The sequence below is a fragment of the Hordeum vulgare genome, chromosome 3H, assembly GCF_904849725.1.
Source record: "Hordeum vulgare subsp. vulgare chromosome 3H, MorexV3_pseudomolecules_assembly, whole genome shotgun sequence".
Lineage (NCBI taxonomy): Eukaryota > Viridiplantae > Streptophyta > Magnoliopsida > Poales > Poaceae > Hordeum > Hordeum vulgare.
Genome location: NC_058520.1, coordinates 294,028,692 through 294,172,870, shown reverse-complemented (window position 1 = coordinate 294,172,870; position 144,179 = coordinate 294,028,692). Strand labels below are relative to the sequence as shown.

The window sequence follows — 144,179 nt, the reverse complement described above, 5'->3', positions numbered from 1 at the left end:
CATTCTTAGATATCATGCATCGCAACTCCCGCCACACCTTTTTCCCTCGTGTTGGCAATCTGGATCAGGTCCACTCTTACCTGGAGACATGCTTCTTTAATGCGAGTTTCATAAATTCAAGGTTCATGTGAAGCCACTGGATGTTTCTCATGTTATGTGGTCTGAGCTCCATTCTATGGTGTCTGAGCGTAAGTGCCCCATCTATGGCCCCTTTCTGATGCATCTAATTGAGACGACTTGGGCACACATATTTCCTGGTGAGTTGTTTGAAGCTAGGGAACTGGTATCCACAAGGTTGTGCAGCTTCGGCAGAAGGACAGGTGGGCTACTCACACTGCCCGTGAATAAGATGTGCGTGAACACATGGATGAGGATTCTACTGATGAAGAGCGTGATGAGGATTTTGTGGCTGACGAGGACACTCCTTACCCTGTTGTGCCCCCATTGGAGAACCTTCTTGGGCTAAGAAGCTCAAGTAGAAGATGAAGAAGCTATTTTGTCTGTAGGCCAAGGGTCAGTACAGGGCTCAAGCGACTGAAAAGGCGGCTATCAGTCCACACAAGGCTCTGAGTCTAGCAAATATTGATGTTTCACCATTACCACCCTTCCTGGATCCTCGCTGATTTCTCTATCCTTTTTGGCGTCTTGCTGCCAAAGGGGGGAGTGTTTGGATTTGCGAGAGTCACGAGTGTTCTTTCGTGGCCAATCCTTTCACTCGTGAACTCTTTTACCATTTTCTTTGCTTAAAGACTATGTCGTGTGTTGTGAAACTTATGTTGCTTTGCGTTTTAAGTGTGTGAGACTCTTGTGAGACTATGTCATATGGTGTGAGACATATGCTATCGTAGTATTATCATATGTCTTAAATTTCGTGAGATGCTTATATTGTGCCCAAATGTTAATGCTCACATCACTTCTTGCAGTTATATTACTTTCAGTTGTTCCCTTTGTGCAAGTAGTGTCTCTCTATAAAATATAAGGGGAGTGTTGATCCTAGTGTGTGCACTTTGCATTTCAAAAGCATACTTAAATAGTGCACACACCTAGGGGAGTTTGTCTATATTTTGTAGAGAGTGGGGTTGCATTCTGTCTCGTTTTCATCCTCTATGCAAATCCCATGTTGTCATCAATCCACCAAAAAGGTGGAGATTGTAAAGTCATATTTCTACCCCAATAGTTTTGGTGATTGATGACAATACATTTGCGGACTAATCGTGTGCAATAATCCTTTCACGTACTTCCTCTGTTTGCACAAAGATGATTCATGCCCATCGGCGTATTGATATGACGATGGTTTTCTCTCTTACGTTTCGTTTGTTGGGGAACGTTGCATGGGAAACAAAAAAATTCCTACGCACACGAAGACCTATCATGGTGATGTTCTTCTACGAGAGGGAGATTTAATCCACATACCCTTCTATATCACTCATCGGGAAGCGTTAAGAAACGCGGTTGATGTAGTGGTACAGCTTCGTGATTCAAATCACCGTCATCCCACGATCCGTTTCGATCTAGCGCCGAACGGACGGCACCTCCGTGTTTAGCACACGTACAGCTCGATGATGATCTCGGCCTTCTTGATCCAACAAGAGAGATGGAGAAGTAGATGAGTTCTCCGGCAGCGTGACGGCACGCCGGTGTTGGTGATGATCTATTCCTGCACGGCTCCGCCCGAGCTCCGCAGAAATCTAATCTAGAGGAAGAACTACGAGGTGTAGGTTTGAGTTGCACGTGGCAAAGTATGTTTCAAAAGCCCTAAACCTCTACTATATATAGGAGGAGGGGAGAGGCAGCCTTGGGCAGCCTTGGCGCACCAAGGAAACCCTCCTTGGGTCGGCCGAAGTGGGAGGGAGGAGTCCTTCTCCAATCCCACTTGGATTAGGACTCCTTCCTTATTTTCCCACCTCTTTTAGTTTTTCCACTTTTTCCTCATGGGCTTTCCTTGGATGACTTTGTCAGCCCATTATACCTTATTGTACATCCAATAAACCCATGTGGACCCCTTGGGGCGTGGTGGGCCCATCCAGTGGGCCCCCGGAACCCATTCGTCACTCCCGGTACACTGCCGGTAATGCCCGAAAACTTTCCGGAATCCAAACACCAACTTCCTATATATCAATCTTCGTTTCCGGACCATTCCGGAAACCCTCGTGACGTCCTTGATCTCATCCGGGACTCCGAACAAACTTCGATCACCAACACATGTAACTCAACTATACTAAAACATCATTGAACCTTAAGTGTGCAGACCATGCGGGTTCGAGAACTATGTAGACATGACCCGAGACACTCCTCGGTCAATATCCAATAGAGGGACCTGGATGCCCATATTGGATCCTACATATTCTACGAAGATCTTATCGGTTGCGCCTCTGTGTCAAGGATTCATATAATCCCGTATAACATTCCCTTTGTCCTTCGGTATGTTACAAGATCCCGTGACTTACACTTAGTCACATTGCTTGCAAGGCTTGTGTGTGATGTTGTATTACCGAGTGGGCCCTGAGATACCTCTCCATCACACGGAGTGACAAATCCCAGTCTTGATCCATACTAACTCAACGGACACCTTCGGAGATACCTGTAGAACACCTTTATAGTCACTCAGTTACGTTGCGACGTTTGATGCACACAAGGTATTCCTCCGGTGCCAGTGAGTTATATGATCTCATGGTCACAAGAACAAATACTTGACATGCAGAAAACAATAGCAATAAAATGGCACGATCAATATGCTACGTATATAATTTGGGTCTTGTCCATCACATGATTCTCCTAATGATGTGATACCGTTATCAAGTGACAACACTTGTCTATGGTCAGGAAACCTTGACCATCTTTGATCAACGAGCTAGTCAACTAGAGGCTTACTAGGGACATTGTTTTGTCTATGTATCCACACATGTATTTGTGTTTCCAATCAATACAATTATAGCATGGATAATAAACGATTATCATGAACAAAGAAATATAATAATAACTAATTTATCATTGCCTCTAGGGCATATTTCCAACAGTCTCCCACTTGCACTAGACTCAATAATCTAGTTCACATCTCTATGTGATTTTAACGAATCCAACACCCATACAGTTCTGGGGTTTGATCACGTCTTGCTTGTGAGAGAGGTTTTAGTCAACGGTTCTGAACATTTCAGATCCGTGTGTTTTTTACAAATCTTTATGTCATCATATATATGCTGCTACTACGTGCTATTCGGAAATGCTCCAAATGTCCACTCTACTATACGAATCCGTTTTACTATTCAGAGTTATTCATATTAGTGTCAAAGCTTGCATCGACGTTACCCTTTACGACAAACTCCTTAACCACCTCCATAATCGAGAAAAATTCCTTAGTCCATTAGTTACTAAGGATAACTTTGACCATTGTTTAGTGATTCAATCATGGATCACTCTTTGTACCCCTTAACACACTTGCGGCAAGGCACACATCAGGTGTAGTACACAGCATGGCATACTTTAGAGTCTATGGCTAAGGCATAGGGGACGACCTTCGTCCTTTCTCTTTCTTCTGTCGTGGTCGGGTTTTGAGTCTTACTCAAATTCACACCTTACAACACAGCCAAGAACTCCTTCTTTGCTGATCTATTTTGAAGTCCTTCAAAAACCTGTCAAGGCATGCATTTCATTGAAAGTTCTATTTAGTGCTTTGATCTATCTCTATAGATCTCGATGCTCAATGTTCAAGTAGCTCTATCCATGTCTTCCTTTGAAAAACTCCTTTCAAACAACCCTTTATGCTTTACAGAAATTCTACATTACTTCCGATCAACAATATGTCAACTACATATACTTATCAGAAATTCTATAGTGCTCCCATTCACTTCTTTGGAAATACAAGTTTCTCATAAACCTTGTACAAACCCAATAGCTTTGATCATCTCATCAAAGCGTATATTCCAACTCCGAGATGCTTGCATCAATCCATAGAAGGATCGCTGGAGCTTGCATACTTGTTAGCATCCTTAGGATTGACAAAACCTTCTGGTTGTATCACATACAACCTTTCTGCAAGGAAACTGTCGAGGAAACAATGTTTTGACATCCTATGTGCAATATTTCACAAACAATGCAGCAATTGCTAACATAATTCCGACGGATTTTTAGCATCGCTACGAGTGAGAAAGTCTCATCATAGTCAACTCTTTGAACTTGTCGGAAACATCTTTGCGATAAGTCGAGCTTTTCTTTAATGGTGAATATTCACCATCATCGTCTGTATTCCTTTTAAAGATCCATCTTTACTCAATAGTCCTACTACCATCAAGTAGTTCTTCCAAAGTCTACACTTTGTTTTCATACATGGATCCTCTCTCGGATTTCATGGCCTCCAGCCATTTGTCGGAATCCGGGCCCACCATCGCTTCTCCATAGCTCGTAGGTTAATTGTTGTTCAACAACATGACCTCTAAGACAGGGTTACCGTACCACTCTGTAGTAGTACGCGACCTTTGTCGACCTATGAGGTTTTGTAGTAACTTGATCCGAAGCTCAATGATCACCATCATCAGTTTCCACTTCAATTGGTGTAGGCGCCACATGAACATCTTCCTGCGCCCTGCTACACACTTGTTGAAGTGACGGATCACTAACCTCATCAAGTTCCACCACCCTCCCACTCAATTCTTTCGAGAGAAACCTTTCCCCGAGAAAGGACCCGTTTCCACAAACAAACACTTTGCTTCCGGATCTAAGATAGAAGATGTATCCAACTGTTTTGGATATCCTATGAAGATGCATTTATCCGCTTTGGGTTCGAGCTTATCACACTGAAACTTTTTCACATAAGCGTCATAGCCCCAAACTTTCAAGAAATGACAACTCAGGTTTCTCCAAACCATAGTCTATATTGTGTCATCTCAACGGAAATACGCGGTGCCCTATTTAAAGTGAATGCGGTTGTCTCTAATGCATAACCCATAAACGATAGTGGCAATTCGATAAGAGACATCATAGTATGCACCATATCAAATAGGGCGTGGCTATGACGTTTAGACACACCATCACACTATGGTGTTCTTGGTGGCATGAATTGTGAAACAGTTTCCACATTGTCTTAATTGTGTACCAAAAACTCGCAACTCAGATATTCATCTCTATGATCATATCGTAGACAGTTTGTCCTCTTGTCACGATGATCTTCACTCTGAAATAGCTTTGAACTTTTCAATACTTCAGACTTATGATTCATCAAGTAAATACTCCTGTATCTACTCAAATCGTCAGTGAAGCAAGAACATAACGATATCCACTGCGTGCCTCAGCACTCATTGGACCGCACACATCAAAAATGTATTACTCCCAACAAGTTACTCTCTTATTCCATGTGGTATGATTTTGCATGTCTCAAGTGATTCAAAATCAAGTGAATCCAAACGATCCATCCGCATGGAGTTTCTTCATGCGTTTATACCAACGGGTATGGTTTGCATGTCTCAAATGTTTCAAAAATGAGTGAGTACAAAGATCCATTAGCATGGATCTTCTTCACGCATTTTACACCAACATGACTCAAGTGACAATGCCACAAGTAAGTGGTACAATCATTATTACTTTGTATCTTTTGGCACCAATATTATGAACATGTGTAACACTACGATCGAGATTCAATAAACCATTGAAGGTAATTATTCAAGCTAATAGAATAACCATTATTCTCTTTAAATGAATAATCGAATTGCAATAAACACTATCCAATCATGTTCATGCTCAACGCAAACACCAAATAACAATTATTTAGGTTTAACACCAATCCCGATGGTAGAGGGAGCGTGCGATGTTTGATCACATCAACCTTGCAAACACTTCCAACACTTATCGTCGCATTGCCTTTAGCTAGTCTCCCTTTATTCCGTAGCTTTTATTTGGAGTTACTAATCACTTAGCAATCGAACCGGTATCTAATACCCTCGTGCTACTAGGAGTACTAGTAAAGTACACATCAGTATCATGTATATCAAATATACTTCTGTTGACTTCGCCAGCCTTCTCATCTACCAAGTATCTAGGGTAGCTCTGCCTCAATGACCGTTCCCCTCATAACAGAAGCACTTAGTCTCGGGTTTGGGTTCAATCTTGGGTTTCTTCATTAGAGCAGCAACTGGTTTTCTGTTTCATGAAGTATCCCTTCTAGCCCTTGCCCTTCTTGAAACTAGTGGTTTACTAACCATCAACAATTTATGCTCCTTCTTGATTTCTACTTTCGCAGTGTCAAACATAGCGAATCGCTCAAGGATCATCATATCTATCCTTGATATGTTATAGTTCATCACGAAGATCTAGCAGCTTAGTGGCAGTGACTTTGGAGACCATCACTATCTCATCTCGAACATTAACTCCCACTTGATTCAAGCGATTGTTGTACTAAGACAATCTAAGAACATGCTCAATGATTGAGCTTTTCTCCTTTACTTTATAGACAAAGAATCTTGTCGGAGGTCTCATACCTCTCAACAAGGGCACTGATACGTCTCTGTCGTATCTACTTTTCCAAACTCTTTTGCCCTTGTTTTGAACTCTAATTTGCATGATTTGAATGGAACTAACCCGGACTAACGCTGTTTTCAGCATATTTGCCATGGTGTTGTTTTTGCGTAGAAATAAAAGTTCTCGGAATGACCTAGAAATTTACGAGGATTTTTTGTGAAATATATAAAAAATACTGGCGCAAGAATCAACCGGAGAAGTGGAGCGTGGGGCCCACAAGCCTACCAGACGCCCCCCCCCCTGGCCGCGCCTAGCAGGCTTGTGGGGCCCACGGAGCTCCACCGCCTCCAATTCCATCTCTATTTAGTCCCTTCCGCCCGGAAAAAATCAAGGAGAAGAGTTCATCGCGTTTTACGATATGGAGGCGCCGCCACCACCTGTTCTTCCTCTGGAGGGCAGATCTGGAGTCCGTTCTAGGCTCCGGAGAGGGGAGATCGTCGCCATCGTCATCACCAACCTTCCTTCATCGCCAATTCCATGATGCTTATTCATCGTTCGTGAGTAATCTCATCGTAGGCTTGCTAGACGGTGATGGGTTGGATGAGATCTATCATGTAATCGAGTTAGTTTTGATGGGGATTGACCCTAGTATCCACTATGTTCTGAGATTGATGTTGCTACTACTTTGCCATGCTTAATGCTTGTCAGTAGGGCCCGAGTGCCATGATTTCAGATCTAAACCTATTATGTTCTCGACAATATATGTGTGTTCTTGATCCTATCTTGCAAGTTGTAGTCACCTACTATGTGCTACGACCCGGCAACCCCGGAGTGACAATAGCCGGAACCACTCCTGGAGATGACCATAGTATGAGGAGTTCATGTATTCACTAAGTGTTAATGCGTTGTTCCGGTTCTCTATTAAAAGGAGAACCTTAATATCCCGTAGTTCCCATTAGGACTCCGCTGCCACGGGAGGGATGGACAATAGATGTCATGCCAGTTCTTTTCCCTAAGCACGTATGACTATATACGGAATACATGCCTACATTACATTGACGAACTGGAGCTAGTTACATATCTCTCCGTGTTATAACTGTTGCATGATGAATACCATCTGGCATAATTATCCATCACCGATCCAATGCCTACGAGTTTTTCCTACTGGTCCTTGCTACGTTACTTTGTCGTTGCTGTTGTCGCTACTGCTACTGTTACTACTGCTACTGTCAGTGCTGCTATTGTTACCGTTGCTAATGTTGCTATCACACTACTTAGCTACTGATACTTTGCTGCAGCTACTAAGTCTTTCATGTGTGGTTGAATTGACAACTCAACTGCTAATACTCGAGAATATTCTTTGGCTTCCCCTTGTGTCGAATCAACAAATTTGGGTTGAATACTCTACCCTCGAAAACTGTTGCGATCCCCTATACTTGTGGGTTATCAAGACTATTTTCTGGCGCCGTTGCCAGGGAGGCATAGCTATATTCTCTAAGTCACTTGGGATTTACGTCTGCTAATCATTATGAGGAATCCGAAAGATCCAGAAACTAAAGTCTTGCCCTCAACTACGAGGACAGGTAAGTGTTGCGGCAACAAAAGTCCTTCCCTGGCGCGTAGGAATTCTTCTTGTTACTTCTCTGGTTTGCGTCGGTTTTTCCCATGAAGAGGAAAGAGTGATGCAGCACAGGAGCAGTAAGTATTTCCCTCGGTTTGAGAACCACGGTATCGAACCAAAAGGAGGGCCTCGTCAAGTCCAAAGTACCTGCGCAAAAACAAACAAGCTTGCACCCAACGCTTCAAAGGGGTTGTCAATCCCTTCAAGATTGTTTGCAAAAGTGAGATATGAAGGCGGAAAGTGCAACGAATTGAAAAGTGTAAGGCTGAAAATATGGTGTGGAGTAGACCCTGGGGGCCATAGTGTTCAATAGAAGCATCTCTCAAAATAGCAAATATCATGATGGGTGAACAAATTTATGTCGAGCAATTGATAGAACCGCGCAAAGTCATGATGATATCTAAGGCAATGATCTAGCATATAGGCATCACGTCCGAGACAAGTAGACCAATACTTTCTACATCTACTACTATTACTCCACACATCGACCGCTATCCAGCATGCATCTAGTGTATTGAGTTCACGACGAACAGAGTAACGCTTTAAGCAAGATGACATGATGTAGAGGGATAATCTCAAACCAATGATGAAAACCCCATCTTTTTACCCTTGATGGCAACAACACGATACGTGCCTCGCTACCCCTTCTGTCACTGGGTGAGGTCACCACACGGTATGAACCCAAAACCAAGCACTTCTCCCATTGCAAGAATCATAGATCTAGTTGGCCAAACAAAACCCACAACTCGAAGAGAATTACAAGGATATGAAATCATGCATAAGAGAGAGCAGAAGAAACTCAAATAAGATTCATAGATAATCTGATCATAAATCCACAATTCATCGGATCTCGACAAACACACCGCAAAAGAAGATTACATCGGATAGATCTCGATGAAGATCATGGAGAACTTTGTATTGAAGATCCAAGAGAGAGAAGAAGCCATCTAGTTACTAGCTATGGACCCGTAGGTCTATGGTGAACTACTCACGCATCATCGGAGAGGTCATGGTGTTGATGGAGAAGCCTTCCGTGTCCGAATCCCCCCTCCGGAAAGGCACCAGGACGTGCCCCAGATGGGATCTTGCGGAGACAGAAGCTTGCGGCGGCGGAAAAGTGATTACGATGCTCCCCTGATTTTTTGGGAATATTTGGGAATTTATAGCCGCAAGATCTAGGTCAGGGGACCTCCAGGGGGCCCACAAGCCTACATGGCGTGCCCCCCTGGCCTTCGGGTGGGGGCTTGTGGGGCCCCTGGCGCTCTTATGGCTTGGCCCCCAAGCTCTCCGATCTTCTTCCGTTCCAGAAAAATCTTTTCGGGGATTTTCTTCCATTTGGACTCCGTTTCAAAATCTCCTCTGAAAGGGGTCAAAAACATGGAAAAACAGGAACTGGCACTTGGCACTGAGTTCATAAGTTAGTCCCAGAAAATAAATAAAAGGCATGCAAAACATCCAAAGTTTGACAAGATAATAGCATGAAACCATCAAAAATTATAGATACGTTGGAGACGTATCAAGCATCCCCAAGCTTAACTCCTGCTCGTCCTCGAGTAGGGAAGTGATAAAGAATGAATTTTTGATGTGGAATGCTACATAGCATAGTTGTCCTTTGCAACTTCTTTCACGTGGCATGAAAGTTCAGATCCATACGATTCAAAACAATAGTTTGCTATTGACATGAAAACAATAATACTTCAAGCAAACTAGCAAGGTAATCATGAACTTTCAAAATAACAAGGCCAAAGAAAGTTATCCCTACAAAATCATATAGTCTGGCTATGCTCCATCATCCTCACACAACTAATGTAAATCATGCACAACCCCGGAATTGGCCAAGTAATTGTTTTCGCACTCTTACTTTCTCAAACTTTTTATAACTATCACACCATACATGAGCGCGAGCCATGGATATAGCACTATAGGTGGAATAGAGTGTGGTGGTGGTTGTGAGACAAAAAGGAGGAGATGGTCACATTGACTCGGTGTATCAATAGGCTATGGAGATGCCCATTAATAGATATCAACGTGAATGGGTAGGGATTGTCATACAAGAGATGCACTAGAGCTATAAGTATGTGAAAGCTCAAAAGGAAAGCTAGTAGGTGTGCATCCAACTTGCTTGCTCACGAAGACCTAGGGAAATTTTGAGGAAGCCCATCATTGTAATATACAAGCCAAGTTATATAAAAGATTCCCACTAGCATATGGTAGTGACAAAGCAAGAAGCTCTCAATCATGAAGAACATGGTGCTAACATGAAGCACAAGTGTGGAAAAATATAGTAGCATTGTCCCTTCTCTCTTTTTCTCTCATTTCTTTTTTTTATTTGGGCTCTTAGGCCTCTTTTTCCCCTTTTCTTTTTTTCACTTTTTTGTTTTGGGGCTCTTTGGCCTCTTTTTTTTATTTCCTCACATGGGACAATGCTCTAATAATGATGATCATCACACTTTTAGTTACTCAAAGCTCAAAATCACAATGGTGATGACTCCATAGGACATGCCTCTGGCAGTGTACCGGGATGTGCAACGATCTAGTATGATCATGCAATGGCAATATGAGAGTGACGGAACAAGTCATGAGACGGAACGGTGGTAGTTGCATGGCAATATATCTCGGAATGGCTATGAAAATGCCATAGTAGGTAGGTATGGTGGCTGTTTTGAGGAAGGAATTTGGTGGGTTTGTGCACCGGCGAGAATTGCGTGGCGCTAGAGAGGCTAGCAATGGTGGAAGGTGAAAGTGCATCTATACCATGGGCTCAACATTAGTCATAAAGAACTCACATACTTGTTGCAAAAGTTTTTATTAGTAATCGAAACAAAGTGCTAAACGCATACTCCGAGGGGAAGGATTGGTAGGTGTAAACCATCGCGCGATCCCGACCTCAACACAAAGGATGACAATCAATAGATCAATTATGCTCTGACTTCCTAACATAGCGGTTCACCATATGTGCATGCTACGGGAATCACTAACTTCAACACAAGTATTTCTAGATTCACAACGCCCTACTAACATAGCTTTTAATATTACCGAATCCATGTCTCAAAACTAATTGAGAGGAATCGAAACTTTTCTTTCTACTCAATGCACATGAAGATGGAGGTTTTTGGATCCTCTTTGGGTACCTAGCACATGGGACTTCTTTCATAGCATAAGCCAACTACCAAATCACGCACCATCGTGCACTAAATATATAAGTGAAGCACAAGAGCAAAAGTGTCTAGCTCAAAAGATATAAGTGAAGCACTGGAGAAAAAGTGTCTAGCTCAAAAGATATAAGTGAAGCACTAGAGCAAAAGTATCTAGCTCAAAAGATATAAGTCAAGCACTATGAGCATTCTAGCAAAATCACGATGAGTGCATGTCTCTCTCTCTCAAAAAGGTGTGCAGCAAGGATGATTGTGACACAACAAAAAGAAAAGACTCCTATGATACAAGACGCTCCAAACAAAACACACAGCATGTGGTGAATAAAAATATAGCCCCAAGTAATGTTACCGATGGATTGAAGATGAAAGAGGGGATGCCTTCCTGGGGCATCCCCAAGCTTAGGCTTTTTGGTGTCCTTGAATTTGGCTTGGGGTGCCTTGGGCATCCCCAAGCTTGAGCTCTTTCCACTACCACTTCTTTTGGTAGTGTAGCAAACTTGAATTCCATCTACATTGATGATGGGCTACTGTATTCTCACTTTTCCATGGCTAGTACCCCCCGACACTAACCATAGTTTCATCAAAACAAGCAACCAACTCAACAAAAACAGAATCTGTCAAAAACAGACCAGTCTGTAGCAATCTGTATACTTCGTATAGTTATGGTACCTCAAAAAATATGAAAACTTACGACGGTCTAGGGAAAAAGCATATCAATCAGAAGCAAAAAAGAATCAACTCAAAATCTCTTGGTGAATAAAAATGAAAAATCAAACAACCATTACCAAGACCAATCATAAAGGTTTTGCTTGGCTTAAACACAAAAAGAAACACAAAAAACACAATCACAACAGAATTATGAAAGTGTGGACGCAACAAAACAGAAATAAAAAAATAAATTCATTGGGTTGCCTCCCAACAAGCGCTATTGTTTAACGCCCTTAGCTAGGCATAGTAGCAATAGAATCACGTATCGTTGTCTTTGGTGCTCAAGCCATAAGTGGCTCTCATCATGGATTCATAAGGAAATCTTATTTTCTTTCTAGGAAAGTGTTCCATGCCCTTCCTTAAAGGAAATTGAAATCTAATATTCCCTTCCTTCATATTGATGATAGCACCGATAGTCCTTAGGAAAGGTCTACCAAGAATAATAGGGCATGTAGGATTGCAATAAATGTCAAGCACAATGAAATCCACGGGTACATAGTTCCTATTTGCAATAATAAGAACATCATTGATCCTTCCCATGGGTTTCTTGATAGTAGAATCAGCAAGGTGCAAATTAAGAGAACACTCTCCAATCTCATTAAAACCCAGAATATCGCATAAAGACTTTGGAATCGCAGAAACACTAGCACCCAAATCACACAAAGCATTGCACTCATAGTTTTTGATTTTGATTTTGATGGTAGGTTCCCACTCATCATGAAGCTTTCTAGGGATAGAGACTTCCAATTCAAGTTTCTCTTCAAGAGCTTTTATCATAGCTTCGATGATATGATCGGTAAAGGCTTTGTTTTGGCTATAAGGGTGCGGAGAATTTAACATGGATTGCATCAAAAAAAATGCATTCAATCAAGGCGCAACTATCATAATTGAATTCCTTGAAATCCACGGTAGTAACTTCATTACTACTCAAAGTTTTAACGTCTTCTACTCCACTTTTAACATTTTAGCATCAAGATAGATGGACTCCGAATCATTGGGGAACTTTTCAACCGAAGTGGATTCATATCCAGCCCCATAATCATTAGGTTTGACACAAGAAAACAAAGATTCAATGGGAGTCACACCAAGCACTTTAAGATCTTCGTGATTCTCATCACGAGAACACGCCTTTTTAAGCCATTCATGTCTAGCACGAATTTGGGCGATTCTTTCTTGGCTCTTAATCATGGAAACACGCATAACTTTCAAAGTTTCATCCATGTTGATTTTGGGAGGAGCACATCTAACTTTCAAAGCATCAACATCATAAGAAATCCTATCAAAGCTTTTAGCCAAATCGTCAATTTTCAGTAGTTTTTCCTCTATGGACGCATTGAAAATCTTTTGAGAGTTGATGAACTCTTTGATATTACTCTCTAGATCAGAGGGTAATCTATTGTAATTTCCATGGGTATTGTTGTAGGAGTTTCCAAAGTTATTAGAGGAGTTACTAGGAAGAGGCCTAGGAACATAGTTTCCTCTAAAAGCATTGTTGTTGCCAAAGTTATTCCTACCAACAAAATTTATGTCCAAGCTAGCGTTGCTACTCTCAATCAAAGAAGACAAAGGCAAATCATTAGGATCCAAAGGAGCACTTCTACTAGCAACCAAATTCATTAACTCATCCATCTTAGCACTCAACGAGTTAATTTCTTCTATAGCGTGTACTTTCTTACTAGTACGTGACCTTTCAGTGTGCCACTAAGAGTAGTTTGTCATGATGTTGTCTAAGAGCTTTGTGGCTTCTCCTAACGTGATTTCCATGAACGTTCCACCTGAGGTGGAGTCCAAGATATTTCTAGAAGCGAAATTCAAGCCAGCGTAAAAGATTTGAATAATCATCCAAAGGCTCAAGCCATGAGCGGGACAATTTCTAATCATTAATTTCATTCTCTCCCAAGCTTGTGCAACATGCTCATGATCAAGTTGCTTGAAATTCATAATATCATTACACAGAGAGATGATCTTAGCCGGCGGAAAATACTTGGATATATAAGCATCTTTGCACTTCCCAAGAATTGATATTGTTTTTGGGCAAAGAAGAAAACCAAGTTTTTGCGCGATCTCGCAACGAGAAAGGAAAAAGCTTCAATTTAATCACGTCATTATCCACATCTTTTTCCTTTTGCATATCGCAAAGCTCAATGAAGGTATTGAGATGGGATGCGGCATCTTCACTAGGAAGGCCAGAGAATTGCTCTTTCATAACAAGATTCAGCAAAGCGGCATTGATTTCGTATGATTCCGCACTAGTGGCGGGAGCAATCGGAGTACTAATAAAATCATTATTATTAGTATTCGAGAAGTCACAAAGCTTGGTGTTTTCATTCATGGTGACTTCACAAGCAAGCAAGCACACGAGCAAACAAAAAAGGGCAAGAAAAAGGGCGAACGAAAAGGCGAACGAAAAAGGCAAACAAAAGGGCGAACAAAAAAGGCAAATTGGTGAAGTGGGGGAGAGGAAAACGAGAGGCAACTGGCAAACAAAGTAAATGCAAGAGATGAGTTTGCGACACTTACTTGGATGAGTTCTTGACTTGATCTTCCTCCCGGGCAATGGCGCTAGAAATTCTTCTGCTGCGGCAACAAAAGTCCTTCCCTGGCGTGTAGGAATTCTTCTTGTTACTTCTCTGGTTTGCGTCGGTTTTTCCCTTGAAGAGGAAAGGGTGATGCAGCACAGGAGCAGTAAGTATTTCCCTTAGTTTGAGAACCAAGGTATCAAACCAAAAGGAGGGCCTTGTCAAGTCCAAAGTACCTGCGCAAAAACAAACAAGCTTGCACCAAACGCTTCAAAGGGGTTGTCAATCCCTTCAAGATTGTTTGCAAAAGTGAGATCTGAAGGCGGAAAGTGCAACGAAGTGAAAAGTCTAAGGCTGAAAATATGGTGTGAAGTAGACCCTGGGGGCCATAGTGTTCACTAGAGGCTTCTCTCAAAATATCAAATATCATGGAGGGTGAACAAATTACTGTCGAGCAATTGATAGAACCGCGCAAAGTCATGACGATATCTAAGGCAATGATCTAGCATATAAGCATCACGTCCGAGACAAGTAGACCGATACTTTCTGCATCTACTACTATAACTCCACACATCGACCGTTATCCAGCATGCATCTAGTGTATTGAGTTCATGACAAACAGAGTAACGCTTTAAGCAAGATGACATGATGTAGAGGGATAATCTCAAACCAATGAGGAAAACCCCATATTTTTACCCTTGATGGCAACAACACGATACGTGCCTCGCTACCCTTCTGTCATTGGGTGAGGTCACCGCATGGTATGAACCCAAAACCAAGCACTTCTCCCATTGCAAGAATCATAGATCTAGTTGGCCAAACAAAACCCACAACTCGAAGAGAATTACAAGGATATGAAATCATGCATAAGAGAGAGCAGAAGAAACTCAAATAAGATTCATAGATAATCTGATCATAAATCCACAATTCATTGGATCTCGACAAACACACCGCAAAATAAGATTACATCGGATAAATCTCCATGAAGATCATGGAGAACTTTGTATTGAAGATCCAAGAGAGAGAAGAAGCCATCTAGTTACTAGCTATGGACCCGTAGGTCTATGGTGAACTACTCACGCATCATCGGAGAGGTCATGGTGTTGATGGAGAAGCCTTCCGTGTCCCAACCCCCCTCCGGCAGGGCACCAGGACGTGCCCAGATGGGATCTTGCGGAGACAAAAGCTTGCGGCGGTGGAAAAGTGATTACGATGCTCCCCTGATTTTTTGGGGAATATTTGGGAATTTATAGGTGCAAGATCTAGGTCAGGGGACCTTGAGGGGGCCCACAAGCCTGCATGGTGCGGCCCCCCTGGGCGCAGGGTGGGTGCTTGTGGGGCCCCTGGGGCTCTTCTGGCTTGGCCCCCAAGCTCTCCGATCTTCTTCCGTTCCAGAAAAAACCTTTTCGGGGATTTTCTTCCGTTTGGACTCCATTTCAAAATCTCCTCTGAAAGGGGTCAAAAACATGGAAAAACAGGAACTGGCACTTGGCATTGAGTTAATAAGTTAGTCCCAGAAAATAAATAAAAGGCATGCAAAACATCCAAAGTTTGACAAGATAATAGCATGAAACCATCAAAAATTATAGATACGTTGGAGACGTATCAGTAAGGAACTGCCATCTAGCTCTGCACTTGATTCACCTTAAGTTATGAGTAAGTTTGCGACACCACCTCGTGCTAGAAATTTTGATGTGTCGCCTGTGCTTGATGATGCTACTTCTGCAATCCATGATGCTTGTGATGATGTTATGCTTGATACTTCTTTGCCACTAGGTGCATTCCTTGATGCACAAATTGCTAGAGTTGCTGCTAGATGTGATGATACTTCTGAGACTGCTGAGATTATTGAAGTAGAACCTGCTATTTCACCTGTTAGAACTAGCTCTCCTAGATATGAATTGCCTGATATGCCTGAGGGTTATGTTATGGAGGGAGACATAGCTAAGGACTTTCTTGCTTGTAAGGATAGCTATGATGTTGAGAAATTACTACGCAAGTGGAAAGAAAAATCTCTGAACTCTAGGATGAAATACGACCCGAAGTTTGCTACTTCGTCCATCTTTGTGACCGATAAGGATTATGAATTCTTTGTCGACCCTGAGTTAATCACTCTGGTCGAATCTGATCCTTTTCACAGTTATGAGTCTGAAACGGTTGTAGCACATCTTACTAAGCTGCACGATATAGCCACCCTATTCACGAGTGAGGAAAAGATCCGCCACTACTATATCCTTAAGTTGTTTCCTTTCTCGCTAAAGGATGATGATAAGACTTGGTTCACTTCTCTTGCTCCTGGTTGTGTGTGTAGCCCCCAGAATATGATCTACTACTTCTCTGAAAAATATTTCCCTGCCCATAAGAAGCAAGCTGCCTTGGAGTAAATATACAACTTTGCGCAAGTTGAGGAAGAGAGTCTCCCACAAGCTTGGGGGAGGCTCGTCCAGCTACTAAATGCTTTGCCCGATCACCCTCTTGAGAAGAATGAAATACTTGATATCATCTATAATGGACTAATCGATGCTTCTAAGGACCACCTAGATAGTTGTGCCGGTTGTGTTTTTAGGGAACGAACCGTAGAACAAGCTGAGGTCCTATTGAATAATATCTTGTGCAATGAGAATGCTTGGACTATTCCCAAACCACCTCCAAAGCCAACTCCTAAGAAAAGAGGCATCCTATTCCTCAGTCCTGAAGATATGCAAGAAGCTAAGAAATCTATGAAAGAGAAAGGCATTAAATCTGAAGATGTCAAAAATCTACCACTTATCGAAGAGATCCATGGTCTTGATAACCCGGTACAGGTAGTAGAGGTAAATTCTCTTCATAGGTTCAATGAGAGTGATGTTCCTTTTGACAAACCTGCTAGCTTATGCCTGGATGAATTTGATAACTTTGTTGCCAAACAGCAGAGTTTCAATGATTATGTTAGCAGACAATTGGAACAGAATACTCGTATGCTTAGTCATTTAAGTGCTTGTGTGGATAGAAACGTCAATGATCTTAAACTTCTGTGTAAACATGCCTCTATGGTTACTACTCAGGTAGAACAAGTACTTAAGGCTCAGAATGACTTGCTCAATGAGTTGAATGACAATTATGTCATAGTCGTCACTAGAGGTGGTAGAATGACCCAGGAACCATTGTATCCTGAGGGTCATCCTAAGAGAATTGAACAAGATTCTCAAGGAGTTAGCACTGATGCACCTAGTCATCCTAGGAAGAAGAAGAAAGATGATAGGAACATGCACGCTAGCAACCCTGTTGCTGTTACACCCGAGAATCCAAACGATGTCTCTATCTCTGATGCCGAAACACAATCTGGTGATGAACATGAGCCTAATGATAATATCGATAGTGATGCTCATGAAGATGCGCGACCTAGCGATGATAAGGATGTGGAGATTGAATCTAGTGTTGATCTTGATAACCCACAACCTAAGAATAAGAGATACAATAAGAATGACTTCACTGCTAGGAAGCATGGTAAAGAAAGGGAACCATGGGTTTAGAAACCCATGCCCTTTCCTCCCAAACCATCCAAGAAAAAGGATGATGAGGATTTTGAGCGATTTGTTGAAATGATTAGACCTGTCTTCCTGCAAATGTGTTTGACAAATATGCTCAAAATGTCTCCGTATGCTAAGTACATGAAGGATATTGTGACTAATAAGAGGAGGATACCTGAGGTCGAGATTTCCACCATGCTCGCTAATTATACCTTCAAGGGTGGAACTCCTAAGAAACTAGGTGATCCCGGAGTGCCCACTATACCTTGCTCCATTAAAGGCAACTACGTTAGAACTGCTTTATGCGACCTTGGAGCTGGTGTTAGTGTCATGCCTCTTTCTCTTTATCGTAGACTTGAATTGGACAAGTTGACACCCACTGAAATCTCCTTGCAAATGGCCGACAAATCAACTGATTTTCCTATCGGCACTTGCGAGGATGTGCCTGTTGTGGTTGCTAACGTCACTATCTTAACAGACTTTGTTATTCTAGATATTCCCGAGGATGATGCCATGGCGGTCATCCTTGGAAGACCCTTTTTAAACACTGCAGGGGCTGTTATTGATTGGAACAAAGGCAATGTCACTTTGCATGTCAACGGTAATGAGCATACGGTGCACTTTCCGAAGAAACAATATCGAGTACATTGCATCAATGCTATTGAAAAAACTTCATCGATTCTTATTGGGAGCTTTGAATGCCCTATACCTACTGTTAAGATGAAGTATGATTTGCTTGTTGGGGATATGCACATCCCCATTGAGGTAACCTAGTGACTATTAGAAAATTCTCCATTTTCTTTTGCGATTAGAAAAAGTTTGTCAAGGAGACTTGATCAACCTCATTGACGGATTTCTTTCGAGGACCATGAGATAGATGAATCGAGGAGTCACAAACCTCTGTTCCAAGCTTTCACCTTCGGTTGCTTAGAAGAAAAATGATAGATTTATCTTCAGTTTCCCCTGTTTTCTGCTTTTTGTGTCCCGTAGAAAAGTGTCCCGAAAATAAAAGTTCTCTGAATGCCGTGAAAATCAAGTATGATTTTTCTGGAATTTTTGAAAAAATCTGAGATGGAGAGCTAGTCAGGGGGATGCACTAGTGGGCCAGAAGCCCTGGAGGCGCGGGCACCCCCCTGGCCGCTCCTACCAGGCTCGTGGGGTCCACGTGTCCCCCCTCCACTTATTCCAGCTCCCATCTCCTTCTCCTACCTCCATAAAAAATCATCCCGCGGCTCAAACCCGTGTTCTTGCTCTTCTTGGTGCGGTTTTCGATCTCCTTGTGCAAAGCCCCATTCACCAAACTGTTTTGGGGAAAGTGCTCCTTGGTATGTGACTCCTCCATTGGTCCAATTAGTTTTTGCTCTAGTGCCTTATTCGTTGTGTATTTTTGTTGCCTTGGTGACCCTCTTCTTGAGCTTTGCATGCTAATTTTAGTTGGTCCCAAGTAGTTTTGATGCGTGATATGGCCTCTAGGCACTTGTCGGAGTAGTTGCTATGAGTTTCATTGAGCCTTGTTCACTTTTCCTTAGAGTCGCTAAAAATTTCAGAAATTTTCAGAGATGGAAAAAGGAAAAGATGAGGAGGTTCTTATGAGGCTCTTCAAGCCGTGACCCCAAGGATGATGAAAATGAGAAGAAGAAACCCAAGTATCCGGTCCCCCGAGTTGCAGAAGTTCGAGCATGCGAGTGGCCAAGCGATGTGTTCTTACGCGCCGCCGGACTTTATGAGGACTTTTACTACTTGGTGGAGAACGCAGGCCTTACCGCCTTCGTTGAAGATAAGTTTCCGCAATACCTCCTCCTCACTAACATTTTCATGCAAAGCTTTAACTTCTATCCAAGGAAGAGTCCTCCTATGGTTGAGTTTAAGTTATATGATATCCCCGAGCACATGTCACTTCAGGATTTTTGCAATGTTTGCAAATTACCTTATGTTGGGGATATTCATGAACCTCGTCCACGGGACTTAGAGGCTTTCATGGATACTATTGTTGTAGGAGAGGAGAGAGGAGTGTCTTGCGCTAGAGCTGCTAGCATACATTTTCCGTGCTTCGGTACTTCTCATTATTCGTGGGAAAATGTTTGATTGGCCGTGGGAAAGCTGGGGCCCTTAACTCCCCAGATCTTGCGGTTTTGCGTGAGCCCTTTATAATGGTAAAACTTATAGCTTGGGCGCTATAGTAGCTCAACGGTTAAACACGAACCGTTCTAAAGGCGTTGTTTATGGAGGTATCTATGCTACCCGTCTTGCTAGACATTTTGAGATACCTATTAGACTGCACGAGGAAGAAGAGATTCTTTTTCCTGAGATATCTAGATTATGATAGCATGGTTCGCCATGAATTTCTTGATAAAGATATAAATAAGAGGATGATTTATAACCTGGTATTTAGTCAGGGTACTCATGAGACTATTACCTTGCCTGCTCCTTCTTTGTTCAATCTTCATATAGGCAGGTACATTATTATGCCCTCGGACATCTACGCATATTGGAGAATAGCACCACCACAGGCGCCCGTGCCCGAGCTACCAATCGAGTACTAGACGCCAGTTTATCAGTGGGAGCCAGAGGAGCTCACACAGCAGTGGCACCCTCAGTCCACTCCGGAGTACCCCGGAGACGGTTATTTCCCTCCTTGGGAGTAGACCAACTTAGGCCAAAAGCCTAAGCTTGGGGGAGTACGTGTTTCTCACCGACTTTATATTCTTGTTCACGCTTTCACTTTGTTAGTCGGTGTTCACACTTTGCCACTGTATCATCCATGCTAGTTTATTTATTTTTCTCGTTTTCTTCTCGTGTGTTTGTCTAGTTTGAGAAAACCCAAAAAGATTTATCGTTCTTATTTTTCTTGTTGCGAGCTTTCCCGTGTAAATAGTTTTTTTCTTTGGGTTAAGGTAGAAGACCATGTTTACAATGTTTAGTGGCTCTCGCATGCATATCTGTTTATCTATCAAAGAGCCATATTACTTTGTCTTCTCCTTTGTGTTTGCTTGCAGATTCCAGCGTAGTCCAATGCACGAGCACTCTTATTTTTGTTCACATCGTTCGGTCGTGCAAGTGAAAGGCAATAATGACAATATATGATGAAGTGACTGAGCCTGGAAAAGCTGGTATGAACTCGATCTATTTTGTTTTTGTAAATATGACTAGCTCATTGTTCCTAATTCAGCTTTGTTGTGAGAGAAACATGTTTGCAATGACAACTTAGAGATCATAGTTTCTGATGCCATGCTTAATTAGCTAGGAGCTTATAATGGTTTGTCTTGGATGCCGACATGAATCTTGAGATGACTATGATGTAGTATGATAGGATGGTATCCTCCTTTGAATGATTCAAGTGGCTTGACTTGGCGCATGTTCACGCATGTAGTTGAAACAAAATCAACATAGCCTCTATGATATTCATGTTCATAGTGATTTATGTCCTAATCATGCTTGCACTCAATGTTGGTTAATCTCATTGCATCAACTCAATGTGGCTTGTTTTGTGTCCTCATCTTGCATCATGGCATTCATTGCATTCATGACAATTTCATTGTGTTGATGTCGCTTGACCATCATGAGTCTCATGTGTTTAGGAATGCTAGTATGTTGTGTTGATGTTGAGGTGTTTTCAAGACAATGGAGTTTCAAACAAGGTTTCAAAAAACCCTTCTCCATTAATATTTGAACTCATGAAATCACTTTGTTTAAACCTGTTTTAAAAATGTTGATCATTTGGTGTTTTATCTTGTGTTTGTAGGGGTGTTGTCTTGGGGTTTTAAAACTTAAGTCATATAGTTTTTTTAAACAAAACAACATATTAAATTCTGTTCTGAATTTAATCTAGTTGCTCCAAAAATCAGTTTTATATTTTATTTAAATAGGGCATAATTCCCTTATGCGCATTTTTATTTTTTTCTTCAAACCCCCGTGTGGTTGTGTGCATTTTTGTTTGAGGGTTGTTGTTTTAGAAATGAGAAAACATGTTGTTCCTTCTTTGTTTATCAGGCGCGAGGTGGGCTGGCTCCCTCACTCCTACCTGGGACTCCTTGTTTTGTCGCCAGCGCAAGCCCGCTCGCCTCTCCTTCTTCCTCCTCGCTGTCGTCACTCTGTACGATTCCACCTCCACCACCGATTCTCTCCTTACCTCGATCTTGCGGCTCGAAGGGCGCATCCCGAGGCCATATAAGCGGCTCGTTGCCCTCTCCAGCCCTAGCCCGTTCCATTTCCTCCCTCCTCTCTCCCTCGCACCGTCAGGGGAACCCTTCGACGCCGACGCCATGGAAGGGCTCCGGTGAGCCTGGTAGCAGGTAGCAGAGTGGCCTCCTCCGCCTCTTTGTCGGCGTCAGGAGCACGCGGTGGCCGTGGGAACTCCGTTCCCACAGTAACCGGACGCCGACGACTCCTTCCACGATGTCCACGACGATGGCTACTTCCTCTGCTTCCAGCGAGCTCCTCTGCTCCGGCTCGTCGCCCTCCCTCCTCTCCTGTGCCGGTTCGTCGCCTAGAACCTAGGTGAGCCGCGCACCCTTCTCCTTCGGTCACCCTCTCTGTCAACGTAGGTGTAGATGGTCGAGTAGATGCCTTGCCGGAGTTGAGCCGTAGGAGCACGAGCAGTAGATGCCGCGGCAGCTCCTCGTAGTAGTAGAAGTGCAAAGTTGGGGTTTTTCCCGCGCTAGCTTTGGGAATGGAACCCCCGTGCTCCCCGCATCCCTCGCCGGTGATCAGTCCCGCCGTTGAGTCCCCGTGTGCTCGCCGGCGGCCACCTCTGTTCCGGTCATCGGAGTAGCAGGTTGTGTCGAGGGGCCTGCTCAAAAGAGCAAGGAACCCCTCTCTGTCAAGTGTGTGTTTGTAGCCCGACTGGTTTAGCATGTGGGCTCGTTCGCCTCAGGTCTGGGGTTCGATCCCCCGGAGACCCCCCCCCCTTTTTTTTCTTTTCATGTGGTTTCGCTAGTAGCAGTGCTTGTGCAGATAAGTTACCTTGTTTCCTTCCTCTCCTCTGTCGAGAGCCGAAGGATAGCCCAGTGGTGCATAGGAGTGCATAGGGGCACGAGGCACTGGGTTCGAATCCAGGGCCTCCCCATTTTTTTGTTTCCCCTGTTTTTTTCCTTTTCCTTTTCTTTTGCTGCAAGTAATGCTTTTGTCTTTTATTAGCAAAACCAGGGTATGTTTGTTTCTTTTAATGCCTAGAGTTCATGCATCAGTTTGTGTGTATGTGTGTGAGAGAGTGCTTGTGCTCATGAGTGTGTGTATGTATGTGGGAATGTGTATGTGCTCATGAGTGTGTGTATGTATATGTGAGTGTGTGTGCATGTGGGTGCACATTTGTACATGTGCATGAGGGCCTAGCCCTCATGTTGCACCATTCTTGTAGTGTGTGTGTGTGAGCACATGTATGTGGATGTGTGTGCTCATGCATGTGTTGGGGAACGTCGCATGGGAAACAAAAAATTTCCTACGCGCACGAAGACCTATCATGGTGATGTCCATCTACGAGAGGGGATGAGTGATCTACGTACCCTTGTAGATCGTACAGCAGAAGCGTTAGTGAACGCGGTTGATGTAGTGGAACGTCCTCACGTCCCTCGATCCGCCCCGCGAACAATCCCGCGATCAGTCCCACGATCTTGTACCGAACGGACGGCACCTCCGCGTTCAGCACACGTACAGCTCGACGATGATCTCGGCCTTCTTGATCCAGCAAGAGAGACGGAGAGGTAGAAGAGTTCTCCGGCAGCGTGACGGCGCTCCGGAGGTTGGTGATGACCTTGTCTCAGCAGGGCTCCGCCCGAGCTCCGCAGAAACGCGATCTAGAGGAAAAACCGTGGAGGTATGTGGTCGGGCTGCTGTGGAAAAGTCGTCTCAAATCAGCCCTAAAACCTCCGTATATATAGGTGGGAGGGAGGGGAGGAGGCAGCCTCAAAACCTAAAGGTTTGGCCGAAATTGGAGGTGGAGGAGTCCTACTCCAATCCTACTTGGAGTAGGATTCCACCTTCCCACTTGGAAACTCTTTCCACCTTGTGTTTTTTCCTTCTCAAACCTTATGGGCCTTAGTGGGAACTTATTCCAGCCCACTAGGGGCTGGTTTATCTCTTCCCATAGCCCATGAGACCCCTTGGGGCGTGACACCCCTCCCGATGGTCCCCGGCACCCCTCCCGGCACTCCCGGTACACTACCGATGAGCCCGAAACTTTTCCGGTAATGCACGAAAACCTTCCGGTAACCAAATGAGGTCATCCTATATATCAATCTTCATTTCCGGACCATTCCGGAAACCCTCGTGACATCCGTGATCTCATCCGGGACTCCGAACAACATTCGGTAACCAACCATATAACTCAAATACGCATAAAACATCGTCGAACCTTAAGTGTGCAGACCCTGCGGGTTCGAGAACTATGTAGACATGACCCGAGAGACTCCTCGGTCAATATCCAATAGCGGGACCTGGATGCCCATATTGGATCCTACATATTCTACGAAGATCTTATCGTTTGAACCTCAGTGCCAAGGATTCATATAATCCCGTATGTCATTCCCTTTGTCCTTCGGTATGTTACTTGCCCGAGATTCGATCGTCAGTATCCGCATACCTATTTCAATCTCGTTTACCGGCAAGTCTCTTTACTCGTTCCGTAATACAAGATCCCGCAACTTACACTAAGTCACATTGCTTGCAAGGCTTGTGTGTGATGTTGTATTACCGAGTGGGCCCCGAGATACCTCTCCGTCACACGGAGTGACAAATCCCAGTCTCGATCCATACTAACTCAACTAACACCTTCGGAGATACCTGTAGAGCATCTTTATAGTCACCCAGTTACGTTGCGACGTTTGATACACACAAAGCATTCCTCCGGTGTTAGTGAGTTATATGATGTCATGGTCATAGGAACAAATACTTGACACGCAGAAAACAGTAGCAACAAAATGACACGATCAACATGCTACGTCTTATTAGTTTGGGTCTAGTCCATCACATGATTCTCCTAATGATGTGATCCCGTTATCAAGTGACAACACTTGCCTATGGCCAGGAAACCTTGACCATCTTTGATCAACGAGCTAGTCAACTAGAGGCTTACTAGGGACAGTGTTTTGTCTATGTATCCACACAAGTATTGTGTTTCCAAACAATACAATTATAGCATGGATAATAAACAATTATCATGAACTAAGAAATATAATAATAACTAATTTATTATTGCCTCTAGGGCATATTTCCAACAGCATGTGTGTGTGTAAGTGTGCATATGCACTTGTGCATGAGGGCTAACCCCTCATGCTTGCCACCTTGGAGTGATGTAGTTGTGTGTGGGGCTTGTGTGGTGCATGTGTAGGTGTAGGTGTTGCTACATGTGCTATTTTTACATGTGATATTGTTCTTATATGGCATATTGGATTCTAGGTGGTAGTTTTCGAGCTAGCTTTGTGCCTAGGTGTTACATGCAAGTATCCATGTATTATATATGTTTTTAGGGTAGAATCATCCCAGGAATCCATTGGTGCAATCAGATTTCACTTTAGAGCAACTTCATAAAACTATTATTTTTTGTCACGATGCCATGTTTAGTGCTTTGTATTAGGTGGTGCCTTGACCCTACGAGGATGAATCCTTGATGTAGTAGTAGTGGGTGAACCCCTGTATAGCATGGGGTCTTTGTTTTGTTCTTAGGAATTTGTATGCACCTATTGTGCCTTGTCAAAGTTGACACTTGGCTGAAACTGATAGATTTGTGAAAATCTGTGATTTTCACTAAGTGTGAGAATGTGATGTTATTTTCTTCCCCTGATGTCTTGGTTGCAATAGCTCCTGTGTTGGGAATCAGCCCATGCAATAAACTAAAGTTTGTGAGCTTTTGTGTTTTTCTAGCTCCCTATTAAATTTCATGCTTATTCACTTCCTGTAGATATCATTTTGGAGGCTGCCAAAATGCTTCAGAGCATAAGCAGCTGGTGAAAATCTGTGATTTTCACTAAGTCCCAGAATGTGTAATATTTTGTCCAAGTTTGTGTCCATAGATATGCTCATGGGTGACTCCTTTGTATTAACTTCTTGTTCAGGGTTGTAGAGATTTTGGATGGCTTTTGCCTCATATATTGTTTGGCTCATTTGGATGGCTTCAGCTACTTTAAATATTGTAGACAAACTGTTATGATGTTGTTAAAAACAGATTGCATGTTTTTGTTGATTTGAAGCTTGCGTGGGCATTGTTGATGGTGTGGTGTGTTTCCATGCAACACCCACTTATATTTTCTTGCTTGATCATGTGGCAACCTGGTAACACCAGGGGAGTGCCATTGGAGAGTGTTTGTGGCTGATTTGAACCGTAGGTCTCCATAACTTGTTTCGTAGTTTCCTGTTGATCCGTAACTCCCTTCTCCAGGTTCTTTATATGCTTTTGCTTCATTTTACCGTGATGCACATGTTCATGCCATCTCCATGCATGTCAAGATAACTTAATATGAGGTTCTGTCCAGATTTCAACTAACTCAACTAATGCATATGAAAGTGACTAGAATAGTGATGCATGCTTCCTCCTTCACACATGCATCATATTGCTTGTTGCATTATGTTGTGTTGGTGTCCATTGGCTGTTATCTTATCTTGGGTAGCATCGGGATCGGAGAGCGAGTACGTGGATTCTGGAGAGTACATGCAGGAAGATCAAGAGCAGTTCCAAGCTGAAGACATCACAGGCAAGATGACCGTGACCTTGATACCGTATCTAGCTTTGTTATGCTTAGAATCACGTTTCCTTCGATACATGCTCGCTGCCTACCACTTGATATAATGCCACGTGTCTTTGCCATGAACCCCAAACACCCCCCTCTCCTAGCAAATGTTGTTTAGCTAAGTAGGCTTGATCAACTTCTAATGAGTAGCTTTGCTAGTTGTAGGTGCCAGCTGTCTCATGTGATAACATGAGTATTTTGATACCATTATATTAACCTGCTATTTAATTAATGCACCTATATACTTGGTAAATGTGGAAGGCCTAGCCTTTGCCGGGTGATTTGTTCCGTTGTTGCCGCCTTAGTTTCGGTTACCGGTGTTTGATTCCATAACTGATCGCTCCTAACACGTTCGGGGTTGTTATGGGGACCCCATTGATAAATTGTGTAGTGTTAAGGCTTGTCTGGCAGGACCCAACATTGGTTTTAATCTGATAATCACCTAATAATAATTTGCATAGGGAATAGCTACCCCGAGGATTCAATCAACAACCCGGGCCAGTGCTCCTCATGAGTGTTGGTCCAAATTAGAGCACTCTGTGGGGCCAACTCAGGGCAACTTGAGTGATTTCTATCAGGCCACTGTACGCGTCGCTTATCCGTCGTGTCATGAGACTGAGATACACGGCTCTTATCGGGGTCGTCGACATGACGGGAGGTCCTGCTAGATTTGTCTTACCTTAGCGATATATCTTGCGTATAGGAATCTCGGTGAAACTTTGGGTCTCCTCAAAGTTGAGGTTTTCCTCTAAGGAATCCAACGAGATCACGAATTTCTTGATAGAGGACTACTTTGCAGACCGTGGCAGTTTGTGATGGACTAGTTGGAGCACCCGTGCAGGGTTTAATCTTCTGGAAAGCCGTGCCCGCGGTTATGTGGCAAACATGAATAATTTGTTAACACCCGGTTCTAGACAACTTAAAGTAACTCTAATAAAACTGCCAACTGTGTGCGTAACCGTGACTGTCTCCTTCGAAGACCACTCTTCGATCGGGAACACGGTGGGGTTATGTTTGACGTAAGTAGGTGTTCAGGATCACTTAGTGATCATCTAGTCTTCGATCGATCGCGTAGACCACCATATAATTATTCTCATCATCGTAAGTTAGCCACCATAGATGCTTAGGTTGCTGCAAACCCATACACTAAACCTTCCTCACCTAATAACTTGACTAGATTCAGTACCAAGGTCATTAGATTGTTGAGTCCCTGTGGCTCACAGATTACTACAAACCCCAACAGGTACAGGTACGCCCGACGCGGGAGATCGTGATGACAACCAGCTCAAGTGGGAGTTCGATGAGGACTCTGGCCGTCTGTATGTGAACTATCCGGAAGACTGAGGTTGTGGTCGTGATCATGGGCTAGCATACGGGATGTGTTAGATCATCTGTTTTTTTTTTGTTTAAGTCCGTAGCTGGACTTGCTGCTACTCTGAATAATGTGTGTCTGTAAGCTATATGATATATTCTTAACAAATGGCAAGTGTATGCCCTACTTGTTAATATTTATTTACGTATTGTGATGATTATCCCGTTTTGCGAAACGCGTAGATGCGCCCCTTTCCCCTTTTGAGGCCTCGCCCCCAAATAAGGAAAGGGCCGCATCTTAGTCGTTACACCCGCCCCCTCTCAGATCGGCCACCCTCTGCCTGAGCGGTAGTACCGCTCACTCTGGAGCGGTACTACCTCTTATCATTGGTAGTACCGCTCCGAGGAGTGGTACTACCTCTCTGGCTTGGGCAGATGTGGGGGTAATGGGCAGAATCTTTTCCCCACTATATAAAGGGGTTCTTCTTCCGTGAGAACTTCACCTTTTTGTCCCCAAGCTCCATTGTTGCTCCAAGATCCATTTTCTCCCGATCTCTCTCCCTAGCCAACAAAACTTTTTGATAGTCTAGGGTTTGGTTGGGAGGGCCTTGATCTACACTTCCACCAAGAGAAATTTGATTCCCCCACTAATCCCTTGCGGATCTTGTTGCTCTTGGGTCTTTGAGCACCCTAGACGGTTAAGGTCACCACGAAGCCATATTCCATTGTGGTGAAACTTCGTGGTCTTATTGTGAGCCTCCAATTAAGTTGTGGAGATTGTCCCTACCTTGTTTGTGAAGTTTGGTCGCCGCCTTCAAGGGCACCACTTAGTGGAATCACGACACCTCGCATCGTGTGAGGGCGTGAGGAGAATACGGTGCCTTAATGGCATCTTGGGGAGCATTGTGCCTCCACACCGCTCCAACGAAGACGTACTTCCCCTCGAAGGGAAGGAACTTCGGAAACACATCCTCGTCTTCCTGGGTTCCTCTTGTGGTTATTTCTTACCTTTACTTGTATTTACTTCTTGCTTACTATTGTTGTTTTTAGCATCATATATGTTGCTCACTTAGTTGCACATCTAGACAACCTATTTGTTGCTAAACTTAATTTGTTAACATAAAAGATTAAAATTGTTAGTTGCCTATTCACCCCCCTCTAGTCAACCATATCGATCCTTTCAAAGTGTATAGATCATTAGGGCTAAGAGAGAGAGTCTTTCCTTTTATTGCTCTCTTTTGTTTTTTCAAAACATTTGGTCTTTTGTATGTCTGAAACTTCGTTGTGTTTGATCATGCACTTTGATTGTTGATGCTGCTATGTTATATCTTTGAGCTATATACATGATGATCATACACTCACTTGTTTGGTATTATGTGCATTACTATTCACTCATATCATTTATGCGCACCACGGAGATGTATGTGACATGGAAGAGTGACCCATGATCCTAATTGATTGTGCATTTGCATTCAAACGCAAAATTTAAAAAATGCACAAAATTAGGGGGAGCTCTTGTTTTTCACATACTTCTCAAAGCGATGATGCTAATCATTGGTTATATCTTTTGTCGAAGCTTTGATCTATATGTTGTCATCAATTACCAAAAGGGGGAGATTGAAAGCACAATTGCTTCCTAAGGTGGTTTTGGTAATTAATAACAACATATGTTTCATTGAACTAGTGATTCTATCCAAGTATATTTCAGAAAATTTCAAAGATGCATTGGCTAAAGGGTTGTGAGGAGAGACCCCTTGATGCAAGGAAATGAATTGGATTTTTCAAGCTTCAAGCTACAAGACTCTACATTCTATATTTGTGAGAAATCACATCTGAGTCCATAGGAAAGCCAATACTATTAAAAGGGGGTGAGGTATCTATGGTAAATTAGTTTCTCAAGTGCTTAGAGATAGCCACAAAAAATAGTCACCATTCTCCCACGATATTCTCTGTCCAAAGCCTAAACATCAAAATCGGTGCCACCAATAATTTCCACTATGCCCTACCAATTTTTTGATAGACACAACCTATGCCAAACCCTGGAATCTCGGTACCACCAACTTCCACTTTGGTGCCACCGAAAATCAGTGACCAACTTTCTGGTATGTGGATTTCAAGAATCGGAATTTTCGAGTTCTGAAATCAGTCTCACCAAGATTTGGAAACTGCCCTAGGTCACTATACCGGTACCATCGAGATTCCTGTATTCGTGTCACTGAGAATTCAAAAGTTGCCACATTTAGTGCAACTCGGTGCCACCGAGATCCATTTCGGTTTCACCGAGTTGGGCAATGATGTTGTAATAGTTGGACTTTAGGAGATGCCTATATATACCCATCCACCACCTCTCATTCGCAGAGGAAGCACTCAGAACACACATACACTTGCCATATCCATATTTCTGAGAGAGAGCCACCTATTCATGTGTTGAGATCAAGATATTTCAATCCATCCATTTGAAACTTGATATGTAGCCTCCCCAAGCTGCTTCCCAACAAATCAATCTCTTCCACCCATGCCAAATCTGTGAGAGAGTGATTGAGTATTGAGGAGACTATCTTTTGAAGCACAAGAGCAAGGAGTTCATCATTATACTAGATCTATTACCTTTTGGAGGGTGGTGCCTCCTAGATTGGTTAGGTGTCGCTTGGGAGCCTCCTACTTCATGTTGTGGAGTTGAACCAAGAAGTTTGTAAGGGCAAGGAGATCGCCTACTTTGTGAAGATCTACCCTGAGTGAGGCTAGTCCTGTGTGGACATAAGCCATGGTGGAATAGACAAGGCCGCTTCTTCGGGGACCCCTTGTGGGTGGAACCCTCCATGGACTCTCGCAACCGTTACCCTCCATGGGTTGAAGTCTCCACTAACGTGGATGTACGGTAGCACCACCTATCGAAACCACACCAAAAATCATTGTGCCAACCTTTGCGTTTGATCTTCCTATCCCTTCCCTCTACTTACATTTGCATGTCATTATTTTCCACTGCAATACTCTTAGATATGCATGTGTAGGGTGTGCTTGACTTGCTACAACTGCCAAAACTGGGCCACAACTAAAATTGGGAAATACTAAGTTTTTATTTGGTCAAGTAGTCTAATCACCCCCATCTAGGCATACTTCGGATCCTACAGTCGTGCCCTTTTTTACGGGTGTTATTGGGGTGTATCTCGTTTAAGGCATGAACATAAGTGCCACAGAATGATCCAATCCCGAGACCTCATTTTTACATTTGGTTGTGAGGAGAATGAGAATGCACTCATTCTAGATAAGGGAATATTCGACTTATGTGCCAAACTAAGTCATTCCTCTTAATCATAAGAATCATAAGAAACTACATCTCTCTCGTCTTCCTCACACCGTCACTCATCTCCTCTCGTCTATCTCTCCTCGATGACCGAGACCAGGGCGCTCCCTCTCTCATTGTCCATCGAAAGGAGGGGGCTTGAATCCCGGCCGCGTCGTGCACATCTTCCCTGGCTGTGTGTGTGTGTCCTCTTCGGATACAACCACGATCACCCCTCCCCTCTCGTCTATCTCGCCCGTGGTGGTCGGGGCTAGAGCACCCTCTCTCTAACTGACAGTCATAGACATGCACCATGGATCCTCGACACGTCATACGCGTCCTTCTGGCTGCAACCGCGCCGGCCGGTGGCTTGCCGTCTGACTAAGCTTCCTGGTATGCAACACGTGGGCTACATCTCAAGCTCCATCAACGACGCCCAAGACTGCTATAAGATGCTAACTTGAAGCCACACACATGTTTGGCAATTCTTAGTTGGGTCGTGAGTTTCTCACACTGGGATGTGTCGCCTACCAAGACTGCTATGAGGTTTTTGACATTTTTTATGTCTAAGCAGGGATGAATTTTTTACAAATGTGTATACTATTTGATTTATATGCATTTTTTTTTCTCACGGCTGAAGTGCATTTTTAACATCAAATTTGTCACACTTCGTCTCCCCAACCAAATAAAAGAATAAAACCATGACATTCTGTTTTTAACTTGTACCAAACGCAGAAAATGTAATTTCATTTCATTTAGGCTGCATTTGGAATCAATGTAAATAAATACACATGTATTTTTATTTCGGGTGTAACTTACAGGGCAACAGCAATTTACGGATATAAGCAAAAACGATGAACAGTGATTTATAATTTTTACGATGGTATTCAAAGTGGAAACAATGTTCCAAAGAGGGCTTGGTCGTCAAACCAAACGCACAATACATTAAAAAGAAAATGGCAGTGTTCTGCGCTAACACGCTGGCCTAAACTTTTAGCCGTCCGCATGCGGGTCGCCCGAATCGTCGGATTGAATCTGGTATGAACGTCAGATCTGTCTATATAGCAAAAATCCTCGATGCAGCAAATTTCGGTCACAGATGCAACAAAAATATGGTTGTAGAAAAAAATATCAACGTGATCGTAGCAAAAAACGACGCTGATGATGCGTGGTAGCAAAACAAAATGTGGGTTGTACCAAAACAATCCGATGAACCTGGGTTACAACTCTGACGAACATGCATACAACTTTTTAATGAACGGTTATAGCAAAAAATGATACCGGTTGTAGCAAAAATTAACACGATTGTAGAAAAAAAATTGATAAACTCGGGTTGCAACTAAATGTGCATGTGGCTTTTTTAGTGAATAAAATATAGTTAAAGTCATCAACGGTTGCATCAAAAAATCATGTCGATAATAATAAAAAAATAACAGTTGCAACAAAAATAGTGTCTATTAGCAAAAAAGAAAAAAAGGAAGGGGGTCTCACGCGTGGGATGACACGACGGAGGACCGGCAGAAGCGTTGGACCGGCGCGCCATCCAAATGAAAAAGGGAAACACTTGTTATCTATAGTCTGGTAAAAAACCATCACCAGACCACTCTATGTCCATCTATTCCGATTCAATCTCACGGTGGAGAAATTAAACACTAACCATTGTTCCTGTAATTCCTCTCAGCCGTTGCTAACCACCCATACATCACGCACAAATAATTGCATATCCTCTCTCGTCTGCTTCGTCCGATCTCCCCTTCCCCCTCCTCCTCCCTCCCTTCTGACCACCCCTCCTCGCGCTCCAGCTAAATCCACACCACCGATGGCCCGCACGGGCCTTGCGGACGCTATAGTGCCGGACGCCGACGCAATGTCGGCCACCACCAAGGACGCCGTCGACGTCCGCATGATCTCCACCAAGGAGCTGCAGGCGCACGTCGCCGCGGACGACCTCTGGATCTTCATCTCCGGGGACGTCTACGACGTCACGCCGTGGCTACGCCACCACCCGGGCAGCGAGGTCCCGCTCATCACCCTCGCCGGCCAGGATGCCACCGACGCCTTCATGGCCTACCACCCGCCCTCCATGCGCCCGCTCCTCCGCCGCTTCTTCGTCGGCCGCCTCTTCGACTACATCGTCCCCCCCCCCGCCTCCGCCGACTTCCGTCGCCTCCTCGCGCAGCTCTCCTCAGCGGGACTCTTCGAGCGCGTCGGCCACACCCGAAGTTCCTGCTCGTCGCAATGTCGCCACTCTTCTGCTTCGCCCTCTACTGCGTCCTCGCCTGCTCCAGCATCGGGGCCCACATGTTCACTGGCGGCCTCATTGGCTTCATATGGATCCAGTCGGGCTGGATTCGCCATGACTCCGGCCACCACAGATCATGTAACATCCCAAAATTATAAATTTTGGAATGTTAATATAATTATTAGATTGATTGTTTGTTTGTTTGAGTGATTGAAACTTGAGTGGAATTTGAAACTTTTCAAAAAATGAGAGGGAATAAAATGACTTTCCCAGAATTTTCTATTTTGAATCCCTTTTCAATTTTGAGTTTGAATATTTTCAAAACCCTTTGATTAAAAAAAATCAAACGAGAGGAGGAAAATGACCCTCCAAAATCAGAGACAATGTCTTGATTCAAATTTTAAGTATTTGCAATTTATTTGAAATTCAAATTCCTTTTCATTTTAAAGTTATTGCAAAAAAAAAAAATTTAAAAAGTATTTTTTTGGTTTTAAAAATATGTTCATGTTTTAGAAAATTTTATTCTGAAAATTTTAATATATAATATGCCTATATAAAATGTTCTCTCTTTTTCATTTATACGTTTTTCTTCTTTGTTTTTAAAAAAAAATAAAATTGTTCGTTCAAAAAAAACAAAAAAAACAAAGCGCACCTGGCCGTACTACTCATGTGGCCGGCCGATCCCTTGCCCATGAGACACCTTTGTCCTTCTTTTTTTCTATTTTCCCTACGTTACGTATATGTTTAGTCCCACATTACCTACCTATGGACCATTAGACATCCCTCCCACCTATAAATATAGATCCATAGGAGCATCCAAAAAATTATTTATTTCGGATTAAATCAATCTTTTGGTTTAACTAGATTTATTAAATAAAAATATTCTTTTCTCTTCGGCGGGATTTCTCGAAGTCGTCTCCTCATTCGAATTAATTCTTACTCTGCATTATAAAGGTATTTCTCTTCGTATTTTTTTATATACTCCCGTAGTTTATTATTTCTAGACTAGTATTCCTACACTAGTATACGGTAGAGTAATTAGATATATTAATTAGTCTTCGTATTTACACATTAATACTATAATTCTTTTAGACATAGCAATTTTCTTCCGTAAAACAGCTTGGCCCTGATTTTTCAAATAGCCAAAACTTTTTACTCGTTTATCCGAATTAGATGAAACCAACGCCTAGAGTTTCGTCTTGATCCCACCTATCCGATGAACCTATCATATCAACTTTTTGAAATTTTCAAATTTCTAAATTTGTTCATATTCATATTCAATCTTCTTTTCATTATATCTTTTTATCCGTAGCTCCGTTTTAGATGAACCCAATTGCGTCGGATTCGTATCAAAGTAATCTTTACGTTTGTATCATTAGTTTTAACTTTTCAACTTATAATTTTGATCAAATCAGATTTATCTATTAGTGCCCAAAAGTGTTCACATCGTTCTAAGCCGATTCAATGTTATATTAAAGTATTTGTATCTTTTGATCCGCTATTTCAAATCTAGTAATTCTTTTTTCTACACGCTCATATTGATCTCCTATATCCAGTAGCATCATTAGTTTCTATATCCAGTAGCATCATTAGTTTCGACCTTTGAACCTTAAAAATTTGAGCGATTCAAATTTGTATTCGAACATTCATTTGATCTTATCTTGCAAATCGTACCACATTTTCAATTGATTCCTTTTACCCCTAAACACTCATGTCATATATTTTTGTACGTAACCATCGTACTTCAGTTCAACTTCTCTTGACCTTTTGAATGCAAATTCAATTCATACTTCAATTCGCTATAACTTGCGTTGTAGTGCTCCATTTCAAGAAATTCTTTCTACAAATAAATTCTTATGTCTTATACTATTTGTCAAACAACATTCATGTTGTTCTCCCAATATTTTTTATCATCTCCCATAGTGTATGCAAGTCGAGCTTATATAGCAATAGTTCATCGTCCATTAACTCTTTTGATCTCATTCTTGCACCTTCACTTTACAACACACTTAGAACCTTTTTTTTTTATTAAACCTTAGTTTGTTGTTATTTTGCACAAAGACATGTTTTGTTCTTATGTTTTTGGTTCTTCCTTTTGGCATGAATGTTTATTGAATGCTACTTTTTTACGGTAGATTGCTCGGAGTGTGGCGAGTAGAATTATCAGAATTATGAGAGCGACTATCTTCATCAAGTAATACCAGGCAAGTCATTTTGATCATACTATCACCTATGTTTTATGCATCGTAGTTCTACCCTCCTATACCCAATTGCATGCAGAGTAGGTACTTGGAAATTTTAGTATAGAGTGTAGTATCATGTGGTAGGCACACAACAACCCCGATACTTGGCCCCGGGACGACAAATTTCATATTGCTATGCTTGAGTAGACGGGATTTCGGTTGAGTGCATAACACGAGTGATGCAAGGTTGATTAAATAATCAAGACCGGTTAAGACAAGATTTTCAAGACCTCGGACGCAATGCAACTTTGGGTGAAGGACGGTTGATCGGCTCCGTGGAGAACCCAGTGGATGACCCGGGATGCTGGAGAGGCCATGACATCCTGCGAAAAGCTTCACCCAGGCTCAAAGAGACGAACGGATATTTTCAAGACCCAAGGCTTACCTGCACAGCCACAAGTCATTATGGGCTCTGGCTTGGTTGGACAATGCGGCGACTCTGGACAGGCGGTGCTAGCAGATGTAGAAGAACGGTAGGATTGGATGGGCACCGACAGGGATTCAGAGGGACCCGTTGAAAGACCATGTTTTGATCATCCGGTCTTCAAACACCCTGAAGTGCGAGGACATACTCGGAGGCGATCAAATCTTGTGGGGAACGTGTGCAAAACTCTGTAGAGTACTCAAACCTAATCGATTAGCCGTGTCCACGGTCATGGACAACTTCAGCCAAAGGAACTGAAGTTATCTGAAATTCTCAACACAAATAATAATATTGATGTGGGAATTATTGACAACTCGGGTACGAGAATTAGTTGGCGGAACCATCTCGTTAACAACCAACAATGTAGTAACATTTTGCTTTTAGCCCTCTCTTGATGTAGGAGAAAACTTGCTTTCCGCTAAAAACTTATAGCCCCACCTGCCATATATGCATATAGTATAGATGACATTTTACCCCCTCTCATATGTGACTTGCCGGCATATTCAATATGTTGACCTACACGGCTGCAACGTCTTATGTTGCAGATATTTTTCTTCGACGAGTAAGAGTACGATTCAGGGTTACGGTCTACACTTAACTTGCCGTTGGTGTTTATTGGGACTCCACTCCCTTGACTGCTTCCGCTGAAATATTTAAGGTATATATCAGTTTTACGCTATTTACATGTGATTGCACTTTGATATATACATTGATGTACTGTGTGTGCCAGCATACTGATCCAGGGATGGCACAGAAACACAGAGGCTTGACTCGTCTTGAGCCGGGTCGCTACAGATCACCAGGCACCCCGCGCTCAAGCACCTCCTGCAGGTGGTCTCCGGGAACTGCCTCACCGGCTTCGGCGTCGCCTGGTGGAAGTTCAACCACAACACACACCACATCGCTTGGTGGAAGTTCAACCACAACACACACCACATCGCTTGGTGGAAGTTCAACCACAACACACACCACATCGTCGAGTACTATTTTCTTGGAGGTATAAATGCTGAGAACACATTGCTTCGTTGCTTCCTGTATAGAGAGTTTCGAAAAATATGCATCCGTAGTCACTGGAAAAACAATTGTTTTAATTCTTTTCTTTTTCCAAAATTTCATGCTTCCACCTGAAACTAATAATGCACCCTCTTTTTTTACTTTGTAGCTTCATACCTGTGTGCTTCCACCTTAGTGGCACTATAAGTTTATTTCCATTTTTCCATTGTATATGCTTCCTATCAAAATGAGTTGTTTACACCACTTTTTTTTCATGCTTTCTACTTATTTAGCTTCCACATCATACTATAATTGTTTCCATCTCTCAACCAAGTTCTGAGAATTTTGAATTTAGGTCATATAAACATGCATCCCCATTTTGGTCGCAGTCCTCGTTGATTTTCATTTCCAATTGTTCATGCTTCCAATTTAAATGAGCCATATTGTGATAGCACATCTGTATGCTTCCTACTAGTTGAGGTTTAAAACCATACTTCATACTCTTGTTTATTTCTCATGCATGATGCCCACAACCAATCCTATGTTTTTTGCCCGGTCATGCTTCTTCACAAATGCTGCTATAATATCATTTTTGAACATTCTTACATACTTAGAGATGTTTGTATTAGCTGATTGATTGACACTTTTTAATTTCAGTTCATGGCTTTTTCATCATGAAATAGCTTGATACACCTTGATTCTGCAATAGTTGCCATACGGTGTTTCTAAAGGGCCCAAGCCACGACAGAGAGCCCTCGTTCCGAGATGTGGTTTGTGGAAGCTGAAAATATTTATGGAAAGTCGCATTGTTGTATGGTTTTTGAAGCAAACAATACTAATGCAAGAAATTAAGAATTTTTGAGGTCAAACTGATCATTGTGTACAATGTGACATTTCAAATTCTGATTGAAAAATGATTTGTATTAATGTAAGAAATTTAAATTATGAGCTCTTGCAGCATGATCATAATGGTAGTAACCAAAGGAGGAGGGAAGCACGTTTGTAGCATGTTTAAACATTCCAAATAAAAATAAGAAGGATTGTAATAGTCGTGAGTACAAGGAAGCAAATCTGTAGGTCTTCGAAAACATGTTTATGAACATATGAAGCCCGAATATGTTATCTAAAAGGCTATCACCAAATTGAAGAGCTGGTAGAAATTTTTCACGTCATACGAATCACATAGAAGAACGAGCGATGTGTTGTGATATTGGTGAATTAATAGGAAAAACTAACTTAGTTCAAAAAATCAGTCATGATTCTTGACAGTAGTTATTCAAGGCTAAATCATACGGACTCAAACTTTTAGATACATATTGTGCACGGAAACAAATCTCAACTGCATGGGAAGCAAACTTCACTGAAACAAAAAATTTGTGGATATATTCTCCCGAAAATAGGAAGCAAACTTCACTGAAACAAAAAATTTGTGGATATATTCTCCCGAAAATAAGAGGGAATGGATACGCAGCAGTGAAAAATAAAATGGAAGCAGTTATTTCATGAATGATTTTCGGGAGAGTACTTTCCTTTAAAAAGCAATTAATGGCATTAGCGGGGAACAACCTCAGGTGCACAGTTTCTGGAAGCAATTAATGGCTGCATTAGCGGGAAACAACCTCAAGAACACAGTTTCTGGAAGAAATCCAACGCTCCAGACTCTCTATATCTAACGGTAGAATACTAGTCCGATGGATGCTTAGGAATCAGTAGTCTGATTTCTAACGGTGTCCGTCTGATGGATGCTTAGGAATCAGTAGTCTGATTTCTAACGGTGTCCGTCTGATGGATGCTTAGGAATCATAGTCTGATTTCTAGCTGTGTAAAGAAAAACAGCCCGAGTAACAAGCCAAGTCAACAGATCGGGTCACTGTCGAACCGTTGGCCTTCCCGTCGCAACGCCGTTCTCCTTTCCTTCCCCCACCAACCAGTCGAGATTCAATTAACTCATCTCCCAGGCGACACAACGCCGACGAGGAGGTCGAGGCGGCGCCGATGGGTCTGGTGGAGGTACCGCCGGAGGAGACCAACCGTTGCGTGCGCGGGTGCTGCCGTAGCGACGCCATCCCGCTCCACCTCCCCGCCGCGTCCTTCTCCCTTCTCTCCCCCATCGCCCGAGGTAACTCCTCCCCATCCTTCTTTCTCCTGCCCCTCCCCCCGCCCATTGTTTTAATTTGCGAGTAATGGTGTGTGTGCCGATTGGGTTGGGTTGGGTTGGGGTGGGGTGGGATGGCACGACGATGTGACCTCACATGACCCGCCGTGCAGGGTCGGAGAGCACGGTGTACGAGGCGCGATTGGGGGGCGAGCGTGCGGCGGCGAAGAAGCCTGTGTTGTCCACTTCCGACGACCTCGATAAGTTCCATTACCAGCTCCAGCTTCTATGGTCGGTAATCTCTCTTTCACTGCTCCACCGCGCATGCCTCATTGTCTAACAAATTCCCCATATCCCCAATGGCTGCAAGGGAAGCCATTGCTCAAAAGTCAAAACTGATGTGCATTTGCTACCTTGCAATAGACGTCCGATTGGGAATTACTAAGTAGAGGATGAGCTAGTGTGCTTGTGCTGCCATCTAGCTGTAGGGGCTAAAAGCTTGGCACAAAAAAATGAACCCAAGTTCTGCCGTCATTAGGAGCTCTCCTCACACGACTGGAATAGCATTGCAGCATGTTATTCTCGCAAAGAGTTAGAAGTATATATTGTAGGAACCATGCAATATTATAGGAGTATATATTCTTCACGTAACTGTACTGAAAGGGCTGTTTTGTTAGTGGTGGCTACCAAGTTTTTAGTATCCCATCAATAAAAACGATACTACCTCCGTCACGGTTTATAAGGCACGGTTAAGTTTGCGTGCATTTCCACAACACATGAGGTTTAAGACGCATTGCATTTACTCCTAGCAGCTAATTAGTACTTCGTTGTACTACTTCTATATGCATGTGTAGTGTGAATGCTATTTTTCAACTCATTTTACAGCCAATCAATAACAACCTAGGTTCTAAAGAATTTCCATGCACGCTTTTTAAACCGTGACGGAGGGAGTACGATATATCAGGCAGTTTCGGAATCATGATGCCATGATATTTGTATATTTAAAGACCATTAGTTTTATTGGGACAAACTGAATATGACGTTATTTCAATATTAAATGTTCAATACACCTCATGGTCTAAAAACAATCTGATTATTTTTTAGTGTTTTAAGAATAATATTAGATGCTTAATACACCTCATGGTTCAATGTCTGATATGTCTCACGATTCTAGCGGCACTTTGATCTCTAGCGTGATATGATAGTGGTAATATCAGATTATGATACATGGTGTGATTCGTATCGTTTCTCTTGCGTAGTATTGAAAGTGCGTTATATCGACTAAGGGGGTGAATAAGCGATTTTTAGAAATTCGTCACTGAGGAAATTCCTAGCGAGGAAAATCTTTAGTCACGAATTGAGTGTAGCAGAATAAGTACTCAAACAAATGTGTAAAAGCAGCGATAACTTAGTCATCAAAGTAAAATGAAATGTTCAGGTTGCACAGGTAGCGTGATCAGGATAAGCAGGTGGCGAATAACTGAAGTGAAGAATTTGAGGTGAGGAGTTTGAGAAAGTCTTCAGTCCAATTCTTCAAACAGTAAAGATTTGAGGAAATGAAAGGGTTGAGGAATTAGAACCCGGTGTTTGATGAAGACAATGATTTGATGATCCAGTACAACTGTTGTGACAGTCGTACGTCTGGTTTGGAGCGGTTTGGTATTTAAACCAAAGGACACACAGTCACAAGACACTAAGTCCTTACCGTATTCTCCTTGAGCTAAGGACACACAGTCCTCGCCCAAAACTCGTGGTAAGTTTTCAGGGCAGACTTCCAAACCCTCACAAACTTGGTCAATCGGCGATCCACAATTTACTGCTGAATGCTCTAGACCATAACGCCTAACTGTCTGGAGGATGCACAGTCCTTAAAGTTAACAAGCGTCGGTTCCAAACAAGAACAATTTCTTCAGTGATGCTCAATCACTTTGGGTGTTTGGGTTTTGATTTGGGTGTTTGGGGTTTTTCCTCACTGATAATTTTCTCTCAAAGTCTTTGAGGATTGGGTTGCTCTCAAATGACAAATTTTCAGTTTCTCTCGCAGAGCAGCCAACCAACTAGTGGTTATGGGGGGGGTTATTTATAGCCGGGGAGCAACCCCGATGAAAGGATGTGGATGTCGCCTAGAGGGGGGGTGAATAGGCGCTTTAAAATAATTACGGTTTAGGCTTGAACAAATGCGAAATAAAACTAACGTTTAATTTGTCAAGCACAAAACCTACAACAACTAGGCTAACCTATGTGCACCAAAAACTTATGCTAAGCAAGATAAACAACTAAGTGATAGCAAGATATATGACAATAAACAATATGGATATCACAAAGTAAAGTGCATAAGTAAAGGGTTCGGGTAAGAGATAACCGAGGCACGCGGAGACGATGATGTATCCCGAAGTTCACACCCTTGCGGATGCTAATCTTTGTTGGAGCGGTGTGGAGGCACAATGCTCCCCAAGATGCCACTAAGGCCACCGTAATCTCCTCACGCCCTCGCACAATGCAAGATGCCGTGATTCCACTAAGGGACCCTTGAGGGCGGTCACCGAACCCGTACAAATGACAAATCTTGGGGCCGGTCACCGGTACCCGTACAAATTGCTCGGGGCAATCTCCACAACCTAATTGGAGACCCCGACGCTTGCCCGGAGCTTTACACCACAATGATTGAGTTTCGAGACACCACCAAGCTTCTAGGACGCCAAAGCATCCACGAAGAACAATATCTAGGGTACTAAGTACCAAAGGTAATAAGCTTCTCAAACTTCACTTCCACGTATCACCGTGGAAAACTCAAACAATGCAACTAATGCAATGGCAAGGGCACACGGAGTGCCCAAGTCCTTCTCTTCCAAATCCCACCAAAGCAACTAATGCTAGGGAGGAAAATGAGAGGAAGAACGAAGAAGAACACGAAGAACTCCAAGATCTAGACCCAAGGGGTTCCCCTCACTTAGAGGAGAAAGTGATTGGTGGAAATGTGGATCTATATCTCACTACCGCTCCTGGAGCGGTATTACCGCTAAGGAGCGGTACTACCGCTCGCACCAGGAGCGGTACTACCGCTGGATACTGAAACTGCTCTAACTTTCGCATACGGACTCCGAATTCAACGAAACCAAGTTTGTTGGAAAGCTAACGACATGGGCTAACACAATCTTGATAGAAATATCAATAAGAAGCAAGTGAGAAAAGTCCCATAAGAAAATGGTGAGAACCCTTCTTCGAATAAGACCGGTAAAAACTCACAACATCGAAAACATCATAGAAGATGCATATGGACTCCGTTTTCGATGAACTCGAGCTTGTCATGAAGATGAACATAAGATCTAAAACTCACAAAGAGAAACACCAAACAAGAAACAAGAAGTATGATGCAAGGATGCAAATGGTTTGAGCTCTCAACGGACGATACGATCAAGCTACTCACTTGAGAGCCCCCCCTTGATAGCACGACAATCTATCCTAAAACGGAAAACCTATCAAGGGCAAACCTATACCTTGCACCTCGTCCTCTTGAGATAGATGACGATGATCTTGGCTTCCTCAAGATGGACCACCTTTATTGATTGCGTTGGCTTGATGAAGACTAGTTGATTGCTCCCCCATAGACACTATGGGTGAGCCGCTCTTCAGCATATCTTCACAACTCCGTTGCCACCATCCTCCACCATTTGGCGTCATCCTCCATGGGTTGTATGAGATTTTCCTCTTGACGCAAGCCCCATGGAAACACACCTAACCCCACATAGAACTCTCAGGAAGACCATGGGTTAGTACACAAATATGTAATGGACAATGCTTACCATACCATGGGATCACTTGATACCTCTCGGTACATCTTGTACGCTATGTGTGTTGATCATCTTGATTTACTCTTTGTCTGACGATCTTGATCAACCTTGTGTCTCTATGACCATTCTTTGGATAATACCTTGAATACCAACTTGGTCATCATATAAACTCCTTGAACCCAACAGATGGACTTCAAGAAATGCCTATGGACAAATCCTATAAATATAACTTAAGGCAACCATTAGTCATAGGAATTGTCATCAATTACAAAAACCACATATGGAGATATATGATCTAACACCCGACATGAATTGACATTAATGCCCCATTGATATGACCGTTAGGTGGATAAGGTTGGGGACAGCTGGCGCGCAGCACAACCTCGGTCGGACCGTTTTGGCTATGAAAGTCCTCATGTCACTCATGTTTCTCACAGGTAGGTGATTCACACTGGCGAAGACCTAACTTCTTAGTTAGAGCAAATTCCTCATAGACCAGAAGATCTTCGTCTCTGTCACTGAAGAATTTGACTAAGCTGTTTAGGATTTCCAAAGGCTTCATCCGAAGGGTTTATATGTGTAGGCTTTGAGATGAGCATCAGTTGGAAACTTTTCCTTAGTTTTACGTTGACCCCCTTTAACAATACGGTGGTCCTATGACACACCCTTTAACAATACGGTGGTCCTATGACACAGAATACAGAAAATGAAACTATGAAAACGAAAGTCTTCACGCTTCAGAGTTTTTACATCGATCTTTTCACGGACACACCAATTTCCTCACTTTCAAAGTCTTCAGAGAAAATACCAAAGTCTTCAGCCGAAGACATACATTTTTAGGGGTCGATATTCTTCGAATAACTCAAACTCCTTAGTGACTTATAGAGCCTGTGTACACTCACAAACATATCAGTCTCTTAACCTATAAGTTTTCAATACACCAAAATCACTAAGGGGCACTAGACGCACTTACAAGTATATATCTTAATATCGTTCAATATATGATCCACATCGTGATACGAAAAACTCTGGTTACTGCTGCATTCAACTTTTGGTCAGAAATGATTCTTATATCGTGGAAAAGCTGTTAACATCTTGAACGATTACTATTTGATGGATAAGTCTCTGTACTAGGGTCTTTGTGGGGCTGCAGCACATGGTCCTTTGTGGGGCTGCAACACATGGTCCTTGTGGCTGTTAGGATAGAATCCTTGACCATCTATTTCTTCACGGACACACCAATTTCCTGACTTTCAAAGTCTTCAGAGAAAATACCAAAGTCTTCAGCCGAAGACATACATTTTTAGGGGTCGATATTCTTCGAATAACTCGAACTCCTCAGTGACTTATAGAGCATGTGTACACTCACAAACATATCAGTCTCTTAACCTATAAGTCTTCAATACACCAAAATCACTAAGGGGCACTAGACGCACTTACAAGTATATATCTTAATATCGTTCAATACTATGATCCACATCGTGATACCGAAAACTCTGGTTACTGCTGCATTCAACTTTTGGTCAGAAATGATTCTTATATCCTGGAAAAGCTGTTAACATCTTGAAGGATTACTATTTGATGGATAAGTCTCTGTACTAGGGTCTTTGTGGGGCTGCAACAATGGTCCTTGTGGCTGTTAGGATAGAATCCTTGACCACCAAGGACTGGCAGTTAGGATAACATCTTAGACTAGCATCTTAGCAGCATCTTAGACTAACATCTTAGCATATGCTTGGCTGGCTAGCAGCCTATAAATATGTATCCCCAACCCCTCAGGTTGGCATGGCATTGTGTGAGAAATAAACCAACGAAAATTGTCCCAACTCTCCTAGTGTCATCTACAACTATCAATGCTCAGGCTGAAAGGTCTAACAAGTCGAATTGTCCCAACTCTCCTAGTGTCATCTACAACTATCAATGCTCAGGCTGAAAGGTCTAAAAGTGGTATCAGGGCCTCGTTGTCTTGTACCCTAAGCATTTCCTGCTCACCTCTCTCACCGGGAGTTGAGCAGCCCAAGCCGGTAGCAGCAGTTGCTCCGACTGCCCCTGGTTACCTCCCTCCCTTCGGACTGTTGAGCAACAGCTTGTCAGAAGCAACCTCTTCTTCATGCAAAAACTCATCAGAAGCAGCCTCTTCTTCACGCAACAACCCCCCTGCAGCAAGCCATGTTTGCAGGTCGCTCTCAGCACACGGCTACCTCGAGCACGCGGCGCCGGCAGGAGGCCGACTGCGTCGTGGCAGAGGAGCGTGAGCGAGCGGCTACAGCAGCCGCTGCTGCAGCAGCAAGGGCGCCGAGGCTGGCTGCGGCGGAGCTGGCAGCAGCCAGAGCGGAGGTAGAAGCAGACTGGGCGGAGGTAGAAGCACCAGCAGCGGAGGCAACACGTGAGGCTACGGCGGATGCCAAGGCACTCCGCGGCGGCTCCGGCAGCTGCAACGGCTCCGTGCCTATGGACGACGCCGCCGATGCGGACCGCGCCGATGTGGCGCCCGCACCAATGTGGCGCGAGAGCGGACGGCGGAGTGGGCAGCCAAGCACACCCGCGCACATCGCGATGGCGCTCCAGGTGGAGGTGCGCACGGCGACGGCAGCTGCGACGACCAGGACCGTGGCCTCTACGAGGTCCGGACTGTGGTCAGGGATGTTGGTCCCGGTGTTGGGTGTCCTACCCTCACCAAAACCAACTATGTCGAGTGGGCCGCGATTATGAAGATCAGGCTCTAGGTGCGACACCTGTGGGAGGCGGTCCAGGACACCAACGTCAACCACCAAGTGGGTCGACGGGTGTTTGGGATATTACCCGTTGTATGACCCGCCCTATTGGGCCGGGTTAGCTTCATGGCCACTCAACATTCATGATTCAAAGATGGGCTTAGACCCAGGATGTGGAAGGCGTTAGGTGATCTCCAGCAAAGAGCCGGCCGAGCCCGAGGGCCCAGATGGCGACTCCTGGCCCAAGAAGAGGAAGACTCGTCGGGTAGTTTCCTTGCTTGAGAGACACGGCGGCTTAGAGATATGTCAGGTCACGACTTATGATGTGGCCTGGACTCTTGTAAACCTAGGGCCTCGGCTTGTCTATAAAGGCGAGTCTCTAGGATAGATAGATAAAGTTACAATCCATCGAGAGCTAGGTCAGACGAGTTACGCACCCTTATAACCGATTCCATCATCAATATACACAAAGCAGGATGTAGGCTTTTACCTCCATCGGAGGGGCCGAACCTGGGTAAAACCCGAGTCTCGCTTCCGCTTAACTCCTTTGAGTTGCCACCAAGGTGCGATGGCTCCATCTCTAAGTCCTTTCATGAGGACATCTGCCATGACAAAACCGCGACAGTTGGCGCCCACCATGGGGCTACCGCACGGTGGAGTTGAGTTCTCAAAGGGAGCCCTTCCAGGGTTTGGGAGCTACGCGGTTGGCCTCATGACTAAAAGCCGCCGCGGGAAGTACTACATCGACCACTCTCAGTGGGGGCCTGGCGCCGATTCAATCGAATCTGGTTACCGGGTCCCCTTCGGCAAGGTCCACGTCTTCATTGGCAAGTTTGGGGCTCCCGTGCGTGAGCCGGACATCTGCACCGACATCGTCGAGCCGGCTCGGGTCGCCCAACCCGCCAAACGTCAGATCAGGTCGCGCCACGTTGTTGTTGGTTTTACGCAGGGGATCGACCTACCGGATGAGCCGGTGATTGAGGAGAACAACCCTGTCAACTTGGATGACGAGTCATCCATGGGCGATACAGATTCAATCTACCCCCTCCATGATGGGCGGCTTGGGGGTTTGTCCGAGGCGTGGATCTCCGAGGATTTCCAAGAACCTCATCGTCAGGTCGCCATCTACATGGCAGGAGCAGCGGCGGCTCAGCTGACCGCGACGGATAACAACCGAGCCAGCGGGTCTGGGAAGACTCCGGCTCAAGCCATGGCAGATCTAGTGGCAGAGATGTCTAAACTCACGGCGGTCGTCGTGACCACGGAGAACCAAGCAGAGGTTAACGCCAAATTGGCGAAGCTGAGGGAGGAGATGACCAAGATCCAGCGCGAGATCGAAGTCGAAGCCACCAGGATGGCGGCTTCAGCGCCAACAACGCACTTCGGATGTGGTTCACCAGAGGAGGCATCGTAACCGTCTACCGACCGATCTAAACCGTACCCGACTCTTTGACAGCCCACATACTCCTGGGTTGGAACCTAACCCGCCATGGCGAGTCACTCAGCAGGTTGAGCCAGCCCAGCCGCCGCCCAATCCACAGTCGCCTCGGCTGACGCCGGCACAGCCGCCACGCTTCCAAACGCCGCAGGGTCACTTTTCTAACCCCGTTGACAACGTGCTGGCCACGACCCGCAACTTAGAGTCTCTTACCATCCACGGAAACTCTATTGCTGAGGTGGAAGCAAGGAACGCCATCGAGATGCTGAAAACAACGGTGGTCCAACAGGCGCAGTACTCGTATAGTCGTGATCGGCTGCATTCTACACCTCACGCAAGTCATACCAGGAGTTGCCGTAATGACTCGCCCGCAGTGTCCAGCGTTGAGCAGCGTCGACATCCGCAGACCAACCCGCCTGGATTGCCAGGCACACATGCCCAAGACCTTGTGGACGCAGCACGAGACGCCCGTCTGGCGGAGGCAGCAACAGCGGCGGGTCAAGGCTATCAGGCTTATGTGTCGCCTTCCTCGGCGCACGGCGAGTCAGGAGGCAGGAACATAGGGATTCCCTGTTTATCACCCGCCCTCCGCAATGAGTGTATGCCCAAGGACTTTAAGGGTCCGCGCAAAGTTCCCAACTACACGCCTGACCGTGAGCCGGGAGCGTGGGTTGAGAGTTACGAGCTTGCGATGGACATGCTCGATGTTAGCGACAAGGTGTGTGCCAAGTACTTTACAATGATGCTCGAAGGGACGGCACGCACTTGGCTGAAAAATTTGCCGCCCAACTCCATCAACACCTGGGCCGAGTTGAAGGAACGTTTTGTCAAGAACTTTAGAGGAACTTGCAAGCGCCCAATGACTATTGTCGACTTACAACAATGTGTCCAACGCTCAGATGAGTCGCCCCATCATTGGACACGGCGGATTGCAGAGATAATCCATTCATCGGATGGCATCACGGCGGCTCAGGCTGTGCTGATTTTGGAGAAAAACTCACTTCCAACCCCTGGTGTTGAAACTTGGGCGACTCAAGCGGAAAGTGCAGGATATGGGCGAGTTGATGGATAACCTAACTAGATATGCCGAGTCAGACGGCACCAAAGATCCCGGAGAGGACGATGACAAAGTCAGCGACGCCAGGGAGGGAGAGTCATCCAGAGGCCATTCTCAGGTCCAGGGACGTAACAACAATAACCCTGGGAACCAAGGAAAGAAAAGGCAGCAGGAAGGTGTCACTGATTTCGTCGCCAATACTAACACCGGGGCCGTGAATCAGCGTCAGAAGAAAAGTGGGAAACGGGGCTTCAGTGGCAAAAGACAACATAACTATCAGGAGATGCTCAAAAGCCACTCATTCTTGGGAAAACTGTTTTGTGATGCAGGAATTTTGTGCCGAGGCACTCAAGAACAACCAAGGAGGGAGTAGTGGTGGACACCCAGATCAATTTGGTTCGGACGGCTCACACGGGAATCCATTTGGCTGTTTCCCCAACCCTTGTCCACAGGGCGGGTCTCACTCCAACGCTGGGCAGTACCCGGTCCAGAGTAACCAGCAATATAATGCTCAGGGCGGCTTTCAGCAGCAGCTTAACCCGGGCGGCTCTCAGCAGCAGAACGACAACAGTGGCTTCCAAAATAACCCCAAGCAGTTGATAGTGGGCAGTATCACGTGTTTACGACTAATGCTTGCAAGAGTGACAAGAAGGTTAATCAGAGAGGCCTCAACATAGTGAGCCGGCGCTTCCCAGGTATCTCAACTGGTCTAAGCAGCCTGTTACCTGGAGTAGGGAGGACCACCTGCCCCGGGTTGATAACCCTGGCGACTTGGCATTGGTTGTGGCACCACAGGTTGGGGGCTACACCCTCTCCAAAGTCCTCATGGACGGTGACAGTAGTATCAACATCTTATACCATGACACTTTCCGGAGAATGAGTTTCTCTGAAGGCGACTTGTTGCCTTCCTCCACGGTCTTCCACGACATCGTTCCGGGTAAGTAGGCATATCCTGTTGGGCGAATTAAACTTAATGTGGCTTTTGGCACCGAGTCTAACTACAGAAGCGAGTCTCTCACGTTCGAGGTGGTCAAGATCAAGAGCCCTTATCATGCGCTTTTTGGTTGGCCGGCTTACGCCCACTTCATGGCCCGGCCGTGTTATGTCTACCTTAAGCTCAAGATGCCAGGCCCTAGAGGAACCATCACGATAAGTGGAGATCGGAAGATAGCTCAAGAGTGCGAAGGAGATGCTGCTTATGCTGAGTCGGCTTGCGCTGCTGAGGAACTCAAGTTTCATCAGGCCAATGTTGACCCGGCAGATATGACTCCGCTCAAGAAGCCCACTATCGATTCAGAGCCGCCCCTCAAGTTCAAACCAAGCGATGACACCAAGCAAGTTGATTTCACGCCTCGCGACTCTTCCAAGCAATTCACTGTTGGGACGGGTCTGGATCCCAAATAGGAAAGCACGCTCATCGAATTCATCCGTGAGAATCGGGACATTTTTGCATGGAAACCTTCTGACATGCCAGGTGTACCAAGAGAATTCGCTGAGCACCACCTTAATGTAGATCACAAGATGGAGCCGGTTCGGCAGTACCTCCGTCATTTCAACGAGGAGAGGCGTAAAGCAATCGGGGAAGAGGTAGCCCGGCTCTTGGCTGCTGGGTTCATTGTGGAAGTTTTTTATCCAGAGTGGCTGGCCAATCCAGTCTTGGTCCTCAAGAAGAATGGCACTTTCCGCATGTGCATTGACTACACCGACCTTAATAAGGCCTGCCCAAAGAACCCTTTCGCTCTCCCTCGTATTGATCAAATCATTGACTCTACGGCGGGTTGCGAGCGGCTGTGTTTTTTGGATGCATACTCAGGTTATCACGAGATCAAGATGGCTTTGGAGGATCAAGAGAAGACGACCTTCATAACCCCTTTTGGTGCTTTCTGCTATGTCTCCATGCCATTTGGGCTTAAGAGTGCAGGGGCGACTTATCAGCGCTGTATCCAGAATTGTCTGCACAAACAGATCGGGCGCAATGTTCACGCTTATGTTGATGACATAGTGGTGAAATTCCAGAGGAAGGAGTCACTTCTGGAGGATCTTAAGGAGACGTTTCACAATTTGCGTGTGTGTCAGATGAAACTTAACCCGACCAAGTGTGTTTTTGGTGTCCCTGCACTGAAGTTATTGGGTTTCTTGGTGTCAGAACGAGGCATTGAGGCTAACCCGGATAAGATTAAGGCGATTACTTCTCTTAGCAAGCCGGCTAATATCAACCAGGTCCAGCGTATGGCGGGATTGTATCGTAGCTCTGAGTCGCTTCATAAGCCACCTTGGTGAGAAGGCCATACCTCTTTATCAGCTGCTCAAGAAAACAGACCACTTTGTGTGGACAGACTCGGCCAACGAAGCTTTTGAGGCCCTGAAGAAGCAGTTGGCTGAGCCGCCCATTTTAGTCGCCCCTACTGACAAAGAGCCTATGCTCCTGTACATTGCTGCTAACTCTAAAGTAGTGAGTGTGGCAGTGGTTGTCGAACGCAAGGAAGAAGAAAGGAGTACCCGGTCAAAGGCCTGTGTACTTTGTCAGCGAAGTCTTGACCCTCTCCAAACAATGTTATCCACACTGGCAGAAGTTGGTTTTTGGGATTTTCATGGCAAGCCGGAAGTTGAAGCACCACTTCCAGGAGCATCCGATCACGGTGGTTAGTTTTGCGCCACTTGGCGATATCATACAAAACCATGAAGCGACCGGGCGGATTGCTAAGGGGGCCATTGAGCTCGGTCCTCACCATGTGAAGTATATGCCCCACACGGCTATCAAGTCCCAGGCCTTAGTGGATTTCATCAACGACTGGACCGAGTTGCAAATCCCAGAGGACAGACCTGATCACACATATTGGACTATCCATTTTGACGGGTCCAGGCAACTGGAAGGCTCGGGGGCTGGTGTGGTACTGACTTCCCCGCAGGGTGACAAGTTTTGCTATGTCCTACGGCTCATGTTTCCATGTACTAACAATGCAGCGGAGTACGAGGCTTTGCTCCATGGGCTTAGGATCGCCAAAGAGATGAACCTTAGCCGGGTTAGATGCCTGGGCGACTCAGATCTGGTGGCGCAACAAGTTTCAGGGACGTGGGATTCCAGGGACCCGTTGATGGCGGCTTACAGGCGTGTTGTATCAGATGTGGCGGGTCACTTTCATGGTTATCAAGTTGATCATATTGACCGCCGCCTCAATGAGGCAACTGACGCTCTTTTACGACTCGGGTCACAGCGTAAGCCGGTTCCTTCCAATGTATTTTTGGATATCCTGCATAACCCGTCCGTGAAGTTGCCTTCTGAGGAGGATATAGCGGTCCTTGACCCGGAATCTCAACTTGTGGCGGCTCTTCGTGCCACTTCGGATTGGGCGGTCCCTTACATGGCTTATTTGGCACGGGGCGAGTTACCGGCTGATGAGTTGTTGGCTTGCCAAATTATCCGGCGATGCAAATCCATGGTCATACATAAGGCCGAGTTGCACAAACGAAGCACTTGTGGAATTTTTCAAAGATGCGTCTCGCCCGAAGAAGGCCGTGCTATCCTTAATGAGATTCACGCCGACGACTGTGTTCATCACGCTGGGTCACGATCGTTGGTATCGAAAGCCTTTATACATGGATTCTATTGGTTGACGGTTCACGCCGATGCTGAAGACATAGTGCGCACGTGTGATGGTTGTCAGAAATTTGGGCGTCAGATGCATGTGCCGACTCAAGAATTGCGGATGATCCCAATTACATGGCCTTTAGCACTCTGGGGGCTTGACATGGTTGGTCCTTTTAAAATGTCTTCCAACAAAAAGACTCATCTACTAGTGGCGGTTGACAAGTTTACCAAGTGGGTTGAAGCAAAGCCAGTTAGCAGTTGCGATGCAGACACGGCCGTCAAGTTTCTCAAGAAGTTGATTTTTCGCTTCGGATATCCCCATAGTATCATCACTGATAATGGTACTAATTTATCCAAAGACGCCATGCAAGAATTTTGTGAAAAGGAGCACATCCGGCTTGATGTCTCTGCGGTTGCACATCCCTAATCCAATGGACAGGCGGAAAGAGCAAATCAAGAAATCTTACGTGGGATCAAACCTCGACTCATGGTTTCTTTGGAACACACTCCGGGTTGCTGGGTTGAAGAGCTTCCTTCAGTACTTTGGAGCATAAGGACTACCCCCAACAGGTCCACTGGTTACACGCCCTTTTTCTTGGTCTACGGAGTTGAAGCGGTCTTACCAAGTGACATAAGGCTTGACTCGCCACGAGTTGCCGCTTATGTTGAGGAGGACAACGAGCTGGCGCGTCAAGATTCATTGGATGCTTTGGAGGAGGAGCGTGACTTAGCCGCAGCACGGTCGACGACTTACCAGCAAGACCTGCGGCGCTATCATAGCCGCAGAGTCAGAAGTTGGGTCTTTCAGGAAAGCGACTTAGTGTTTCGATTGATTCAAGATCATACCGGTATGCACAAATTATCACCTCCGTGGGAAGGACCTTTTGTCATCAGCAAAAGTCTTCATCATGGTTCTTACTACCTGGTGGACCTTCGTCCAGATCGGCCAACAACAGAGGTAGAAACAACCCGGCCGTGGAACATTGCCCACTTACGGCCTTATTATACTTAGAGCCATAGGCTCCTTATCATTGTACATAGTTTAGTCCTTGTACTCTTATATATATATATAACAATAAAGCCGACGCCCACGAAATTCGGGGTCTCTGCCATTTCAACTTCTTGAAAGCATGAGTCTTTATTGTTTCATAAGACGCCCAAGCATGGACGCTATCAGTATCAAAGAGCATAAGTCGCCATGCTGCACTAATTTCAAAACTGGATACTGGTAAGTCAAAGAGGACCAAAGTTGCCACGTTGCACGGTTCAAACATGGGCGCCTTATATGATTTTGAGAATTTAGCCGGCTTACTTGGGGGCTACTAGTTCACAAGTCGTTCTGCAGTAAGAGTGTAAACGCTTCTGCAATCCTATGTCCGACTTTTCCTTAATCATAGGTCAGTTGGGGGCTTCTACTCACTGAGTTCAGCCTAAATATCCTCTTGGCTAGCGAAAAATTAACGCATTACAATGGTTATACTGGACTGTATGTTTGGCGACTCGCCCTATGGTCCCATATACTCTTGGCGAGTCAATCCAGTTTTGGACCCTGAACTTGTCTTGGTTAAAACATGAAGGGTGCTTGCGGGAGCCGGCATATGGAAAATAGACAAATCATGGGTTCACTGAACCTGCTTCACTGAAGCTTGACTCGTGCTTGATCAGCCAGTTTAAACAACTAAGGCTTTTGCAAAAGCCTCTCTAGGGTAGCACTGGAGCCTTGCAAGCTCGTCCTACCCTGCCGCAACTCATTGAGCCAGCAAACTTTATGACTACAAGATATCTTGGGGGTACAGTTAGAGTTTTCAAGACTCATGATTACCCGCCGCGTCTTATTGAGCCGGCTCAATATTCTTCTCTGACCACATGAAGCATCATTACTTTGATGAAGACATAGCAAAACGCCTAGTAAGGTGGCTCATAATCTCAAAGGGGTGAGACTTCAGAGTCAATAAAGGTACGGTGTAAAATACTACTGTTTTCATCTCTAACCTATTACATGGCTCAGAAGGTCACCAAATTTTACATGACCCGGAATTGGATCTTCTGGATCAATCTCCATGGACAGTCTTCAAGTAACACCTTGTTCAAGCCGCCTCCGGGTTATCCCACGTCGAGCTTTCGACGTCTTGGATCTGTAAGTCGCCCATTGTCCAATTGCAATTGGTTAAGGCGTGGAACTCAGCCTCTTCTGTCAAGATGGTGGACGGGTCAGCATCAAAGTCAAAAAGGTGCTTACGGCGTCGCGGAGTCAGATCTGTGATTTCAAAAGAGGGAGGAGTGACACGTTTGTTGTTCTCATCATAAGCCGCCTGATACTTGGCTAAGTCAAGACTGGCTGCCAGTTGCGTCGCCGATAGGCGAGAATCCTTCACACAGCGATGATAATCCTCTTGAGTAAATTCTGACCCGTCGTCTTTATATTATAGAAACCCGACAGCTATCTCCTCCGGCTTAAGCTCTGGAGCGTAAGCCAAGCAACGGCTAAGGATGGTAATTACTCCTTTCCGGGCGGCTGATCTTTTTAGTTCTTCAATCTGCTCTGGCATTGTGGACAAGCACCCCAAATATACTTTATTGTCTTCACAAGCTCCTTCTCACCCATGACGGCCTTAATAGTCATCACGCCGCCAGCATAAAGTTGCTCTGTTAAAGTGTATATTGCTTTTAGCTTCAATACACAGTCATCATGGATATTGGCGGATCGAGGACCTGCAGCAAGGAAACACAATCATAAGTTCCCGATGTGTTTTAAAAACATTACTTTACAAATAAGGACAACGGCGAATACTTACCAAACACAACATTAACCATTTTGGAGATATGAAGTTTCAGCCCAGTCAGTTCCTGAACGGCGACTTTCATTTGTTCTTCAACTTGTTCGGTCCTTTTCAGCAAGGCGGCTCGCTCTGCCTCGGCTTTTTCTTCAAATTGTTTGTGATCCGCTTTCATTTTCTCCATATCAACCAGCGCAAGGCGGAGTTTTTCTTCAAACTTAGCTCGGGCATCTTGTTGCTGTGCTAAGCTTTGCTTCAAGCCGGACACGGTTGAGTCGGCCTGGATCAACGATTCCTACAAAAATCCAGATGTTTATGACAAGTTTCATGTAGATTGCAAGCAATATCCCTGATACTTGGGGGCTAATGTATGATTCAATTTTCCATGGCAATACCTTAAGCAAGACCCGGCTCATCTTCAAGAAGATGACCCGGCCCTTGGGGGCTACAGGTTGAAGCTTTTTTACAATTTCAACTACAGACCCGACTCATCTCCAAGAAGATGACCCGACCCTACAGCTTGAAGCTTTATTACAATTTAAACTAAATACCCGGCTCATCTTCAAAAAAGATGACCCGGCCCTTGGGGGCTACAGGTTGAAACTTTCTTATACATTTAAACTAAAGACCCGGCTCATCTTCACAGAAGATGACCCGGCCCTTGGGGGCTACAGGTTGAAATTTTCTTATACATTTACACCAAAGACCCGACTCATCTCCAAGAAGATGACCTGACCCTTGGGGGCTACAGGTTACAGTTGTCTACAAAGCTTGTCACAAAGCTCCGACTCATCATTACAAAGATGACTCGCCTTTTGGAGGGCTAATGGGATTACATGTAAAGGAGGATGACAGGTATCATACCTCATGTTTTTTTTTCATCATGTTGACCAGGCTTGTTTCCATGTCGTGACTCGCCGTTAGGCGACTCAAATAGCCAGAATGTAATTCGTCAAAGTCTAGCTTCTCAATATTGGGAAGCTTCGGCTTGGTCATGCCCTTCTCTATAAGGGTTGGGGTATCCTTGGGCATATGCTTGGTCAACACTGCGGATGCAGGTTCAGAATAGCCTGTTCCAGTAATAACGACTTGATCTGGGTCAGGTGTCATGTCTTCAGCCGCTTTTTGAGGGCTTGGGGGGTTGAGATTCTCAACAACTTCCTTCTGTGGCATCGGCGGCTCATCTTGAAAGTCGGGGAGATTGTCAGGAGCTTCGGCGTGAGTCTCAGCCGGCTCTTCCTGAGCTTCTGGAATGGAAGTACTTATTCCCATTTTCTCAGCCGCCTTGGGGTTAGATGATGACTCGCCGGTTTTCCTCTTTTTGGCTTGTGCCCTACAAGGGTGGTAGTTATGTTAAAATTGAAAGACTGGCGTCCAAAGAACATATTGGCAAGAGGGCTTACCCCTGGAGGCGGATTAAAGGAGGAAGAGCCGAAGCAGCTGAGTCGCCAGATGAAGGAGGTGAAACCTGTTAGACATAAGATTCAAAAGATTGAGTAAGTTGTGGGAATCGGCTGCACAGGAAAGAAGGACATTTAATATAAAACATACCTCGCTCTGTCGCTTGCGACCAACCGTTTTCTCGGGCAAGCCGGACAAGAGATCCCCAGAATGGCTTCGAGTGTGACGTTTTGGTGTATAACCCGCTTTCTTCAAAAGGAAATCGGGATCTAGATGAGCATCTGGGTGAGACAGGAGGACTTCTCTACAGACTCGCCTTGCCGGCTTGAGAAGAAGAATTTGAGTCGGAAGAAATGGAAATTACCTCGACGTCTTCATCTTGGCTCTCCATGTCATCACCCTATAAACGAAAACAACAACGTTTAAGTACGGACTGTGTTGGAATAAGAAGGACAAAAGCATTTACCTCCGAGTGTTCCTCTGCGGCCGGAGACTCGCCCATAACGAATGACTCTACTGTGGCGGCTTTGACCTTGGTTTTCTTCTTTGGAGCGGTTTTCGTCGGCACCTCTTGACGGCGGTTTTCGGCTTTCGTTTCCAGAAAGGGGAGTTCTTCTGATTAACATAATTAGAACCCGGGTCAGAAACAAGCTGAAAGTTATAAAAAAGCAAGACAGTTGAGTTGAATTATTTCACCTCTGGAGCCGGGTTGGAGGCAGAACGGCTTTAAACCAATCTTGGAGCAAGTCTCAAGTGGTTCGCCGCACAACTTCTTCACAATATTGTCAATGTCTTCCTTGTTAAGCATGACGTTGGAGAACCATTGCGGATGGTTTAAGTCGCCGTTGTATTCGCACATTAAGCCATTTCGGCGGCTCAAAGGCATTATCCGCCAGTCCACCTAGCAGCGGATCAAATCAACGTCGGTAAGGCCGTTGGCATGCAAGGCCCTAAGCTTCGCAAAGACAGGGGGGATTGAAACTTTTTCCTTATCAGTCAACTCCTCGGGCATCTTAAAGTCCATAGGCAGACGTTCCTGCCTAAAGCCTGGTAAGGGATTCTCAGTGGTTGGAGCAGTGTTGCGGCAATAAAACCAAGTCTCCCCCCAACCTTTGGGGTGACTGGGCAGAGCAGCAGCCGGGAAACCCGCATTCTCGTCGTCTCTGAATGTTGACCCCTCCGAGTTCTAGGCAGGGGCCGTCGGCGAACTCAGTTTGGCGGTTCAAATAAAAGAACTTCCTGAACAGCATCACGGTAGGCTCCATTTGCAAGTAGGCTTCACAGAATACTTGGAATTGGCAGAGGTTGCTGATGGAGTTTGGGCCTAAGCCTTGGGGATGGAGATTGAAAAAGTGCAGGGCATCTCTGAAGAATTTGAGCCGGGCGGTGAGAAGCCCCGCTCGATGTGGTCAGTAAAGACCACCACTTCCCCACTTGCGAGTTGTGGACGTCGCTCTCCTAAGGCGGGTCGCCAGCCGATTGCTTCCTGTGGTGCTAGAGTTCCCACCTTTACAAAATCCTCAAGGACGGTGTCGTTGATCTCTGATGGCAACCAATTACTTTTGGAGATGGTGCCCATGGCTGCAAACTCAAGAGACGGGGACAAAAATCTACATAAAGGCGATTGGCCGGTCGTAAGGATCTACAGAGTATTAACTTGCCAACAAGTGGCTGGGGAGACATGTAAACAAAAGTTATGACTCGCCGCAACCTAAGGACGGGTTACATTTTAAATCTCCCTTAGAAAGTTTCCTGGATCTGAGACAAACACATTTTCAACATGGTGCCAGAAATTATGGATCTACGGGTGGCTCTAAAAAGAACAATAATTCGCAATTTCAAGAACACTGAGGATATAGGAGCAGTGTAAAATCTGTGAGGTGGTCTTGCAAAGAAATAAAGGGAGCAACAAATCTTCTGCAAACTATTGATGGATCTGCCGCGGTCCTTTACTAAATTACGGGATTCAAGTAATGCCTATGAGGTTAATGGCGCGATGGACGGATGCTTGAAGAACTCCGGCGCAGCCCTAAGAACAAGGGTGATTTGTGAACCAGATCTACGAGGGAGAAGAAACTCAACTGATAAGTGCAGACGTTGGCGGAGGAAGCTTGTTGAGATCCGAGCGGAGTATCGCCCTGACTGATCCGGGCAGCGGCAGATCCGAAGTGGAAGCTCTGCGATGGCGGAGCGTTCGTAGCACGTGCTCGAGGAGGAAGAAGTGGAGCGACGATGTGGACGAAGGTGAGGGACCCCCCCCCCCCTCGCGACTATTTAAAGACCCGAGGCTGAAACTGAAACGGCAAGCGCGGGACTCAAGGAGGCGCATTAAAAACCGGAAATGATGTCGCCTGGATTTTCAGGGTGACAGGATAAGTCAAAAGATCCGTTGAGATGACGTCACTAAGATCCCTGAAATGATGGGGCAGATGACGTCATCCATAAGTGATCCGGTGATTTAGACGGAGCATGAAGATTGGCGGTCTGTCACTTTTTTAAGAAGTCAAGTCAGAGATTCCATGTGAGTCGCCATGGTCAAGAATAAAGGTTTATTGGCATGAATGAATTCAGGTCAATATGGGGCCTAATGTTGGGGATATTACCCGCTGTATGACCTGCCCTATTGGGCCGGGTCAGGTTCATGGCCACTCAACATTCATGATTCAAAGATGGGCTTAGACCCAGGATGTGGAAGGCGTAAGGTGATCTCCAGCAAAGAACCGACCGAGCCCGAGGGCCCAGATGGCGACTCCTGGCCCAATAAGAGGAAGACTCGCCGGGTAGTTTCCTTGTTTGAGAGACACGACGGCTTAGAGATATGTCAGGTCATGGCTTATGATGTGGCCTGGACTCTTGTAAACCTAGGGCCTCGACCTGTATATAAAGGCGAGTCTCTAGGATAGATAGATTAAGTTACAATCCATCGAGAGCTAGGTCAGGCGAGTTACGCACCTTGTAATCGATTCCACCATCAATATACACAAAGCAGGACGTAGGCTTTTACATCCATCGGAGGGGCAGAACCCCTTTGAGTCGCCACTTCTAAGTCCCGCCCGAGATGCAGTTCTCGCTTTCCAACAAGCGGACTGCCAAGGAGGCTTCGGACGCCATCGCCGCGGCACGCATCGACAACGATCGTGCTCGCAAGTCCACACTGCAGGCACTTCGTAAGGAGTGGGAGAGTCTGGCCTTCAAGCCAGGTGAGGACGTTGATGACTTTGCTCTCCGTCTCAACACTCTGCTGCAGAAGATGGTGAAGTTCGGCGATGCCACCTACATCGAGGAGAGAGCTATCGAGAAGCTTTTTCGGTGCATCCCAGAGAAGTACATGCAGATGGCTCGCTCGATCGAGTTTTTGCTGGACCTTTCCACGATGACGATCGAGGAGGCGATAGGCCGCCTCAAGGTTGTCGACACCGACGAGCCACAACCTCTCTCGGGGCCCATCACCACTGGCGGGAAGCTGCTCCTATCTCGGGAGCAGTGGGATGCCGGCCTCGATGACAGGAAGAAGGGGGAGCCTTCTTCCACGACGACGGCCGCAGGCGCGGCAAGCAGCGCAAGGCGCGAAGAGGCCCCCCGGGCAAGTCACAAGGACGTGCCGAAGGTGACGCCCACGGAGGCGCCAAGGACGACGCCGCTTGTAAGCCCAAGCCGACACAGGACAATAGTTGCCACAACTGTGTTCGGCTTGGCCATTGGGCCAATGAGTGTCGACAGCCACGACACGGCCCGGTTCACGTCGCACAGGGGGAGGAGGAGACGGCTCTGTTCATGGCGCATGCAAGCATCGAGCTACCTTCACTGACACCAGCCGCAAAGGCTCTCCTCCACCTCGACGAGCCAAAAGCGCACGCTCTTCTCGGTGATGGCTCCGGGATGGACAAGACTGTGGGTGGTGCCTCGATACCGGCACCACCCACCACATGACCGGTCGAAGGGAATTCTTCGCCGAGCTCGACTCTGACGCGCGAGGCTCCGTCAAGTTTGGGAATGCCTCTGTCGTGGAAATTAAGGGCTCGGCTCCGTCATCTTCGCCACCAAGACGGGAGAGCACCGGCTGCTCACCGGTGTCTACTACATCCCCGCGCTAAGGAACTCCATCATCAGCTTGGGACAGCTGGATGAGAACGGCTCACGCGTGCTGATTGAGCATGGGGTCCTTTGCATTTGGGATCACGAGCGTCGCCTTCTCGTCAAGGTACCCAGAGGTGAAAATCGACTCTGCGTCCTTGATGTGCAGGTGGCACAACCGGTCTGCCTCAGTGTCCGTCGGGACGACGAGGCGTGGCAATGGCATGAGCGCTTTGGGCACCTTCATTTCGAGGCGCTGAAGCGTCTAAGTGCCAAGGAGATCTGTGCGGCCCGGTGACACCAGCCACACCAGGAGGTCGACGCTACTTCCTGCTGCTCGTCGACGACCTCTCTCGCTACATGTGGGTGATGGTCCTAGGCAGCAAGGGAGAGGCGGCGGACGCCATCAGGTGCGCGCAGGTTGCTGCAGAGGCGGAGAGCGGCCGCAAACTGCGCGTGCTGCGCACTGACAACAGTGAATTCACGGCGGCTGAATTCGCGTCGTACTACGCTGATGAGGGCATCCAGCGCCACTACTCGGCGCTGTACAGCCCGCAGCAAAACGGCGTCGTCGAGCGGCGCAACCAGACGGTTGTGGGGATGGCTCGGGCTCTCCTCAAGCAGAGAGGGATGCCGGCTGTTTTCTGGGGAGAGGCGGTGCTGACGGCCGTCTACATCCTCAACCGCTCGCCTACTAAGGCACTCGACGGCAGGACGCCGTACGAGGCCTGGCATGGGTGGAAGCTCGTCTCCCACTTGCGGGTCTTTGGCTGCCTTGTGTTCGCCAACGAGCTCCGCCACATCGGCAAGCTCGACGATAGGAGTACTCCGGGAGTTTTCATCGGCTATGCGGAGGGCTCAAAGGCCTACCGCATCCTCGACCCAAAGACACAGCGTGTGCGCACGACGCGAGACGTCGTGTTCAACGAAGGGCGAGGGTGGAAATGGGACAAGGCGGTGGACGACGGCTCGACGCCGATGTATGACAACTTCATTGTCGAGTACGTCCACTTCAAGGAAGCCGGGGAGCAAGCAGCTCCTTTTCGCCGAGCACGTCTACCCCAACCCCCAAAACTCCATCGCCCCGGTGCCTGCTACGCCGATGGCACCAGAACCGGCGACGCCACATACTCCAGCCCGGCAGTCACCCCTCCGGGCTCGTCTTCATCAGCACCAGCTCACACCGAGCACAACCCGGTGAAGTTCACTTCCCCGCTCACTCACGACGAGGAGCGCATCGACGCGTATCATGGCGGCGAACTGCTGCAGTATTGTATGATGGATAATCTACTCGGCGACCAACCGGTGCCGGGATTGGTGCCACGCGACCTGGAGGCGCAGCTACAACTCGTGTGAGGACGGCGAACCTCGGTCCTTTGCAGAGGCCGAGAGAGACGCGGCATGGCGCGTCGCGATGCAGTTGGAGATGGATGTGGTCGCGCAGAACCGCACCTGGGAACTCGCTGACGTCCCTCGTGGTCACCGCGCAATCACCCTTAAGTGGGTGTTCAAGCTGAAGATGGATGGAGCCGGCGCCATCATCAAGCACAAGGCTCGCTTGGTGGCCCGAGGCTTCCTGCAGCAGGAAGGAGTCGACTTCGACGACGCTTTCGCTCCCGTGGCACGGATGGAGTCCGTGCGACTTATCCTTGCGCTAGCTGCCCAGGAGGGCTGGCGTGTCCATCACATGGATGTCAAGTCGGCATTCCTCAACGGCGTCTTGAAGGAGGAAGTCTACGTGCATCAGTCGCCGGGATTTGCGATCCCCGGCCAGGAGGGCAAGGTACTCCGCCTGCGTAAGGCTCTCTATGGCCTACGACAGACACCTAGGGCGTGGAGCGCCAAGTTGGACTCCACGCTAAAGAAGATGGGCTTCGAGCAAAGCCCGCATGAGGCGGCCGTCTACCGACGGGGCAGTGGAGGAAATGCCCTGCTGGTGGGCGTCTATGTTGACGACTTGGTGATCACCGGCATCAAGGATGCAGAGGTGGCGGCGTTCAAGGAAGAAATGAACGCCACCTTCCAGATGAGTGATCTGGGTCTCCTCTCCTTCTATTTAGGGATCGAGGTGCACCAGGATCACTCCGGGATCGCGCTTCCGCCTACGCCAAGCGCGTCGTTGAGCTAGCTGGGCTCACCGACTGCCACCCAACCCTCACTCCGATGGAGGAGAGGCTGAAACTGAGTCGCGACAGCACAACGGAGGAAGTGGACGCTACGCAGTACCGGCGCCTTGTGGGGAGCCTTCGCTACCTCGCCCACACACAGCCGGACTTAGCATTCTCCGTCGGCTATGTTAGTCGGTTCATGGAGCGACCGACGACGGAGCACCAGCAGGCAGTGAAGAGGATAATCCTCTACGTGGCGGGGACCCTCGACCACGGCCTCCACTACCCTAGGTGTCCGGGGCGGCACACTTTGTCGGGTACAACGACAGCGACCACGCCGGCGACATCGACACCAGCAAGAGCACGAGCGGGATCCTCTTTTTCCTCGGCAAGTGTCTCGTGAGCTGGCAGTCGGTCAAGCTGCAGGTGGTGGCCCTATCCAGCTGCGAGGCCGAGTACATAGCGGCCTCCACCGCCTGCACTCAGGCGCTCTGGCTCGCTCGACTGCTTGGTGATCTCCTCGTCCGAGACACCAGAACGGTGCAGCTCCTGGTGGACAGCAAATCCGCCCTGGCAAAGAACCCTGTTTTCCACGAACGGAGCAAGCACATCCGACTGAGGTATCACTTCATCCGAAGCTGTTTGGATAAAGGGAGCATCGAGGCGAGCTACATCAACACCACGGACCAGCTCGCAGACCTGCTTACCAAGCCTCCTGGGAGGATCAAGTTCCTCGAACTCTGCTCCAGGATCAGGATGATTCGACTCTCCCACAAGACGACGTACAAGACTCAGGGGGAGAATGATGGATAAGTCTCTCTACTAGGGTCTTTGTGGGGCTGCAACACATGGTCCTTGTGGCTGTTAGGATAGAATCCTTGACCACCAAGGACTGGTAGGTAGGATAGCATCTTAGACTAGCATCTTAGCAGCATCTTAGACTAGCATCTTAGCATATGCTTGGCTGGCTAGCAACCTATAAATATGTATCCCCAACCCCTCAGGTTGGCATGGCATTGTGTGAGAAATAAACCAACGAAAATTGTCCCAACTCTCCTAGTGTCATCTACAACTATCAATGCTCAGGCTGAAAGGTCTAACAAGTCAAATTGTCCCAACTCTCCTAGTGTCATCTACAACTATCAATGCTCAGGCTGAAAGGTCTAACACTATTAGCTGTTCTCTAATTTCTTGGATTAATTTGTGGATTTTAATTTATATGCAGTGAGCTGGATCATCCAGGGTTGGCAAAACTCATTGCAGCACATGCACGTCCTCCAAATTACTTGATGTTCTTTGAATTCTTTGAGCCTCCAAACTTAGCAGATAAGATACATGTTGAGGAGTGGAGCCCTTCTATCCAGCAAGTGGTCATGATTGCCAGCTATCTAGGTCCCAGTTTGTTGCAGTTATATTTTTCATTGAGTTTGTGTTTAACATATATTATGTTTTCAGCTGTTAGAATAAAGTGTATATCGTGGTTTGAGTTTTGTGCAGAACCAGTTTCTTAGAAGCTTGCATTACCTGCAATTATACCTTTTTGTACATTTCTGTAAACGATCACATGGGACTATGTTTTCTACACGTTAATTTTTTATGCATAGGATATGATCTCTTTTCTTGACTAGGGGGTATTTTTAGCAGTTTCATCTGTTAATTCTTATCCAAGGGTGAATACAACAATAATAACAACAAAGCCTTTCAGTCCCAAACAAGTTGGGGTAGGCTAGAGTTGAAATTCATAAGATATCGAAACCAAGTCATGGTTCTGGCACGTGGATAGCTAACTTCTACGCTCCCCTGTCCATGGCTAAATCTTTGTTGATATTCCAGTCCTTCAGATCTCACCATATCCAAGGGTGAATAAAATGACAAAAACAATTGGTAGCATTTATGTCCAAATAAGAGAACCTCATACTTTCACTTCCACTTCTTTTTGACCCTGGTAGTTTAGCATCTCCAACAGGCACCCAAAAACTGATCCGCACGTTAAAAGATTCGTTTTTGGGCGTCGGAGACAGAAAACAGCGCTCCAGCAGAAGCTCTAAAATAGAGCGCGCATAAAAAACGTCAGCGTCCGCGTTGTAAATTTTGAGCGCGCTGGCTTTCGGGCTGCATTATTGGGGCGCCGGATTGCGTGCACTGGACGCTCCAAGTGGGGCCGCCGGATTGGGCGTCGTGTTTGTGTGTCTGTTGGACAAAAAAGTTTTAGGATGCCGCGGGCCGCCGGATTGGGCGCCGTGTTTGTGTGCATCTGTTGAACAAAAAAGTTTTAGCGTGTCGCGCTATCGCTATTTTGGCGCTGTAAATAAAATTTAGAGGGCCGCGCTGCCGTGCGTCTGCTGGAGATGCTCTTAGGAACATTTTTACACATCAGTGTGCACACTGTACAATTTTAATTATGTACTAAAAATTTCTGTTATGATGCTTCAATAACAAGGCAAGTTCATGTTGTACCAAAGTTAAGCATGAACAGATTCGTTGTAATAGACTAAAACGGAAAATAGTGTTCTCACCATATAAAATACAAAGACAATGACTTGATCGACTAAGCAGTGAGGTTAATTATAGGAAGCACTGATACTTATCTATTTCAGAAATAGTAATGCATGGCTGAATTTTCTTTATTCTATCTAGGTAACATTATCTTGCTGGATCTAATTGGTGTTGGATGTCAGCTCTTCCAAAACACTTGAATTACCAATTTGACATTGCTTTACACTGTACTGTTACAGCAAAGACTCTCCAATACCTACAAATCTTCGGGATAGTACACAGAGATATAAAACCAGCAAATATTTTGGTATGTCCTTGCATTTTTCTTGTATCTATGTGTCAGACAGTTGTCAGACTGTTGAATTACATTCTTTGAGCACATAAGGGTTTTCTTATCCTTATTTAATGCATTGATTTTTTATAATTCTGTACAGCTAGATAAAGACCTCCTTCCACATCTCGCAGATTTTGGCTTGGCTATGTACCAGAAGGATATTAAAAGTGTTTCAGCTGTGAACTGGAAATCATCTGGCAAGCCTACCGGTGGTTTCTATAAAAAGAATATGGTTGGGACACTAATTTACATGGCACCAGAAATTTTGAGAAAGGGTCTACATACAGAAAAATCCGATGTTTATAGCTTTGCAATATCAATAAAGTAAGGCATTTCTCTTATGGAATGAATTTAAATTAGCCCTATCCAATTGTTCCTGTCATATAATTACAGTCCATACTACATTGCCTAGAAAAAAAATGAAAACTTTGTATGTCATTTATATCCTGTTGGCTGAATGCTTAAGACTACTCGTTTTATCCACAATTGAACATCTCAGAAGATTTTAGGTTAATGCAGATACCATATCTATATTGGAGGGAGTGCCATATCCCACATGAATCCATGTTGCATAGACAGTTGTACTTGACGTCATATATCGTGTCCAACACATGTTCGATATTGACGTTAGTGTGGCACCTCTGTAGCGTGTCAGTGGTGCTGCGTTCACATTGTGTTCAGTGGAATAATTGTTACTGAAAATTTATGTTATTTTCAGTACCATGTTTTCTTGCCGTTGTCAAAACAGATTGACTTTATATTCCATTTTTGTTTGGATATTAAAGTGATGGTATACACATGTCTAGTTGAGGTTTCTTGGGTTATACTGTATATGTTTATGCTCTATAATTTCGAGGAAACTAGGTAAATCACATGAAAACAGAATAAATCACAGTAACAATTAGTGACATTACAAAAACCATCGGTTTCAAAATCACGTTGCAAAAGATCTATTATGATGAAACAATATTTTTGTGTCTCCTGTTGTTCTCATATCTTGGCGCCCTAATTAGATCTATTTGGAGCCAAAATTTTACTCAATCTTGCATCTCTAAGGGCAGTGGCGGAGCTAGCAGAAGATCTCAGGGGGGCCAAACAAGAAACAATCTTACCCTCTAATTTTTTTCCTTCACTAATTAGGCTACGGCTGTGGGGGCAGTGGCCACCCCAGAACTGCACGTAGCTCCGTTGCTGTCTAAGGGGCTATTCTCATACTCCCCTACCTATTTTTTTTCCTTTCCCCCTTTTGTTTTCCATAACCACTGACCCATGTTTGCCATAGGAATTTGTTGTCATGTTTTAGGCAGAAAATGATATTTTTGTATTTTTAGATGTTACTCCCTGATTTCCCTTTAATTTTATCATTTTACAGCGAGCTTCTTACTGGTGTTGTGCCTTACACAGATCTGCGAGCTGAAGCACAGGTTCATTTTTGTTGCTTGTTCAACAGCTCTGCACTGTTGTGACTCATTTCATATACAGTCATGCTATGGACTATTTTGTGTTTTGTATGATTGCTTTGGCATTCTATCACATTAGATTATTATTTTTTGGTTTAGTTGATCTCTTCCTAATCTGACATGTAAAAGGCCAACCAGTATAGAACTCTTAAATATATGGAGTAAATCATATGGTAGATCCCTAAACTTGTTGTTTGGTCAAGTAAGTCCATAAACATGTAAATTGCACATTTTCGCCCAGCAGCTTGTTTATGTGGTTCTCGCAGTTCTGAAGCATGCCAGCCTGGCTAGTTTTGCTTCAATGGCAGGTTGATCCCATTCGGCATGGAGTTCATGTGCATTGCACATGCATCAGGCGAAGATCGATTAGTTCCATCCATCTTGAAAATTGAACTCTGGTGAAGCCGACTTCTCCATTAGTCATCCTCCCCTTCCACACGAAAACTAAGCATTAGTTAGCTTTTCCCACAACCCCCTTTGATTTGGCCCACTACTGGGCAAGGTCAGCATGTGATATACACAAAGGTTAGGCAGGCTTGGCTGCTTTTAAATCTGCGGTGGACAACTGAAAGAAGTTGCTGGGTGAAAATTCTATGGGCGGCTGTTTGAAGAGCATGCAATGCACATATCCATATGGATCTACTTGATATCATGCTAGTCTCTAGACCCACATCATAATTATAGTTATCTATAGCTAGCTAGGCTGAACATTTATGTTCTCTGCAAATAACAGCCCGCTCTATCTTTCTTTAGGCACACACCGTTCTTGAAATGACTTACACTGAACAGCAACTTACATCAGCTGTTGTTTCTCAAGGGTTGCGCCCTGCTCTAGCCCTTCTAGAGTCTGGCTCTCCACCAAGTCTCTTGTCACTTATTCAGCGCAGCTGGGATTCTGATCCTGAACGGAGACCATCATTTGGAGATATAATTGAAGAGTTAAATGTAATACAGAAGCATTTAGTTACATATTCTTGCCCTCTATCATCTGGTTCAATGGACATGAGTCAAAACAGCAAGGCAGAAGCACACCATTATCAAGAAGCATTAAACTGGTTTAAACAAGGGGAACTGTTAACAAAGAAAGCAAACAAATTAGACTACGCAGTGAATCCTTGGTCTGGTTCATTTGATCAGTCCTCTCTCTCCGTGTATCATCCAACTTTGAGCTGGGGATCTTTTGCAACATGTGGACGAAGAGAAACAATGGAAGATACTCATTTTATGCTTCCCTGCATGTCTGAAGAAAAAGACGTGCATTCCTTTGGCATTTTTGATGGACACAGAGGTTCAGTGTTTTTAAGTCTACGTTTTGATTTTTACTAGGTTTGCATTAGCATACATTACACAATATTCTTACAGGTGCGGCAGCTGCTGAGTTTTCTGTCCGAGCAGTTCCTGGATTTCTCAAGCAATTTGGACACACTGCCAGGTTCGGGTTGAATACAAACTATCTGAAATATTTTTTCTATTCTAATTTTTCATGGATTTGTTTTTCTGTGTAGCCCAATTGATGCCCTTTCAGAAGCATTTGTAAGGAGTGACACAGCATTTAGAGAAGAGTTAATTGTTCACCAAAAGTCAAAAAGGATAATCCAGAAGGACTGGCATCCTGGTTGCACGGCAGTGACAGCATTGATAGTGAGAAACAAACTTTTTGTAGCAAATGCTGGTGACTGCCGAGCAATTCTTAGCCGTGCTGGCAAACCATTTCCCATGACTAGGGTTAGCATCAATTTTCTTTTCTTTTCCCACAGTACAAATTAGCATATAAGGCAATTTCCTTTTTGTTTTGTTTTGATATAGGATCATATTGCTAGTTGCCCCAAGGAAAGAGAGCGTGTTGTAAAAGAAGGGGCTGAAGTCACATGGCAAATAGATACATGGCGAGTCGGTGCAGCTGCTCTTCAGGTGCTCACTTTGTTTTGCTTTTTCTCACGTGTACCGACTTGAGCACACCGAACTGACCAACCTTTTTGCATTTAGCAACAAATATCTTACTGTTTCTTAAAAAAAATTCATGTTTTTGTGGTATGTACTGCATTGCAGAAACGCATATTAAAACATATCTAAAGTTAATTTCCTCTTTGTAGGTTAAGTTAAGTATTCTGTGAGATCGAATATATAACATGATCAAAGAAAGGAACAAATCTTAATCTAATGCATGTTAAGTTCTAACTAACAAGGCATCTACAGCTACATTTTTTTTTGTCGAGACTCAAGATTATAGCTATCATGTCATGGCCGTACAGCCCAATAGGAGGCTCACCAAGGTTCAAGGCAATAGTTATTTAAAGATTATTGTCTCTATGATTTGGTAGATAAGTTCCTTTTCTTAGGTCTAATTTTAGCCATCCCTATAAAATATATTGCTTTCATATGTTATCAATGAAGCAGGAACTAAATAAATCTATTTCCGTCACAAAAAAAGAACCTATTTGCCAGTCTTTTCCTGCCTGCCTTTGGCACGTGGCTTCTGTCGAGCCCTTCGCCTCTTCGGTGCAGAGTCCACCTCGAGCAGGCTTAGGGCCATTAGCACACAAATGACTGGGTTAGGTCTTCAGGAAAACTAGTCCAGTACTCAGTTTGGATAAGAAGCGTGGTGAGGATTATCTGCATTGATATGTGGAAGACACATAGGATTAAAGGGAAGGTTTTGAAAGTTCAGTGTTCGTTTTACACTATTTTGATGTTTAAGAACACGGAGTGTACTGGGGGTAACTACTCAGAAGCTAGAAATTTTGAAAAGCATATTGAAATATGTTTTCAGTTTATGCACTGGAAATCATGGAGCCCCAGTGTATGGCAAATACACCTTTACTTTGCTTATAAAACCTTTGAATCCAATTTGACATAACAGATGAGCTACCTTTACCTTGCAAACTTCTTCCTAGAAAAGCTTTTCCAACTGTGACTTTGGTCATTTGGCTCCTATGCAAAATGTACACAATTCCTCTTACATTTTCTCATCTTCTGTTTCCAGTAGTTATTCATCACCTAGATCTTCACATTCAACATGGAAAGTATGTTTATTGAGAAAATGCAAAAGCCTTGCGTCTTGATGCATTGATAGAAAGAGTTTGTACAAGCACTAAGAAGGGCAACATCGGGTGAATTACAACATGAAACCTCTAATCACTAGACACCGCCCTCGCCGGGAGCAAAGCCGCTAGACCCCTCGCACCTGTTGAAGTGTATGTGTGGATTGCCTAGCCCTTTCCATCGGTTCGGGCTTTTGGTTGCGTTGTCTAGTGCATGAAGCTTATCATGGTATCAGAGTCCAAGGTCTTGAGTTCAAGTCTTTGTTCACTCCATCAGTTCAACCTTTTGGTTGCGTTGGCTAGTGCATGAAGTTTAATAGTGTTAGGAATAAGCAACTTGTATTCGCATGAGGCCATAGGCCGATATATATACATGTACAGGTGGTGGACTATATGCAGGAAACCCCTTATATATTGGGATCTATACCTAATAATAAAGCGGCTATTGCTTCCGTCGGAAAACCCACCGTGGCATTTTTATAAAAAAGCCCTTGTAATTTTTGTTATTCAACCCGCACTTCATCATTTATCTGCAACGCAAAAGGAAAAAAACGATTCGCTGCAAAAATTATACCCGTACGCATCGCCTCCTCTCGTCGACCCTGGGCCATCCTGGCATGTGCCCAGGCCGCCGCCGCACCACTCGCCGCCGCGGCCGACCTCAAGCGTCACCGCTGTCGATCTCAACCCACCCGCCTCCGCGGCCGTACCTCTCCCCGCTCACTGCCCCCGTTGCGGCGCTCGAGCGCATCGCATCGACCCTGGTCCACCCTGGCATGAGCCCAGGCCGGGCGGCGTGGCGGAGCGAAGTACTTGCAGGTAGAGGCGGGCCTCCATGGCTCACACGGGGAACTCCGAGGTTATGGCGTGGCAACGGCGACTCCTTATGGCCAGATAGAGACGTCTAACCCTTGTTCCCCTCATCGTATCCCCTCCTCCGGCAGGAATTCATCATCTGGTGAGATCCCTTCCCCATGCCTCCAACCGTGTGCCAAGCACCGGTAAGAAATTTTATTTTGTGTGGATTTGTTTGTTGATGAATGAATGTATTGAATGTAAGATTGTATTGTTATAGAGACAGAGAATGAAAAACCACCTTCAGTTTGTCATCTGGCCTCACATTCTCTACCCCATGAGTGAAATAAGATAACAGTCCATTGATCAATTCACGTAGCCTCTTTTGTTTTGCTTTGCTTGTCCTGCTCAATTTCTCATCATGGTGGAATTAACAATGGACGGATTGATTCCTCAACAAAATAGAATAGGACTGACTACATTAGTTAGTTAGCTTATTATTTTAATAAATCAAAATGATTATAAAAAAGATTAAAAGCGTGTGGTATTTTTTTTTCTCTCGTTGCAACGCACGGGCCCTTTTGCTAGTAAATACATAAGGGTACACGGCTATATAATATATACTCTAACACCCCCCCTCAAACTCATGGTGGATGAACAACACGGAGTTTGGAGAGATAGAAGCCATGCTGTGCTCTAGTCTGGGCCTTCGTCAGAAAATCCGCCAACTATAACTCGGAAGGCACATACTGAAGAGCAATAACCTGATCCTGCAAACCAGCACGCACATAGAAAGCATCAACACCAATATGCTTGGTGAGCTCATGCTTCACAGGATCGCGCGCAATGCTAATAGCACCTGTACTGTCAGAGAAGAGCAAAGTCGGTGTAGTGACAAAAACACGAAAATCCTGAAGTAACCACCGTAACCAAGTCACCTCTGCCATCAAAAGAGCCATCGCTCGCGACTCAGCCTCTGCACTCGAACGGGAAACTGCAATCTGTTTCTTCGTCTTCCAGGCAATGAGAGAACCACCAAAAAAACACAGTAAGCAGAAAGTGAACGGCGACCTGAAGGATCACTAGCCCACGTAGCATCCGAATAGGCCTGAAGCTGTAAAGAACTGGAGCGGGGAAAGAATAGACGGTGAGAGATCGTGCCCCGAAGATATCGAAGAACACGAAGGAGATGACTATAGTGAACCTTAGGTGGGAGCGGAGACGAACTGACTCAGAATATGAACCGGATAAGAGATATCCGGACGAGTGACAGATAGATAGACAAGACTGCCAACAAGATGACGATAACGCGTCGGGTCAGACAGGGGATCACCATCAGTATCCCGGAGGTGAACTTTGAGCTCCATGGGAGTCTCAACAGTGCGCTTGTCAGTAAGAGCAGCACGAGCAAGAAGATCCTGGATATACTTTTCCTGTGATATAAAAAAACCATCAGAGGTAGAAGAGACTTCAACCCTAAGAAAGTAGCGAAGAGGTCCAAGATCAGACATGAGAAACTGCTCACTAAGATGGGCCTTTACAAAGGCAATATACTCGGGATCATCCCCAGTGATGATCATGTTAGCAACATAGAGAAGAAGAAGAGTCCGACAACGAGGAGAAAGGTGAATAAACAATGCTGGATCATGAGCACTTGCTGAAAAACCAGCGGCAGTCACCACAGAGGCAAAACGCTCAAACCAGGCACGGGGGGCTTGCTTAAGGCCATAGAGAGAGCGACGAAGACGACATACCATGCCATCAGGAACAGAATACCCAAGTGGTGGATGCATGTACACCTCGTCACGCAGCTCACCATTAAGAAAGGCATTCTTAACATCAAGCTGAGATATAGACCAGTAGCGTGCAGAGGCCACGACAAGAAGTGTACGAACAGTGGTCATATGGGCCACAGGAGCAAAAGTCTCGTCGTAATCACGACCATGCTCCTGCTGAAAACCACGAGCCACAAGACGAGCTTTATAACGCTCAAGAGAACCATCAAAGCGAGTCTTAACCTTGTAGACCCACTTACAAGTGATGGGACGGACTCCGGGAGGAAGGGAAACAAGATCCCACGTACCAGTGCGTTCAAGAGCAGCAATCTCCTCTGCTAACGCAAACTGCCATTCAGGATGAACAACAGCCTGACGATAAGAAGTCGGTTCAAGAACAGCAGCACCAGCGGTGGGAAATCCAAAGCAATCAACAGGCGGACGAGGACGAGAACGCAAGCCATAGGTAGGCTGAGACGAGGATGACGACACATCCAGAGAGGCATCCACAGGACGTGAACGACGAGTGTAACACTGAGGAAAAGATGGAACAATGCAAGGAGGAATCGCCAAGGTAGAATCGGGGGGTGGCGACGAAGAAGTCACCGGAGATGAAGGTGCGGAATCTGGTGACATGCTAGGCGAGGAGGTCGTGGAAGATGGTGGCGGCAAATCGACAAGAGGTGGAGAAGCAGAGGGAGTGGAACGAATAGGCAAAGGCTCGATGGGAGTGATAGGTGTGTCAGGAAAAGTGAGGAAAGAGATATCCTCCAGTGAAAAGGTCGAGGAAGATGGGCGTGGGTAAAAGAGACGAGACTCATCGAAAGTCACATCCCGACAGATACGCATCCGACGACCGAGAGGATCCCAACAACAATAGCCCTTATGCTCATCACTATAGCCTAAGAAGACACACTCAACAGACTGAGCGGTCAGTTTGGTGTGTTCGCGAGGGGCAAGAAGAACATAGCAAACACAACCAAACAAACGAAGCATCGAATAATCGGGAGAACGATCAAAAAGACGCTCGAAAGGAACACCGCCCTGTAAAGCAGCGGAAGGTTGTAGATTGATGAGATAGGTGGAGGTGAAGACGGCCTCAGCCCAAAAATGAGGCGGGAGAGAGGCAGCAATCATCAATGCACGAGCCGTCTCAAGAAGATGACGATGCTTTCGCTCAGCCACGCCATTCTGAGCATGAGCACCAGGACAAGAGAATTGAGAGAGAGTCCCTTGCTCAGCAAGAACACCACGGAACATCTTAGAGATATACTCGCCAGCGGAGTTAGTACGAAACACACGAATGGGTGAAGAGAATTGAGTGTGAACCATGGCAACAAAACGCTTATAAATAGACGACACCTCACTACGAGAAGTCATGAAATAAAGCCATGTGTAACGAGAGAAGTCATCTATGAAAATAATATAGTATTTATGACCCCCTTTCGAAGCGAAGGGAGCCGGGCCCCATACATGAGAATGGACTAAATCAAAAGGACACTTAGACACTGACTCACTATGTGAATATGGTAACTGAATCTGCTTGCCAAGATGACAACCCTGACACTCTAAAGAGACATCTCCTGAGACAGACCCTAGAAGACCTCGACGAACTAAAGACGACAAACGAGAACCACACAGATGACCAAGTCGATGATGCCACTGTTGGAAGGAACCAGTAGCGGAGGCGACCGAAGCGAAGGAACTAGCGATAGTGGTGGCAGCGAAAGGAACATGAAGCCAGTCCAACTCCCAAAGACACTGAGAATCATGGCGGCGAGGGCCAGCCCCAATCAGAGTGTGCGTGCGATGGTCCTGGACAGAACAAGAGTCAACGTCAAGGATGACGTGATAACCAGAATCAGTAAGTTGACCAATAGAAAACAGATTCATGGTAAGTCGAGGAACATGAACAACATCAGGAACAGAATAAGGAGTGGTAAGATTGCCTCTACTAACGACAGAAAGAGGAGTACCATCAGCAGTGAGGACATGAACAGGAGAATCAAGCGATCAAAGAGAGGACAGAGTGAAAGAATGAGAAGACATATGAAAAGAAGCTCCAGAGTCCAAAACCCATGGGGATGTACCTGACTGTGTAGATGGTGGTTGCTCAGTGCGGGAAGCATCAGTCACAGAACCAGCAGTACCCGTCGAGGAAGAACCTGAAGCCGCGAGCAGACGCTTAAGTCTCAGAATATCCTGCTCAGTCAAAGCGATAGCTGAAGCTGTCGAGGTAGATGACACAGTCCCTGAAGATGATGACCATCATTGTTGCAGTAGCCGCAATGTGGACGGGGGCGACCTGAGCCTCCAGAAGGAGTGGGCTAGAGCGACGGAGCACTCGAGCGAGAAGGGGTTGGTGCAGCAGGTGGCGTAGAAGGAGCCCGAGGAGGGAACCTCCAGCAAACTAGCACCACGTAAGCGCCTCCATGAGAGAAATACGGCCACGAGCAAACAACTGAGCACGCCGGGGCTCAAACTCCTTACGGAGCCGAGACAGGAACTCGTAGACGCGATGAAACTCCAAATTGGCCTGGACAGCCTGGCAACAGGGGCAAGTATGACAACCAGCACCGGGGAGAGAATCAAGCTGGCGCCAGATAGCAGAACTCTGTGCATAGAAGTCATCGACAGTAGAGTCACCCTGCTGAAGAGCATGCTCCTGACGAACCACATAGAGGTATAAGGCATCACCAGAGGGCTCATAGCGCTGACGAAGGCGGGTCCACATCTCAAATACAGTAGGAAGGCCCAGAAACTCAGAAGCAAACTGAGGCAGAACACTAGCAGTGAGAACAGCTGCAGCACGAGCATCATCATCAAGCCACTGGGTGTAAACAGACAGAGGACCATGATACACCTGAAGAGCCTCATAAGTCAAAACCTTCTCATCATAAGCACGGATAGCGGCCTCATCAACAACCTTAGCTGCATCCTTCGCAGCCTGAATAGCATCCACAGGAAGAGCCGGAGGGATCGGTGGAGTGGGAGCCACAGAAGGAACCGGACGTGGAGGACAACAGACCTCGCCAGAAAGAACACCCCAGAGACGGATGCCATGCATGTGAATGCGCATGAGGCCAATGAACTCGGTGTAGTTAGTACCATCGAAGATCACCGGACAACGAGGGACAACAACATAGCCCGATGCAGTAGACATTTTTTTTAATAGATCACGAGAACCAGCAGAATCGAGCGAGGCGGCGGCTGGAGGCCGGTATGGCGGTGGATCTGGAGCGGGGCCTGCAGCTGGCGTCGAGATCGAGCGGGACCTGCAGAGTCTCCGAGCAGGACTGGCAGCGGGCGTCGATCCGGTAGCTCGAGCGGGACCTGCAACCGCGAGAGTAGCAGGGCCTGGCGAGATTGAGGATCGACGGATGCGGATGCGGATCGGATCAGATCGGGAGCAGCCTCGTTCCAGCGGAACGAGCGGGACCAGGCGGGACTGGCTCAGATCGGGAGCAGCCTCGTTCCAGCGGAACTGAAAAGGATCGAGATGGACCTAGAGGGGGGGGGTGAATAGGTATAGTTCCAAATTTTAATAATTACTTAGCAATTTTAGGCAAAGGTGCGGAATATGAGCGTAGGCCTAATAATTGCTATGACAAGGAGTAAGCTATTTAGAGTGAAGTAAGGCAACCGGTAAACAATAATCAAATACAAGTACGTAATAAGGATTAACACAAGTAGAGAGTTAGGGTTAGGAATAACCGAAACTCCAAGAGAGACGAGGATGTATCCCGATGTTCACTTCCTTGGCGGGAAGCTACGTCACCGTTAGAGGGGCGGATGTTACCACGAAGGCACACCAACGCCACGAAGGCTCACCCTATTCTCCCTTTGAGATAACTCCACGAAGGCGTTTCTCAACCACTAGTGGTAAGCCTTGAGGTGGCTTCCAAACCTTTACAAACTTTCCGGGGGAAATCACAATGGTTTGATTCCTCTCCGAAGACTCCTACCATCTAGGAGTCTCCAACCTCCAAGAGTAACAAGATCGCGGGGATTGCTCAAAACTTGCTCAAATCACAAATCACTTTGGTGGAGAGGAGAAGGAGACGATCTATCTTTTGATTGGAACAACACTCAAAGGGACTCACAAGTGCTCTTGGGATCTAAGATTGAGTGTAGACAAGAGTGAGTGAGAAGAAAGGTGTTCTTGTATGTGTTCTAGCTGTGTTGGACACCCTCTCACGAAGTGGGAGGGGGTATATATATAGTGGGGAGAGTAAAACACCCGTTGGGGACACTTTAAGTCACACAGGGGTCGGACATCCGGCAGTTCACGGATGTCCGGGCGTCCACAAGGAGTCGGACGTCCGAGGGCTGTAAATATATCTGGAACCACTGTGGAGTTGAACAGGGACCGGACGTCCGGAGAAGGCCGGAAGTCCGAGTTATTCGACTCAAACTTCTCTGGTGCAAGATTCCGGATTTCCGAAAGGGGACGGACGCCCGGAGGGAGCCGGAAGTCCGAGTTATACGGCTCAAGTTCTTCTGGTGCAGAGCTCCGGATTTCCGAAGCTGGTCGGTCGACCGGCCCTCGGACGTCCGGAGGGAGCCGGATGTCCGAGTTATATGGCTCTGATCTCTCTGGTATACGATTCCGGATTTCCGAAGCAGGTCGGACGTCCGACCCTCGGACGTCCGGAGGAGGCCGGATGTCCGAGGCATTAGTTCTGTTTTGAGATAAGAGCAGAGTAGTGAAGATGTGGTATGAGCAGAAAAGTAGAGATGTAGTATGAGCAAATTCATCGCAAAACCTGTGATCCCCTCTTAATAGTGCGGGATCCCTATACTCAAGAATAGTAAATTTAAAGGATAGTCTACATCATCTTTTCTCAATCCCGAGCCTTCTTGACATATAAGTCCCGATCTTCTCAGACCACCTTGGCACATAATTCTCAATCTACTAAAGTACTTGCCATCCTGAGATACACTCAACAAATAGGATTAGTTTCCTACGTATGTGTTGCCATTAACACCTCAGAACGAGCGGGACCATGCAGGACCGGCTCAGATCGAGAGCAGCCTCGTTCCAGCGGAACGAGCGGACCAGGCGGGACTGGCGGGATCAGCGGCTTCCAGCGGGACGATTGGAGCGGGAGACACCAGATGCAGCAGCGACACGAGACAAGCCCTCGGCAGCAGCAGGAGGAGATCGCAGCAGCAGCAGGAGACGAACGGCGGCTGCGTGGAGATGAGATTGGATCGGAGGACGAGTTGCGCGTGCGAGGAAAAAAAACCTAATGCTCTAATACTATGTTAGGAATTAGCAACTTGTATTCTCATGAGGCCATAGGCCGATATATATACATGTACAGGTGGTCGACTATATGCAGGAAACCCCTTATATATTGGGATAAATACAAAAGGGTACATGGCTATATAATATATACTCTAACAAATAGCACCCGCTGTCACCCATTGATGGCTTCCGTCTTGATCGCGTAAAATAGATGAGCTAAGCTGAGTTGACCGTCGACGAAGATGATTGTGTTGCGATGCTTCGAGATGCACCAAGCCGCCAACATTATGGTGGAGGACGTGCCTTTCCGGACCGAGACGTGGAATGAGGGACAACTTTGTTTCTGCAACGAGAAAGAACAGCCCGTTAGGAGATGGGCCATTGTCTCCGACTGGTCGCAGACTCAACACCTGAGCTGCTTGGTAGTCTAGCAACAGTCCTGGCAAGCAAGCCAGACGAAGAACTTGACTCGAGGGGCATGTGATGCCCCGAGTTTGAAATGGGGAAATTTGGGGATGAATTGCTAGGGTTGGTGGGGTTTTGGGGCAGGTAGATCGGCATAGAGGAAGAAGGGGATGCGCTAAAGGTACTTAGTCTAATTTATCATCTCATTTCTTACTCATTCACGGACGGATCAGCAATATATAGTCAGTACAGGTAATTAATCAGCTGAGATGAGTTCCTGGTTTGTCCCATTTGCTATTATGTATAGAGTGTTTACTAATGAACGCCAACCTAAGGCCCCAGCCTCGGTGACAACCTGCTGGCCAGCGTTTTCGCCACCAACTTGGCGAAGATGTAGATGAGGCTGATCAGGCGGTAGTCCCTAAGGACCGAGGCATCTGATCTCTTTGGCAGAAGATCAGCAGGGCCTGATTCAGTCCCTCAAACCCCCGCCCAGACAGATTTATTTATTTTGAAAATCATCTACAGATTTATCAATGTGGTTAATTGCGTCAAAATCATTTCTTATCCTATTATGCTGATAAATGATGCTTCAGGACTGTTGTAGTCTTGTAGAAAAATTTACAGAATAAATTGTAATTTGCAGAAAGTAATGTCTCTTCTTGACAGGTTACAAGGTCAATTGGCGATGACGATCTCAAGCCAGCAGTGACAGCATTGCCTGAGATAATTGAAACTGATTTATCAGCTGATGACGAGTTCCTGGTTTGTCCCATTAGCCTTACTTATGTTGCTGTGTTCGGTTTGCTATCCTACATCAATGTGATATATCTTTGTAATACATTAAACTCTATACGTGTACTACACAATTATATCATGTGCTTATTAGTTCATTGATGTCTATTTCTTCATTATATCAGCTTGAAGTACTTGCTTTGGTATGGTGTTTCTCTCATGCGCTAGTTACAAATGCTTAGCAATATATAATTGTAAATTGTAAAATATGAATCGAGTGTTTATACTCGGCACACTCTTAAATGAATTAAAATACTCCCTCTGATCCGAATTATTGTATAGAGGATGCGTCAACTAATTCAGATCGAAAACTTCTGTTGTCATCTTTTTTCCTGAATGAAGAAGACCAGGGACAGGTAAATTACAGGCGTAAATTTACTACCGGTGTGAAACTCTGGGGCGCTCCCAAGGAGCCCAAGCAAAGATAATACTCCTGTGTCGCTGATTTAGTACAACTTTGTACTAAAGTTGTACACCCTCCGTCCTAAAATAAGTGTCTCAAGTTTAGTACAACTTTTTACTAAAGCTAGTACATGCTTGAGACACTTATTTTGGGACGGAGGGAGTATTAAATCAGAGACACTTATTTTGGGACGAAGGGAGTATGTTTGGGGAAATATCATGGATACGACAATTTAAAAAATTATGGATATGATGATTCTAATATGTAAATTCTGTTCCTGAGTTGCATGAAGCCATGAACAAAATGTTGCATGTATTACTTATATAAGGTCTTTTAAAAATTAATTATATACTCGTGAACCTTGATGAGAAATATCTAGTGTGGGTGCTAGCAAGTTCCAATGAATGTAGTGGAATATAGCATCAAGGATTCATCGGTAATTTGTTTGATGTGCTGTAGGTCATGGCTAGTGACGGACTCTGGGATGTGGTAGGCAACAAGGACGTTCTTTCCATCATCAAGGACACAGTGAAAGAGCCTGGAATGTGCTCCAAGAGGCTGGCTACTGAGGCCGCAGCGCGGGGCAGCAAAGATAACATCACTGTTATCGTTGTCTTCCTTCACTCCGTCTCCACAGCAGAAAGAATATACTAGCCACCACCATTCTACCAAGTGCTCCCTCTGTACCTAAATAATTGTAATTGGAAAAAACTAGTACAGATGGAGTACATTCTATGACCCATACGCACATTCATATACGGGTACAAATTAATCATGCTGTACTGGACCAGAAGGAACAAATGATGTTAAGACCGTGGAATTTATTTCTTCCAAGTATTTTGCAGTTCCATTGTAATAATATTTGTATACCGTGCATACAAGCTAGGGCCTGTTTGGAATACATGATATACAAAACACAGGAATTATCAGCCAAAGCTCAAGGGGTGACTCTTAACTTTGGTAGCTTTTTGAGCAATATATTCAGGTGGGGATCTTGTTTCAACCAAAAAAAAAAGGAAAACACAGGAATTAGAAGTGTTTTGGTACATAGGGAGTAGAATCCACAGAAATCGGAAAGCAGGAATTGTATAACATACTCCCTGTCTGAAAATGTAAGATGTATTTGAGCATGCTGATCGTATTCATAAAGATCTTAATTGTGACAAGGATGGTTGGCTTCTTGACAAAGGGAAATCCATGCTCAGCTAGAAGGAGCAACATATACAGGAGGATGTACCAAAAGACAGTTTCTCAGCAGATTACTCCTTTTTCTTTTTGTGAATACACCAGATTACTCCTTCAGTTGAGTGGATGTCAATTGTTGTTCACGTAGTGATGGCTTATTGTCGATTGGTGTTCTGGTGAGTGCAGTTTAATTCACGAGGCAGGCAAGTTATGTCATGGCAATCCAGATCATTGTTGTTTGATCTACAACAGGATTTAGCAAGACTTTGCTGTGGCCAGAAACGGTGACTGGCAAAATAAAATGAAAAAGAACGGTGGCTGGCAAAATAAAATGAAAAAGAACGGTGGCTGGCAAAATAAAATGAAAAAGAACGGTAACGGTGGCTGGGCAATCTCACTTTGCTGGTGGTTGTTTCAGCTTAGTACTTTCTCCGCATGGGTTATCTTACGTCAAACTTATATTGCATTGATTCTACATTGGAATAGTTCATATTGTTTATCCTGAAGTTCCATATGATGCTCGCATAAATTGCCGGCTCACGTTGTGGATTAGACGTCAGAAAACAGAAAAGATATGCACACGATAACACTGGCCAATTGATAATTAGGTATCCGATCAAATTGAAGATTACTGCAATACATTCATGCTCATGCAAGCTAACAAATTGGAGAGTGGAAATGGAACGAAAGCAACAAATGTTGTAGCAGTACACAAGTCACATCAGTTATCTCAACTCTCCCCGAACAAACCCGGATACAAGTGAAATACAGTTTGTCTGGCACATTTCTGTACATGGAAAGTGATCGGAACTACAAGATGGACCTCTTTGTACAGACTCTACTACTCCTAGTATACAATCATGGCACTAAACACAACCGCCCCCTCCCTGTGTAAACAAATATAAGACCTTTCAGGTCGGGGTAGTATATAACTAAAAGATCATAGATCAGTTATGATAAACTGCACTAGTACACCCATTAGTCAAGCCCGTGGTGTACGTAATCCAAGCAAAACAGTATTACGCATTATACCTGCAGCAAACCCACATGGTTACAGATAAATTGTACGTACAAGCGGCTGCGGCTGCTAGGTGCATAAATTAGCGCTTCGATAGCCGGGATGTCCTCGATTTTCCCTTCTCAGCAGAAATTTTCCAGATGATGTCATCTAATTTGGAGCAGTAGTTGTTTATGAACTGCAACGACAAAATAAAATAAAATCCATATTTAGTTGTGCGTGCCCAGCAAAACCAGAAGCAAATTGCATTTAGCAGATTTACAATTTTCCGGAAGATAATATGCCAAATAAGCAGCTACACCTGGCTACTACAAACATCGATATATATACTACGAGTATATTTTAGTCGATGTCATATACTCCCTCCATCCCGAAATTCTTGTCTTAGATTTAAACAGATATAGATGTATCTAACACTAAAACACAACAAGATACATCCGTATTTAAACAAATCGAAGACAAGAATTTTGGGACGGAGGGAGTACTTAACAACTGCTTATTAGGATCTTCATGTTTTGTTCTAGACTAGAAAGTTGCCTCATACAGAAAGTAATAATATAAGGTGTGCCAGTTACAGGAATATGCTAAAAGAATAACATGTGAGCCTCCTCCTCAGAGGCGTGTACTGCTAAACTATCTCCCTTTTCAATGAAATGAAACGCAGAGTCTTTGCGTTTTCTCAAAGAAAAAAAAGAATAACATGTCTTGACCTTATTATACTCTGAAGTATCTCCAGCAGATCTCTCTAATTCCACCATAAAGATTGACGGGGCAACTTCAAAAATCTAAAACCAGAGCAAAATCAGATGAAGTTTAGGAAGAGAAAACTATACAGCTAGAACAAGAGATATAAATGACTGTGGAGAGGGCAAGACTCACTTGAAGCATAATTGTGAGATGGCTAGTCTTGTTCGCATTTGGACCTTCCACCCTCATCTGTATATATTAATAGTGAAACTAATTATAAGCAATTAAAATATGTCAACAGTAATCAAAACTCGTTAGCAATAAAAGGAGTACATGTTAAATGCAAATCCAGAAAGAAAAAAAATAAGACCTCCGATATGTTATTTGGGTATAAAGAAAGTGCATAACATTATGACCAGATGCGAATTATTTTTATCAAAAATTATATGGTGTAGGTAAGAAATGAACAATGCAAAACCGTACAACGAAATGGATCAAATAACAAAATGAAGAGTTACAGCACTGGTGATACAGTTCTAAACTGTTAACCATTGTTAGAACTGAAAATTAAATACTCTGTACTTAGATTAAGTATAAATAATCGTGATAAAATAAAAAAGATCCAAGTCTTCAATGTTCAGGAAATCTTAACTGGAAACTGCTTGGTTGGCTGGCGAGTAGGGGATTAATAGACGAACCGGCTAGTTAATCGGCCGATAAACTGATTAATTGGTGACCCACTGAGCGGGGATTAATCGGCTAGTGAATTGATTTATCGGACGATATTTTGAACAATGAAGTCTTACTCATACTGAGAAAAATAAGCTGCTCCCCATTTTAGAATATAGGCCATGTTTTGACTGTCGAAATTGATGCTTTCACTAATAATTATTAGAAAATGTGAGGGATAGTTATACACATTGATACCATTGGATTTGTATTCGGAAGCACATGTTGTCATTAATATTTTGAAACCGTTAATGAAATAATGTAGGCAGAATTTATGGTCAAAGTTTCAAAAGTGGACATGCAAGAAACGCCTTATATTTGATACGAGGGAATGTACATGCTAACCATTATAAAATGAATAGAAAATCCAGTTGTCTGTTAAGATCTAGTGTCAGAAGGTTGCTATTATCCACATGACAGAACAGACAGGACAGCAAACCTTACCTTATAATTGCGAATATGTGTCTTAAACCCCATGGATTGAGCAACAACCTCCATACTTGACAATATAACATTTGCTGGTTTGTATGATAAAAATCTATTTTGAAGCTTGCCATAGTCCTGCAGAGCAAACAGAAACAATTATTAGGTCTGAGAAATCTTCATAAATCTATAAATACCCAAATATCAGAACCATGACCATGTCAATAATGATTATACCAGACAAGATTTCTCGAAATCATAAAAGTATGGTCCAAACATACATCAAAATTTATATCTGAATTGCATATAGGAATTATCTCTAATTGGACGGCAACAGCTTCATTAATTCGACTGTCAGAACTTCAATACATATGAACAAGTGTGCTTAATACTATCGGTACTCTTAATTTCCTATATTTGGACCACTTTTTCTTGCCTTTCTTTTTTCTGGTAAAAAATTGCAAAACTACTATGGTCTGTAAAATACATACAGGTTTGAATTTCACTGCAAATAGTTATTAATTTATTATGACTGTGTCATTTTCACCCTGTTCTACACATTACATTGCACATTAATTATCATAATTCAGATTATGGGACCTCGTGATAGCGAGTGATACTGGCAGGACTAAACTGCATACAATTTTCGACCAACCTGACAGAAAAATCTCATCATATGCTATGGTTTCTATTGCTCTTTCTTGATGTCAATTTGGAGATTTGGTTTCTATTGCTCTTTCTTGATGTCAATTTGGAGATTTTTCTTCTATTTTTTCATGAATTTCATGAATGGGAATATGAAATTCCTGTCATATCAAAACAAACGGTTTAAGAAAAAACCTAGAAATTTATTGTACGCTTTAATACCATCAAAAATTTGTGAAGTTCTGTTCTAACACATTTTATGAGAGAAAAAACTTAAGGGGAGGCCCTGACAGCAACTTCTGTTCTTTCACATTCCTTTGGATTCTGCTATCATCTTTCCTGTTATTCTCTTTCTCCAAAAACTGAGTACTGGAAATGAAAAAAAGCACCCTTATCTAATTTTGTTTAAACTGGCTTGCACCAAAATTTATCTAAGATTGAATCATCAAATCCTGCAATCCTATCGCCTAGCACCAGGCCTTCAATCCATAGCATTCCTGCTGCCCAGTTTGTTGTCCACTGCTCCCCTCATGGTAATGGAGGGGAGACACAGCACGGAGGAAAGCTGCTGCTTCATGCTTGGAACTCCAGTGCCAGGCTGCTTGACTCGTCTGCTTGGATCCATGGTTGTCCTGCACTGCTGCTATAGCTTGGTTTCGTTTCTCATGATCTTATTTTCAATCTGAGATAAGAGAGACTGGGCTTGTGCATTTTGAATCCTGCGAGGATTTTTTTTCTCTGCTGCAACAACCAAAATGAGAGTGAACACCTTTGTTCATGCAACACCGCAGCCATACATTGGACTCCTGATAATGGCTGTGCAGCTGGTGAGAGCAGTGAGCTGACTGCAATGACTGTGCCAGTGCAGTGGACAAGAAATCATGGAGTCTAGCTTTCAGAAGTTATAATGTTCATAAGGTCTGTAGGGGTTAGAAGATGGCAACATGGAAAAAGGTAGTGCAACCGTTTTAGGGTGCAAGCATAGGCAACACAGGCCTGATGATGGGGTGGGGCCTCCGTTAGTATGAATTAGCGGATAGTAAAAACTTAACTTTGGAGAATTTGGATGCAAAATGGTAACAAGTGGGTCTAATTTTGTTGTGATTTTTTTAAACCTGTGATATGTCAGTGTCATAGAGCCAATATTCCGTTAGAATAACACCTAGAGTGGGGGTTGGGAGACCTATAACTTCAAGCAAATATTAAACTCATACCTGTTATTCGTCAAATGGGTTATAAATTGGTTAACACTTTTCCTTCTATAGTTAAAGGTAATTTCAACCAAATTGGTTATAAATTGTACTACGCATACTATATAGGGAGGTTAATTTGTTTACAAATTACAACAGTAGATCAAATATTCACTCAACTTATGAAGAACAAATCAAGTTTCACTCTTCACATATTACTCACTCTTAATATTGTTAAAATAAAGTGTGTTTGGCAATTCAGATGATTTCCACGTGAAAACATTCGGCATCACAAGTGGCTTGCATAATACCTGTCGGCGATCAAATAGGGCCGAAAGGTTCAACCCTTGAGATAGAATAATTAGATCGAATGCATTGAGTGTCAAAGGGCCTGCTTCATCGTCAAAAGTATGTTCACTGTCCTCCTGAAATCACAAATACGAAGACAAGAAAATTTACAACAACCGGAAGTATAAAGCACACCAGAGTTTATTTAACATATTGGCTAATTTTTATATACTAAATGAATGGTTGCTAGATGTTGGATTAAATTCATTTCCTCAAAGCATTAACGGAACATAGTTTCATAAATCATCAAGTGGTATGACCGACAAGAATTTTGATCGGTTGAGAAGAGATCAAGGAAACATTTTTTATGGAAACATAAACGTCAGCCCTTGATACCATGTTATGAAGGCAAATGGCACTTCCGTGAGGCCATATGCCAGTATACTTACACGTACATGTGTGGTAAATATGCATGAAACCCCTTATACAACTGGGATACTACACAACTAATATATGGAAAAATGTATACATCTCTAAAACTTACTGATCCAAGACAAACAAATACAGGTGTAAACCCTGACAGTTTCCATGACAAAAACATATCCACATTAATAGGTTACCTAATACTTATCAAAAGCATGGGCATGGCATGCATGTGCATCATGGAGATTTTAAGGGTTTTCAGGCTATCTTATATTTACCGATCTCATAAACATCAGCCCTTGATAGTTATGAAGGCAAATGTCACTTCCATGAGGCCATATGCCAGTAACTTACACGTACATGTGTGGTAAATATGCATGAAACCCCTTATACAACTGGGATACTGCACAACTAATATATGAAAAAATGTATACATCTCTAACACTTACTGATCCAAGACAAACAAATACAGGTGTAAACTCTGACAGTTTCCACGACAAAAACATATCCACATTAATAGGTTACCTAATACTTATCAAAGCATGGGCATGGCATGCATGCGCATCATGGAGATTTTAAGGGTTTTCAGGCTATCTTATATTTACCGATCTAAGAATGAGCAAGGAAATATATGTGTAAGTCGGCTTGCTCCATTTGGCTTAAAATAAGTTGTTTGGATAAGCAATCCCAAGCAGAAGGCCACTGAAGCTGAAGGTCAATATGTGACTGTTAGGTCAAAGAGAGGGAAGTCGGTGGTCTGTTTTTGGCTTATATCTTGATAATTGCAAAAGAATAACAAATGGTTTGCTTAATTATTGATTGCCAAAGATACTTTAGTATCGAATACAGTGAATATGTGGAAGTACAATGGGTAAGTTTTTTTACCATGGGTACTGAGTACTGAGAGAGAAAAAAATCATACAAATCACTGGTGAGGAAAGCAAAATATAGTTTACATATCCATAACAGCACAACATATTTCTACGAGTATGGATTGGAGGGTGGAGGCCATAAACTGTCCTTATTCCTTAAGCCTTAATGTCACGTCACTGTTCTAATTTTGCGAGGGATATAGCTGAAACCAAGTGCTGAGCATTGTATTATACAAATATATATGTAATGCCTTCCTTCCAAATGAATTCTAGGAATATGGTGAATAGAACTATATACCTCAGGATCATCAAAAGCTGCATTAACATCATCAAGATTGACTTCTTCATTTTCTACTTCTCTGACAGGTTCATAATTTTTCTTAAACCATTCATCCTTTCTGATCTCGTCTATCCTGATTCGCTGTTCCAATTCAGAAACATAGTAAGTTGAGAATGTTAGGAATAAGCAACTTGTATTCCCATGAGGCCATAGGCCGGTATATATACATGTACAGGTGATGGACTATATGCAGAAAACCCCTTATATATTGGGATAAATACAAAAGGATGCATGACTTATATTATAACTCTAACACCCCCCCCCCCCTCAAACTCATGGTGGATGAACAACGCTGAGTTTGGAGAGATAAAAGCCATGTTGTGCTCTAGTCTGGGCCTTCGTCAGGAAATCCGCCAACTGTAACTCGGAAGGCACATACTGAAGAGCAACAACCTGATCCTGCACAGCAGCGCGCACATAGAAAGCATCAACACCAATATGCTTGGTGAGCTCATGCTTCACAGGATCGCGCGCAATGCTAATAGCACTTGTACTGTCAGATAAGAGCAGAGTCGGTGTAGTGACAGAAACACCAAAATCCTGAAGTAACCACAGTAACCAAGTCACCTCTGCCGTCAAAAGAGCCATCGCTCGCAACTCAGCCTCTGCACTCGAACGGGAAACTGCAACCTGTTTCTTCGTCTTCCAGGCAATGAGAGAACCACCAAGAAAAACACAGTAAGCAGAAAGTGAACGGCGATCTGAAGGATCACTAGCCCACGTAGCATACGAATAGGCCTGAAGCTGTAAAGAACTGGAGCGAGGAAAGAATAGACGGTGAGAGATCGTGCCCCGAAGATATCGGAGAACAGGGAGGAGATGACTATAGTGAACCGATGTGGGAGCAGAGACGAACTGACTCAGAATATGAACCGGATAAAAGATATCCGGACGAGTGACAGCTAGATAAACAAGACTGCCAACAAGATGACGATAACGCGTCGGGTCAGGCAGGGGATCACCATCAGTAGCAGAGAGGTGAACATTGAGCTCCATAGGAGTCTCAACAATGCGCTCATCAGTAAGAGCAGCACGAGCAAGAAAATCCTGGATATACTTTTCCTGGGATATAAAGAAGCCATCAGAGGTAGAAGAGACTTCAATCCCAAGAAAGTAACGAAGAGGTCCAAGATCAGACATAAGGAACTGCTCACTAAGGCGGGCCTTGACAAGGGCAATATACTCGGGGTCATCCCCAGTGATGACTATGTCATCAACATAGAGAAGAAGAAGAGTCCGACCACGAGGAGAAAGGTGAATAAACAATGCTGGATCATGAACACTGGGTGAAAAACCAGCGGCAGTCACCACAGAGGCAAAACGCTCAAACCAGGCGCGGGGGGCTTGCTTAAGCCCATAGAGAGAGCGACGAAGACGACATACCATTGCCATCAGGAACAGAATACCCAGGTGGTGGCTGCATGTACACCTCCTCACGCAGCTCACCATTAAGAAAAGCATTCTTAACATCAAGCTGAGAGATAGACCAGTGGCTTGTAGAGGCCACGGCAAGAAGTGTACGAACAGTGGTCATATGAGCCACAGGAGCAAAAGTCTCGTCATAATCACGACCATGCTCCTGCTGAAAACCACGAGCCACAAAACGGGCTTTGTGACGCTCAAGAGAACCATCGGAGCGAGTCTTAACCTTGTAGACCCACTTACAAGTGATGGGACGGACTCCGGGAGGAAGGGAAACAAGATCCCACACACCAGTGCGTTCAAGAGCAGCAATCTCCTCTGCCATCGCAAACTGCCATTCAGGATGAACAACAGCCTGATGATAAGTAGTCGGCTCAAGAACAGCAGCACCAGCGGTGGAAAATCCAAAACGATCAACAGGCGGACGAGGACGAGAACGCAAGCCATAAGTAGGCTGCGACGAGGATGACGACACATCCACAGAGGCATCCACAGAACGTGAACGACGAGTGTAACACTGAGGAAAAGACGGAACAATGGAAGGAGGAATCGCCAAGGTAGAATCGGGGAGTGGCGACAAAAAAGTCACCGGAGATGAAGGTGTAGAATCAGGTGACATGCTAGACGAGGAGACCGTGGAAGATGGTGGCGACAAATGGACTGGAGGTGGAGAAGTAGAGGGAGGGGAACGAATAGGCAAAGGCTCGACGGGTGTGATAGGTGTGTCAGGAAATGTAAGGAAAGAGATATCCTCCACTGAAAATGTCGAGGAAGATGGGCGTGGGTAGAAGGGACGAGACTCATCGAAAGTCACATCTCGAGAGATACGCATCCGACGACCGATAGGATCCCAACAACGATAGCCCTTATGCTCATCACTATAGCCTAAGAAGACACACTCAACAGACTAAGCGATCAGTTTGGTGCGTTAGCGGGGGCCAAGAAGAACATAACAAACACAACCAAACAAGCGAAGCATCGAATAATCGGGAGATCGATCAAAAAGACGCTCGAAAGGAACACCACCATGTAGAGCAGCGGAAGGCTGGAAATTGATGAGATAGGTGGAGCTGGAGACGGCCTTAGCCAAAAATGAGGCGGGAGAGAGGCAGCAATCATCAATGCACGAGCTGTCTCAAGAAGATGACGATGCTTGCGCTCAGCCACGCCATTCTGAGCGTGAGCACCGGGACATGAGAATTGAGAAAGAGTCCCTTGCTCAGCAAGAACACCACGCAACATCTTAGAGATATACTCGCCAGCGGAGTCAGCACGGAACACACGAATGGGAGAAGAGAACTGAGTATGAACCATGGCAGCAAAACACTTATAAATGGACAACACCTCACTACGAGAAGTCATGAAATAAAGCCATGTGTAACGAGAGAAGTCATCTATGAAAATAATATAGTATTTATGACCCCTTTCGAAGCGAAGGGAGCCGGACCCCATACATCAGAATGAACTAAATCAAAAGGACGCTTAGACACTGACTCACTATGTGGATATGGTAACTGAATCTGCTTGCCAAGACGACAACCCTGACACTCTAAAGAGGCATCTCCTGAGACAGACCCCAGAAGACCTCGACGAACTAATGACGACAAACGAGAACCACACAGATGACCAAGTCGATGATGCCACTGCTGGAAGGAACCAGTAGCCGAGGCGACCAAAGCGGAAGAACTGGCGATAGAGTGAGCAGCGAAAGGAACATGAAGCCAGTCCAACTCCCAAAGACCCTCAGAATCACGATAGCGAGGACCAGCCCCAACAAGAGTGTGCGTGCGACGGTCCTGGACAGAACAAGATTCAAGGTCAAGAATGACACGACAACCAGAATCAGCAAGTTGACCAGCGGAAAACAGATTCATGGTAAGTCGAGGAACATGAGCAACATCAGGAACACAATAAGGAGTGGTAAGATTGCCTCTACTAACGACAGAAAGGGGAGTACCATCAGCGGTGAGGACATGAGCAGGAGAATCAAGCGATCGAAGAGAGGACAGAGTGGAAGAATTAGAAGTCATATGAAAGGAAGCTCCAGAGTCCAAAACCCATGGGGATGTACCTGACTGTGTAGAAGGTGGTTGCTCAGTGCGGGAAGCCTCAGTCACAGAACCAGCAGTACCCGTCGAGGAAGAACCCGAAGCAGGGAGCAGACGCTTAAGTCTCAAAATATCGTGCTCAACCAAAGCGATGGCTGAAGCTGTCGAGGTAGATGACGAGGTCTCTGTAGATGATGAGCGCGCCTTGCACAAGTGTTTCTTCTTCGTGTAGAAGTTGGACTCAATATGACCATCATTGTTGCAGTAGCCACAATGTGGACGGGGGCGACCTGAGCCTCCAGAAGGTGTGGGCAAGAGCGGCGGAGCACTCGAGCGAGAAGGGGTCGGTGCAGCAGATGGCTTAGAAGTAGCCCGAGCAGCGAGTACCGAGGGAACCTCCAGCAAACCAACACCACGTAAGCGAGTCTCCTCAGCACGAATCTCAGAAAGCGCCTCCATGAGAGAGATACGGCCACGAGCAAACAACTGAGCACGCCGGGGCTCAAACTCCTTACGGAGCCGAGACAGGAACTCGTAGACGCGATGAAACTCCAAATCGGCCTGGACAAACTGGCAACAGGGGCAAGTACGACAACCAGCACTGCGGAGAGAATCAAGCTGGCGCCAGATAGCAGAACTCTGTGCATAGAAGTCATCAACAGTAGAGTTACCCTGCTGAAGAGCATGCTCCTGATGGACCATAGAGAGGTATAAGGCATCACCCGAGGGCTCATAGCGCTGACGAAGGCGAGTCCACATCTCAAACACAATAGGAAGGCCCAGAAACTCAGAGGCAAACTGAGGCAGAACGCTAGCAGTGAGAACAGCTGTAGCACGAGCATCATCAAGCCACTGGGTGTAAGCAGACAAAGCACCATGATACGTCTGAAGAGCCTCCTCATAAGCCAAAACCTTCTCATCATAAGCACGGATAGCGGCCTCATCAGCAAGCTTTGCCGCATCCTTTGCGGCCTGAGGAGCATCCGCAGGAAGAGCCGGCGGGGTCGGCGGAGTGGGAGCCACGGGAGGAACCGGGCATGGCAGACAGCAGACCTCGCCAAAGAAAACCCCATAGGCGGATGCCACGCATGTGAATGCGCATGAAGCCAATTAACTCGGTGTAATTAGTGCCATCAAAGATCACCGGACAACGAGGAACAGCAACGTAGCCGGATAAAGCAGACATTTTTTTATTTTTATTTTTATTTTTATTTTTTTGGAGATCACCTCGAGACAGGAGAATCCGGCGAAATCCGATGAATTCAGCAGCGGGGGGCGACGAGATCGGGAGCTGGTGGCAATCTGGGCGACAGGATCAGCAGGTTGCTTTTTATTGATCCAGCGGTGCAAGGGCTGACTGGTTAGACTCCAGATCAGGAACAAAAACACCGTAACAAGATCAGCGATGGCAGGATCTGGCAGGTGGAGTCCAGATGGGACCGAACTGGATCAGGTGACTGCCGCTCCCTGTCCCGTGGTTTGACTCCAGATCGGGAACGAAAACAGCGGTTGCAGGATCCGAATCTGGCAGGTGGAGTCAGGAGAAAACCGAACTGGATCGGGAACTGCCGCTCACGACGCCGGAGAAGACCGAACTGGATCGGGAACTGCCGCTCGCGACGTCAACCGTCCAGATGAGATCGAGGCAGGAGGAGTCGGCCTGAGGCGACCGAACCGAGCAGGGGCTGGGCGCCGGGACAGGAACGGCGTCCAGTCGGCCTCCAGATCGAGACGGATGGTGACTGCAGGGAGACGAGATTGGATCGAAGCACGAGTTGCGCGTGCGAAAAAAGACCTAATGCTCTGATACCATGTTAGGAATAAGCAACTTGTATTCCCATGAGGCCATGGGCCGGTATATATACATGTACAGGTGATGGACTATATGCAGGAAACTCCTTATATATTGGGATAAATACAAAAGGGTACATGACTTATATTATAACTCTAACAGAGAATACACTAACAAATATAGCAACTACACAATACGGAACGTCCTTGCATGTTAGGGATATCATAACTAATATTCGCTGAATTATATTTGTTCTTTGTACATCTCATAGCAGGTACATCGACATAAAATAAAGAATTTCTTTTGCAGAAGGAAACTAACGGGAGGTATGAATTAAAAAAGTCTAGGTGACATGTGAACCCAGACAGTTTGTTTACAAACAGATGCCTTAAACCGATCAACTGATCATGACTAGTGTCACAAAGCCAAAATTACGTCATTCACCAAGTAAAATCCTAACCTTACATAATGAACAACAGGTCATGTCAGCAAATGGTAGTATATTGGACTAAGGATCCGCTTGGATCAGAGCCAGGGGCTGCCCGACCAAAAAATAGGCATTGACAAGAACGAACGTTTCTGTTTGGATAAGCTCCAAAATTTTGGCTCGCCCAAGGCCCTTCAGCTCTCTAAGTTCTATCCGTAACCAAAATATTGGCGAGACGCTGGTGGCTGAATCCTGCGCTCATGGGAGATGCGAGGGGGAAGACAAGGTTGTATTATGTTTGCGGTTAGGCAGGTGGATAGTTGAGTAGTGCTCCGCTTCTTTATTTTTATACGCGCTCTCATCTTATCTCTAATAGAGTAGCGTATGTGCTTGCCGCTAAACAACTTTACCCCTTCCTTTGAAACATGTTGCATATTCTAGCTTAGGGTTGCCTAAGTCTTGCAAGTACAGCTGAGTTTCACCTTGCTTAATTTACTCCTTTTTCCTTGGATGGCTGGCAGCGATTCAGGCAGCAGGTCTGTTGATGAACGACGTTTGCTGGTTATCGCACATATAGTGGTTTGGGCAGGGATATGGACACCCTTTGCTTTTGTTTAAGCCTTATTAAGGCATTTGTATTCTTTACCTGTCTAAGTTATAATTCTCTTACGTTGTATGAGTTGTATCTTGGTTGAAAGGCCTTGTTGTGTTCATTCATTAAATTTGACTCCTCAGAGTTGTTGTATATGTAATTATTGTTGTTGAGGATTATTTTCGTTATCTGTGTGGGTTTGTTGATGGACGACATTAGATTGTTATCGCACATAGTGGTTTGGGCGGGGATATGGACACCCTTTGCTTTTGTTTAAGCCTTCTTAAGGCATTTGTATTCTTTACCTGTCTAAGGTACAATTCGCTTCCGTTGTACGAGTTGTATCTTGGTTGAAAGGCCCTTGTTGTTTTCATTCATTACATTTGACTCCTCAGAGTTGTATATGTAATTGTTGTTGTTGCAAATTATTTTCGTTATCTGTGTTGTTATGTCGACTGTTCCACCACATGGCGTGCATGTTTTGACGTGTTCGTTGTGTGAAGGTGGCGCCTTAGGATCGATATTATGCGAAGGCTAGCGAAGGATGCTAGATCTGCATAGTGTCGATCCCGAGGTTCTACAAGAGGGGCCTTGAGTCCGTCAGTCCTTTGGCAGTACATCCAAGTCTAGCGGATGGTGCGCAGGGCCCAACTTTCCACTTTCCCGACGTCCTCCAGTGGCACTGTGATGTGGAGCATCCCACAAACATAACCATGCACTCACCGCCAAGCTTAATTGGACCCATGACAAGGGTGTGTGCATGCGCCATCCAAACCGAGGTGATTTCAGTCCTCTCGGAGCTTCTTATTCATTCATGTGAGGCATGGTTGGTACCTCAAGCTTGTTACAGTATATGTGGATTGCACTAGCCCTTTCCATCAGTTCGGACTTTTGGTTGCGTTGGCTAGTGCATGAAGCTTAACATTGTAAGGGCTAGTGCAATCCACATATATTGTAACAAAACTGAGCTCGTATGCATAATCAGGTGCGAAGGCATCAAAAACGGTGAAGTGAGGGATGAAGGCCAAGCCACAAACAAGAAGCAAGGAGAAGATGAAGAACAGAAGGGGTTGTTCCAGCTAGGAGACTGGACAATCCGAGTTAACAACACGAGGAGGCCGAGCGCACACGGACAACTGTCGGACTATCTGGCGCTAGTCCGGGCCAGACCAAGTGGACCTAAACAAACGGCCAGATAGTCCAGGCCACCTAGCCACTTCGCCCACTAGCCATTCCCCAACAGACCGGACTGTTCGGCTCCACTGTCTCTCCAGCCCATAAGTCGCCCACGCCAAAAGGAAGCCAGGCCAACTCCAGTGCCGGACTGTCCAGCAAGCTGCCTTCGCACAGTGGAAGGGGCCACCACCCATGTCTCTCCCTCTCCTACCTCCCCCTTCACCCCTAGACTATATAAGTCGTACTCCTCAGATATAGGGTCAGCAAAGCATTAGAGACATTTGAGAGAGAGCTTTGCTCATCTATCTCCCCTTCCGGAGTCAACGGCTACCGAGGGAGAAGACACCATTGTAGTGATCAAGACATCCATTGGAGAAGATTCCTCCAGGAATAACAAGACCTCCATCTCTTTGGATTTTGGGATGAACTTACTCTTTTCCCTTTGTTTGTTTGTTGGATCAAAGAGGCACCTCTTGGATTGACTTTGGCTTATGAGATGAGTACTTGGTGGTGAATCTTAGCCTATATGTGTTTTCCCATTGTTCCCCTCTTGTTCTTTGTCTTCATCCTTGAATTCGCTACCAGATCGTGAAGATCAGGCCACCCCTATGGTTTGCCCTGTATAACACGTCCAAGAGCTGCTATGACATCATGTTTCAGGGAGCGGTTGGTTCGAGCTCCTGGAAGCTGAACTATGATTCTTGGGCTCCCCAAGGGTCAAGGTCTTCTCGTGGCTCACCTGCTGGACAGCCAAGCACCAGGCACGTCGAGGCCTGCAACACGCGCTATGTTGCTTGCTTTGTGATCAATTGGAGGAGATGATGGCTCGTATCCTCATCAGATGCTCCTTCTCACCCACAGTGTAGCACGAGGTGCTTGATTGCACTCGACGGTGTGCCACCCCGATGAGCTGGGCGGATTCATGTACTGGTGGCCTCAACGTGGCATTCTGTCCAGACCGCCACGTGGAAAAGCACTTCTTCGGCCAACATGTTGGTGCCATAGTGCATCTCGAAGCATCGCAACACAATCATCTTTGATAGTGATCAACTCAGCTTGCCTTACCTTCTCGGCACAATCAAATCAAAGGCCAGATAATGGACGATGGCGGGCCCGAAGGGTCTTGCGGCTTTCCTACTGAATGAGATGGTGTCTAGTGGCTAGGGGTGCCGTGTTGTAAACCGGGTGTGCCCTTCTTTGGGCCTGTAAAAGTTCCTGACAACAATGCATCAAAACAAGGCTTTTGCATTTTTCTCGAAGAAAAGAGATGAGATAAATATGAGATGTTGTCGGTGACAGGTTTCTTGGTATTCAGAGTGTTCTTTGGCATGTTTGTTATAGTATTTTGCTGGTTTTAGTTTCCCCTTCTGTTGGAAAGATATTTGTTTGGTGACTTTGCAATAAAGGATGTAATAAGTTGGGCCATATGCATCTGATCATGCCGAGGATGGGTGTAAAGCTTCCATTATCTAAAAAATATAAGATGCCGTCAATTGCTAACAAAACTTTAAAGCAAAATATAAACTATTTAAGAAATTAATACAAATGTAAGACTAAATAATTGTAGAACTTCACTTACTGTATCTGGGCTAGGATCCAGAATTCTACGTATCAGTGACTTAGCGCCACTTGGAAACACAGCTGGGAATGAATATTCTGCGCTCTCAATCTGCATTAGGAAAAACAGACTAATATACAGAAAATACACTTTCCACAAAAGTCTAAGAAAAGAACTGTTCTGGCCACCAAGAACACATATATCATTGACCAATTAGTGCACAAACCGAATGTAATAAATATCTACATACAATTCTGCCACAGCCGCACACAGGTGATAGAAAAATCTCTGAATACAAACAGCTATATTTACAGAATCTCTACTAGATTACAAATGTTGTATTTCCCTTGCAGCTAACAAATTAACAAAGTATAAGAATCACTATGGTCGCTAGGTCAAGCCACCAAGCCTTCCTTGTTGTAATTATGCTGCCTTGTGGCCCCTGCCTCTCCCCTATCAAATGTTGCAGTTCTGTAGTTTGTCCTTAAGGCTGTTGACGTTCAATTACTTAGCCTATATTTTTCACTAGTTGGAATAGTGTCATGGTTGGGGAAGCAGCTTCTAGGTCACTATATTACTGTGGCAGATTTACTGTCACATTCTATGATGTTTAACTACTAGCACAAATAGCAGTTACATCGACAAATCAATATCTACACACCAAGTAGTATGTTTGGTTATTTTGCGCTGTCTGGATCACATAACTTGCAAGAAAAACCAAATGACATTACTCTTATATGTCAAATACCAGTGTAACTTTGCATACAGTCAAAGTTTCAAATGATTGACCACACGGATCTCAGAACGACCTCTATTCAGATACCGCGAGGAGGGAGGTTGACTTCTACTCCCTCCGTCCCATAATATAAGAGCGTTTTTGACACTACAGTAGTGTCAAAAACGCTCTTATATTATGGGACGGAGGGAGTAGTAAAGTGGTCATGAGCTTATAAGAAACAAACCTTCCCATAAAGCGTAGTCAAATCTACTTCATCGAAGGGAAGATAACCTGCCAACAGGACATATAGAATAACTCCACATGACCATGTATCAGCAAGTGCTCCATCATATCCTTTATGACTAAGAACCTGTTTCATAAGATATTTGGCAGGTAAAACGCATTAGTAGCTATACCTGACAAAGAATAAGAACAATGAACTTACAAAGAAAATAAGCGATAGTTGCTCGTTGCAACAACAATAACTACAACAAAGCCTTTTGTCCCAAGCAAGTTGCGGTAGGCTCCGTGGCGGAGCGTCAGCGGGCCATCACGCCCCCCACCCCCACCCCCTTCTGAGTGAAACATGTGCAAAGATAAGCTCCTCCTCGGCTAAACCTCCTACTAATCTTCCGGATACTCTGATCACCCTAGTTGTTTATAAGCCATGCTTCTATCCCCCCCCCCCCCCCCGCCACCCCACCCACCCACCCCGCGCGCGATAAATTCGGTGTACGGTAACCCAAAAAAAAAACTATGAGGACCCAAAAGAGAAGATAGAAAGTACAAGTATATAAAGTAAAGTAGATTAAGGTTTAGATACATGGATTGTTGACTTCAATGCAGTCCTATCAAGAGCCGAATCCCTGGGTACATTCCAAACTTTTAAGTCTCTTGTTACTGCCTCATCCAAAGTCAACTTTGGTCCCCCCTACCCCTTCAAGTATTTTTGCTACTGTTTAGAATACCACTATTCACTGGTGCTTCTGCAAGCCTCCTTTGGATATGTCCAAACTACCTTAGTCCGTGTTGAACAAGCTTCTCTTCAATCGGTGCCACTCCTTCCTTATCACATATTCCCGCATTCCTAATTTGGTCCTTTATTGTATGGCCACACATCCACCCTAGCATGCGCATCTCAGTGACACTCATTTGTTGGATGTGTGGTCTCTTAGTAGGCCAACACTTTGCTCCATATTGTTACAGTATATGTGGATTGCACTAGCCCTTCCCATCAGTTCGGACTTTTGGTTGCGTTGGCTAGTGCATGAAGCTTAACATGGTATCAGAGCTAAGGTCTTAAGTTCAAGTCCTGGCTTTCGCAATTTATTAAAAATTGCTGGTAGCCCCCCTTTGTGTCCACGTAAAGGCCTCTTGAGTCATACGTGAGTTTCGCGTGCCGTCGCTCTCTTCCGGTTGCACGTGTTGACTTGTCTTCCCCGTCACACGTGAGAGAGGGTGTTACAGTATATGTGTATTGCACTAGCCCTTTCCATCAGTTCAGACTTTTGGTTGCGTTGGCTAGTGCATGAAGCTTAACACATATAGCATCCCAGTTCTGATCGTCATCCTATAGAACTTACGTTTTAGCTTTTGTGTGACCTTCTTGTCATGAAGGATGCCATATGCATGCCGCCACGATAGCTACTGGTTGCGTGTTTGTAAAAGATCAACAACCCAATCATTTGTGAGTGATGAACTTAAGTATAACTAGATAACGGTGCAATGGTACAAGTTCAAACTTCAAAATTGGACAACGGAACACTAAATTAAAATATAACAATCATCTCATGTCGGCTGTTTTGGAGATAATTTCATCGACTGGTGGTAGTCCGGCATTGACTCCATTCCACCGTTGCTAAGGAAGGGCTCATCCTCATTGATAAAGTTGACAGCATGGTGGATTTGAAAGCAGAGAAACGCCGCTGTCTTCAATGGCGAGAGGCCCAATATCGCTTCACTGCTCAACACCATTCAAGCGGAGGCAGTTTCATGGGCTAGAGAAGGAGCATGCGGTCTCCAGGAGACCAAGACTAACTACTGGCGGAGCTTAACGCTCGTGTGTATGTGCGTGTACGGGCGGGCGGGCATGCTCCCCCTCCTTATATACCACATAGATGAAGTCATTTTGGGTGTACTTCATTGATAGTTACTAGATACCCCAGAATGAGTTCAATGGAAAGTTACATTTGAGACCACATGTTTTATACCTTTTACACACAAACTGCATTTTGTACGTAAAAACGGTATACTTCATAAACTAAGGGCTTCGATGATTTTTTTTCGTGGAACTTGTATTGAGGTATATTCAGAATGATAGAGGTATAATATTTTTGTTTAAGATGTTTATTTTAATGTGGGAGTACATACTCCTAGTAGAACATATATTTCTACCTGTCAATGCATTGAGACTCAAAGCTTGAAAGAAAGACAGCAAATCCATGATAAAGGGACTTCACCGAGTACCTAGTAAGATTTGATATCCAAAGGCAACAAAAACTACTGACATATTAAAATGTAGTAGAGGTAAATCTCAAATCCATCGTTTTCTTGCAGTGGACAGGTTTAGTGATGTCTAACTAGAAGAACTCAAACCATGTTAGTCAGATGAAGTACCTCTGGGGCAACATAGTTTGGGGTTCCACAGGTAGTACGTAGAAGGGCAGCTCCCTGCATATGACCAACTAAGCAAGTCAAGAATCGAACTAAAATCAGTAATGCATCTACAAAACTTCAGAAAGGTATGCACCTGTGCAGGCCATGCACTGAGTCCAAAGTCTGAAATTTTAAGATTTCCTTGGGAATCAAGGAGAAGATTTTCAGGCTGCATACAACATGCAGAATAAGTCCAACAGGCCTAGAAATTCTGAACTACAGAAAACCTCATCTTTCACTGTCAATGATCACCTTTAGATCTCGATGGTAGACTCCTTTGCTGTGGCAAAAATCAACACCATCAATAAGCTGCTGAAAGTATTTACGTGCATCGGCTTCACCGAGTCTCCCATGACGAATCTGAAAATCGTTGTTTTTACAGAGCTGTTAGGTTCGAATTCACACCAATAATCTCAGTAAATAGATGAAGTGAAGACACTAAGTGACCCAATTCGTATTTAAGTAACAGCAATAAGCATCATCCAGAGAATGTAGCCCGCAAGCAGCATATAACCACATGCATTGTAGCAAATATACAAAATGTACCTAGGGAGAAAAATGTGTCGTCTTGCTAGCGTTTAATGATTCAAGGTATTTCACCCCTTTCTACACATACTTTTTACTTAAGCAAAATGCTCAGAAAAAACAGAATGAAGTTTCAAAAATCATGTTTGTACACCCCAGAAGGACTGAGCCAGAGAAATCCAAGCAACAAACCGAAGAGTTAGTTCAATTTTCATAGGTCGACTCTCAAGTCAAGACTGACAATGACAATTATCACTGAGAAGAGTGGAGTCTTACAATTTTGTCAAATAGTTCACCACCAGTGATGAACTCCAAGATTATAAATATCCTCTTTCGGCTCGCCAAAACCTGCACATAACAGAATAGCACGTAATGATCCTGCTGGTACTCAAAGGCAGACAACGGGAAAAAATATATCAATAATACGAACAGCTATCAGAAAGAAGCAGATATCATACCTCGTGTAATCTGACCACATTGGGATGCCTCACAAGCTTCATTATGGATATCTCTCTCTTGATCTGCATACAATAATCATGTGAGATTAAATCCATCACCCTAAAAAAATGGTGCTCATTCATCAATTAACTTATGCAGCAGATACTGTTTTCCTCTTCATAATCACAAACTTAGGACCATTACAATTTACAGTAAAAAGGCAGGGAGAAATGTTTCCATGCAACCGTTGTTATGACCGGTACAACGTACCAACGGAGGACGCCCAATGGGCAGGGTTAATTACGGGCTTAGCCCAAGTTATCTTACCTATCTTAGAGTCCAAGTTATATTAGAGTCCAAGTTATATTAGAGTCCAAGTTAGAGTCCAAGTTATCTAGGGTTTAGTGGAGGCCGTCCTCCTATATAAACACATGTACCCCTTCGATATTAAGCAGACAATAAACAGTATATTCTGTTGTCGTCTCCCTCAGGAGACGAGAACCCCAAACCCTAGCCGCCTCTCTCTCTCTCTCTCTCACGCTGCGACGGCGCCGGCGTCCCCAACCTTGCAGCCCGCACTTCCACCCCTACAACCTACGTCCGAGACCTGGTAGAACCCTAGCCTCTACCAATTTGGTACCGTGGACACCAAAATATGAAAATAGATGAGCAAACCAAAAATGCGTGAAAGTTTTTTTATCTTATTCACAATTCTGTCACACAGAAGTTTGGAGAAGAAACACCAGGAAAAGAGTTGAAATGCCTCAAATCCTCGGCAAATAAGAAAGGAAGTCCTCAGCCAGAGAATATAAGGACCAGCTATGGTCAGATTGAACATCTCCTCCGTCTACCGCTTTCTAGCACCAAGGCAAACACCAACCAATCATAGTATCTGCTGATCGCGGATTAAAAATCAAAATAGATGCGCTCACGAGACACTCCAAGAGCATTTGGAAGGAACGACAGAGGCAGAGACACCCAGTTGTCGGTCACCAAACCCAATCCAGACAAAATTGTTGAAGTGTACATGTGGATTGCCTAGCCCTTTCAATCAGTTCGGCTAGTCCATGTAGCTTACCATGGTATCAGAGCTAAGGTCTTGAGTTCAAGTCCTGGCTTTTGTAGTTTATCTAAAAATTGTTACTGCACCTCTTTGTGTCCATGCATAGGCCTCTTGAGTTATACCTGTAAGTCTCCTACCTCACATTAGAGGGGATGTTGAAGTGTATATGTGAATTGCAAGCAGACTTTTGGTTGCACTGAGTGGCTAGTGCATGACACTTAACAAAAACAACTCGGGTGTGTTTGGTAACTTTTGGGATGGGGAATCAGAATTTAGACGAGGGAGTAGTAATGAGATTAGCGATGGGAAATAATATTTTACTTCCAATGACTTGCTTCGTATCGGGCGAGTATTACATGTGGGAATTTTAAAGGGGTGTTTATTTCCTTGTTTGCTTAGTGCGAATTCATCAGGAATGAACCAAGAGATGACAGGTTAAGTTATGATGAAGGGTGGAGATGTTCTACATAGATCGATTAATTCTCAATTCCCATCCCCGCCCCTGTTAATAAAATGATGGGAACTCACGCCCAATCCTTCCTGAATTCCCATTCCCTCCAACCAAACTGGTGACTATATATCTCGAAACCCCTAAATTCCCATTTCCTCTCTCTAATTACCTCCCAACCTAATAAGAGATGGATCTAACCGAAGCAGAAAACTAAAATCCTCCTCACCTGATCCACCATCTTGTGCTTGAGGATGGAGGAGCGATCGAGCACCTTCATGGCGACGCTCTCCCCTGTCTCCGTGTTCTGCGCGAACTTGACCTTGGCGAACGTCCCCTCCCCGATGGTCCGCCCGACCTCGTACTTCCCCACCCGCCGCAGCGCCCCTCCCCCTCCTCCCCCAACCATCGCGAGGAGTTCAAAAAGGTAGGAAGTTACAGCTTTGGAGTCGTGCTGCGGCTCCGGGCGGGCCGGGGGGGGGGGGGGGGGGGGGGGGCACTCAGGACTCAAGTGCCTCAGCTCAACAGCGCCATTGATGAATTAGATCTGGCACCGCAGCAAGCGACCGTGTGTGCCGCCCGGTTTAAATGGACGGGGAATTTGCCTTTTTTTTTACATTTTGTTTTCATTAATGGCCGTTGAATTAAGCGCGCCCCGGAAAAATTATTTGTCCCGTACACGTGCAGAGGCCAATCTGATTGTCGTCTTTTATTGTCAAATGTTCAATGATTGTCGCCCGCCGTGGCCGTGGCAGCCATCGATCAGGAGTATGATTGGTTTTATGTTAAAAGTTGACATGCTAATACTTCCATTTTTAAATATGGCTCACAGTTCTTTTTAACATATTTGTAAAATTTTGGTTTAAAAATTTTGAACGGAAGAAACTCGATTTGTCTTTCAAAATCAGTGCAATCCTAAAGCTACAAAAAATCTTGTTTTTCTTAATCTAAAAATTATGAAGAGTCGCTTAAAAGAAAATGTTTCGAAATAGAGGTATACCCCTATCCTATCAACTAATTCGGTTCAGATTGCCACCGAACGCTCCATGAGCTCGACCCAAAAAACAACCGGGCACTCGCTCTATGCTCGTGTTCCCTGTTCCCGCACCAAGGAAAAGAGCAACTCGCACATCGGCTAGGGTTGTCGCGCCGTTGACGAACCCACCTCGTCGGCGAGTCCCTCTCAGCCGTCGGACTTTGCTCCCGTCATGTATTAAATAACTAGATCATGAAAGGCGCGCGTTGTTGCGCCCGTCTATTATAAATTTAGGATCAAATTATTATTGATATATTTGTATAACAGTAATTATTTTCTTGTGGTTTGCGATGTTTATTTTGTTGCATTTTATTTGCTTTATTTTTTTGAAAAATTTGTGGTGTTATGGGCCACATAATAGTAATTTTCTTATTTGTGTGTAATATTTAAATTAGGCTGATAGGGGCCTGTATAGGTATTAATACTTTTGCAACAGCAGTTTTTGTGTATTGATGTGTATGTTGAACGTTTTTAATGAGGGTTTAATTCTGTATATTTATGTAGGATCGTAATCGCTTAAGGTATATTTGTATTACATTAATTATTTTCTCGTGGTTTGCGATCTTTATTTTGATGCAATTTTTTTGTTTTATTTTTTGGAAAATTTGACGTCTGGATCACACCACCCGCGTCGTTGCCTCGTCTGGAATACACCGTCCGCGTTGTTGCCTCGTGTGGATCAATCGAGCCCTACAACGCGTACACAGATGGGCTATCATACCAGCCCATCCAAAGCCCAATCAACCACAGGCCTTCGAAAAAATCGCCAGAGTAGCAGCCCCTTAGGACATGCGGCCCGAGTCGCGGTAATCAAGTGCTGAAACGATCATCTGACGGCCATAAATGATTAAAAGCAAAATCTGACGATCGTTAGTGTTGGGAGCGTGAGAGAGCTCGCTTTAGGTGCAGTTTTACTGTTTTCACAGTGTTTTTGTGTTCTTAGCACCTGAATTTTTGCAAGTACTATTTTCCTCAACAGAATCACCCGTAGATCCGTAAATTATCTCTCGGTATTGTAAACATGTTTCTCCTCGACTAGGAATATCCTAAGGAATTTTTTAGAGTCACAACCCTTCCTCAATGCTGTGGCAAGTCACAACTCCCTTTTAGTCATGCTCTCAGTTGTTCGCCGGCGAGTTACCATTCCGTAGGTCCTGACAACCCGCCAATCCTTCTTATGCAGATCTCCGTCCCCCATTTTTTAACTTTGCAATTATGGGTTCCATCTCCAAATGCAAGTGGCTCCCAACAGAAGTCAATGATGCTTATCTTGCAAAATTTGTGAAAGTGGGCAACCTTGCGCCCAAAGAAGCAATCGGTTGGCGAACCGCCTTTGGGGAGAAAATTCCTCAACCCGCCGAAGGAGAAGTAGTCGTTTTTGTTGATCACCTCGAGCGAGGCTTCACACCGCCCGGCTCAAAGTTCTTCAGGGACGCCTTGCATTTTTCAACCTCCATCCTCAAGACTTAGGGCCGAACTCCATCAGCAACCTATGCCAGTTCCAAGTGTTCTAGGGGAAATATTTGTGGCACTGAATTTGGACTTTGGGTTTTGGACAGAATATTTGTGGGAGAATTTCATGAGTATTTTTGGTGGCTAATCTCTAAGCACTTCAGCAACCAGATCATCATAGGAAAACTCATCCACTTTTAATAGTATTAATTTTCCTATGGACTCAAGCATGATTTCTCACAAAATGCAAAATGTAGAGTCTTGAAGCTTGTTGCCAATGAATGTTCCTTGCATCTAGGGTATCTCATCACAATCCTTAGCCAATCCATCATTGAACTTCTCTTGAAATATACCTGGTCGAATCATTAGTTCAATGAGTGTTATTTTTTATTACCAAAACCACCTAGGGAGAATTTGTGCTTACAATCTTCTCCTTTTTGGTAACTAATGACAACATATAAATAAAAGCTTTGACATAAAATATAACCAATGAATAGATCACCGCTTTGAGAAGAATGTGATAAGCAAGAGCTCCCACTAAATTTGTGTATTATTTTAAATCTGCATTTGAATGCAAATGCACAATCGACATCTTGGTGGTGCGCATAAATGATATGAATGGATTGCGGTGCACATAACACCAATAATGAGTGAATGATCATCACATAGATATCTCAAAGATAGGAAGCTAGCATCAAACATAAAGTGTATGATCAATCACAACAAGGTTTTAAGACATGCAAAATATAAACCAAATGTTTTCAAAACAAGAAGAGCAACAAAAAGCAACACTCTCACTCGAAGTCCTATGATCTATACACTTCTCCCCTTTGGCAACAAGTTGCCAAAAAGTTCAAAGGAATAGAGCTAAGTGTCGCTCTCGGCATGGTATCCTCCGGTAGTTGTTGAAGGAGTCAAAAAAATAGCATCGGCAAAGGCTTTAGTTGATGTCCTATGTGGTGGTGGTGTAGACACTGGAGGTGTGGGAGTTGATGGTGCTGATGCTGGAGCCGATGAAGATAGTCTCGTCTCTGGAACCGACATGGTAGAAGATCTAGATTGTGTCTTGAACTGAGTCGAAGTCTGGGGTGGAGGATTATCATCATCATCATTGGAGCTCGGAGCAGGCACTGCATCTACCTCATGCTGGAGAGATAATTGCAGGGCACTACCACACTTGGGCACATCGTGGCGGATAGGTAGTGTCGTGGTTTTGTCACGTCAGATGTCCTCGTGAAAGGACTTAGTGATGGAGCCATCGCAACTTGGTGGCGACTCAAAGAGGGTGAGCGGAAGCGAGACTCAGGTTTACCCAGGTTCGGCCCCTCATGTGGAGGTAAAAGCCTACGTCCTGCTTTGTGTATATTAATGGTGGATACGATTACAAGGAGGGCGTAACTCGCCTGACCTAGCTCTCGATGGTTTCTAACTTAACCCCTCTGCCCTAGAGACTCGCCTTTATATATAGCTCGAGGCCCTGGGGCTTACAAAGTCCTAGCCACGTTACAAACCATGGCTTTCCATATCTCTAAGTCGCCATGTCTTCCAAGTCACGAAACCTCCTTGGCGACTTATCTTCTCTTAATCTTGAACCGCCATTCAGCTCGTGGGCCCTGGCAGCCCCTTTTTCAAGGTCTTCTGGCGCATCTCAGACCTTGGGCCAAGGCTTATCTTGATCGTTAATGTAGAGTCGTCGTTTTACCTGACCCGACCCAATAGGGCGGGTCACACCGTAGGTAATACCCCCAACATTAGGCCCGGATTGACTTGAATTTGTTCACGCCAATAAACCTTCACGCTTGTCTTCGGCAACTCATACACGATCTCTAACCCTTCTTCAAATAAGTGACGAGCCGCCAACTCTTATGAATTGTCTGAGTCGCCAAGTCATTTATTGGTGATGTCATCTTCTCCACAATTCATGGGGATCTTGATGACATCACTCCCCAACGGATCTTTTGTCTTATCGTGTCATCCCGAAAATCTAGGCGCCATCATTTCCGATTTTCAATGTAGCTCCTCGATTCTCGTGCCCGCCGTTTCGATTCTGCCCTAGGTCTTTAAATAGCCGCAGTGGAGAGGAGGGGCATCCCCACCTACCTATATTCCATTTCCTCGGTTGCGTCTTCTTCCTCGAGCTCGCGTCTCGACCACCACGCCATCGCCAAACCTCTGTCGCGGACCAGCTGTTTCTCAGGCTGATCGGGGGCGCGGTCTCTGGCACAGAACCTCCGCGGCCTTCTTCATTCGTCGTTTTCCTTCTTCACGTAACTTCCCTTTCTCCATTAGACCTAGATCTCGAACCTCCATGATTCTTAGGGTAGCACCGAAACTTCATGAATGCCAGCTCCTCACGCCATTAGCATGTCTAAGCATGGTTTTTAGATCCTTCCTTTTAGCAATAAACTGCGGTAGTTCCATCACAATCTCCAGCAAGTTTTATTCTTCCTCCATTGTTCCCCACACTGTTTTCACAGTGTTTTTGTGTTCTTAGCACCTGAATTTTTGCAAGTACTATTTTCCTCAACAGAATCACCCGTAGATCCGTAAATTATCTCTCGGTATTGTAAACATGTTTCTCCTCGACTAGGAATATCCTAAGGAATTTTTTAGAGTCACAACCCTTCCTCAATGCCGTGGCAAGTCACAACTCCCTTTTAGTCATGCTCTCAGTTGTTCGCCGGCGAGTTACCATTCCGTAGGTCCTGACAACCCGCCAATCCTTCTTATGCAGATCTCCGTCCCCCATTTTTTAACTTTGCAATTATGGGTTCCATCTCCAAATGCAAGTGGCTCCAACAGAAGTCAATGATGCTTATCTTGCAAAATTTGTGAAAGTGGGCAACCTTGCGCCCAAAGAAGCAATCGGTTGGCGAACCGCCTTTGGGGAGAAAATTCCTCAACCCGCCGAAGGAGAAGTAGTCGTTTTTGTTGATCACCTCGAGCGAGGCTTCACACCGCCCGGCTCAAAGTTCTTCAGGGACGCCTTGCATTTTTCAACCTCCATCCTCAAGACTTAGGGCCGAACTCCATCAGCAACCTATGCCAGTTCCAAGTGTTCTAGGAGGCTTATCTGCAAATAGAGTGAAAAGGACGTGGATGTCGCCTAGAGGGGCGGTGAATAGGCGCTTTAAAATAGTTAAGGTTTAGGCTTGAACAAATGCGGAATAAAACTAACGTTTAATATGTCAAGCACAAAACCTACAAAAAACTAGGCCCACCTATGTGCACCAACAACTTATGCTAAGCAAGATAAACAACTAAGTGATAGCAAGATATATTACAATAAACAATATGTCTATCACAAAGTAAAGTGCATAAGTAAAGGGTTCGGGTAAGAGATAACCGAGGCACGGGGAGACGATGATGTATCCCGAAGTTCACACCCTTGCGGATGCTAATCTCCGTTAGAGCGGTGTGGAGGCACAATGCTCCCCAAGATGCCACTAAGGCCACCGTAATCTCCTCACGCCCTCGCACAATGCAAGATGCCGTGATTCCACTAAGGGACCCTTGAGGGCGGTCACCGAACCCGTACAAATGGCAACCCTTGGGGGCGGTCACCGAACCCGTACACGTGGCAACCCTTGGGGGCGGTTACCGGTACCCGTACAAATTGCTCGGGGCAATCTCCACAACCTAATTGGAGACCCCGACGCTTCCCGGAGCTTCACACCACAATGATTGAGCTCCGAGACACCACCAAGCTTCTAGGACGCCAAAGCATCCACGAAGAACAATATCAAGGGTACTAAGTACCAAAGGTAGTAAGCTTCTCAACTTCTCACTTCCACGTATCACCGTGGAGAACTCAAACCGATGCAACTAATGCAATGGCAAGAACACACGAAGTGGTCAAGTCCCTCACACTCAAATCCCTCCACAACAACAAAAGCTATGGAGAAATATGAGAGGAAGAACAAGGAGCTCACAAAGAACTCCAAGATCAAGATCCAAGGGGTTCCCCTCACATAGAGGAGAAAGTGATTGGTGGAGATGTGGATCTAGATCTCCTCTCTCTTTTCCCTCAAGAACAAGCAAGAATCATTGGAGGGATTGAGAGTAATCAAGCTCTAAGAATGTCAACAATGGAGGTAGAACAAGAGCTCAACGGATGGATAAGGCCAAGGGGGAAGAAGACCCCCTTTATATAGTGGGGGAAAGAATCAGACCGTTACCCCCACTCTCTGCCCGAGCTCCAGCGGTACTACCGCTGGCTGCAGCGGTACTACCGCTGTCACTCCAGCGGTACTACCTCCAGCTAGCGGTACTACCGCTGGCACTCCAGCGGTACTACCGCTGGGCCCCTGGTAGTGCAAAGGCACTACCACCGCCAAGAAAGTCTTCGCAAAAAGGTCCGTCCACGAACAACCGCTAGGCAAGCGGTACTAAGCTCCTGGAGCGGTACTACCGCTGACCAGGGGCGGTACTACCGCGAGCCAGCGGTACTACCGCCAACTCCAGCGGTACTACCGCTAGGTCCAGCGGTACTACCGCTCGCCACTGAAACAGCCATAACTTTCGCATACGAGCTCCGGTTCGAGCAAACCCAAGCTTGTTGGATTCAGGATGACAAGGGCTATCCAAACAGCGATTATGAATATGCCAAAGATATAGAGATGTGAGATCTCTATGAATGAAGAACCGGCAAAAACTCCAACATCGAAAACATCATAGTAGATGCATATGGACTCCGTTTTCGATGAACTCGAGCTTGTCACGAAGATGACCATAAGCTCTAAAACTCACAAAGAGAAACACCAAACAAGAACCAAGAAGTATGATGCATGGATGCAGATGGTTTGTGCTCTCAACGAACGATACGATCAAGCTACTCACTTGAGAGCCCCCCTTGATAGAACAACAATCTATCCTAACCAGAAAACCTATCAAGGGCAAACCTATACCTTGCACCTCGTCCTCTTGAGCTAGATGATGATGATCTTGGCTTCCTCAAGATGGACCACCTTTCTTGATTGTGTTGGCTTGATGAAGACTAGTTGATTGCTCCCCCATACTCACTATGGGTGAGCCACTCTTCAGCATATCTTCACAAGTCCATTGCCACCACAATGGACGACAAGCTTCAAGCATGCTATCTTCGTGCTGATCCACTTGAACTTGCACATCGCAATCTTGATGACGATCACAACTTGACGTCATACTCCATGGGTTGTATGAGATCTTCCCTTTGACGCAAGCCCATGGAAACACACCTAACCCCCACATAGAACTCTCACGAAGACCATGGGTTAGTACACAAACACGTAATGGACAATGCTTACCATACCATGGGATCACTTGATCCCTCTCGGTACATCTTGTACGCTTTGTGTGTTGATCATCTTGATTTACTCTTTGTCTGAGATCTTGATCAACCATTGATGATGATCACAACTTCACGTCATACTCCATGGGTTGTATGAGATCTTCCCTTTGACGCAAGCCCGTGTAAACACACCTAACCCCCACATAGAACTCTCACGAAGACCATGGGTTAGTACACAAACACGTAATGGACAATGCTTACCATACCATGGGATCACTTGATTCCTCTCGGCACATCTTGTACGCTTTGTGTGTTGATCATCTTGATTTACTCTTTGTCTGAGATCTTGATCAACCATGTGTCTCTATGACCATTCTGTGGATAATACCTTGAATACCATCTTGGTCATCACATAAACTCCTTGAACCCAACAGATGGACTTCAAGAAGTGCCTATGGACAAATCCTATAAATGTAACTTAAGGCAACCATTAGTCCATAGGAATTGTCATCAAGTACCAAAACCACATATGGAGATATATGCTCCAACATAGAGCCTGTTGTGCTTTTGTTTAGGAAATTATTTTACCTAAACCGCGAGACTGAATTTGCCAACGGGCCCTGCCTAGTGCTTGGGGGAGTTAACATCCAACGACGGTGAGAATGTGGGTTCCCAGTTGTTACTTTGCCTAGTCATCCCAAGGGTTGGGCAAAGACTTGGTCCTACTGCCGCGATACTTCTCCACCCAATGAGAACCCTTTACCAGGCTTCAGGGAGGAACGCCTGCCCATGGATTTCAAATTGCTTGAAAAGTTAACTGAAGAAGAAGAAGCCACATTCCTCCCTATCTTCGCAAAGCTCAGGGCTCTTACTGTCAATGGTCTCGCTCGGATTGATCTGATCCGCTGCTGGGTGGAGTGGAGAATCATGCCTTTGAGCCATCGGGGCGGCTTGATGTGTGAATATAATGGCGACTTAAACCACCCCCAATGCTTTTATAACGTGAGGCTTGAAGAATAAGACATTGTCAAAATCATAAAGAAGCTGAGTGGCGAGCCTGCTGAGAACTGCTCCAAAATCAGGCTTAAACCTTTGTGCGTTTTTAGCCCGGCTCCAGAGGTAAAAAATCCCAAGTCGCCTTTCTAGCATTTTGATATATTCATGGTTGTTTCTGATCTGAGCTTTTAATCATGTCGATTAGAGGAATTCGGCCTTTTGGACCCGAAGACCCAAGACAGTCGTCAAGAAAACGACCAAACCCGCCCCGAAGAAGAAGAAAAACAAAGGCAAGGCGAGTGCAAAGGAGTCATCTATTGTGGGCGAGTCTCGAGCCGCCAACGAACAATCAGAGGTAATGCTCTCTTGTTTTATTGTTGTAATTTGACTTGTACTCATGCTTTACTACCTATGTTTATAGGATGATGACTTGGAGAGCCAAGATGAAGATGTCGAGGTAATTTTCATTTCTTCCGACTCAAACTCTTCTCCTCCCAAGCCGGCCAGGCAAATATGTAGGAAAGTTCCCCTGTATCATCCAGATGCTTATTTGGATCCCAATTTCCTTTTGAAGAAGGTGAGTTTTACACCCAAGCGTCATACTCGAAGCAACTCTGGGGACCTCTTGTCCGGCTTGCCCGAGAAAACAATCGGTCGCAAACGTCAAAGCGAGGTACGTTGCTATAAACATCTTTCTTCGTGTGTAAACTGTTCTCGTGATTTATCCAATTTTTGAATCCTTCACCTACCAGGTTTCACCTCCTTCGTCTGGCGACTCAACCGCCTCAACTCTTCCCCCATTGATCCGCCTTCATGGGTAGGTTCCTTTATTAACATATTTCTCCGTGTGTCAATGTTTTTGTTTTAACATTGGTACCGTCATTCCTCAGGGCTCAAGCAAAAAATAGAAAAAATGGTGAGTCGTCTTGTGATCCCAAAGTTGTTGAAGTGTTTGGCATGAGTACCTCCATACGAGAGGCTCAAGAAGAACCAACTGAGACTTATGATGATATCTTCGATGATTTCCCTGACATCCGGGTCAACCTTCCAAGCCCTCAAAAGGAAGCAACTGAAAACATCAACCCGCCCAGTCCTCATAAGGCGCCTGAAGACCCTGATTCAGTCGTCGTCACTGGTACCGCGGTTTTGACCAAACACGTACCAAAAGATGCCCAAGTCTTTGCAGAAAAATATATCACGAAGCTGAAGCTCCCCAATTATGAAAAATTGGAGTTGAAGGAACTATACTCTGGTTTTGTGAGCCGAGCCATGAGATGGAAAAGAGCTTGGCCAACATGATGCGGATAAAACATGAGGTATGATATCTTTTAACCTTCTTGACATGTCCTCCCATTAGCCCTCCAAAGGACGAGTCATCCATGACGAATCGTGCGTTTGTGCCATCTTTCAACGTGTAGCCCCCAAGGGTCGGGTCATCTTTGTAAAGATGAGCTGGGTCTTTAATTTATAACTCGGAATAAAAGCTTCAACCTATAGCCCCCAAGGGTTGGGTCATCTTTGTAAAGATGAGCCAGGTCTTTAATTTATAAATCAAAATAAAGGCTTCAACCTATAGTCCCCAAGGGTCGGGTCATTTTTTTAAAAATGAGTCGGGTCTGTAATTTGTATTTGAGCAAGAGCTTCAGCCTGTAGCCCCCAAGAGCTGGGTCAACTTTTTAAAGATGAGCCATGACTTTAACTTTGTACTTGATGAAAAGCTTCAACCTGTAGGCCCAAGGGCTGGGTCATCTTTTTAAAGATGAGCCACGTCTTGCTTGAAGGTATTACCTTAGAAAAAATGAATCATACATTGGCCCCCAAGTGTCAGGGATGTTGCTTGCAATGGTCCTGAAACTTGCTTTCCCGATGTTTGTTGCAGGAATCTTTGACTCGGGCCGACTCAACTATGGCCGTCTTGAAACAAAGCCTGGCAGAGCAGCGGGATGCTCGAGCTAAGTTTGAAGAGAAACTTCGCCTTGCTCTAGCCAGCATGGAAAAAATGAAGGCAGAGCACAAACAATTTGAAGACAAGGCCCATGCTGACCAAGCTGCCATTTTGAAAAGGGCGGAACAAGCCGAAGAAAAACTAAAAGCCGCCGTACAAGAGCTCTCCGGTTTGAAAAATCACATCTCCAAGATGACCCAGGTTGTGTTTGGTAAGTATCAAGTTCTTCCTTCTGAAAGTGTATTGTACGACCTTGCAACAACTTATGATTCTGCTTCTTATTTGTAGGTCCTCGAGCTGCCACCCTGCAGAATGATTGTATTTTGAAGCTGAAGGCGATCTACACTTTGACGGAGCAGCTGTACACTGGTGGTGTGATGACCATGAAGGTTGTCATGGGCAACAAGGAGCCCGTAAAATCCATCAAGCATATGCTGGACTGTTTGTCAACACTGCGACCCCAGATAGAGGAGCTGAAGAGGTCAGTCGCCCGCAAAGGAGCACTAACTGCCCTAAGCCGGTGTTTGGCCTATGCTCCAAAACTTAAGCCGGAAGAAGTAAGTGGGGGATTTCCGGAGCTAAAAGACGATGGGTCAGATTTCACCGAAGAGGATTACCACCGTTTTGTAAAAGAATCTCGCTTTGCGGCGACTCAACTAGAAGTCGGCCTGGATTTAGGCAAATATTAGGCGGCTTATGATGAGCACATCAAATGGGTTACTCCTCCTTCGTATGAAATCACCGTCCTGACTCCGCGGCACCGTTATAATCCTTTTGACTCTGATGTCGATCTGTCCACCATCTTGACTGACGAAGACGAGTTCCACGCCTTGACCAATTGCAATTGGAAATTGGGCGACTTACAGATCGAAGATGGTGAAAGCTCGAGGCAGGATAACCCGGAGGCGACTTGAGTCAAACTGACATGAAGATCACCCGCGGAGAACACTTTGATCCTCTTATGGCCGGGTCATGTCTCCTGGTACGGCCTTCTGAGCCATGTAATAGTCTAGGATTTTGAAAACAATATTATAACTGTACCTTGGGATGGCGTTTAAAGTTTCACCCTTTATTAATGTGAATCGCCTTGCCCAATGCTTTGCCATTTTTGACAAGAAAAACCTGTTTCCCTGTTTATCAAAGAAAAACAATAAGCCGACTCAATGAGTCGTGGCGGTTTATAATGGAGTTTTTATGAAACTCTTGGGCTATGCCACAAAGATAGTCATAAAGTTCGTCGGCTAAATGAGTTACGACAGGGTAGGACGAGTTTGCAAGACTCTAGTGCTACCCCAGGAAGGCTTTTGCAACAGCCTGAGTTGTTTAGACCGGCTGATCAGGCGTGAGTCAAGCTTCAGTGAAGCAGGTTCAGTGAACCCATGGTTTGTCTATTTTCCATGTGCCGGCTCCCGCTAGCACCCTTCATGTTTTAACCAAGGCAAGTTCAGGGTCCAAAAATTGGATTGACTCGCCAAGAGTACATGGGACCATAGGGCGAGTCGCCAAACACGCAGTCCAGTATAACCATTGTAATGTGTTAATTTTTCACTAGCCAAGAGGGTATTCAGGCTAAACTCAATGAGCAGAAGCCCCCAAGTGACCTATGATTAGGGAAAAGTTGGACATAGGATTACAGAAGCGTGTACGCTCTTACTGCAAAACGACTTGGGAACTAGTAGCCCCCAAGTGAGCCCGCTTAATTCTCAAAACCATATAGGGTGCCTATATTTGAACCGTTCAACGTGGCAACTTTGGTCCTCTTTGGCGTACCAACATCCAGTTTTGAAATAAGTGCAGCATGGCGACTTATGCTCTTTGATGCTGATAGCGTCCATGCTTGGACGACTTATGAAACAATAAAGACTCATGCTTTCAAGAAGGTGAAATGGCAGAAAACCCCAAAGTTCGTGGGCGCCGACCAAAGCTAAGTCGCCAGGGTTATCAACCCGGGGCGGGTGATCCTCCCTACTCCAAACAATGGGTTGCTCCGACCAGTTGAGGTATCTGGGGAGCGCCGGCTCAATAACGCTGAAGGCTGTGTGCTTCACCTTTCGTCCCTTTTGCAAGTAGTAGTGGTGAACACATGATATTGCCCGTTGTTTAACTCCTTAGGATTATTCTAGAAGCCGCCGTTGTCATTCTGCTGCTGGGAGCCGCCTTGCAGAGGCTGCTGGTGAAAAACACCATGCGCATTGTATTGCTGACTGTTCTGGACCTGATACTGCCTGGCATTAGCGTGTGACCCGCCCTGCGGGCCCGGGTTAGGAAAACCACCAAACGGGTTTCTGTGTGAGCCGCCCGCACCAAATTGATCTTGGTGTCCGCCATGGTTGCCTCCTTGCCCGTTTTTTAGTGCTTCAGCACGGAACTCCTGCATCACATAACAATCTTCCCAAGAGTGGGTAGACGAACCTTCGGCGATAGCGTGTTGTGGGCAGGGGCCTTTGAGTATCTCATGTTAGTTGCGTGTCTTCTTCCCGCTGAAGCCCCTTTTCTTCTGACGCTGGTTCCCGTTCACAGCGTTAGTATTGGCAATGAAATCGGTGACGCCTTCCTTCTACCTCTTTTTCCCTTGTCCCACGGGGTTGTGGTTGCCTCGCCCCTGGAACTGAGGGTGGCCTTTGGATGACTCGCCTCTCCTGGCGGTGCTGACTTTGTCGTCATCCTCCCCAGGATCATTGGTATCATCTGATTCGGCATACCTAGTCAGAGTGTCCATCAATTCCCCCATGTCTTGCACCTTACGTTTGAGTCGCCCAAGCTTCAACACCAAAGTCTCGTAGTGACAAATTTTCTCCAAGATCAGCACAGCCTGAGCCGCCGAGACGCCATCTAACGAATGGATCACTTCTGCGACTCGCCGCGTCCAGTGGTGGGCCGACTCATCTGGACGTTGGACACAGTGTTGTAAGTCGACGATGGTCATCCGACGCTTGCAAGTCCCTCTGAAATTTTTGATGAAACGTTCCTTCAACTCGGCCCAGGTGTTGATGGAGTTGGGCGGCAGGTTCTTCAGCCAAGTGCGCGCTGTCCCTTCAAGCATCATTGTGAAATACTTGGTGCAGACCGCCTCACTCACATCGAGCATATCCATCGCAAGCTCGTAACTCTCAATCCATGCCCCTGGCTCTAGATCCGGCGTGTAACTGGGGACTTTTCGTGGACCTTTGAAATCTTTCGGCATACGCTCATTGCGAAGGGCGGGTGCTAGACAAGGTATCCCGATGTTCCTGCCACTTGTCTCGGCCTGTGCAGGGGAAGGCAAGGTGTAAGCCGGATAACCTTGACCCGCCGCGGCCGCCGTCTCCATCAGGCGGGCGGCTCATGCCGCATCCACAAGCTCTTGAGCCCGCGTGTCGGGTATTCCGGGCGGATTGATCTGCGGTAGCCGTCGTCGTTCACTGGACACTGCGGGCGGGTCATCATGACGACTCCTGGTGTGACTTGCCTGAGGCGTGGAGTGTAGCCGCTCGCGGCTATATGAGTACTACGCGTGTTGGACTACCCCTGTTTTCAGCATCTCAATGGCGTTCCTTGCCTCCACCTCAACCGGAGAGTTTCCGTGAATGGGGAGAGATTCAAGGTGGCGGGTTGATGCTAACATGTTGTCAACGGGGTTCGAGAAGTGACCCAACGGTGTCTGGAAGCGGGGTGCATGAGCCGCCGCCGGCTGAGGCGCATGTGGGATGGGCGGTGGCTAAGCCGGATCACCTCGCGGGGTGACTTGCCATGGCCGGTTGGGCTCCATCCAAGGGGTATGTGGACTATCAAAGAGCCGAGTTGGGTTTAAATCGGACGACAGACGGTTGTGATGCCTTCTCTGGTGAATCGCATCGGAGGCGCGTTGTTGTCGCTCAAGCCGCCATCCCTCAGCATTCAGCCGTTCTGTATCCGCGGTGATCTGGGCCTGTTGTGTTGCCATCATGGCGGCTTCTCCTTCTACGTCGCGCTGGATTTTTGCCATCTCTTCCCTTAGTTTTGTTAACTCAGCGTTGACCTCTTCCTGGTTCTCCGCTGTCACAGTGATCGCCATGAGTTTGGCCATCTCTGCTACTAGATCCGCCATAGCTTGAGCCGGAGTCTTCCCCGATCTGCTGGCTTCGTTGTTACCAGCTGCGTTTGGGTGAGGTGGCGCTGCTCCTGCCATGTAGATGGCGACTTGACGGTGGGGACCTTCAACATCCTCGGAGATTACTACTTCGGGCAACCCCCCGAGCTGTCCTTCATGAAGAGGGTAGATTGAATGTGTGTTGCCTATGGAGACTCGTCTTCCGAGTTGACAGGGGCGATCTCCTGGATCACTGGCTCATCCGGTAGGTCGGTTCCTTGTGTAAAACCAATAAAAGCATGGTGTTTCCTGACCTGATGTTTGGCGGGATGGGCGCACCGAGCAGGCTCGACGATGTCGGTGAAGGTGTTCGGCTCAGGTACGTGAGCCCCAATCTTGCCAATGAAGATGTGAATCTTGTCGAAGCGGACCCTATATCCAGATTCGATTGAATCAGCCTCAGGCCCCCATTGAGAGTTGTCAATGTAGTACCTCCCACGACGGCTCTTCGTCATGATGCCGACCGCGTAACTTCCTAACCCTGGAAGGGCTCCATTTGAGAACTCAACTCCACTATGCGCTTGCCCCACGGTGGGCGCCAACTGTCGTGGTTTTGTCACGGCACATGTCCTCGTGAAAGGACTTAGTGATGGAGCCATCGCACCTTGGCGGCGACTCAAAGAGGGTGAGCGGAAGCAAGACTTTGGTTTACCCAGGTTCGGCCCCTCATGTGGAGGTAAAAGCCTACGTCCTGCTTTGTGTATATTAATGGTGGATACGATTACAAGGAGGGCGTAACTCGCCTGACCTAGCTCTCGATGGTTTCTAACTTAACCCCTCTGCCCTAGAGACTCGCCTTTATATATAGGTCGAGGCCCTAGGGATTACAAAGTCCTAGCCACGTTACAAACCATGGCTTTCCATATCTCTAAGTCGCCGTGTCTTCAAATCAGGAAACCTCCTTGGCGACTTATCTTCTCTTAATCTTGAACCGCCATTCAGCTCGTGGGCCCTGGCAGCCCCTTTGTCAAGGTCTTCTGGCACATTTCAGACCATGGGCCAAGGCTTATCGTGATCGTTAATGTAGAGTCTTCGTTTTACCTGACCCGACCCAATAGGGCGGGTCACACCGTAGGTAATATCCCCAACAGGTACCAATAGTCAAACATTTTGCACATCAGTACCACTTCAGGGACTAATTGTTGCGAAAATGGGCTGATAGTCGTATAAACCCATATTGACCACGTATCTGACATGGCTGGCCCGCATGTTAGGCGACACGGTGGCGTACACGGACTGAACCAGCTCGGTCGCTCGTTGTGTCTCGTTTGAACCATGTCGAACTGGACGAACCCTAGCCTTGCTCTCCCCTCTCCCTTTCTGCGCGGCGACTCCTGGCGGCGGTGATGGCGGCGGCGACTACCGACGGTGATGACGTTGTGTGTGGGTATGGAGACCTTCCCGGCCTCGGGCCAGATGACCACGTAGGTCTGGCTATGGACGACGGCGGCTCCAGTTCGTACCACTCCTACAGCGATGATGAGGATTTGGAGAAGGAGGCAATGTTGTCCATGGAGGATAGGGTGAAGCTGGCAGAGATCTGGGTGGCCAACACTACCACTAGCCATCAATGGACCAGTGGTGCTGGTGGCGGCGTGGTGTAAGTGCCTCTACTCTATCCCTATTTATTCCTAATAAAAATCTGGTGGGCTAGGGTTAGTTGCTCATTTGATAATATTTTTGTCAACTGTAGTTTGCATGATGGTGTTTGGGAACTGTGGATTCACTTTGATTCGCAACCCAATTTGGATAAGAAGCTATGTAGCTCAGATGTTACATTTCTGAACCTATGTGCAGCGTTGCAAGCACAAGTTTTTTTTTCTGATGAGATGTACCACATGAAACATTTAGGCATAGGAGAGGAGAGAGAGAATGGCTTAGAATTGATTGACACAAACATCAAACTGCAGCAATTGAAGAAGGAATATAAGCATAGTATAGTTCTAAATTTGCTAGTGAGGGCAACACCAACTTTTTTATGTCAAAGAGAAGAGAAATCAAATGTCAGTAATGTCATTAATGTCTGTCATAGAGAAGAACAATTAGCAGCAATATTGTATCAACCAGTTGTTCTATATGATCTCAATGAGCCTGCAGTTCTTGCTGTTGATCTAGAAGATGTTGTTTTTCATAGCAGTGCTACTCAACCTACTGTTGTGTGCACCCAACAGAGCATAAACTTCAGAAAGGACAAGCTCAAAGTTGTAATGGAGGAAGAGCCAATGTTTGAGCAGGCACATAATAGTAGTGATGAATCTGAGGATGCATATGACAGTGATAACAATCCTTTCTGCACGGAGAAGTACATGATTTCTGAAGATGCAGAGATAATAGAGGGGAATAACTTAGCAGAGGAAGAAGATGTAGATCGAGATGAAGATTCATATGAGGAACAACTACATTATGAGGGTGACACCGAGGTTGAGGATTTGTTTGAGATGGAGGAGGAGGAGCAGGATGTCAATGTTTTTGCAAGAGAAGAGCCTTCAATGCAAAAACCTTCAAAAAAGAGGAAGAAACTTGAAGTTAGGAAAGGCCCACTAATAGGTCACATTCAAGTGTGTTAGAGGAGGTGAAACCTGATTTCATTCCTTCATCAGATGAAAAATATGATTGGTTGTTGTTTGAGGATGAATATGATGGACATGAGCCATTCTCATTTGTGCTACCTAAAGGGAGGAAGAGTAGGGCCAAGCAAAGGAAACCAAGGATCCGGTACAATGACAAACTTGAGCAACCACATCAACAGTTATGTCTGTACATGTGCTTTAAGGATCAACATCAATTCAGAGAAGCTTTGTTGAGCTTACACATCACACAGGCCAGAGACTTCAGGTATCACAAAAACTCATATCAAAGGATCATTGCTTGTTGTAAGCAAGATCACTGCCAGTTTTGCATAGTTTTTGTAGTTATCAAAGGGGAGAAGACTTTTGCTATTAAGAAAATGAGGCTGGAGCACACTTGCCTTACCAACACAAAGAAATCAAGGATTAGTGCAAAGTGGCTTGCAAAGACCTATGAGTCATTGTTCAGGTCTGATCCCACCACTAGCATACACACTTTGATTGACAGGTGCAGGGAGAAGTATGGTGTTGATGTGGCAAGGCACTTGGCTTATAGGGACAAAAACCTTGCTGTAGAAGTTGTGCTAGGAGAGCACAAGAAGCAGTATCCAAGACTTAGAGATTATGCTCATACCATCATGGATACAAACCCTGGTAGTAGAGTTGTAGTTACAACATTTACTCCAAAACCTACTACAAAAATACCACATCCAGGACCAAGGTTTCATGCTATGTTCTTCTGCATAAATGGAGCAAGGGAGGGATTTCTGAATGGATGCAAACCATTCATTGGTTAGTTATGACTTTATTGTGCATCACAAATTTTAATTGTTTACCACTGCTTTATAGTGACATAAATTGTTCTTTGCTTGTATCAACAAGTGTTGATGGATGCTTCATTAAGCTGGCCACTCGTGCTCAAGTCCTTGCTGCCACTGGAAGGGATGGCAATAAGCCAATAACAATATTTTCCCACTTGCATTTGCTATAGTTGGACAAGAGGACACAACTAACTCGTGTTGGTTTATGCACTAATTGATGATATGTCTAGGAGGTGAAACTGGAAAATTTGGTCCTTATACTATCATGTCTGATAGACAGAAGGTATGCATGCATCTTCATGTTATTAAGTTCTGCATTAGCATTTTATGGTATAGATATAGTTGTACATTAGCTAAGTTTAGCATGCTATGTGATCAGGGGCTGCTAAATGCAGTAAATCAAGTTTTCCTAAACTGCCATCAAAGATTTTTCCTTAGACACCTCTATGCAAATTTCCAGATTGCTGGGTTTAGGGGGGAAGATCTTAAGAAATGCATGGATAATGCCAACTATGCTTATAACCAACACAAGTTTAACATTGCCATGAATGATTTGAAAAATGAGAGTGAGGAAGCTTGGAAGTGGCGAAGTGGAATACCTAAGCACACATGGGCTAGGCATGCTTTTGACACTAACTGCAAGACATACTTGGTTGTTAACAACCTGTCTGAGGTGTTCAACAATTACATCCTAGATTTTAGGAAAAAAACCTATTAGGACTATGATTGATGGTATCAAGGACAAGCAGATGGTGAGGTGGAATAGGAACAGAGAGAGAGAGAGAGGAAAGGCAGCTTTGTGGGAGATTACACTGCATTATGCTGAGAAACTAGAGGTGGAAAAGGAAAGGGACAGATTCTGCAAACCTATCCAAGTTGGTGTAAATCTATGGCAAGTGACAAGTGGGCAACAAACACATGTTGTAAGTTTGGAAGTTCATACATGTGGGTGCAGAAAGTGGGACATGTCTGGCATACCATGCAACCATGCAATATCAACAATTAACAAGGCAAAAAGATTTCTAGAGGACTATGTGTGCAAATTCTTCAAAAAACGTTTCTACCTAGCTTCTTATCAGCCAATGATATATCCTGTTCCTAGTGAACATGATTGGACAAGGACAAGTGGACTAGACATAGAGCCACCCAAATTTCATGTGAAGAGGGGAAGAAAGAAAGAGAAGAGAATAAAGGGCAGATTTGAGGTTCCAAAACCAAAGGACAGTTCAAGAATGGCCACTATAACATGCAACAATTGTGGGCTCCAAGGCTACAGGTACACCAACTGCAGACAACAGTTGAGACCAGAGTTGACTCTGAGGAAAAACAAGCATGCGGTGAACCCTTGTTAATTTCTTTGCATCTTTTATGTTCATGTGCTAAATACTTTTATGTTTATGTGCTTTGCAAGGCACCTACAAGATCAAGTACTGAAGAAAGATCACAACCTCCACCTTCAAGATCATAGCCTCCACCTCCAGGATCACAACCTCCACCTGCAAGATCTACAAGAAGGTCAACTAGCAGTGCCAGTGTTCATAGGCCTTTCACTACCCCAAGATTTGCTGCTGGAGGTTCATCATCTGCTCCTGCCCCAACATATGCAGCTGGAGGTTCATCATTTGTTCAAAGGCCAACAAACCATTTTGGCTGGATGGCATTTTTTACTGCCAGTGGTAACCATCGCGGATGTACTAAGTTCTATGATGTGTACTAAGTAACTTATGGTGTACTAAGTGACTTATTATATGACAGTGGTAACCATCACTCATGTACTAAGTGACTTATTGTGTACTAAGTACTAAGTGATGTGTACTAAGTGACTTATTGTGTGGTAAATGATGAGTACGAAGTGATTTTCTGGTTCTATGATATGCTAATGACTCAAGTCATCTATCAATGCAACATATAAAAAGATATATAACAAACCACAACATAGTGGGGTTGAACATACATCAAGTCACTTAAACATGCATAATTTAGAGAATCTTACAATAGAACATGGGTACAAACCATAGCATAGTGGATTTCAACCTAAAACATTCAAAAGTTACAACCAATACATCCATACATTTTACTGCATTAAAGAACCATAATTCACAAAAGGGCAGCACATTATACTTCTTATTCACCATCTTCATGTGGATCTTAATCTTCATCTTCATCTAGCTCATCCATCCAAAATGTCCCTCATCATCTTCAACTTCTCTTGGTTCTTCTCCACTGCCTTCAACTGATCAGCAATCTCCAGCTTCAGCTCATCCCTACGTTTAATGAGATTCTCCATTTCTTTCTTCACACCACCAATGTGAAGGTTGAGCACCCCAATGTCATCTTTGACTTTTTCCTCAGAATTGTTTGGTTTATCAACCCGAACCTTCAAATTGTAGTTCTCTTCACTTAGCTTCTCCTTCTCCTTCGAATGATTAGCCTTCTGGTTCCTAATGACCCTGCCTTGAGCTTCTACAAGGTTCATAAGCACTGAATAGTTCCCTTGAAGTTCCATTTTCTCTGCCTCTTTCTTCTCAATCTCGGTCTTCATGACAACCACATCAGCACGAGAGCTCTGTGCACCATTCACCTTATCCTGTAAATAGCTGAAATCCATGACCCTCTCCACCTGGGCATTGAGCAGTTGATTCACATCTCCTACTAGTTTGTCATAGTTTGCATCAAGATTCCTTTTCTCTTCTGTCAGATGGTGAATTTTCAGTGAACTCTCCAAGTTATCATTCCTCCTAGCACTCTTGCTGTCTTCCAACATTTCCCAAAGTTTCAACAATGCATTTTGCATTGTGGGAGGCCACTCTGGGTCTACCCACCCAACAAAACCACAATTCTGAGGTTGCTCCAATACAAAAAACACATATTATATTACTTTGTACAGCACACCAATTAAAATGTCACCACCTACATAAATAAAAACTACTATTGATTCATTTAGTAGTAATCAGTAGTAATGATTCATTTAGTTAAAATGTCACCACCTACATAAATAAAAAAATGAGCAGTACTAATGACCACTACTTGACATAAAGAATGAGCTTTTGTGCTTGTAACTAAACAATGAGTACATATAACTTGACATAAACAATGAGCTTCTGCACTTGTAACTAAGCTCATTCTTTAGTAGTACTACATAGGAAATAAGAATGACCATTTTGTAATAAACAATGACCATCAGGAGGAACTAAGCTCAATCTTTAATAGTACTACACTGGAAATAAGAATACCCATTTGAAATAAACAATGACCATCAACAGGAACTAAGCATTCTAGAGCCTAAACTAAGCATCACCAAAAACAGGGCATCCCCAAGACAGATCATACTGTGAAAAATGTAAATAAAAAATATATCACACGGATTCTTACCAGCTGAGCACACACTAAAAACCTCCTGCTTGTCTCAAATCCTTCAAATGCTATGCGATGCTCAGGTGGCAGCCGATGCTCCGGGCAAACATCCAGGGCCGAAATCTCGATGCCCATGTAGTCTTCGTCTTCGATGCTAGCAAGGATCTAAAAAACCAACCAAAAATTAGAGACAAATCCCCCCAAGTAAAGAAACAGAAACCCTAACCCTAACCCTAGCTCTACAACTGACCTGGTACTGCATGCCATCGGAGGAAGAGCTGATGTCCAGACTGGACATGTCGTTGCTACTTTCATCCTCATAAACCATGGCGCGGCGGCGGTGGTGGTGACGGTTGACGATCGACGGCGAGAGGGGCATAGGTGAGGGAGTGCGATGAGAAGGGGGAGAAAGGAGGCGTCTGGCTCGGTGGACGGGGCCCAGGCGAGTTACAGCGAGCGACCGAGCTGGTTCGGTCCGTGTATGCCACCGTGGCGCGTGACATGCGAGCCAGGTATGTCAGATACGTGGCCAACACGGGTTCATATGAGTGTCATCCCATTTTGCAACAATTAGTCCGGGAAGTGGCACTGGCATGCAAAACTTTTGACAATTGGTACCTATCTGCCATGACGTGCCCAAGTGTGGTAGTGCTGTGCAATTATCTCCATGCTTCAACTGGTTGACCATAGTAGTGAGCTCGGTCACCTTGATATCCAGGTCATGCAACTTTGTTTCCACAATCCTCTCAAGGCTCTTCTGATTCAGCAGAATGTCTTTGATGTTCTTCTCCATCCGTTGGATGATGGTGATAAGAAATGACATCTAATCACCTTTGTACCTTAACACTAGAGCAATAATGGCTCTCGCTACCTCTGCGTGGGCCTCAACCTCTACCTCATCCTGAGTTGTAGCTGAAGTGGGATGGATTGGATCCATCACCACAACATTATACTTGAATTCTGACCTGAGTGGCAGGTGTTGACGATCAAGTAGATAAATGCTCTTCCCAACCTTGGAGTTGATCAACATGTGAATGTATGGAGCATATCCACAAGACCTTTTTTGGTGAGCAGCAGTCCTCTTGATTGTTTCAACAATAAAATCCATCACGCTAATCCTGGTGTGTGTGTCTATATGATGCAACATATTGATGGAGTACCCCCTCATGATCGTGTCATCACCTCATTTGGGCATCAAGGTTTACCTCATAATAGTGTTTGTGGTGGGTAGTCCACCTTGCAAGAAATAGGCAGAGCCAAGCTTGTGTGTCTTCATATATTGCTTGTGAACTGGGTTATACTTGTTAGCCATGGAGTTGTGGTTCATCTAGGCCTTAGTATAAACATACAGATCTCCATCATGTACCACTGGCGCTCCTAAGATGGTAGCCCACTCATCAACAATAGATTTGTACCTTGTGCCTTCAACTATCCATTCAATTCTACCATCTAGATAGAAATGACCCGAAGAGTAGAATTGCATGCTCATCTCATTGTTCCATGCCTTCATCTCTCTGCCAACAAAGTTCTCAATGTTTATGGCCCTGGAGATTTTTTGCACACGAGGAAAGTAATCTTCATTCTCCTTGATGCAGTTCCAGTCTACAAACCTCATGTCATAGACAGCCGGACTCTTGTCTAATAAGATATTCTCATAAAAGTCTTGCTGCTCCTATGTGTGGAAGCGAGCTTCTACAATAGTTCTTCTTCTGATAGCATATGTATCAGCAGATCTCCACTTCCTGAGCCCTTGATCCTTCCTGTCCTTCATATTCTCGGCTATAGGATGATCATCATTATGCTCTGGGAAATGAGGTATCAGCTTCCTCAAAATAGAAATCTCTTCATCCTCTACAACATCTTCCCTGGAGGTTGTACCTTTGTTTTTTCAGCTGTCAGAATATCTCTGGTGGTTTTCTTGGGTTTGGTGGCAGCTGACTTCTTGACCTTGGGTGCAAAGGATTTAGCCTTAGATGCATGCTTGCTTGACATTGCATCTTTCATCAGTTTCCTATGCTTGGAAGGAGGTGTGTTTGCTAGAACCTCCTCCGCCTCTTCCTCCTCATCATTTGGGTACTCACCTGTTGAAGGTTGAACAACAACTTTGAAAAAGCTGCTCCTCTGCCTCTTCTATCCTGACTTCTTAGCCAAGACTTTTGTCCTCCCAGTACCACTCGGTTTCTCTGAAGATAGAGACAACCCTCTCTTGGTTGCAACTGACTTTGGAATCTTTGTGGCAGTTGCCCTCTCTTTGTGCTTCTGGGAAGTGCTCTCACCAGGAACAAAATCTACATCTTTCTCATCTGAGTTCAGCTTGTTCCTTGCCCTAGTAGCTACCTTGGGAAGATCATGGGAGCTAGGGGTACGTGGATCAGACTGGCTTGCCTCAGGACTAGTGCCTGAATCAAGACCAATACTCTTCTCTCTGAATGCATTCTGACTATCCTCTAAACTTGACATGTTGCACATAAGTTGGCTGTGTGAATAGATATATAATAGTGAAAAATAAGAGCATCACAAAACATAGTTGTTTTTGCCAAATTTGAACTCAAAATATTTGTTTTAGGATTCTTCTATGTGGGTTTCGGTTCCATCGAGTTTTGATTTTCGGAGCCTTCGAGACCGACTTTCTCCTTAACAGAGACTTGGTCATCTTTTTGGTTTCACCAAGAAAGGTTACTCGGTCTCACTGAGAGAGTTCTCAGAGCCCCCAAAACTGAATCGATGGTACTGATTTGTTTGCATTCGGTGACACCGAGACGCAAATAGCAAAACCAAAAACCTAAAAAAAACATTCACCTAATCTAGCGGAGTTATCTAGTGGATAGATGTGTTTCAATCTATGGCATGAAGAGGAACAAAACCAATTGCGCAAGCTTTGGAGCAAGGAGCGCAAAAAGGACCGATTTCTTACCCTAATGCAACAAAGAAGTTGCTACGGCGGCGATGGCGGGGCAGATTGCCATCGACGGTGGTGAACTCTGACAGCGAGGGCGGGGCGGATTGCCATCGACGGCGGCGAACTCCGACGGCGAGGGCGCACGAGAGACAAGGTAGATGTCATTGGACTTCTAGAGTGACAACACAGGGTTGCCGAAGGCCGAGGGGTTGAAGACCTTCTCAATTTCGGGTATGCGGGTATATATACCCTTCTGCTCTCGGTAGCACCGATTTCCCAATATCGGTGCCACCGAGTTTCTTAACTTCCAGTAGACAGAGAAACTCGATGACACCAAGATTTCGATTTCGGTGGTACCGAGGTGCAAAAACCAGATCAACTCTAGTGCTTCGATGAAACCGAGTTTGTGAAGTTGGTTACACTAAGTTTCACATGGGAGGTTTTGGAAGTTAGCTTTTTGTCAGAAGGGGACTCTGAGTGCTCCTCACACAGAGGGTCCAAAAAGTGCTCGCTCAAATTTTGTGATGAATTATGAATAAAATTTGAGAAGAGAAAGCATAGATAGATATGGTGTACTTAGGCATTCTTGTATATCCAATTGGCCAATTAAAATGAAAGCCAAGTAACAACAACTGTATATCCTCGAATGAGTAAAAATATGCATGTCAAGATGCTCACACAATAAGATGTCAAATGAAACATGGCAAACGTGCACAACCACTCTAGTATCTATCAAGCACTTTGGCGATGACGAAGTCGTCTATATATGAGTATATTGACTTAGGCGCCAAGTAAGAATACTTGATCATAGGTCATACTTATAGTTTAAGCACAAGTGGGGTTACCACTTTTACATGCAGCTTTTAATGTGTTCACATCTTGTGAGATGCTTTGAATCAAGTCATAGAGTAAAGCCCCCCTTGATGTGACATCCCCCCTAAGAGGGACAAACTAACCTTGGGTGTTGTCATAGAAGACTTCATGTAGGTGTTGTAGTGGGGGATGCTCAAAGTTGATGAAGATCATCTTGAGTTGGGAGCAATCCTTGTTGTTTTGTACTCTTCTCACCTACATGGGTGTCACACCGTGTGTTTTGCCTCTCCTAACTATGTCAACATAGCTCAAAATTTTGAACCATTTAAAACTTTTTGTGTGCATGAGATGATTGAATTGTTTGCTATGTCCTTGTTTGCCTATATGGGTTTTTACTCACAAAGATTATTCCCTCTCTAAATACTCATCTTCCTTCTCCAAATCCTTGTCCAATGATCATACCATGTGTATATCACCTAAAATGTTTTTTTTCAAAATATTATTTTGACCAAAAAGCATTTATTTACTTTAAGTCTTAAAAAATCCCTGAGTTGAGATTTGTAATACAGGTTCTCTATTCATGATGAATGTTTTGCCCTAAAGACTTTATTTGTATCCTATTATGAAAAAGACTTACCAAAACCACATAATTATTATTTTGTAAGTTATTTTCCTGATTTAATGAAATACTTCTTTCTAAGGCCAGAAATGTACTTTTGTGAAGAAAAAAATATTTTCTTGCTTTAAAAAGTATTTGAGAAAAATTAGGAAAGCTCAATGGACATATATCTTCCATATATAAGAGTTTCAACACATGGTCATGTTCAAAATATTGGACAAAACCCTCCAAAACCCTTTCTGCCTATTTCAAGCTTTTGAAAAATTATGGAAATACTCTCAAATAATTCTAGCATATCACACATGATATATGTGATGATCTTGCCAAGTTTCATCTCAATCCAAGTTGATTTGATTCACCAAAATATTCCAAAACTCTCTTTGTCGAGAACCAAACTTGAGCAACTTTTTATTGCCAAGTGTCTCCATTTGTGCTCAAATTTTGTGGACACATTCTAATACCCTAATAATGCATCCACACCAAGTGGTGCATTAAGGAGAACAAATACGCTCGTCCAAATCCCCTCAAACCACTTATGTTGGTTTATAAAATTGGGAATATTTGCATTGTCAAGTTTCTCCAATTGATCCCAAAAATTTTGGCCATGCTCTACTCCCCAAATAATGTGACCCACCAAGTGGTGCATTAGGGGGAATTAATTTGCATGGATAGTTCTAGAGAAAGCCATTCGTGCCCATTTCTATGGTTTACCAAGTTTGCACTAGAAACTTTCTCCAACAAATCCCAAAATTGGTGAACATGCTTATTTCCACCTAGCATTAACTCGTGTTAAGTTTCATAGCAAGGAGAGCAACTTTGCTAGCCCAAACATCCATCAAACACCTTGTGCCTTTGCTCTTGCTCAATAATTAAAGTACTAGAGGAGCCCTCCTTGAGCCGAAATTTTTACCACACTTTATCCTAGTGACCATTTACCTCTAGTAACCTTTTCATGGACTCAAAGAAATCATGGAGTGGGATATAAACCACATTTCCAACCCTGGACATCACCCTTTTCTCTCCCTCTTAGCTTTCCTTCTCAACCAAGCAACCCAACAACATATTACGACTTTCCCTTATTGTTTACTCCCTCCTAGGCCTAGTGGACAAGGTTGGCCACACCCAAGATCCAAGTGGCCACGCCAGAGCGCGTGCAAACACGCCCATGCTGACAAAAACCCCGCTCTGGAGCACCCTGTAGCACACTCAAGCGCTAACGCCACAACACTGACCGCCTTGAGCCCCTTCCGATCGCCAGCGGGACCACATCGACATCTGCGACACGCCACATGGTCGGGCCGCTCATCTCTCTCCCTCCTCTTGCTTTCCTCACATGTGCACCGACCCGGCTCGAGAGCTCCAATCCGAGAGCTCACACGCATGAGCCCTGCCGGCCTCCGACTCCTCTCTCTCCTCTTTCGAGGAAATAGGCCACGCCCACTAACCCCGTTGACACACCCTGGAGCTCCCCCATGGCCCCTAGCCTCGCTTTCATCGCGATCGTGGATGTTGTCGACGGTAAGCTCGTGTGCTAGCTATTTAAGCCAGCTGTGAGAACCCCTCACGGCTCCCTTAGCTCTCTCTCTCTCTTTCCCACAAAGCCCCTGGAACAAACCCCTCGTCCTCCCGTTCCCTCCTTATCTCCCCATTGCTGAAATTGCCGCCGCGGTCTCCCTTCGAATTCAAGCTCCCTCGAGCTCCCGCTCCGCCCCTGACCCATCCAGTGCCTTCTCATCATCGTGGCGAAGCCCCCTAGGACGCCATTCCTTCCGGAGCGCCCTAAAGCTCGAAGCCAGTGATGGACGACGACTCTTCCGCACGCACCTAGGCCAACGTTGCTGCTCGCCTCCCATGCAAGCGCGCGACACCGGGATGGACGTGGTCCAGCCTTCTGAACCGGCGTGTAGCCCGGTCCTCGCCGAAGGTGGCTCGTGCCGCCGGAGCAGGCACCAGCGAGCGCTTCGTCCCGCCCCTGCCTCACCCCTCCTCGAGCGGGAGGAGGAAGACAGCCCTGTGGGCATGCCCCTATCTACGAGACAAAGGCCGGGCCCACGGATTTAAGAAGCGCCCTCGCTTCTTCCGCCTTTGTACACAGGAAGCGTATTCCCTAGAGTACGCATTTACGCGGCCCACCTCCTTGCGGTGAAAGCACCTTGGGCGTAATACACCGCCGCCATTGGCGCTGGCTGCCGAGCCGAGCCACCGGGCTGGCCGAACTATTATTCCACGTCCAATGCACTATTTTTTTTCCTTTTGGGTATGGATTCTTTTATTTTTTATTTTCAGAGGAGTAAAATAATTCATAACTAATTCATATGACATCCAAAATTAATTATTCAAATTCCTACAGATTCCTAAAATCATGTGCTATCCAAATATGTGCATTGCACATTTTCCAGAGAGATTTTCTGTAGCGATCAAATTCAAACTCAAATTTGAATTATTCAAACTCCACCTTGCAAAATTCCTAGAGGGTCCAAATCAACTCCAAATGGTGTGATTCAAGTTCCTAGTTGTCTATAAAATCTTAAGCTATTTTTCTAGCCTTAGTTAATTTTTTCCTATGCTATATTTTGGTTGGACCAACTAAATAGCCCCATTTCTATTTATTCCATCTTATTAAATCTCTAGGAAATTCATCCCAACTCCAAATCCAATGAAAGCACTTCCAAAAGTCTTCTAAAATCATGCCCTATTAAATGAGTGCCTCCACTTATTTTTTAGAAAATATTATGTGTAGACTTCTTGTGGGGCCAATGTTGCCTCCGTTTCCACCATTCAAAATTCTCTGGTGATCAAAATCCATTAGAACAAACTTTTGATATTTTTCTTCTGGCCAGATATGTCCAAGAATTTTTTTCCTATTTATAGAGAACTTTTATTTTCTGCTTGTTTTGTTTCTTATTGTGGGTGTTTGTGATGATAGTTGATGAAAAAATGAAGTGCTCGGAGTTGGACGAGAAGTTATGAAGACCCTGAAGACTTGTCTGAACTAGGATAGCAATCCCTTGACCATGACTTGAAACCACTTCTGCAAGTCATGTAGCACCTTGTTTTATTGCATCTGAATCATGTTGAATCGGTGACCACCTTGGTGGGTTATCTCTGGTAACTCCTCATTGATACTTGCACTGACCATGACCTTACCTTCATATGAGGGTTGTGCGGGTGGGAAGTAGATAGGTTGCTAAGTAGTTGCTGCGCAAATGGGATGGGAATATGCATGGTGACAGAAAAATAAATTGTTTCAAAAACTTTTCGAAAAACCCGTCGGGTGCCACTAATGGCTGAGGGAAATGGTGGTTATCTAGGTAACCACTTGAGAAAGAAGTGGTGTACCAAGGCAAGTGAGCGTGTTGTTTCGAAAATGGATTGGTTTAAGTTGTGACCGTTACTCCAACCGTAGATGTGCGACCATGATACCCCTTTATGGGACAGGGCTTTGTTGATTACATTGGTTGATGCTAGCAGAGAGCCCGCATTACTAGTGGTGGGAAGGCTAGAGTTACCCTCTCGATATGGGGTCGTGCCAGGTAGGGCGACCATGGAGTGTTTTCATAGACACTGGGCAGGCCGTTGGTGCCTTCATGGATGGTATGATTAGGAGAGAGGCTCGAATGATGTATGTCATGAAGGCTAGGTACCAATCGAGTGGGCTCTTTGTTTAGTGTCGCCAGGCAAAGGCATTGTTCGGGTGCTTCCCTCGGGTATGTATTATACCGCGGGTCGTGGATGACACGGAAGTTCCTCGCATCTTGTGGGTACAACACACAAATCACTGTAGAGTGTAAAACTATTCGAATAGCCGTGACCATGGTCAAGGACAGTTGGATGACCTCTCTTTGGCTACACCCATTATTACAAAACTATGTTTGTTGTGAGAAAGATGATATGTGGGCCTCATCGGATGACTTGGCATGATGATGGAACATGAGATGTTCCTCCCCTGTGTATGTTGATATCGTTAACTTGTTCATACAGATATCAGTTACTTCATGATGCATGCCTTCATATGATGTTGATCATGACATTGCACCTAAAACTAGCTTTCTGTAACTTACCTACTTAGTGTTATATCATGCACTTTTATTACCTTGTACCGCAACATGGGTTGATTGCGAGTACATTCAAAGTACTCATTGGCTTGCCACTGGTTATTTTATTGGCCAGGCATGAGAGAACATGATATGATGAACACTACCTTGGTGACATATTTGCAAGCTAGGATTCTTACCAGGCAGAATGCCAGTAGGGTTAAGGAAGATGGCATGGGTTCACGCTATCGTTGAAATTTTGCGCTGCAAATATATGAAAACTTGGCCATAAAGGCCATATTCGAGCAAAACGGTATGTAAAGGATGTAAGACTCTTGTTATTCAGTTTTTGTGTTTTCAGTGAGCATTGGTCTCTGGGATCACTAGCACTACTAGGGAAAACCCTAGTAGTAGCACTGGAAATATGCATAGCAGTAACGCTGGGCCAAGCGCTACTGCTATCGCGCTACAACTAAACCCTAGTAGTAGCGCTGGTATGGGTAGCGCTACTGGTAAGTAGTGTTAGCAGTAGCGCTTCCCTGTCCAGCGCTACTGCTAACTATAGTATTAGTGCTTGCTCATAGAAAGCGATGCTGCTAAGCAGCGCTACTGGTAAGTATTTACCAGCACTACTGCTAACTTTTATTGCTTTCACAGATTTGCACCCTCTACGTATTTGTGATGTATTTATACAGATTCTATACAATAGTTTCATCACATCATATTAAACATACACCATTCTCACATATCATAGACATACAATAGTCTCGTCATACCATCATCATCATCATCATTCAACACAAAATATCATCACATCATCTCGAAAATAGCGATACGTAAGTGCGATCATGTCATGTCTCGAATAAGTGCAACTGCATGGTCATGGCACACCCACAAGTTTCATCATCTCTATCTACAACATGATGTAGAAGATAAGAGGGACCAGCATGAGGAAGAGCGCGACTATGTAGTACCGGAGATCCCGCCCCTACTCATGCCGGAGTGTCCACCTCAAGTAACTACTTTCCGCTTCGGTTCTGGTGTCGAACCCTCTATGGCTAGCACCCGGGTACCTGTGCACTTGGGCCTGAGCGGCTGGCCAGTGGTCGTAGACTCCTGGAACCCTCCCAACATACACGGCGTAGTAGTCCTTCGCCATCTCTGATCTAGGTACCTGCATCGTGAGTTCTTGATTTGAACGATAATATGCAACATAATGTACTTAAGAAAACAAAGAGGCCTGATTAGCAAAATAAAAGCAACGAATAGTAAACATAAATGATGAAGTTCCTCATACCCAAACTAATTAACTAGAGCGATCTACGCTAGTTCAGGACCACGATTTAGTTACATCACATAGTTTCGCCGTGCATAATTTCAAAGTTTTGCCATAGAGAGACAGTAGTGATAAGACACGCTAGTTCAGGACCACGATTTAGTTACATCACATTGTCATTGACAATCAGTCGTCCAGGTCGGCATTCCAATCTTCATAGTGAGGGAGGATGCACCCGAGCTTCGTGAAAGGCTTCAGGTCCAGACACTAAGCGGCTAGCAGTGCTCGGACATCAACCCGCGTGATTGGCCCATGGTAGAACATCCCCGTTGGTTCGAGGACTTTCTTCATGATCACTTGGGCTAGTTCACACTGTACATGATAAAACTCAGCTCGGATTCGATGATCCGGTGTCTTTCCTATGCTTGTGGCCCAGCTGACAATCTCGGCATCTTCGATAGTAGCTGACATGTGAAGGCGTTGATTATCCCTGCTGTACTCCATCAGGTGATGCATGAGGTATAATCCATCAGCCGTATTGTTGTGCGGTTGCTGGATGCAGCAGAAGTCGATCTTATGGCCGAAAGCCGGTGCTTTATTCCTGTACTTTTCACCTTGATATATCCACCAGCCAGGCTGAAGGTTAACAGGGCACCGTCGAGAAAACTCTTTACGTGTGTGTAATCCTTTTTCTTGAGGTTCTTCGATGAGTCCAAGTACATAACATGGGAGTATTCCGGGTACACAATGATGAGGATGGCGCCGCCCCCGTTGCGCAAATTAAGTACACCTCAAATTAGCCTCCATGCTTGCAAAGGAATCATTAACATGTACGAAAGGATATGTGCGGAGGACTTAGGAGGGATGATAAAGCAGGAGAATCGCTTCCTTGTCCTTATTAGCGATCATGAATTCGCCGAGGTACTTGCTCGCATAGTCATGATGCTCTTTGCAAACTGCCAAGAAGCTCTCGTGCATATAGTATGGGTCCACGATGCAGATATATTTAATGCTCTCCATATTGATGAAGGAGTTGAGATACATCGCATACATGCGGATGAACTGGAAATCCAGCTTGGTCATGTGGAACATGTTGTAGATTAATACGTCTCCAACGTATCTATAATTTTTTATGGTTCCATGCTATTATGTTATCAACTTTGGATGTTTTATATGCATGAATATGCTATTTTATATCATTTTTGGGACTAACCTATTAACTCAGTGCCTAGTGCCAGTTTCTATTTTTTTTCCGTGTTTTTGACCTTTTTCAGAAAAGAATATTAAACGGAGTCCAATCGGAATAAAACCTGCGGGATGATTTTTTCCATAACAGAAGATACGCAGAGGACTTGAGAACCAAGGCAGGAGACATCGTGGGAGGTCACAAGCCCCCTAGGCGCGCCCTGGGGGGGGGGCCTGGCAGGCTTGTGGGCCCCACGTGCCTCCTTTGCCCTACCTCTTTCGCCTATAAACTCTCTAAAATCCCGAAACCAAAGAAGAGAGCCACGAAAATACTTTTCCGCCGCCGCAAGCTTCTGTCTCCACAAGATCCCATCTGGGGACCATTCTGGTGCCCTGCCGGAGGGGGATTCGGACAGAGAGGGCTTCTTCATCAACACCATTGCCTCTCCGTTGAAGCATGAGTAGTTCACCACAGACCTTCGGGTCCATAGCTAGTAGCTAGATGGCTTCTTCTCTCTCTTGGATCTTCAATACAAAGTTCTCCATGATCTTCATGGAGATCTATTCGATGTAACTTTCTTTTGCGGTGTGTTTGTCGAGATCCGATGAATTGTGGATCTATGATCAGATTATCTATGAATATTATATGAGTCTCCTCTGATCTCTTATATGCATGATTTCGTATCCTTGTAATTCTCTTCGAGTTATGGTTTTCGTTTGGCCAACTTGATCTATAATTCTTGCAATAGGAGAAGTGCTTGGTTTTGGGTTCATACCGTGCGGAGTCCTCACCTGGTGATAGAAAGGGTAGTGAGGCACGCATCATGTTATTTCCATCAAGGGTAAAAAGATGGGGTTTATATCATATTGCATGAATTTATCCCTCTACATCATGTCATCTTGCTTAAGGCGTTACTCCGTTTGTTATGAAATCAATACACTAGATGCATGCTGGATAGGGGTAGATGTGTGGAGTAATAGTAGTAGATGCAGAAAGTATCGGTCTACTTGTCTCGGACGTGATGCCTATATGTATGATCATTGCCTTAGATATCGTCATGATTTTGCGCGATTCTACCAATTGCTCGACACTAATTCGTTCACCCACCGTAATACTTGCTATCATGAGAGAAGCCTTTAGTGAACACTATGGCCCCCGGGTCTACTTCACATCCTATATTCAGATCTATAGAAATACCAAAAATACTTTGTTGCACTTTTCACCTTTAGATCTCACCTTGCAAATAATCGTGAAGGGATTGACAACCCCTTTATCGCGTTGGGTGCAAGTTTGTTTGTTTTTGCGCATGTGCATTGGTGCCTCATCTTGATACTCCTACTGGATTGATACCTTGGTTCTCAAACTGAGGGAAATACTTATCGCTACTTTGCTGCATCACCCTTTCCTCTTCAAGGGAAAAACCAACGCAAGCTCAAGAAGTAGCAAGAAGAATTTGTGGCGCCGTTGCCGGGAGTATTCAAGTGAAGCATACCAACTATCGCAAACTCATGTCTTGCATTTACTTTATTTTCCTTTTGCCTCTCGTTTTCCTCTCCCCCGCTTCTTAAAAAAACAAAATTTACAATTTTTTTGCCTTTTTCGTTCGCCCTTTTCTTTCGCTTGCTTTGTGTTGCTTGTGTGCTTATCTGCTTGCTAAGTCACCATGTCTGAAAACACCAAATTGTCTGACTTCTCGAATACTAATAATAATAATTTTATTAGTACTCCGATTGCTCCCGCCACTAGTGCGGAATTATATGAAATTAATGCTGCCTTGCTGAATCTTGTTATGAAAGAGCAATTTTCCGGCCTCCCTAGTGAGATGCCGCATCCCTTCTCAATACCTTCATTGAGTTATGCGATATGCAAAAGAAGAAAGATGTGGATACTGATATGATTAAATTGAAGCTATTTCCGTTCTCGTTACGAGATCGACCAAAAACTTGGTTTTCATCTTTACCCAAAAATAGTATCGATTCTTGGAACAAGTGTACAGATGCCTTTATTTCCAAGTATTTTCCACCGGCTAAGATTATCTCTCTCCGTAATGATATCATGAATATTAAGCAACCAGAACATGAACATGTTGCACAATCTTGGGAGAGAATGAAATTGATGATTAGAAATTGTCCCGCTCATGGCCTGAGTCTTTGGATGATTATACAAATTTTCTATGCTGGTTTGAATTTTGCTTCTAGAAATATCTTGGATTCCGCCTCTGGTGGAACTTTTATGGAAATCACACTAGGAGAAGCCACAAAACTCCTAGATAATATCATGACAAACTATTCTCAATGGCACACTGAAAGGTCACCTACTAGTAAAAAAGTGCATGCTATAGAAGAAATTAACTCTTTGAGTGCTAAGATGGATGAGTTAATGAAATTGTTTGCTAGTAAAGGTGCTCCTCTAGATCCAAATGATATGCCTTTGTCTTCCTTGATTGAGAATTGCAATGAAAGTTTGGATGTTAATTTTATTGGTAGGAATAATTTTGGCAACAACAATGCTTATAGAGGTAACTTTAATCCTAGGCCTTTTCCTAGTAATCCCTCTAATAACTTTGGCAATTCCTACAGCAATGCTCATGGAAATTATAACAAATTACCCTCTAATCTTGAGAGTAATATTAAAGAGTTTATCAACTCGCAAAAGATTTTCAATGCGTCCATAGAAGAAAAACTGCTCAAAATTGATGACTTGTCTAGGACCGTTGATAGAATGTCTCTTGATATTGATGCTTTGAAATTGAGATGTGCCCCTCCCAAGATTAATATGGATGAAACTTTGAAAGCTATGCGTGTTTCCATGAATGAGAGTAAAGAAAGAACCGCCCAAATTCATGCTAGACATGAATGGCTTAAAAAGGCGTGTTCTCGTGATGAGAATCACGAAGATCTTAAAGTGGTTGGTGTGAATCCTATTGAATCCTTGTTTTCTAATGTCAATCCTAATGATGATGGGGCTGCATATGAATCCACTTTGGTTGAGAAATGCCCCAATGATTCAGAGTCTACTTATCTTGATAATAAAAGCACTGGAAGTGGAGTAGAGGATATCAAAACTTTGAGTAGTGACGAAATTACTACTTTGGATTTCAAGGAATTCAATTATGATAGTTGCTATTTGATTGAATGTATTTCCTTGATGCAATCCATGCTAAACTCTCCACATGCTTATAGCCAAAATAAGGCCTTTACCGATCATATCGTTGATACTATGATGAAATCTCTTGAAGAGAAACTTGAGTTGGAAATATCTATTCCTAGAAAACTTCATGATGAGTGGGAACCTACTATCAAAATCAAGATTAAAAATATGAATGCAATGCTTTGTGTGATTTGGGTGCTAGTGTTTCCGCTATTCCAAAGTCCTTATGTGATGCTCTAGGCCTCAATGAGATTGATGAGTGCTCTCTTAATTTGCATCTTGCGGATTCTACTATTAAGAAACCTATGGGAAGGATAAATGATGTTCTTATTATTGCAAATAGGAACTATGTTCCCGTAGATTTCATTGTGCTTGATATTGATTGCAATCCGACATGCCCCATCATTCTTGGTAGACCTTTCCTTAGGACTATTGGTGCTGTTATCGATATGAAGGAAGGGAATATTAGATTTCAATTCCCATTAAAGAAGGGCATGGAACACTTTCCTAGAAAGAAAATAAGATTGCCTTATGAATCCATGATGAGAGCTACTTATGGTTTGAGCACTAAAGATGACGATACTTGATTCTATCACCTTATGCCTAGCTAAGGGCGTTAAACGATAGCGCTTGTTGAGAGGCAACCCAATGAATAAATTTATTTTTGCTTTTCACTTGCTGTTTTGTTGTGTCCACACCATCATAATTCTGTTATGATTGTTTTTTATGTTTTTAGTGTTTGTGCCAAGTAGAACCTTTATGATTAGTTTTGGTGATAGTTGTTTAATCTTGCTGAAAAAGACAGAAACTTTGTGCTCACGAAATTATTTTTAATTCCTATCTGGAAAGAGCTTTTGAGTTGATTCGTTTTGCTGCTGATTGATATACCAGAGGTATACGAAATATACATATTGCTACAGACTGTTCTGTTTTTGACAAATTCTGTTTTTGTTGTGTTGATTGCTTATTTTGATGAAACTATGGTTAGTATCGGGGGTACTAGCCATGGAGAAGTGAGAATACAGTAATATAACATCAATCTAAATGGAAATCAAGTTTACTACAGTACCTAAAGAGTTGGTGGTTTGTTTTCTTAGGCTAATGATATCACGCGTTTCTGTTTAAGTTTTGTGTTGTGAAGTTTTCAAGTTTTCGGTGATGTTCTCATGGACAATGGAATAAAGAGTGGAAAGAGCTTAAGCTTGGGGATGCCCATGTCATCCCAAGCCAAATTCAAGGACACCAAAAAGCCTAAGCTTGGGGATGCCCCGGGAAGGCATCCCCTCTTTCGTCTTCAGTCCATCGGTAATGTTACTTGGAGCTATATTTTTATTCACCACATGATATGTGTTTTGCTTGGAGCGTCGTGTATTAGGAGTCTTTGCTTTTTGTTTTTTCACAATAATCCTTGCTGCACACCTTTTTGAGAGGGACATGCACTCATCGTGAATTTTCTAGTATACTCAATGAGCTTCACTTATATCTTTTGAGTTAGGCAATTTAGCTTGCATGTGCTTCACATTTACCTTTTGAGCTAGATAATTTTGCTCTAGTGCTTCACTTAAATCTTTTTAGAGCACGGCGGTATCATATTTTGTAGAAATAAAAACTCTCGATCTTCACTTATACCATTTTGAGAGTGCTCTCTCTAAGTAACTTGGTAATTGGCGCGTGCTATGAAATTAGTCCTAAATATGATAGGCATCCAAAGAGGATATAATAAAAACTTTCATATTCAAGTGCATTGATTAGTAAGAGAAGTTTGATTCCTCACAATTAGTTTTGAGAAATGCATACGGTAATATTAGAGTCATGTTAGTAGGGTGTTGTGAATCTAGAAATACTTGTGTTGAGGTTAGTGATTCCCGTAGCATGCACGTATGGTGAACCGCTATGTTAGGAAGTCGGAGCATAATTGATTTATTGATTGTCATCCTTTGTGTGGCGGTCGGGATCATGCGATGGTTAACACCTACAAACCCTTCCCCTAGGAGTATGCGTTTAGCACTTTGTTTCGATTACTAATAAAACTTTCGCAATAAGTATATGAGTTCTTCATGACTAATGTGAGTCCATGGTATAGATACACTCTCACCTTCCACCATTGCTAGCCTCTCTAGTGCCGTGAAACTTCCGCCGGTGCACAAACCCACCGTGTAGCTTCCTCAAAACAGCCACCATACCTACCTATTATGGCATTTTCATAGCCATTCTGAGATATATTGCCATGCAACTTTCACCGTTCCGTCTCATGACATGTGCCGTCATTTTCATATTGCCATTGCGTGATCGTAAGATACCTAGCGAGATGTTTCAACGTCATACACTAAGCTAGATCGTTGCACATCCCGGCACACTGCCGGAGGCATTTCATATTGTAATGACTAAGATGCGGTCCTTTCCGATTTAGGGAACGAGGCCCCAAAAATGGAAAGAAGCACATCTAAGCGTTTCGCAAGCACGATAACATAGCACATACATAATAATAGAATGACAAATAGGGATTCATCTACCATCTCATAAGTAATATCAGAGTTTACATCACACATTTATTCAAACAAGGTAGTTCCGCTAGGGACTACATAACATGAGAAAAGGCTATGCTACCCTGCATGCTTGCCCATGATCACGACCATGCCTCAGTCTTCTGGATAGTTCACGTACAAGCGGTCGTTCTCCTCATCGTACTGCCACGCCAGCTGCGTGCCATCGGGATCACCTTTGTCGGGCGTACCGGTACCTGTTGGTGTGTTGGAGTAATCCGTGAGCCACGGGGACTCAACAATCTATGACCTCGGTGCCAGAACTAGTCAAGTTATTAGGTAAGGAAGGTTCAATGTTTAGGTTGCAGCATCCGAAGCATGTATGGTGGCTAACTTACGTTTAACAAGTTATTGATGGTGGTCTATACTAGCGGGCATAGACTAGCTGATCACTAAGTGATCCTGAACACCTACTTACGTCAATCATAACCCCACCATGTTCCCGATCGAAGAGAGGTCTTCGAAGGGGACAGTCACGGTTACACACACAGTTGACAGTTTTATTAGATTAGGTACAAGTTATCTATAACCGGATGTTAACAAATATTCCAAGTTGCCAGATAACCGCGGGCACGACTTTCCGAAAGATTAAACCCTGCAGGGGTGCTCCAACTAGTCCATCACAAACAGTCACGGGCCGTAAAGTAATCCTCTATCATGAAACTCGTGATCTCGTCGGATTCCTTAGAGGAAAACCTCAACTCTAGGGAGAACCAAAGCTTCACCGGGATTCCTATATGCAAGATATATCGCTAACGTAAGACAAGACTAGCAGGACCTCCCGACGTGTCGACGACCCTGATAAGAGCCGCGTATCTCAGTCTCAGGACACGCCAGATAAGCGAAGCGTACAGTGGCCAAAGAAATCTCCCGAGTTGCCCCGGGATGGCCCTGCACGGTGCTCTAGTTTGGACCAACACTCATGAGGAGCACTCGCATGGGTTGCTGATTAATTCCTCGGGGTAGCTATTCCTTATGCAGATTATTACTAAGTGATTAGCAAATTAACACCAATGTTGGGTCCTACCGGACAAGTCTTAACACTACACGATTTATCAAGGAGGTCCCCATAACAACCCCGAACGTGTTAGGAGCGATCAGTTATGGAATCAAACACCGGTAGCCGGAAACTATGGCGGCAATAACGGAACAAAATACCTGGCAAAAGGCTAGGCCTTCCATTATTAACCAAGTATATAGGTACATTAATTAAATAACAGAATTAATATAATAATATCAAACTCATGTTATCACATGAGACAATTGCACCTGCAACTAGCAACGCTAACATTAGTAGCTTAGCAAGCCTACTTAGCCATTCAATATTTGCTAGGAGGGGAAAGTGTTTGGGTTTCATGGCAATATCAGGAGGCAATTATTTCAGTGGTAGGCAGCGAGCATATGACGAAAGAAACGTGAATCTAGCATAACAAGTCTAGAGATGGGATCAAGGTCATATCATCTTGCCTGTGATGTCCTTAGCTTGGAACTGCTCTTGTTCGTCCTGCACGTACTCTCCTAGATCCACGTACTCTTCTCCGATCCCGGTGCTACCCAATATAAAAATAGCATCCAATGAACAACAACATCACAAGATGCAACAAGCACATGATGCATGAGATGAAAATGAACATGCATCTCTATTCTAGCTACTTGCACATGCATGAGAAGAAAATACAACTTCTGGACAGAACTGCACTCTAAGCTATCTTGACATGCATGATGATGTCATGAACAGATGCATCACGCGAAAACGATGCAAAAACATATAAAGAACCTAACGAACGGAGCTACGGATCAACCGGAAACAACGAAACAAGAAATGGAGTCCTACGTATCAAATCCATCAGAACACACTCCAATGGCAAACTTCTGGTATTCCCAGGTTGCCAAATCACAAAAGAAACAAGGATGGATGGGGTGGTGCAAGGAATATCACCACACCATCAACTATGCACTCACAAGCATCAAAACATCAAAACTATACATTCTGTCCTAAACAGCAACATAGCAGTTTGAGAGGTACATGCAAAGCACCTACAACCACCCAAATGTGCCAAATAGGATATGTGGCAGAAGCTATTCAAAATCTCTACAAGCATGAGCAAAAATATAATACAAAGGAGTTTCACACAGAAAGTTCTACAGCTGCTAACTTGGACAAAAATATCAGTTTTCAGGGACTTAGTGAAAATCTCAGATTCTCACTAGCTGTTCATGCTCTGAAGCATTTTGACAGCACCCAAAACAATATCTACAGGAAGCCAAATGGAATGAAAATTGACACAAAGCTAGACAAACACAAAAGCTACAACTTCTCAGTTGATTGCAAGGGCTTATTCCCAACACATGAACTTTTGCAAGCACAAAAATAAGGGAAGAAAATAAGAGCAGTTTCTTAGACTTTGTGAAAATCACAGATTTTCACTAAACTGAAATTTTCAGCCACATGCCTACTTAGACTAGGCACAACTTGCACATACGAACTCCTAAGCATGAAACAAAACCAACATGCTATAGAGGGGTTCATCCTCTACTGCCACAACAAGGAAGCAACCTCTTGGGCTCATCACATCACATGGAACCAAGCTCTAAACATTGAACAAAACAGAAATATGACATTCCCAGAAAGTGTTCCAAAGTGTAATCTAAGCCCACCATTGGATTCGTGGGATGATTCTACCCCAAAAACATATATAATACATAGGCACTAGCATAAAACAAAAGAACACAAAGCTAAGAAGAAACTATACATGGAATCACATAGAGGTGAATGATGCTTCATCACATGTGATTCCACTAGCTCATCACCTCACATGCACTTGCACACACACACTCACATATCCAGTGGTGCACATGAGGGGTAGACCTTGTGTTCATGGGCCTTAGCACACCATCACACACACACTCACATCAAGCACAAACATAATAAGCACCTACACATGCTAGTTATCACACACACTCTAGCTTTCACTCACATCATGCATTCCTACACCTACACATACAAACTTTCACATGAGCTTATCAAGGCACACCATGCCTTGGGCATGTGTGAGACACACACACACAAGCACACACAACATCACTTGAACCACTACACACACACACAAAGTATGTGGGGGACCCCCCCCCCACACACCACATACTTGCACAAGATAATGCTCAGGTTTTATCATCATGCACATAAGTAACACACAGACACATCATGGTGACATGCATATGCACATAGATCCCTAGTGCATCACACACTTACCTACACACTCACATCATGAGCTAGCTCACACCTACACATATGCATACAAAGCCTACACATGCATGTCTACACTTGCTAGCAAAATACTAGGAACACCTACTGGTTGTGATCTAAAAATAAATACCACATGAGGTGGTCAAGCATACCACAACACTATGCAAGCAAAAAAAAATGCAAAACAGTAAAAGAAATGCAACACAAAATAAAGGAATGGGGGGGGGGGATTCGAACCCAAGACCCCCTGGTCACCAACAGCAGCTAACACCACTAGGCTAGCCTGCACTAGCTCGACAGCAACAAGGAAGGAAGCAGGGTATGCTTCCCCGTGAAGCTACTGTGCAAAAAAATAACACAACAAAAGGGGTGCGCCGAGGGGTTTCGAACCGCAACCTAACGCTGCACCAAAAGACCCCCTACCACTACGCTAGTGCTTCGGATCTTAACACAGAAGGGGAGTAAACTCTATTGAGCAACCCCCTCTTGTATTTCCTCTGTCCAACGGTGGCCGGAACAGGGGAAGCACTTCGCCGATGATATGCACCAAATTAGCCTACGACTCATCGATGGAAGGGAGTAGGGGCTCCCACGGTTCCATTTCTACCACTAACTCTACTCGAGGAGGCCTACAACTACTGATCCAGCGCCGGCGACAGAGAAAGAACACGACGCGGCTACGGGCTCCTAGGTGCAAGATCTAGCTATGGGGAAGGGAAAGAAGCTCGTGCTCACCCACTAGACGAGGTCGTTGTGCCTGCCGGAGAGGAGGTAGAGGACAGAGTGGAAGAAGACGCGGTGGAGGAAGATCGTCGGGGAGGAAGCCGCCGTCATCGAAGAAGGGGAAGCAGGGAAGATCCGCTTCTCCTAGCTGTGGGAATGGGTTCCTTGGAGGTCCCGCGTGCGCGCCGAGGGGTTGGAGCGGACGCGGGGGTATGGCAGCGACAGCGAGGACCACCTCACCTCGCGGCCATGGCGGAGGAGCTCATTCCCTTACCTGATGCTGACGACAGAAAGGGAGGAGGAGATCGGGAAAGAGGTGGCGGCGCAAGGGAGGAACCCTAGCCTTGCACGAACGCCAAGGGGGTTTATATGGAGGAGGAGGAGTAGGCGAGGGACGTGCGCCTCGACATTCGTGAGATGGCGTTGCTGTTCGCGCGCTATCTCTCTCTCTCTGACGAACTGACGGAGGAGGAGGAAGGGGGACGTCGTCTACAGGAAGGGCTGT

At 44.8% G+C, this 144,179-nt stretch overlaps 2 protein-coding genes across 6 annotated transcripts; one reads left to right on the top strand and one right to left on the bottom strand.

Annotated features, from left to right (window-relative positions):
- The first annotated feature begins 38,949 nt into the window (after positions 1–38,949).
- On the top strand, positions 38,950–79,909 carry LOC123443680 (protein kinase and PP2C-like domain-containing protein). 4 transcript variants are annotated; one of them, XM_045120173.1, is made up of 12 exons: positions 38,950–39,294; positions 39,444–39,565; positions 63,445–63,611; positions 64,955–65,022; positions 65,150–65,373; positions 66,422–66,473; positions 67,263–67,797; positions 67,872–67,941; positions 68,015–68,234; positions 68,316–68,420; positions 78,446–78,541; positions 79,434–79,909. In XM_045120173.1, exons 1-12 carry the CDS (start codon positions 38,965–38,967, stop codon positions 79,626–79,628), a joined length of 2,184 nt encoding a protein of 727 aa, XP_044976108.1. In that variant the 5' UTR covers positions 38,950–38,964; the 3' UTR covers positions 79,629–79,909. The 4 variants fall into 4 exon arrangements, with proteins under 4 accessions (XP_044976108.1, XP_044976109.1, XP_044976110.1 ...); XM_045120175.1 differs by having other exon boundaries at positions 39,090–39,294; positions 39,444–39,561; XM_045120174.1 differs by lacking the exon at positions 63,445–63,611 and having other exon boundaries at positions 39,444–39,561.
- A 923-nt stretch (positions 79,910–80,832) lies between these two features.
- Positions 80,833–102,188, bottom strand: LOC123443681 (CBL-interacting protein kinase 8). 2 transcript variants are annotated; one of them, XM_045120179.1, is made up of 14 exons: positions 101,866–102,188; positions 100,146–100,208; positions 99,964–100,035; positions 99,415–99,522; positions 99,257–99,331; positions 99,124–99,177; positions 96,752–96,877; positions 95,811–95,900; positions 86,733–86,855; positions 85,163–85,276; positions 83,038–83,154; positions 82,057–82,113; positions 81,888–81,962; positions 80,833–81,355 (listed from the first exon to the last, which is right to left on the bottom strand). In XM_045120179.1, the coding sequence occupies exons 1-14, from the start codon at positions 102,043–102,045 to the stop codon at positions 81,260–81,262; spliced, it is 1,350 nt and encodes a 449-aa protein (XP_044976114.1). In that variant the 5' UTR covers positions 102,046–102,188; the 3' UTR covers positions 80,833–81,259. The 2 variants fall into 2 exon arrangements, with proteins under 2 accessions (XP_044976114.1, XP_044976113.1); XM_045120178.1 differs by lacking the exon at positions 80,833–81,355 and having other exon boundaries at positions 81,660–81,962.
- Positions 102,189–144,179: the final 41,991 nt, after the last annotated feature.

Excerpts from the sequence above, each read along its gene's own strand:
- LOC123443680 (XM_045120173.1), top strand. The coding sequence starts at position 38,965 with ATGCTTAGGAATCATAGTCTGATTTCTAGCTGTGTAAAGAAAAACAGC. Across the intron at positions 65,374-66,421 it reads AGCTTTGCAATATCAATAAA|CGAGCTTCTTACTGGTGTTG; the intron begins GTAAGGCATTTC and ends ATCATTTTACAG. Across the intron at positions 67,798-67,871 it reads CATTTTTGATGGACACAGAG|GTGCGGCAGCTGCTGAGTTT; the intron begins GTTCAGTGTTTT and ends ATATTCTTACAG.
- LOC123443681 (XM_045120178.1), bottom strand. The coding sequence starts at position 102,045 with ATGGTTGGGGGAGGAGGGGGAGGGGCGCTGCGGCGGGTGGGGAAGTAC. Across the intron at positions 100,209-101,865 it reads AGCACAAGATGGTGGATCAG|ATCAAGAGAGAGATATCCAT; the intron begins GTGAGGAGGATT and ends TATTGTATGCAG. Across the intron at positions 85,277-86,732 it reads CAGCTTTTGATGATCCTGAG|GAGGACAGTGAACATACTTT; the intron begins GTATATAGTTCT and ends TTGTGATTTCAG.